The sequence below is a fragment of the Haliotis asinina genome, chromosome 7 (genome assembly GCF_037392515.1).
Source record: "Haliotis asinina isolate JCU_RB_2024 chromosome 7, JCU_Hal_asi_v2, whole genome shotgun sequence".
Classification (NCBI taxonomy): domain Eukaryota; kingdom Metazoa; phylum Mollusca; class Gastropoda; order Lepetellida; family Haliotidae; genus Haliotis; species Haliotis asinina.
The window spans coordinates 14,080,560-14,224,738 of record NC_090286.1 but is presented as its reverse complement, the minus strand read 5'-3'; the positions used below and the strand labels follow the sequence as shown (position 1 = coordinate 14,224,738).

Genomic DNA, 144,179 nt, shown 5'->3' with positions numbered 1-144,179 from the left:
TGGCCCATGAGCCACCTCCTTCTGGCACAGGACTCTAGGCAAATTTATGTTGCTATCATTTGTATACTAGAAACCAAGATGACCAATACCCAATAACATAAGTGTGCAAAAACATAATTGCTATGCACGGGGCATGGCGTGACCAGCCGATTGATAGAATCGGGGCGATTCTACCACCCGTCTAGGTGAAGTAGGGGCCAAAGTGGTGTGTTGAGCAAAAGGAACACGGTTCCAGGCTCTTACTGCCCTCAACCACCAGACTACCGTCCTCCACCGACACGGGACGCATCCCACAGGAAACAGGCCCCGATTTCATGAAGCAAACTAAAGTTTTTACTCCAATCTGAAACTGAGTTTCACAATTTGAAACAGCTGCATTTTTAAGTCAACTGCATTTTTTACTTATAAAACCCAAAGAAATTAAGTAATCTATTCACGAAACGCATGAGTGCCGATTTCAGTTCATTCTGAGAAAAGCTTTTTCTCAATTTTGAGTAAAATCTCATGGATCTATTTGACCCGGGTCCACACGGGGGTTTGAACAGCTCTTAGCGTTACCCAGCACCCACCACGAGGAGGTGGCTGTTCACGGGTGCCTTCGGGGGATTAACTGGGGATCTACGTCGCCCTTTCTTTGAGGGCGACAAGCTATGCGTCCTCTGACACATCCATGTCTTCAAGGGATCCATATTTATTATATAACTGGATCTTGTTATTGGTTCCTTTTGACATTCTGCCACTTGGAGGCTTTTTGGGCAATTCTGTCCTTGGTTTGCTTTTGCTTGTTGAGGTTTGTTTAACATTACTATCTGCTTGTGTACATGTATTTCGGATATCGCGGGAATCGGATTATCGGGGTCCGGACTAACGCGGCCTGACTGTATTTTGAGATAATGGTTGATCTTCAGAAATGATTGTTTGTGAACACGTAGTTGAAACAGTTGTTGAATTAGAAGCGAGCTGAATTATCTCCGGACATTCTAGATCTGTTTTCGTCCATGTGTAATCTGTTTGACATCCAACAGCTACACATGAAACAGGAACACGTTGTGAGACTGGCTGTGAAACACTTCTGGAAGCAGCATCAGCGTAAGAATTACGAGTAGATCCTGGAATGAAATGTTCCTTTCGTGTTTCAACTTAACGATTCTACTCTCACGTTTCCATGAAGGGCAATCTTTAGATGAAGAGGCATGTTTACCGCTACAGTTCACACAAGATGGATCTTTAATACAGTCAGCACTATCTGTACAGTCTCCACCACAGCGATAATAAGCAGCTTGTTTGTCACATGTCCGTGAGCCATGGCCATACTGCTGACATCTGTAACATCTCAGCGGATTTGGGATGTACATATCCACTTTGATATTACAATATCCTGCTTTCATGGAATTATGGAATTTTATGGAATGTTTGGAAGACCAAACTTAAACAAGTACGTATTGGTCTCAATGACCTCGCCATTTCTTTTCGAAGTGAAACGTCTGACTAAGATAACATTTTGGCTTTTCAGTCCTTCAAGAATCTCGTCCTTAGTCATATCACTCAGAAAACGACCGCTGTCTCGAACTAATCCTTTACAACTGTTCAAAGATCGATGTGGTGTAACCACAACTGGAATGTTTGCCAGAGTTTTGATGGACAGAAGACTAACAACTTGTGTGTGTCGCTTGTATTTAAACAATAAGCGTAATCTTTTTGCATCTTCAGCATCGCCAGCAGTGCCTTGAATTGCATGTCCACCGCAAATGGATTCAGCTTCAAAGGAGTACCATCTGAAGCAAAAATGGGGGAAGCAAAAATCTGAAGCAAAACATTTTCGAAAGTAACAGGAGTTGGCCTTGGGTTATCACTCTCATTGTCAAAATGAACTTGAGATTCGTGAGTTCGTTTTTTCATTGGGGGTCCATGTTGGTAGTGATAAAGATTCGTCCTCCTGACTCCCCACCCATCACGGAGTGTCAACAAGGACAATGTCATATACCTGTGGGTCTCCAAAAGGGCGACACCAGGGATACCAGGAGGGTATACTCAAGTAGAATCATCAAGTAAATGTTCTACCAGATTGGCCCATGAGCCACCGCCTTCTGGGCATGGTAGACTCTAGGCAAGTAACTTCATATTTGTTTACAGTAAACAAGTAATAAATTTTAACACAGTTTTTACCAAGTACATAAAATATCAATTAGAACAAATCAAGTGTGTGCAAAACACCATTTGGTGCACCGGGCTTGGTGTGACCAACCGGGCCCATTCAACCACCCGTCTATGTGAAGTAAGGGGCAAAGTGGTGTGTTGGGCAAAGGAACGCTATTCCTACCACCAATGCCCTCAACCACCAGCCTCCTGTCCTCCACCGACACAGGGCCGCAACCCACGGCAAACGGGTTGCCCAGTTTGGTCGCCTCTTACGACCCGAACGGGGTGCTGTGGACACATTCTGTCTCGGCTCCACACGGGAGAAGAACACTTAGCGTTACCCAGCACCCACCATGGAGAGGTGGCTCTTCTCAGGTGCCAGAAAACAGATAATGGATACCCGGACCGGAACTGTGTACAATAGATACACGTAGGAACAATGTGCTTCAAACATAAATCGAAACCTGTAGATGGAGCATTGATAAACGTAGTCTGGCTTGCTTGATTTCTTGATAACATAATGCAAACAGTTCTTATCGTATGCGTGCTTGTTGATTTTAAATGAAGAGACTCGATCTTCCACTAAAATCCGCATCTATCAACTGTTTCGTACATCAGGTGTATTACCACTGTTGAGCTCGGTGCAAAACAAGGTCGGCCTCCACTGACTTCATGAGACATCTGCCATTCTCGCGGCATAACGAGGAAGTAACGTTATGTAAGGATCACATCTAACACTTTTGGTGGAATTGATTTTGTCAAGTCAATAAACCTGGTCAAGTCATTCGCACCCCAGATGACCACGTTATGTTCAGCCTTGGCCGGACAGTAATTAACGTTTTTTAATAATGCGGCCACGATCAATGTTGAAAAAGTATCATATCAATACTTTGATGCATAAAAAGTAATCTGTTAATAAATATCTAGGGGGCAGATGCTACCCCACGTCTAACTGCGACCTCCAGTGCCAGTATTAGCTCACATTCAGACTCTGATTTGAGTATAGTCCCCTAACACTAAAGAAACGTCAGTGAAAGAACATTTCATCAATCCAATTAAAGCAAAATGTTGTACAATGCTTGTGGTTCTGTACATGCATGATTGATGTTCCGGGAACAGAAAAATAAAACAAGCTTAGGATAAAGGATATATAAGGATCCATGTCCATGACACGAGGTTTTCCAATGACAAATGATCATGTGGTGGGTATATGTGGTCAGTTATAAAACATTACCCGTCAAATATCTGTGTTCCATCACTATGTTTCATTACAACATATAAACATAAAAATGTTGGATACATAATATCCCTTTGACATTTCCAATGAATCCCCATGCTCTTTGTGTGCTTATACAAACGTATAGGACACGCAGTAAGCCTTTTCAACCTTTTTTCTCAATAAATCAGAAAATAAACACAAACATCATGTACTGATATATGGTGAACAAAAAGTGATAAATAATATTTCTAGGGGAAGTTTCCTTTTTAGAGAAGTTTTAGGCAAGTTATGTTATTAAGATGGTAATTTGCAGTGAAACGAATCACACAATTTTTCATAAGAAGATCCCACAAAGAGTGATGATCCATAACGCTTGTGGCTCGGTATACTTCGATGTAAATGAAATATATCTTACAAGGTGCCACCAACACACAGGGTCCCAGGTGTCAAAGTGGACATTGTGTTGGGTGTTTGCATGACTGGTATGGCGGTGAGTTCGAGAGGACATGTACTAACTGCTGGACCACAGGGTGTTATAAACATACTGGGGTGAGTGAGTGAGTTAATATTTAACGTCACATCGGCAATATTTCAGCCATATCGTGACGAGAACATTTTGATACTGAATACATACATTATAAACACCTAGAATATAACAGTTACAATTAAAACTAGTGTGGAGAGTTAAAACAAATACCACTATTTGGAACATGCAATGAAAACTACGGGCTGTATACCGCCAGCAACTGAAGGTAGATCACCCTACTAGGGACCATGGGGACTTACAGTACCTTTGCTACCTACATGGACCCTAGCTGGACTTACACCATCCCTTCAGCTGCTGGCGAGTGTAAGAAATTTTAATCAAAATTAAAAAAATACAAATAGTATGCTTAAAAATCCTGGAAAGTATAAATTTACTTTGAAAAGTTTGGGACTTACGTACCCTCTCAGGAGGACAATAATTTTACAATACGTCAACCCCCTTTCAGGGTACAGCCACTAGTGATCAATGTTCCTAATGAATACTACCATCCCTTAAAATACAACTATAGAACATATCAATTATACAAGGAAATACAATTCAACAAGGAAATTAATTTCCTTTAAAAATCCAATAGTTAAATTAGTATTGACTGTGTTAAAAAGACCCGAAAGTGTTTTTACATTGAAATATTTATCCCTTATGATGGAGAATTCAACACCGTCAACCAGGATATGCTTGACTGTGGTTCTCTCATCACCAGGGATGCAAAATGGAGGATCTTCACCTTTCAACAGGTATGCATGTGTATACCTTGTGTGACCAATACGACATCGTCGTAGTATGACCTCTTCAAATCTGGACTGACAACCCAAGTGGGTATAACCAATGTAAGGTTTTATCTCATGTAATTTATTGATACCCACTTGTGTGTCCCACTTCTTTTGCATCAGATCACGGATATAAGATCTAATAGCAGTTTTATAATCAGAGTATGGGATAAGAAGTGGAGTCACAGATTTGTTGAGTGCTACCTTGACAGCCAGTGTATTCCCTGAAATGCCTACGTGGCTAAATAACCAACAAAAGACGATGTCGTATTGGCGAGTTGCAAGATCATTATACATGTCAATAATTTCAATTAAAAGTGGATGTTTACAAGACAAATTTTTAATAGCCTGAAGGAATAGAGTATATACTGTTTATGTTTAGGGTGTCTTTATACAGTGTTCCCAGAAATTATTGAGAAAATCTTTGTTTTTTTCTAATGATGCTAAGATTGGAAAAAGGGCTTTCACTATGCACTAAGCATACTAAATAAGGGAGACACCTCTTGAAGGCTTAGAAGGCAGCTCATTACGTCAAGAGTTATCTCCCTTGTCTGAGCAGACGGTTTCCTGTGTTGACATGGCAGAATTTACAGCAAGAGAGAAAAGAAAGCTCATTCTAGATGATTTTGAAAGGAGTGAGGCTGATGCTAAAGTGTTAGCTTGTAGACATGGTATTCCTCTGTCTACAGTATACAGAACTTTGAAGAATATTCAAACAGGAACCGGGATAGAGCACAAAGCAGGGGCAGGTCGGCCTAGGAAATTCAGTGTTGTGGATCGCCGAAGACTTTGGCAGATTGTGAGTAGGGGCAAATTGAAAAGTGTTGAGAACATCAGAAATGAAATGATTAGCAGAGGAAGTCCTCAGGTATGCAATAAAACAGTTAGGCAGGAATTACAGAGACTTGATTGGGTAAAAAAACGTGGAATTCCTTCGCCGTTGATGAAAGATGCACAAAAGGAAAAACGTTTAAACTGGTGTCGGGCTCATGAAAATCAAGATTGGGATAATGTTTTCTTTTCGGATGAAAGTTCTGTTTGGCTTTTCCCTACTTGTGTGAAAATTTGGACCAAAGATACTGTCAAACCTATCTACCAGCGACCAAAACATAGCCCGAAGTTTCACATGTGGGGTGGCATATCGGCTCGCGGAGTGACACCATTGTGTGTTTTCACGGGAAACTTGACAAAAGAAAGATACGTTGACATTCTAAATGGTCACCTTCTTCCGACAGCACAAACATTGTATGAAGATGATTGGATTTTCAAGCATGATAATGACCCCAAACACACTGAGCGCTACACAAAACAGTGGTTGTCGGGCGAAAATGTTCAAGTACAGAATAAACCAAAAGGGACTGAGAAATATTGAAGATATGAAGGCCAAGGTGGTCCAATATTGGGATACCCTGTCACACGATTACCTACAAACTTTGATGGGTAGTGTGCCTAGGCGTATTCAGGCATGCATTGCTGAGCGAGGAGGTCTAACAAAGTACTAAAACAAGACTGAGACTGTAAAAGGATGATGTTTTAACATGTTTATGTAAGTAAAACGCCAGAAGTTAATAAACGTAATGAGTTACATGACGCAACATGATTCTCAATAATTTCCGAGAATACTATATATATTGTATATATTTAAGAGCGGTTAATATAGCGTTTGCTTCTGCAGTAAAAATAGAGCTGTTATCTGGAATTCTAGAAGATATTGTTCTGGATCCAGTGACAGTGGCTCAAGCCACTGCGCCACCGTCCTGGGACCCATCTGTGTATATAGATTTATAGTTGCTATATATAGTTTTTAATTTATGATATTCTTGTTTATATTGCAGTTCATTAGTTCCTGATATTTAAATGCAGTTAATGTTAGGTCATCTTGTGGCCTAACCAAATGCCAATGAGGAGAAGACAGAAGACGGGAGGGAGCTCAATGCCGGTCGACGAAAGAAATGGTTTAATTCTATGTCCTAGAGGCGGAACAGGAGAAGGTTTCTTGTGTACAAATCCTCATAAAGTGGATTGAACACACAGTTGTAGGCAGGATTAGAATCATTAGAGTATAATTTAGTAATGTATTGTAAGGATAATATTATACGACGTTGTGTAAGAGATGGTTCATCAGCCTCAACTTAAAGACTGTCAATAGGTGGGAAAGACCCAAGACGAAGTCTTAAACCTTGGTGGTGGACAGAATCAAGAAGTTTAAGGTTGCTTCTACAGGCTCCACCATATACGATGGAACCATAATCAAGCTTTGAACGTACCAGTGAACGATATAGGTGTAAGAGGGTCGCTTGATCCCCTCCCCACCTTGAGTTAGAAACAACTTTCAACAAGTCAAGAGCCTTCAGGCATTTAGTTTTAAGGGACTTAATATGAGGCAGAAATGTTAAGTGGGAGTCAAAGATTAGGCCCAAGAACTAGGCCTCCTTTACAACTTTGATTGAAGTACTATCTAGAGATAGTTCAGGGTCCTTATGTGGCTTATATTTTCACAAAAATGTATACAATTAGTTTTGGAGTTAGAAAATTTAAAGCCGTTTTCAAGACACTATTTATTTATTTTGTTTAAACACAGCTGCAGTTGCCGTTCAATAGTATGCATATTTTCCCCACGACAAAAATATTAAAATCATCCACATATAACGATCCATCAACTGAATCGTTTAAAACTTTTGATCTTTATTCGAAAAAGTGTGACAGACAAAATACTGCCTCCTGGAACACCCTGATCCTGATTGAAATAATCAACAGGGTAGAACCCACGCGGACTTGAAATTGTCTGTCATTTAAAAAGTTGGCCATGAATTCAGGCAAACGACCTCGCAAACCGAAATCATGTAAATCTCTCAAAATGCCATATTGCCAGGTTGTGTCATATGCTTTTTCCAGTTCAAAAAAGATAGACACAGCGTCTTGTTTATTAATCAGCGGGTTTTTCACAAATGATTCCAAAGGCACTGAGTGATCGACAGTACTTCTGTTTTTACGGAAACCACATTGTATATCTGTTATAAGGTTATTTGTTTCCAAGTACCAAACAAGTCGATTATTTATCATGCGTTCCGTGGTCTTGCAAACACAGCTAGTTAGTGAAATAGGTCGATAATTGGACGGATCCGTATGATCACGTCCAGGTTTAGGTATTGGTACTACTATGGCGTCACGCCATGAGGGTGGAAAGTTATCCGATGTCCAAATATCATCAAAAATATTTAGAAGAGTTTCGAGGCAGGATACTGGTAAGTGCTTCAGGAGTTGATAATGTATGTTATCAGCTCCTGTAGCAGTATCATCAGCTTGATCAAGAGCAGTATGGAGTTCATAAATAGAAAATAGTTCATTGTAATCTTCCCCATTATCTGAATTAAAAATAATAGTTTTCTTTTCTTGTTGTTTTTGATATTGTTGGAATTTAGGCACGTAATCAGAAGAGGAAGAGTGGTTAGCCAGAGTTTCACACAGTTTATTTGCATTATCAGATTTATCCGTAAGTAATTGATCTCCATATTTAAGATGTTGTATGCTAGATTTAGTACCTTTACCTTTAATTTTCTGGACCATGTTCCATACCTTGGACATGGGTGTCCGAGAATTTATTTTAGATACATAATTTTTCCAAGATTGGCGTTTATTCTGTTTAAAAGTACGCCGTGCTTTAGCATTTAAAATTTTGAATTTCTTTAAATTATGCACCATAGGATGGCGACGGAAATAATGTTCTGCTTTTTCCGTTGCCTTCCTATCCTGTTTGCACTCATCAGTGAACCATGGTTTTCTTATATGTGGAACTGCCAAAGACTTTGGGATACACTCGTCAGAAATATCAATGAGTACATCTGAAAAACATTTAATAGCATCAGGAACAGTAATAAAACGTTCGGGATCAAGTTTGCCAGTACAGAGAGATTCATATAGGGTCCAGCTGGCCTTGTTAAAATTCCATCGTGATGATGGAGGTACATCAGATGGGCTCACAGGTTTTAGTATTGTAGGGAAATGGTCGCTCCCACACAGGTCATCTTGAACCGACCATTCAAATTCATTTAAAAGATTAGAGTCAGTAACTGATAAATCAAGAGCTGAATATGTTCCTGTGCCAGGATGTAAATATGTATGTGACCTGTCATTGTAAATACAGAGATCATTATTTGAAAGAAAATCCTCACTTAATGTACCTTTGGTGTTCGTAGTAGTACCACACCAGAGTGGGTTGTGGCCATTTAAATTGCCCATAATTATACAGGATTTAGGAAGTTCATTGTAAAGAGCTTGCAGATCAGTTAACTGGACAGTGGATGAAGGTGGAATATACAATGAACAAAGTGTAAATGCAACTTGTCATGTAAGTCGCACAGCTACAGCTTGAAGATTTGTTTTAAGCGTTATTGAACTATGTATAACATTTTGCCGCACGAAGATTGATGATCCCCCACTTGCCTTATCACCCGGAGGAGAAAAATAATGATATGCATTGACATGACGGAGGTCAAGAGTATCTGTGTGTTTTAAATATGTTTCCTGTAGACAGATTGTTGACGGTGTTCTCAAATGCTGGATTAAAGCTGCAAATTCATTAAAATTAGTCCTTAGTCCTCTGCAATTCCACTGAATAATATTATTCCGATAACCTGTCTCTTGGGGGGATTTGTTGGGGATCTACCCCCTACTTTTGTGGTGGACGACAGGCTGTGTACCCTAGAGCGGACGTTTTCGGACACGTCCATGTTTTCAAGTGATCCATATTTGTTGAAAATTTGGATTCTATTCTCTGAACATTTGGGGGCTCTGCCGCTTAGCTTTTTCAAAGAATGTGGCTTTTTAGTTTTTATTTTACTGGGTTGAGACCTTGTTGATGCTGAGAAGATATGTCATGATCAGGGGATGTTGCTGACTTAATTTGAGATGTACCAGGAAGAGATTCTGCAGTTTGAGTAGATATGGCAGGTGACAGAGGTTGAGGGGAATCCGTGTTCACCCAAGTCAAGTTTGTCTGACAGCTTGCAGATAATTTCATTATTGTGGATGCTGCTTCTGGATTTGATTTGGCAACGGAAGCATAGCTTTCTGTTTGTACTGAGCTCTGGACCATCTTTTTGCATGTGCAAAAAACTGATGTTTTGTGTAAATTTTATTCTATTAATGGTCATTTGTCGTTTCCACACAGGACATTCTTTAGAGAAAGATGGGTGATCCCCTGCACAGTTTGTGCACTTTTGACATGGCTGTCACAATCTTCTGTTGTGTGTGTTTTTTCACTACAATGATTACACACAAGAGACAACGTGCACGTATTTATACCATGAGCGAATTTTTGGCACTTGAAGCACCCCAGCGGATTCGGAATGCATGTATCAACATTGAGATTGCAGTACCCTGCCTTAAGTGACTTTGGAGCAGTAGGTGAAGAGAAGGAAAATAGATAAGTGTTGTTTTTATGGTTGTGTTGGTTTTATGGGTTGAGAAGATTTTGACATATAGCACACCCTGATCTCTCATCTCGGAAACGATATCTAGGTCAGACATATCTAGGTCTGCCAGCAAGCGATCACGATCTCGTACTATTCCCTCACTGGTGTTAAGTGTTTTGTGGGCCGTGACGGTAACCGGAGTACCAACAAAAGCGTCAATATTCAAAAGGTTGGTTGACTGTTGCTTTCTGGCGCACTCAATCAACAAAGCACCAGAACGTAATCTTCTAATGTTCTTTACTTCGCCAGCAATGCCTTGGATACCCTTAGACACAGCAAACGGGTTCAGCTTCAAAGGTGTGTTATCTTTGGTCTCAATGACATGGAAACGTGGCCAGTAATCAATTTGTTTGGACGGTCTGAGGTCGTCAACGGGATCATTGCTCTTCTTAGTGGGGGTTTCATATGCCATTTTTAGTTATTTAGATTTCATCATCCGAACTGCCCACCCACCACGGAGTATCACAAGGACAAGGCTAAAGCAGGCCGGCCTCCAGCTTACAGCACCAAGGATACCCGTATGATATACCCCAGTAGAAGAATTACAAATAATTACTCTACCAGATGAGCCACCACCTTCTGGACATAAGACTAGGCAAAGTTCAAAACAACATAATTCAAAATCAAACATGTTTTGGACAATAAAGCCAAGACCAAAATCAATCAAAATCAATTCCAAATCATACTTGTGCAATGATAGATATATTAATTTTATATTCTATGCACAGGACTTGGCGTGATCACCCGATTGGTTGAACCGGGCCCATTCAACCTCCTGTCTAGGTGAAGTAAGGGTCGAAGGGGTGTGTTGAGCAAACGGAACACGGTCACAAGCCCCCAGTGTCCTCAACCCCCAGACTCCCTTTCTCAACCGACACAGGACCGCAACCCACGGCAAACGGGTTGGTGGACCAAATATCCCCCCGGGTCCACAACGGGGGTGTTGGCGAGCTCTTAGCGTTACCCAGCACCCATCACGATGAGGTGGCTCGCCACGGCTGCCAATCCCGTGATGACGTGAACGTTGTCGAACTGTTTTGGGGTGAATGTCCAGAACGTGGCTGATGACGTCATTTGTGTTCTGGTAGTGTATCACTAGCGCAGAAATGTTTGTTCCGGCGGAAGTGGAAATGGCAACCACTTGTCGTTGAGACAGTCCCCCACGGACCATCCCAATGGCTTCATGTGCAGACGCTAGCTTTGGCATGATATGCGTTTCAATAGCCGTTTAATTGTTTGAGCTTTCCAAAGAAACAGTATTGTGTGGCATTCATTTGCTCTGTTTTTCTGTCCTGGAATGCACGTGCAACAACATATTGCCCGTCTCAAAGATGAAACCACTGAGGGCACGTGCATACTGATACATGTCACTAATCTCTGAGTTTAAATCCTTATGTGTCTACACAGGTTTGATAAATTTAGATTTTAAATTTTTGTATGCACAGTTTCTTTATGTGCCTAGTATATATAAAAAACACGAATACAAACTGATGTATAATTCATAAACACCACTAAAACAGATTGTCCACGCAGAATGAAAGATTGAAGATGAGTTCAAAATTCACAAAACATTTCTTTACAAGCGACAGTGTTTACACATGGAAAAAAGAATCGTAACATCTGTAATGTTTAGTCGTTTATGTTATTTTTCTTAGGTTTGGTTTGTAGGATTATTTTGACACATCGTTGATTTTAAATATGCACGTGCTGCAGTTAAATGCGAGTATCCCGGTCAACACGAAGCAAATAGGAAGCTTAGAAAACTGCTCTCACACTTCGATAAGATTCACAATCAGTTGATTTCTTTGTTGAAAGGCAAATGTGAGGCCGCCTCAGCAACTGACAACTTCAAGATGGCAAGGTGTTGGTATGCGGAATACTGCCATGTCTGTGTTATTACAAGGACTGGTGCTTGTCATCTATCGACTGTCAGCCGATTAACCAAAAAACATAAGCAAACTGATGGCCTTAAGCGCCCAGGTCGACCACGAGTGACAATTCCTGAATTGGAAGGATACAGTCCTTAGAATCACAAGACTTCATCTGTACATCTGTCAAGAGACTTCCACAACTCCAACATAACGGTCTTTCAGAACGGAATTCATGTCATGGAGATGGCCATAATGCGATAGGATGACCTGTTATGTGTAAGTGTGAAGATATGTAAGTTTATCCCACACTAAAACATAAAACTTTGTCTTTTGTCTAAATCATCGACACCGTCTTTCCAAATGTTGAAGCCGTTCAAAATCTGGTATACTGATATAATATGTTCGTAGCTTACTCATCCAAAATCTCTTATTGCTCTGATTAAACCATCCACACAGGAAAGTGATATAATGGCAATGGTTTCTAAATGTTTTTTTAGATGTGAAGACACATCTTTCTTCTGCGGTAAGTTATGAATCACTGACTAGTGGTAAACGGTCCATGTCTTGCGGGCCATAACAGATTGTAAATAACTTTTTCGAGGAACTTGACAAGTGTTTATAACTAAGATGCATTTCTGAAAACCCTCCCTCCATTCAGATTGTCGCTTTCCACGAGCTCAACGATTTTCCAGGAGTAGCGTTACTGGTTTTACCAGACAGGTAGGTAATCAGTTCTAAAAATAACACAATAGTAGACATGTCGTAGTTTAGGGGACAATAGATAAGGTAATAACACCTTTTCCAGGTATATCTTTGCATTACACCAGTCTCTCTCCCGCCGAAATATAGTGTTGTCGTTACTTAGCTAGCGGGGTGTATGATGCAGGTGAAAACACGTGCTGTGCAGTCCTTTGTGTGTATGGCTTTGAACAAACTGTAATTGAGAGATGAAAAAAAACCGCCAAATCATTGAAAAGAAATGACATTGCAGTGACTTTAGCTTGTGCAACTTTATTACTACACTTTGTGAAACAAACTTGATACCATTGAGATCAGGAGTTCAAACTTGTTTTATATTCTGATCTACTTTACCATTTTTGTTTTATTGTAGTGATCGTGGTTAGGAAATAATCATACAAAAGAAAGCGCTTCAAAACTGCATTGTTTCTAGTTTCTTTATTCTTCAAATCTTTTATTTACGAGAAGCGTAACATAGAAGTGTCATGTACTTGGATATACTGATATGTTGTTTTTGGTATTATGTTATGAATAAAACATCATTCAGATGCCACTGGTTTGTATAAATTGCACAATGGCTTATACATTTGGATAAAAAGGTTGTCGTGCCTCTGTAATAAATTATGATGTGTTTAGAGCCTGATGACCTAGTAAGTTGCTATATACTAGTATTTGTCCTGTGTCTCCTGATCCACGTGATATGATAAACGACTGTGCATTTGTGTGCACCAGATTGTGGTGCAGGCCGACATGCATTTTGATTGACAACGTGAGAGAGATTACCCCACAGGCTTAAGTCACGTGTCATCTCGGTGTGTCTTGTGTTACGATCCGTCCATGTGTAACCACCACACTGAATACATTGGATGCAGACAGGGGGAAAAGGTGAATCAGTATGGGAATTCCAAGGACTGAATGCCGCGCAAAAGATTTCAAATGCATATCACTCTGGGTTTTTTTCTCAAATGCGTTGTATATTTTGCCCATGTATATAGCTGTTGTGGAGCTGTTCAGCATTGTTAACCATTAACAGTCTTTGGAGTAGATAAGTTCCATTACTTTGTCTCTGTTGAAATTGGGATGTTACTGATTTTATTCAGATTATATGAGGACGATGGAAAGTGTGCAGCACGCTTTGTGATGTCGAACCCGGCGCGATATATACAGGTAACGTTTTCACGTTTCATATAAGGCTCACTTAACTATCACCTTGTACAAAGCGTCCTAAAACAGAGCGCTAGTACTTTGTAAGTCATGCCCATCCAAGTGTATTCCACTGAGTCAGTCCTTCATTGTTTGCGCCTTTCCTGCACAAGCGTAGGTCCACTTGCTTGACTGGCGGGGCATGCAACCAGGACGTAGATTACTGAGCTATACCTTCTGTAACGTCTATAGCTGATGTAATGTTATATTTATAGATACCATACATTCACCAAGGTACACACTACTGTTGGCAGGTGTTCACCAAAGCGGTCGGTTTGTTCACTCAGCCTCAGGTGAAGTGTAGGTTTGCTACAACACAACCTACTATCTGGTGCCTACTGCTCCTAGTCTTCGGCAGAGAAGACAGTTTACAGTAAGTATATTCTCCATTAGTTGTGACAGGACTTTGTTGGTGACTTGTTTACTGTAAGATTTTACATGTAAGGCATTTAACATGGTAAAGTATCACCTGGGTTTCTGATACTGTACGACTTTGATAAAAAGGGATGTTGTCTGCTAAGTCGGGGTTCCAGATGGTTATATGGCTAGGATCTGATGCTCAAGATTCATGTCCTATGTCCTGCCATTAAGTGGCTTTGAGGACACAGGTGATCAATTATGTGTTGCTCGCATGTCGTGTTTGAATTCGTTACCAATAAGGATAAATCACCTTGGGGATTCCAAGGCAGGAGTGACGTGGGAAAGACCTCATACCCTATTACGAATTCGTTGAGTTGAAAAGCGGATGACAAGTCCGGGCTTTTTGTGCTAGCCAACTGAGATACCACACCGCCATGTAGCTTGTCAGAGAGGTCTTTTACTTATACAGTTATCTACTGTCAGCCGACTAGTCCTCTTTTTATCCCCTGAATATTGAGCTTTAGGCAAGGTAACGACAAGTACCTTTCAAAGTATTTTGGTTAACGGGACCAACCCACTTTCTGCTCTCTTCAGACAACAGAAAAAAATCATTAGATCGTCGGGTTTGAAATAAATTGCAAATTCCTCAGCTGATATCATTGAGCGTCGCAGACATCACGGATATCCCTGTCTGGAAATAACATATTAGCGTCACTACCTTGTGTTGCTTCAGAACCAAGAATTCTTCAGGTCAAATGACAGCTAACAAACCACCATGACAAGGCATCCATGCATGACAGTTAAAAAATCGGTAAGATATTCTGAGTGAGTTTGATTTTATGCCACACTCAGCAATATTCCAGCTATATTGCGGCAGTTTGTATAGACCAGACAATCCAGTGATCAACATCATAAGCATTGATCTACGCAAATGAGATACAATGACATGTAGGTCGCCTGTTACAAAATTGCCTTCCTGAAGATTAAGGATCTTCGCGTAGAAAGTTATATTTACTGTATATTTTCAGCGTTAATTATCAATATTGAACCTGAAGCCTTGGCGTTGTAGTGTATCAGGACCGCATGTATATAGACAGTTGAAAGTGTAAACAGTTGTATAGCATGGTAAGGATATTCCTCAAGTCTGTGTTTCTTTCAGTGTTTAATGCTGCTCGGAATAGCATCAGGAATAGCAGCAGTGACAGGTAAGTGAGTGCGTCGTCATGCTTCACAGCATCACCCTGAACATTCTTGCCTCCTTGTATGCTCCGGATTGCTCTATTCTAGCGAACCCGTTTACTCTGTGACTCTTCGGTTAGGTTTGATGCGTTTTTTTACTTGTCTGTGTGCTTGCATTTCTACGCACGTGCGATCACTAAGTTGATCATGTGACTGTATACACGTGATCGTTGTAGTTTACAACGTTGCTTCACTGCTTCACAAGCTCATGGTCCAACAGCAAGGATATTTCATTGTCGTGTGTTTGACACAAGAAGACACCAAAAAGAATCACCCACTCACACGTACCAATGATATTGCAGTTGGGTAGCTAATATTATATTTGTTTCATTCACTTGATGCCGTATTACAGCACTTTATGTGAACAATAATTATGTTGTCTTCGGTGCCAGGTGACTGCACTGCAGCAGTGACTAAAGTTATTAGCAAATATATTCACTTAGTATTCCTCATTAAATTAAAATAAACATAGAATATAAATTAAAAAAGCATTAATGTAGATCAAGATAAATATTTTAATTGTTAATTGATTTTGATATTACCATTTCAGGTACTGACGAGATCCACAGTCCGAGATGTGCTCGGTGGGATCGGGGTCACTGTGTTGAATGTTACTACGGATGGTTTGGGCATCAGTGTCAGAGACAATGTGACAGGCATTGCTGGAGCACCGGGTGTTATAAACATAATGGGATCTGTGAACAATGTTTGCCTGGTAGATACGGCAGACTCTGTAACACTGTCTGTCCCGACAACTGTAGACCGGGTAGAGATGGGAGAGTGAACTGTGATCGGTATAGTGGGAGGTGCCAGGAGGGGTGCCGGGAGGGATGGTGGGGGGACACGTGTAACAACCCATGTAATGCTAACTGTCAGACAGGAGCATGCCATCAAACATCAAGTCATTGTATCGGCGACTGTACACATGGGTGGTACGGTCTGGCTTGTGACACCCGGTGTTCACTTGGTTGCCGGAGAAACAGATGTAGATCTGTTACAGGAGTATGTACTCATGGATGCGAGAGAGGCTGGATTGGTGAAACATGTACAAAGGGAAGAGAATGCAGTGTCACGTGTAGGAGCAATGAGTGTGATGTGAATGGGCGCTGTTTGAAAGGGTGCAAGAATGGATTCAGAGGCAGCACATGTAACGAGCGATGTCCAGACAACTGCCGCACGTGTGAACAACACACGGCGTCATGCACGACATGTCAGCATGGATGGCACGGACTTTTCTGTACCACCAGAACTATCACCCATCATCCGCCCACAGACCGCCGAACATTCGACTCTCTTGGCCCACCATCTGTATCAAAAGGTGTGTGAATCAAAAACAGGTAATTATGTCAATCAATCAGGGACCCGTTTCGAAAAGCAATCTTCCTAAGTCTATATTGAACTATCACGAGTTACGATGATCTACGCGCTACGATCACTTTGTGAAACTGATCCCTGCCCTACTCAAGTGAATCTATGAATTAATTGTACTTTGATGAACCACTGGACATTTAAGTTGTTCAGCTAAGAACTATATCCCGGTAGTTAGAATTCAATATTTCAATGATGTGTGTGGTTTAAACATTGAAATGAAAAAAAAACCAAACACTACGAATGACCCCTTGATTCGGGACCTCTCTCTTTCTTTTAGGTGGTGCTAACGGCAGGGACAGTGGCAGCACATTGCTTGTGTTGGTGGCTGTGATCATTAGCGCCATGTTTCAGATGGACCTGTCATGGTATTTCAGTGAACTGTTCCGACTACAAGACACTTCCCAGTCTAACTTACAGAAGTTACGGACCCAAGTAAAATGGGTCTGCATGCAGGCTGCATGTCATAAGTATTCACTAGGTCAAGCGTTTGTAAATTGGCGGTTCCAGCGGCCGTCAATATCATATCGTCTGTCTAGTGCATAACGACATGTGATAGATAGTTCCTCCGCGATGCTTCATGGCCAAATTATGTTTGAATATCTTTCTTTACATTTCTACTTTTATAACAATCCTAACCGGAACAGGCCATGTTCAGGCATTATAGAACGTGAAAGTAATGACAGTACACGTCTGTGTCATACTGGCCTTCGGTTCATTGTCGTTTACAATCATTGTATCATCACAACATAATATCATCATACACCAGGTTGAGCTGAATATACAATGGGAACACAGAAATTTGTGTTTTAATGTTCGGCTTTAATGTGAAAACGCCATTCAAATGTGGATTTTCAACTGACTATTTCAATTTGTTCTTGTTGCAACGTTGCCCAGTTGGTTTCTGATTTTGTAGGAAAAGTGTAGAATTATGTGGTGTCAGAATATTTCTGATGTCCTTGACACTTAAGTCCAGATAGTTTGTAATAAAAGGTATAATTTAAAACACATTGAAGTTGGTTGTATTTGGAGGGGACCAGGCCGAGCTGTGATGCCAGTCATGGCGCCTACAGGTACAAGATCCATGTGTCTGTGGCCTCGCAGGAATAACGGTGAGACTGGCTACAAGACCTATCCGTTATGCCAGTCATGGCGCCTACAGGTACAAGATTCATGTGTCTGTGGCCTCGCAGGAATAAAGGTGAGATTGGCTACCAGACCATGCTGTTATGTCAGTCTACTACCACGACATGTCCAGAGTTAGGAAGACGCTGAACAGAAATTATGACCGTGGGTGTAACTGGGCGCCTTGCGCCAGTTCACCACAGTGATACAGCCTAAAAGCTTCGTCAGATGGGACAATGATTCATCTATATTAATGATATGAACTGGCATTACAGAATAGTATATTACCATGTTTTGACTACCCCAGAACTGATTCCATTGATGTAAAGACCAATATGGCTGTGGACATCATAGGGCTCGACCACTACAAATCAGTGATCGGCAATAAGTATTAACCGTTAGATTATCCTTTCCAAAGTCTTAACTGCAAGTCCCGTAGGCGAGTATGTATGGTGATAATTACAAGATGAAGAAAGGGTTTCCTGACACAAGAGACCAGGACGTCTGTAGGAGGTCAGTGTATTCTGCACTGGTTCCATACGCCATGTCAATTTCTCGAATCTGATTATGAAACTGATGCTGTTAATATAATGTTAATATAATCTTTAATCATTAAATGCTACCTTTAAAGCCTTATATCACAAAAGTCTACAATTTGTAACTGAGTTGACACAGATACGGATGAACACTGACTCGAGCTAATCATTCAGATACGGTATCGCAAGATACAAATATTGGACAGTGTATACCGTGGAATATAACCCACTGTAAAGATGAAATGTTTAACCCATCAGTGATAGCTGACTGTCCTTGAGAAGCGTGTGTGTCACGAGATACAAACGAAGTACAACTTGACTGGTGCATCTACTCTTACGTCTATATTTGTTTGCTGATCAAAACCACACGAAGCTCTGCACTCAATATCCAATATGGATACAATCTAGAGTGAGTTAGTTTAGTTTTCAGCAATATTCCAGCCATATGGCGGCGGTCTGTAAATAATCGAGTCTGGACCAGACAATCCAGTGATCAACAACATGAGGATCGATCTGCGCAAGTGGGAACCGATGACATGTGTCAATCAAGTCAGCAAGCCTGACCACCCGATCCCGTTAGTCGTCTCTTGCGACAAGCAAAGTCGCCTTTTATGTCATACAATCTAGACGGCAAAAGGCAATTTAATATTACTAAATTTTAACAACTTAGGAAGTTTTGCGGTCGGATGACAAAGTGAAGAATGTCGGCGAGCCTGATAACACCATCCTGAACATCATCTCTTGATTCAGCATATGTTGGTTGTTACAGTCGCTGAGTGACTATGTGACCACGTGTCACAAATCAGAGGCGTGACTTCACTCGGTTGTGTTTCGCAGCTTGAAATAACCATATGGAACATTTCCTGATAGTTGAAAGGAAAGTCATACAAACAAATACATGAGACCTCACATTGATCTGAAAAATAATGTATACTTTGTTTTTATCACGAAATGTGGATAATCATGCATGTAAACAGTGACTGATTTCTTTCCGTGTCTGAGTTCTCCGATACTAATGGATGAAATCCATGATAATATTTTAGATTCAGTTTTCATATATATGTCGCATCAATCATGATTGCCACTTGATACGTAGTTTGTGGTGTAGGAATAATCTCACTATCCATTGACAGAAACACGGAGAAAAGCAAAATCAAAATGCAGAGAAAGTGAAACTAAAAGGCAACAAATACAGAGTAAACATAATGATTACAATATACACAGGCCGCACATGTTCCAAGTCTTCAATACTCTCTAGAAATGAACTAAAATTAGAAGGCGCACACGAGGAAAGCACTGTCAAGTCGATACATTTTTCTTAAATGTTAATAGGAAACCGAGACATTGAAACCAGTCTCTTCCGCTTTCTGGAAACATTGAGTCAGTCCAGCGAGCTGTTGTTTCTGTAGTGGTTGTTTCTGAATGCACCATCAAAACCACACACACACACACACACACACAAGTCAGGGAGAACGTCGGACGTTCGCAGGTCACGGCAGGACAGTCAATAGCGTCTATAGAGGTACGAGTTGCCTTTACGTCTTGACATATACATACCGAGACACATATATAGCTGAAAATATGACACTAACGTGGAACCTTGTAAACTTTAGTAACTCAATATTACGACATTCCATCTATTCGTGACATTCTATTAGTATGTATGTTGCTATGGATACATCATGAATCGATACTGATCTGTCCTGAAAATCCGTGAAGATCCGAGTTAGAATTATCTTTCAGTCACCCATGCTAGTCGTGAAAGGTGACTATGGGGATCGGGTGGTCAAGCTCGCTGACTTGGTTTACACATGTCATCGTATCCCGGTTGCGAACATTGATGGTCATACTGTTGATCATTAAATTGTAAGAACTGGTGTAGATTATTTCCAGCCTGCCCCCATGTGGCTGGAATATTGCTGAATGTGGAGGCAATCAAACACGTGACATACACTGCTTACGGACCATCTGGTAGAAGCATTCAGTTTACAATTGTCCACAATGTAACGTAACTTGGATTAATCAGCAAATGTGTAACAATTTAGGGCATATGTTTATGACTTTGTTTTCAGTAGAGGTAACATGGTGCTGACATGGATTCTGTTTATCTGTGTGTCTGGGAGTAAGGGTAGGTATACACGTACTTGTATGCACTATAAGGTGTTCACTGGTCACGCGGGGTGTGTAGATATACCGTCGATGTAGGTATACGTTCCCTGAGCTCGAAGGGCAAAGGCAACATAAACAACCATAGAGGGTACATCGACCCATGGGCCCTGACGTACCAGTGAACAACTTATTTATCTTACCGAACGCCTTACTGTTAATTTTGGATCGTGTGAAACACGGGTACAAATCTTTTTGTAGCCATCGCTAGATTTTGCAAACAAGAAAATCAGATTTAGAGTTATCTCCTTCCCATCGACTTGCATTAGCAAAACATCGGTAATTGGCGATTCAATGTTATTCGAGATATAGGATCCCAACCACGAAGTACCAAATGAGTTCGGCATTCCCCTCGAGGTACATAGAATATATTACTCACGTGTGAGCGGGGTACATTGAAAATAATAGAAGACTGCTCAGCCAATCAGAAAACGGCATTTATGTGTGAGGTAAGATAATGTTTTTTGCCTAAATGCACATGGTTTCTTTCTTAATGTCGACGCATTCATATCATAACTGGCATGCTATGTACAAACTGAATTTGAGCCAATTCTCTTTCTACATACGAAATGTCAACTACTTGCTTGAATCGTTTTCATTTCAGGGGCTGTGGACGATGTGTGCCATCATATTCAAAGCTGTTGTTTGGATGAGGGCAAACTCTGCCAAACTGACATGTCGTCAGATATATGTAAAGTCAACTGCAAAAAATATCACAATTGTTCCTTAAATCACTTTCAACTTTCTAGAGTGGGGACTGAATGTAAAAAAAAATGTAAAACTGACATTGAGAAATGCAGTGTTGAATGCATGACTGGTTATTACGGTAGCAAATGCCATTTTGGGTGTAGTAATAAATGCGTTCAGGGAACGTGCCACAGAGATAATGGCACTTGCGAGTTTGGATGTAAAACAGGCAGCTTTGGTCAAACATGTGGTTCCACATGTAACCATAACTGCAAGGACAGAACATGTCACAGGGGTAACGGAAGCTGCCTCCAAGGGTGTTCAGTTGGTTATTACGGTGCAGACTGTCTAAATAAATGTCCAACATCATGTCGGTATCGAGTCTGCGATGGGAACAATGGGAACTGTCTTTTCGGTTGCACTGAAGGGTTCTTTGGGTCCGACTGTGGACAGACTTGCCCAGGCAACTGCTCTCTGTGTCATCCTGAAAATGGAAAATGTATCTTCGGTAGGTAAACTTCTGCAAGATCTTTGGTAGGAACGTCTGTACCATATCTGTAGGTAAACCCATGTAACACCATTGGTAGGTAAATATCTGTAGCATCTTTGGTAGCCAAGCCTTTGTAGCATCTTAGTTGGGAAACCTCTGTAGCATCTTGGTAGGGAAATCTCTGTAACATCTTGGTAGGTAAACCTCTGTAACATCTTGGTAGGGAAACCTCTGTAACATCGTGGTAGCCAAACCTCTGTAGCATCTTGGTTAGGATAATGGCATTAGTTCAGTGTTTACTTCTGTTTTATTTCAGAACACATTCCTGTGACTGGAGGTATATCTTGCACTACGAAGATACTCGTCGTCTTTTGCGCGTCGGCAGGAGCGTTTCTGCTTCTTGCTGGTGCGGCAGTGTGCATGTACAGGTAACCATTGCTTTATGCATTATTTGCATTTGTCGTGAAATCATTTGCATCACTTCTGTGATCAGACCTTTCAACGTCACATTTTGATGTTATGTACCATTCTATCACTGTGCTCATCCAAACGCCATTAATATGAATTGTACCATTTTTTCCTGTACATGACTTAAGACCTTCCACTCAGCAATACTCATCACTATCTGACATGTTGTGTGTCAGTCTAACCGTGCGAAAGCCAAAATGTTGTAAATAGCTTATGTCCGAAATCTTATCATATTAATTATGAAATGGAACAGGTTGTCAATTCGTCTTTGAATATTTAATTTAGGACAACACAACATGAACATCAAAAATATATTTTGTGTTTATTCACCACAGGACTCAAGCTTGTAGTTTCACTCTCAAGAAAAAGAAGAAAGGATTAGACACGCTGTTCATAGAAGATCGAGCGCCTATGGACCTCCCGAATATACCCAGTCAGGACGCCAGATCAGCCTACTATGAAGAAATCCAGTGTAGTGGTACAGACAGTCACTTTCAGCACATCAGTAAAAGTACAGGCAGTATAAATCTGAGGACCTTGATCAGCACCATGAAGTATCCCAACCAATGCAGCACCTCCAGGCGTAAACGCACCAGGGTCGATGCTGGGAGGAACGCCACATCCCTAGTATCATCTGTACACACACTAAACAATGTTTCCTCGTTTTGAGTTGGATCGGAGATGGAAGTTAATGAAATGTTGGAACATCCTAATATGGAAGAAGAACCTCTGGAAGAAACCCATCAAGCTTCCGTGAAGGAAGTCGTACGTTTTTCTGATGTCCCGAGTGGTGATAAAGCAGATGGTTTGGATACATCACTGAAAGAAACGGGGGAAGAAAGCAAGTCACAGAGTGACGATATGTTAAGTGAGGACCATGGCAAGAGAGCCTACATCTCCGCTATCTTTGATAAAAAGGATGAAGCTCCGATGGTTCATGTCCAATGTGAAGAAATATATCCGGGACTGAAAAAGACATCTTAACTGTCCAGTTTACTTTCCAACCTTCAAATCTCACTTCGTATCCGAGGTCTTCATGATTTAACGTTCCAGTTATATAGCGTTTTCATCATTAATATAATTATTACATTCGAAACGTTCCTTCATGAGATGATCCTGTTGAGCTCCGCCAGGTTTTGCCTCTTTACCTATACCGTGTCGTTGATGCTGCTCAGCAACTGCTGCACAACGGTCTCATAGATACGACCCGCTTTTAATGTCATCTTCCTCAGTCGTCTTCCGATGGATGTTCATTGTTTTCAGCCATTTTGATGTTGATAACGTGATCCGTGATGATTCTATCACCGTGTTTATGATAATATCTAATATAATTAGGAGCGTGATAATCACATGGTAGCGTGTATATATTTGTTTACATAGTGCTTGAATATACTAATAACTGCATGTAAAGTATTCCCCTGCGTCTGTATGGAATGTATACACACAAACATTGTATTTGTGTTTGCATTCTTAGCATTTCTGATAAACTTGAAGACATATACCTGACGTGCTATGGCTGGGAATAATCTTTCAAGCTCTGTAGAACCATACTCACTCACTCAGATACACACACACGCGCGCGTGTTTGTGTATAAGTTCATAATCTCGATGCAGGAGCTCTTTCATGTATAACATCTACTGTGATGTTCTATATGAATGTCATACTTAGGTCATAATTATATATGATATATACAGAATCTGTGTTAGTATCAGTTACATCTTAATTATGTAGGACTATTCAGAAGTACCCTTTTGTACAAATATTAACAATACTGTATTTTACGGTCATTGTACAATAATATCCGAAACGGAAGAAGAATGAAACACTTATAACTAAATCTGTTGTATCAATATTTAACCGATATATATTTGTTTTCCTTCCACTATTCTTGTGTATACTTTCATTTTCCATGTACGTAATTAATGTGTTTGTACGTTTCGGTACAGTGTTTCAAGTTACATATCTAGCTTGTGTTCGCTAGTTTCTGTGTGATTCAGGGAGGAAGTAAAAAGTACACCTCGACGGGACATAGTAAATCATGTTTTTTAGTTCTTGATCATTGTAAGCACGTGCAGTTTTGTATACTTCCGGCACAGCAACTCGGACTTTTGTGATCTCATAAAAACCAACATATGCATCCCCACTTCTAACTTGTGTGCATGCCTCCAACACACATCGGTAATATGGACAAAAGCTTATCATATTTATAACCTTTAAAATTAGATACATTAATTGATGAGCGCGTAACTGTCCGAATTTTGACAAGGTCGCTGTATCTCTGTGATGCACCTTTACATGCTATGGGGGTGGGGATTGGTTGGATAGTACACCGAGATTAATGGATTTTCTGACCAACGGTCGGCACCTGTGGTATTGAAGTCCCAACATAAAACTCATGATAGACGCTTCGTGATTTATGAAGAGTTAGAGTATTTATCAGAGATATATTTAGAGAAATATCGACCGACAGTGACTGGGAAAGGAGTTGTGTTGCTCCATGTCAGATGAAACTATTGGTTTCAATCGGATGTGATAATTAGCACAGGTGAATGACCAATCAGACTTGAGCAAAGTCATAGTGAAATTGTTGGATGGTGAGCAGATGTTCGGTCTCAAGATGAACTCATCACAAACTATGACGTCATGGTTGTTTACACATAGGCGTTTATTCTAAAATAAGGAACTTATGATGTATTTATTAACTTGATGTCACGCGATCTCCAAGAACTCAGTCATTGGACTGATTCGTTGGCTTCTCTTTTGTTGATACATTCTATGCATCAGTGTATGTATACTAGTATATCACCCTAGCGCTGGACGTGTCAAACATCAACCAGTCAGTCGTTTGTGACAAAGATTCAAAGATGTATGTATGTATGTATGTATGTATGTATGTATGTATGTATGTATGTATGTATGTATGTATGTATGCATGTATGTATGTATGTATGCATGTATGCATGTATGTATGTATGTATGTATGTATGTATGTATGTATGTATGTATGTATGTATGTATGTATGTATGTATTGTATGTATGTATGTATGTATGTATGCATGCATGCATGTCTGTGCGTGCGTGCGTGCGCGCCTGTGCGTGTGCGTGAGAGCGTACTTGTGTGTATGTGTGTGTGTATGAAAGCCACTTGGAGAATCGAGTGAGTGAGTTTAGTTTTACACCACTTTGGCAATATTCCAGCACTTACGAGGGGATGTCAATAAGTTTTGAGCCTTGCATAGAAAAACACAAAATATTGGTATGAACCACATTTATTTTTCAACATAGTCCACTTGTGAGTCAAGACACTTGTTCCATCTATTCTACCAGGCGCTGATGCCATCTCTGTAGAAGGCGCCATTTTGGTCCTCAAACCAAGCCTCAGTAGCAGCAATAAGCTCATTATCATCCTGAAATCTACGACCACGCAAGTGTTTCTTGAGATTTGGGAACAGATGGTAATCACTTGGTGCCAGGTCTGGAGAGTAGGGGGGATGCGGAAAGATTTCGTACCCGCATTCTTGGACAGCAGCGGCTGCAACGCGAGAGGTGTATACTGGAGTATTGTCTTGATGTAGAAGAATACCACGTGTGATCTTGCCCCGGCGCTTCTCCTTGATTGACTGTGGCACTTGCCTCAACAAGTTAGCGTAATATTCCCCATTCATTGTTCTTCCTTTTGGTAAGTAATCTATGTGGATGACGCCTTTGCTATCCCAGAAGACTGTCGACATTACCTTCTGCACTGATCTAGAGACTTTGAACTTTTTGGTCCTGGGAGAAGTGACATGTTTCCATTCCATGGATTCTTGTTTGCTCTCAGGATCATAATAGTGGATCCAGGTTTCATCACAGGTTACTAGCCTAAAGTGAAAATCTTCTGGATTCTTGTTGTATCTGGTTAGCATGGAGTTGCTTATGGTGACCCTTGTTTGCTTCATTTCATCTGTAAGCATTCTTGGCACCCATTTTGCGCACACCTTAGACATGACGAGATGTTCATGAAGAATTGTCTCGATGGATCCGTGTGAAATGCCTGTGGTCTCATCTAACTCGTGGAGTGTGATTCGACGATTTTCCAACACAAGTCTATTCACTGTGTCAATGTTTTCCTGACTAGTGCTTGTTGTTGGGCGACCTGGACGGGGGTCATCTGCAAGACTGTCTCTACCATGCTTAAATTCATTGACCCATCGTTTGATGGTAGCAGATGAAGGGGAAGACTTCCCATAAACTGCTGGAAGGCTTTCTTCAATGTTCTTCACCGAGTTTCCTTCAAGAACTAAAAACTTAATTACTGCTCTATACTCAATTTTACTCATTTTCACCGTCGTGCGGGAGGTCTCTTTCTTCAGCGTGACAAGAAAATGCAGTAACCACTATTTCTAAATTCCTGCAAAAACAGCCTCAGAATACTTGATTCTATACCCCAACTAGGCCTGCGACTTTGTCTTGGATCCTTCAGAACTTTCTCCTGTTGACAGACTCTCTCTCTGTCGAAGCCGATGAGCCATCTTTAAAACTTCGCCATGTCATATTAACTTTACTACAATATGTCTTAAAGTCTATTTTCTAATGAATCAAATTTTGCATACAGATGTGTTTTTCGTCATTTTTATGATGATCTGTATAATAAAATATATTACCTTGATCCGTCTCTTGGGATAAGAGTCGGACCATTTATTTTTGTTGCTGGCAATGAGCTGAAAAATATATGGAGGATATTATATCAGTGTCCATGTCATACTAATTTATATTGACGACACTAGTGCCTAAATGTTTGTATTTCCCGGTATACCTATGTTGAGACACGAGTTTCGTAAACATAGCATATAATATGGAAGCGAATATGATATTCTGTTTATTACCGAAGTCGTCAAACTGAGGAAAATAAACCCAAATCAACTTTCAAACATACCCGGCGTACATGTACAACGCAACGCAACGTCACAGATGGAACGTGACGTCATAGCATTGTTCGTCATTGTATGAAAAATATGCTCGATATTTTCATCCTCGTAGATAATAAATCTGTTTCCCGACTTATTTCTTATCTCCTTGGCAATTGGTGAGGTCACAAGTCACAAACAAATGAATTACAGTCAGTTTAGTCTATTAGGAAATAAGTATAATATACATGAACCTTTTCGTACACATGGATCAAGGATGGTGGCGCAGGTGTTTGTGCCACTTTCATTGGATCCAGAACAACATCGTCTCGATTACCAGATCAAAGCTAAATATATATTTTTTCAGCCAGAACAAACGCCATATTAATAGCTTTAAAGTATATTAAAAGATACCCTATAAACAATATATCATCTTTTCGGGCTCTCTTTCGTGCCCTCAGGCTATTGAAGGCCTATCCAGTAAACATCCACATTTAATCGAAATGATTGAACATGCTACAGGTAAACACGACATCGTCCCAGTCATGCTGGTATTCCCGATAACACAAAATGCCGATTTTGTTGATTAGGCAGCACTCAACAAATCCTTGACAGCACATCTTACCCCATACTCCTATTACAAACCTGTTATTATATCGTATATCCGTGATCTAATGCTAAAGAAGTGGGGCACTCCAGCAGGCATTGATAAATTGCGTGCAATAAAATCCTATATTGGTTATACGTACTTCGGTTGTGAGTTCAGATTTGAGGAGGTCATTATGCGACGATGTCGTTTTGGCCAGATTCTCACGGCCATCACGGTCAAGAAAACATTGAAGGATCCGTTTAGTGTCAATTATCATTTAATCATTTCATTTTTAAAAAAAATGGAGTTGTTAGATATATTGTGATTGAAGTGGTGTAAATAGAGAAATGCTGTATGATTGGTAGTTCAAATCAACAACTGACATTGTTAGTGGCTGTATGTTCGAAGGGGGTTCAAGTGCTGTAAACTTATTATCTTCTTGATGGGATGCGTACGTCCCAACACAATTACAGTAAATTCAAACATACTGCTATTTGTAATCGCAGTATATATGTTACTTTAAACATTGCTAGATTGTTAAAATTGCTAACAGCTGAAGGGATGGTGTAACGCTAACTAGGGTGCATGCAGGAAGCAAATGTATTGTAAGTACTCCTGAACCCATGTAAGATGATGTACCTTCATTTGTTGGCAATATTAGGCTGTTGTCATATTGTATTGTCATCTATAGTTATAGTTATATAGTTATAGTTATAGTTTTACACTTAATTAGAGATGACACAACTTTATGGATGAACAGCTTCTTTATTTTATTTTATTTTAATCATTGTTGATGGGGTTGATGTCGCGGGGGCTGCCCCGTCTCCATGCAGTTGGTCATCCGTAAAGGTATGTCATCTTTATACTAGCACATTCTAGAATGCCACTCAAACAAACACATTTAATGATTAGTTTTAAATTTATATACCTTTCAAAACAAGTCGGGGAACTTTAGTTTTTTTATTTACGATTAAAAAGTATTTGAGAGATTTATCAGAGCCAAAAAAATGTTGATATGATAGTACTGAATGTTTTGAGAGTGCATCACCGTTTGCACTTCCTACAACCATAGCTATTTGAAATGTAGTCGCTTTTGAAAGATGATTGGTGTATGGCATGTAATTTGCATGTGTACGATTTTTCATTTTAAAACAAACGACTAGAAACAAACACTAACAAATGTGTGATGCAAGATGAGTGTCAAAATTAATGTTCTAAGTGATTTCTCGACGTTATTGAACATCGTCAAAATCAAGAATGGGATCTCATGCACGTGTATGGGACTAATGCGTTGTGCACTTGTATATCGTGCGTTGTGTTTAGGGGTGGTAATAGAGGAAATTGGTGGTGCGTTCTTAAGAAGTCTGTACTTGAAACGTTTGTCAACGGAATTGAAAGTTCAGGTTCCCCTACTTCTTTCGAAGAGCACGTATGTGATAATCTAGCTGTCTTACTGTCAGGCCCCTGGCGCATCGATATTTCCTTACATCACGGTGTCACCGCTGGCGACTACAGGTTTCAGAATCAATCAACAGTGGTGGCCCCATGATTGTTCGGGATTCATTAACTGTGTTTGTCAGCGTGGTGAATTTGAAAGTAAATAAATAACTATACATAGTCACCGATGCAAGACAGACACTCTGACGACTATTTCAACAAACATGAGAAACTGTTCTCTCCCAGTTTAGGAAACGCATAGGTGTATTTTCATAACTTTGGTTTGCTAACTTGAAAGTGAGTGTATGCAGGTATGTATGTATGTATGTATGTATGTATGTATGTATGTATGTATGTATGTATGTATGTATGTATGTATGTATGTATGTATGTATGTATGTGTGTGTGTGTGTGTGTGTGTGTGTGTGCGTGCGTGCGTGCTTGCGTGCTTGCGTGTGTATGAATGTATGTATGGTTATAGATTTAAATATGGATGGTATGTTATAGTAAACAAGTAGCTACATACACACAAATAATTTACATTATAATCCTAATACACATGACTTTCAATTGAAATATAGAAAGTCTAGTATATCTAAAGCGAATGCTAGACAAAATCTTTCGAAACAGAATATGATATGCGGTCATATATCATTTATGGATTATGTACTGTGGAAAATAGTTTCCTTTCAAAGCATGAGGTAATGGAAACACTAGATAAGGCAAACGCGGAGAAGGTAGGACGTGCGTTATAGTATGTACCAATAAGAATGTTGTTGTTATGCCAACGTGCGAGCTATTGTGTATGTTTTGTAGTCACTTTAACAGAGGCTAGGTTTGGATTCTGTGTATGTGTTCTTCCACGAGATATATGTGAGCATTCGCTACTAGTCGCTTTGTTTCAAGTGGAAGGTACCGAAGTTATACCCCAGTCACATCAAAAACTATTGTTGGCACTTATGAATAACTTTTATGTGTTCTCAACTATCTCGACAATTTACATAACGTTGTTTCTGTTTAAGGAGCCATGAATGACAGCGGGAGTAGTCGGATTCAAACACGGTCATCTGCCCAAACTATAACAGATATCCCTCAACATGTCGCAGGTATGAACGTTAAGAAAGTCACTTAAACAGTGTGAGTGAGTGTGGTTTTACGCCGCTTTAAGCAATATTCAAACACCAAGAAGTGGGTTCACACAATTTACCGCGGAGAACCAAACCGTACCAAAGAAGGCACGGGCGAATAGTTCAACCACTAGGCTACCCCAGCCCACAACTGTAACATAATTGTTATAACAATAGGTAGAAGTTGCGCCGTGAGCTTTTGTGAATATGGATATCACGGTACCAAACGTTAGTGTAGTGTCAGTGTTAAGACGCGTAGGTTCACACATGCCCTGACAATGGCAGTTGTCAGGTCCCTTGCACTAATATAACCTGTGAAGAAAAGGGAACAAACATTTGATGTTCCGGGGGTACAGGTGGGGATGGGATTTTGTGAAGATTTGTTTTTAATGTTCAAGAGCCTAATATTTATCCATCACAAACAGGTGCTCATAACACTATGATATAATCGGCTTTACAAAATGGGAAGGTGTGATATAATATTTAAAGCCGTCGAGCTTGGGAGCCAATCTCAGTTTGACGGAAGTGAACACCTGGGTGCACAGCAGTCTCCATGGTATTTGTACTGGCCATATCACTCCTGTAAATGACGTTTTCTGTGGGTGGACTGTAAGGTCGATGCTTGTCAGGAATCCAAGCCCCTCTGTCGCACAACAATTTGCTGACAATGCCAAACGTCTTCGTCATACTGACGAGGGCGATGGAAGCTCTGCCGCTCCGCTTGTTCATCTAAGAATTTACGCACAGGTTGCCCAAGATGGCGGTCCCGAGATAGACGAATGTGTATTTAGTTGTTGTTTCGGGAGACTGTTCACTGATTCAGTTTTGGTATGTTTCAGAACCCACGCATTCTTGCACAGCAGAGATACTCGCCGTGTTTTGGGGGTCTACCGGAGTGTTCCTTCTACTTGCTGTAGCTGCAGTTATCATGCACAGGTAGGTTGAACGAATGTGCAATACCACTGTATGAAGATTCAGTTTACATTCTAAATGTAGCCACGCTCCCGCCCATGGATTACTTGTGTAATGTTCTGAATATGTGTTTACATGTATGTATGTGTATATGTTTGTGCACGAATACACTTAACGAAATCTAATGCTAGTCATGATCATTGTTGTTCGAACAGAAATGGAATCTTTTCTTCCGCTGGCAAAAAGAAGAAAAGGGGATTAGACACACTGTTCGAAGTGGAAGAGGTACCAGCTCCTACAAGACCTCCATCCCGTCAAGAAAGCAGCTATGCTGAAGTCATGAGCACTGACACCGCCTGTCACTATCGGCGTATCAGCAGAAGTATGGGCAGTATAAACTTCAGACCGTTTAAGGGCACCATTAAGGGTTCAACCCTGTACAATACTACAAGAAGCAAAATGAACACACAAGCCGCTGTGGACATTACCATTTCAGTGGTGCCACCAGACTTTAAAGGATATACACAGTCATCATATTGGTTAGGTACGAAGGCGGACTTTGATGAAGTGTACGAATGTTTGTCAAAGACAGGGTCTACACCCAGATTCATTGAAGGTCTTCGGCATGACATTGTTCCGCAACCAGATGAAGAGGATACATTGTCAGAGGAACCACAGGGAGCCACTGGAATTCAGACACAAAGGAACACAAGGCTTGTTCCGAGCAAATTTCTTTACATCTCCCCTGTGTTTAATGTTGAAACTGAACAATCAGACATATGAGAACACTTTGATGAATACAGTTCCTCATTGAGGACATTAGAACAGTGTATGCAACTATCTGTCGTCACTGTATAAATGTCTTCATTTGTCAGCGTGAGACTTATTGTGCATAGGCTTTCTTAATTTTGTTGTTTAACGCCACACTTGGCAGCATTCAAGTTTTATGACGGCAAGCTGTAAATAATCTTGTCTGGATTATACAATCCAGAGATAAATATAATTCATGTAACCAAGACATGTGTCAAGTGTGTTTGATCACCCGAACCCGTCAGTCGAATGAGTGAAACATACCCGGAGATCAGTTCTAACAGGGATCTTCACGAGGCTCGTGCATATGAACATGACAGGAAACATGTTATTTCGAGTGGCTCTTTACTAATAAACAAATTATACCTGTGAGGAAAAGTTGAATAAGTTCGATATTTAATGGATGACTGACATGTTTTGCTCATCACTGTATATTTTCATGAAACACTTAGAGTATTTTATGAACAAGATGATGTGTTGAATGAGAAAAAACCCCAGCTCTGTTCATGCAGATACCCTTTCAGCTTAAAATACATTTCCATTGTGTCCTAATCAAACATATATATAAAATATATGCTGTTCTAATGAGTATCCTATGGTAGCTACCATGTACAAGTCTTAGTGTGTTTCATTAAAGTTTAAGAACCTACAGTTCCTTATGTGTTCTTCAGAGCCACGTTCATTTACGGTTTCATGAACGCACAAGTTAACGAGATACGAGATCCCCACCCACTCAATCTGCAGTACGTGAGGTCGGGTATATCTTACTTAAACTGCGATCTGCACAGACCCACCACTGTCTCCCCTACTCCCTATCTCTCTATCTCACTCTGGTGTACGTCGTTATAGTCTAACATCATATTGTATCATGTTACCTTTACTTTTCTTAATGGCACGTTAGTTTCAGAATGGCCTAATGGACATGCATAAATATATCCTCCAAAAGAGGCATAAGTTTACTAGACTAAGTGATGGGCCTGTAACGAAACCACACGGATAATGATTTGTTGTCTCTCATACGGGAAGTCACATTATGGCTGAGTTGTTGACGTTCAATTTCAACTCACTCATTTTAACAGGCGACCGGATGAAAGACTGAATGTTTTAAGAAAACACACATTATACATAACTAGCGTGTGCCAGAATCATCCCAGCCCTCTTTGCTTCATCTGTTCTGTCTTATCTGTTAACAACAAATACAAACACTGGACATATGTCACACGCTGAATCGCTGATGCAGACTACATTATCATCACCCCACAGATCAATTCTTTCGTCAACACCAGAACTTCCTATGAAGTATACATGCCTTATGGGGCGCAAGAACGTTTACATCCCCCATTACCACCTCATCCTACCGGATACCCATTCACAGCTATGAGGAAAAGCATATGTCGAACAAAGTTATATGTCATCCCAATCCCAATCTAAGTGAACAGCGTTGCTAATATTTGCGGCATATGCTCTGGCCACAGAACTAGGCGCCACGTACCTACCCCCGGTCTCAGGCAATTGACATAAAATGTATAAGTTTACTTTTCGCCACTTTTAGCAATATTCCAGCAATATCACGGCGGGGGACACCAGAAATGGGTTTCACACATTGTATCCATTTAGGTGATCGAACTGAGCTTTTCGGGGTGATGAGCAAACACTTGAACCATTGGGCTATGCACAATAGCTGCAAAATAAAAGTTCAATGACATTCAGGAGAGAAATAATTGAAACATTTTAAATCTGCATAGAGTGACCTTGGATACTAACTAGTGAGTGAAGTACCAAAGCATAATGAAATATCTTCAGGTACATCCAGACAGACAGTTTATATGCAGTACTCCAAGTGTTGTTAGGAAACACCTTTTCCATTTCACAACTTAGCAGACTCAGGTGATGTCCTGCTTCAGCGAAGTAAGCGTTGTTGCAGATGTTTAACAGGTACAACCACAGTGAGTCCATAACGAGAGACAAACAGAAGAAAGACTCAGTAATTAGTGGTCGATGTCTACCACCATGGAAATCCATGCAAGCTGGCATACAAAACAGGTCCCTGGTTAGATGTCTTTGTGACTAAGCAGTACTTCATGAGCTGGACCATCTTAAAGGACATCCAGAAAGAAAGTTGATGCTATGTGGGTTATTCAGCAATAGTGAGACGAGTGGTTACAAGGAAGAAGAAGCCCATGGCCCTTCCACGAAGTAGAGCTGTAACGTTTTTATACACATAAGATATGGAATTTGCTTTTAGTCGATTCAAGGTGAGATCAAACTGAAAACACTGGACAGCGATTTTAATATTTCAATGGCAGGATCAAGATCAGAATGTGCGCTGTCTGCAGTTACAATCACCACGGTACAGTTATACAAACCTAAAAGAAAACATCAAGACAGTCCAGGTAAACTGAACACTCTGGGAGCTTTTAAATGATGTAACTTGCATGTACCTCCATGCGGATATAGGTTTACACAATATGTACGACGTGCATTTTGGCAAAGCACAGTATGGATTATATCTTTCCGAACAAGTTTTGGATGTCCCTTGGCCTTGGCTGGAGGAAAGAGAATGACGATCTGGTACTTGTGTACTTGAAATGGGTGATGACATACGACTCTTAGGAGATACTACATCATTGTTCTCTGCTCCTGAAAAACATCATCCTGGTCTTTTCACCTTCAAATAACGCAAAGGTACACATAAGTGTGCACTTGTCACGGAGATACAAAAGTGTCTGAATCAGCAGATAAACACTAACAATGCTGTATGGAAAACCTCGAGGGACTTTGCAACATGGACTGTAATTTTAAGCGTCACAAAGGCATATGTGTATTTTAGTCCAATATTTGAATTCTTTACCCTAGTGTTAACGTATTACTTTATATAATGTCAATTACCTTGGGATGGACATGAATATTTCAAGCTGTCACACAAGGTGAATGTTTCCTGATGGAACTGTTTTGTAGATTTCTAAAAGACCCGTTTTCCACAAAACATGATTTTCGGATATTTATCTGTACCATTATCATTTTGTTATTTAATCAAATAAAAACAGCTGAGAATGGTGATGAAAATTTAACCAAAAATGAATGTTTTATATATCTAAATCAAACGTCATAATTACATATGTTTTAGCCTTGGCGGTCACGTGACATGAACTTTTCTAAAAATGGACCACCACATAATGACCTATGGTAAAGCAGGTACTATGAGCTTCCCAGTGGGCCATAATATGTCCATACTAGAGATGGGGGCATTAAACGCCTATTAGTCAACATTGTCCAACAATCAGTACGTCTGGACCATTGCTTACCCGTCAAGGTCCGGGTTAGGATATTGATCTTAAGCAACCCATGCTTGTCATAAGAGGCGACTAACGAGATCGGGTGTTTAGCCTCTTTGACTTGGTTGACACATGTCATTGTATCCCAGTTGTGCTTGGTCTCTTGATTACTAGGTTATCTGGTCCAGACTCGATGATTTACAGACTGCAGATATATAGCTGGAATATTGCTGAGTGCGGCGTGAAACTAAAGTCACTCATTCCCCGCAAGATAACATACGATTGTACCTTATTGTTATAGGTTATCAGCCCTGGTAGATCGGTACGCCCATGTGTTGTAAATATACTGCAAACAACAGAAACATACGTCGTGCCTGACAACGATACAGATCAGGAACATGCACAGATAGGTAAGATTCGTCTTGAACGAGAACTGTGGAACACTGCTCATACAGGCCCGGGATACAAAAGCACACAATAACAATCACGACACGGTGCAGAAAAGGAACATTAGCGGCCCCAAGGACTGCCGAGGCACGGCTGTAGGTATGCACACCTACCGACACCACTGCTGAGTGATCTGATCTAATTTTAAACATGATCACATCTACCTACATTAAACAGCTAGTAATGGCCGACGAACGATAGACGACATCTTGTGTGTACGTTTACAGTATACTAATGGACAATTAGCTGTATTTCAAACACATTTAGCACGGTATTTACTGTATCAGTACAATTGTAATCGTCGTCATCATTAAACACTGGTTTCGCTTCTGTGGAGCCGGTATTTTCTACTTCTTGAGAGGTGTGAGCACCATGTGGACTATCAGCCCGAATGAGAGCCGGTTTTCACTGTAGCTTCCACTGTACATACACGTGTATATTGAACGGGTGATATTTTGACATAATTTGTATTCCATACTCTTTGTTTCTTGTTCAGATGTCATGATGCGGTCATACTGGGTGCACCTACTCCTTCTGGTGAGCAAAACATTATTCCGTTGTTGTTGCCATTTGTATTTTATCTAAAGATATAGATATACGTTGCTTTTGTTTGTTGTTTAACGCCGCACTAATAAATAAATCAGCAGTGTGATGGCTGACAGCGAATAATACATACAGATCCGACAATGCGATCTCACTTTAAGAGCAAGGATTAAGGAAAAGAGAATGCGATGACATATATCAGGGAGTATGACTGGTGAACAGTTCTTGAAGACTAGCTGTAACCCGGATCTCCACTGGGGTGTTGAAGGTTAGATGGAAAACGTGCGTAATTGTTGGCCTAACTGTCGCCATGTTTCACTCGGATACTAACCATATCATGGCTGCATGTTTTAGACTGAACAATCATTTACGTGATTTTTTTCAGGTCACCGTACTGATATTGGGAACAATTTCACAAGCAAGTGAGTATAACATCATCTATTATTGACATATGCTGTATTCACTATCATTCTGAAGCCTTCATTAACGGTGTTGAACAATGAACATCTATACATTGTTTCATTAAAAATAAGTGTTTTCTGTGTATGTGCTATTACAGGCGGATCCTGCAACAAGAGATGTTCCTTCTGTGACGGAACAAAGTGTCGAGAATGTCTCTACGGCTGGTATGGACGAGACTGTAATGACAAATGCAGTGAGTATTGTTGGCATGGTGGATGTGAGAGGATAACAGGGCGTTGTCATCAGTGTGTTCCTGGAAGACACTCAGGTGACTGTACCCAACTCTGCTCTGTTAACTGCAGGAAGAATAGCAACGGACAAGTCAACTGTGACATGATGACTGGAAACTGTTTGGAGGATTGCGTGGAAGGAAGATGGGGTCCTCTATGCCAGGACAGATGTCCAACAAACTGCATAGAAGAACTCTGCTACAAAGAGGACGGAGGATGTTTGAGAGGCTGCATTGGTGGATTCAAAGGTTTTATGTGTAGAGATCAATGCTCGGAAGGTTGTTTGAACTCTACGTGTCATTGGTTAACTGGCAAATGTACACTTGGATGTAAGATCGGTTACCTTGGTTCGGCCTGTTTGTATCCAATGATCAGACACTGCCTCAACCAGGCTTACTATGCCGAACACCATACCATGACGTGTGCTGATGGGTGTGAAGATGGTTACACTTCGGAAACATGTAACGAAACATGTGGCACCGGGTGTCTTAAATGTCACCAGTATTCAAAGACATGCGAGTCGTGCATTTACGGATATTATGGCGACAAATGCCAACTTGAGTGTGGCATCACATGCCATGAGTTAAACTGTGACATGTCAGGTCGATGTGACAAAGGCTGTGTACCAGGATTCCGCGGCATGTATTGTAATGACACCTGCCCATACAACTGTTTGACATGTAGTCAGCATACCATGACTTGTACAAAGTGTAAGGTGGGATATACGGGCACTGCGTGTACCGAGGTAGACAGATACAAGACTTTGGACGTCACAGGTAATATTGCTTCATTTATATGCTGAAACATGAAGTGATAATAAACCTTGGTGAAAAGCGCCGACATAAATGTGATCAACGGTACTATTTTTAACAGAAAAAGACATATATGCATTAATAGTGTTGATGAATGCGGAGTGTATGGTAGATTCATAACATGTATTACCTGTGTAATTTCGTCCAGATTAACGGGGACGGTGGGGTAGCCTAGTGGTTAAGGCGTTCGTTCGTCACGCTGAAAAACCGGGTTCGATTACCCACATGGGTACAATGTGTGAGGCCCATTTTCTGGTGTCCCCCGCCGTGATATCGCTGGAATATTGCTAATAGCGGCGTAAAACCAAACTCACCCACTGATACATAGCATAATCAGTCGTCTTTTGAGAGTAACATCATCTGCAACTGTCCCTAACCTGCGTCCAGTTTAATGAGAATATACTGTGTCATGCCTTTACTAAACATGCCTTTTTCGGTATTACTAAGTAATACATTAAATATTCATGAAGAGTAACATGCTCTTGATAGTGCTCATACGTGAAAATAACACATTCCTCACTACAACATTTGAAATAATTGTTTGTATTAGCTGTGATGTGATTGAAGGAAATAAGACATGACTGGAATGGACTTACCTGAATCGCTGTGATGCACCATGCATGCTCATTATACCTAAACCTGGAATATGGATTTAACATTTGTAAATCAGAGATATTTGTTTCCAGCGACGTAGTACCATTAACGTCTTCAATAGCTGGGCAATTACTGAAAGGATGTGTAACCTTGTCACTCACGGTACATATGGTGATCTTCTGGTTCTCAGGGTTGTATCAAGAATGTTATGATTGAGGTCAGAATCTTTGATGTAATTGGAACAGTGACACATGTTCTCCCCAAAGAGATTCTACCAGAGACAGGATTCAGTGGTATAACGGCGACGTTTCAGGAAATGATGGGGAACATTACATGAGTCTGAATCCAACTGATCAATTTAAGAGTAGAACATGTAGAATGGGCAACCAGTTCTAGTCGGCAGTGTGACACCGTGATGTAAAAGGGTCAGTAAGCGAGAAAGTGGTCCGGAACAAAGGAACAATGAGAGAGAAAGAAACCAAGTGCAGAGGGGCAGTGAGAGAGAACGTAGCCCAGGGTAGAGGGACAGTAGGGAAGAAAGTATCCTAGAGCAGAGGGGCAGTGAGAGAGAAAGTAGCCCAGGGCAGAGGGACAGTACGGGAGAAAGTATCCTAGAGCAGAGGGGCAGTGGGAGAGAAAGTAGCCCAGGGCAGGGGGACAGTAGAGGAGAAAGTATCCTAGAGCAGAATGGCAGTGAGAGAGAAAGTAGCCCAGGGCAGAGGGACAGTACGGGAGAAAGTATCCTAGAGCAGAATGGCAGTGAGAGAGAAAGTAGCCCAGGGCAGGGGGACAGTTGGGGAGAAAGTATCCTAGAGCAGAGGGGCAGTGAGAGAGAACGTAGCCCAGGGCAGAGGGACAGTAGGGGTGAAAGTACCCTAGAGCAGAGGGGCAGTGAGAGAGAAAGTAGCCCAGGGCAGAGGGACAGTAGGGGAGAAAGTACCCTAGTGAAGAGGGACAGTGAGAGAGAATGTAGCCCAGGGCAGAGGGACAGTAGAGGAGAAAGTATCCTAGAACAGAGTGGCAGTGAGAGAGAAAGTAGCCCAGGGCAGATGGACAGTACGGGAGAAAGTATCCTAGAGCAGAGGGGCAGTGAGAGAGAAAGTAGCCCAGGGCAGGGGGACAGTTGGGGAGAAAGTATCCTAGAGCAGAGGGGCAGTGAGAGAGAACGTAGCCCAGGGCAGAGGGACAGTAGGGGTGAAAGTACCCTAGAGCAGAGGGGCAGTGAGAGAGAATGTAGCCCAGGGCGGAGGGACAGTAGAGGAGAAAGTATCCTAGAACAGAGGGGCAGTGAGAGAGAAAGCAGCTCAGAGCACAGGAACAGTGAGAGAGTAAGTGGTCTAGAACAAAGGTACAGTGGGAGAGAACGCAGCCCAGAACAATAGAACGGTGAGGGAGGAAGTAGCCCAGTGCGGAGGGACAGTGAGAAAGTTGTCCAGAAGAACGTGGCAGTGAGAGAGAAAGAGGTCCAGAGAAGACTTGGGAACCGATGACATGTGTCAACCAAGTCAGCTAGCCTGACCACCCGTTAGTCGCCTCTAACGACAAGCTGAGTCGCCTTTAATAGCAAGCATGGGTTGCTGAAGGCCTATTCTACCCCGGAACCTTCACGGGTCGCGAATTTCCTGAGAGAAAGAGGCAAAAAGCAGAACATCCATATTATTTTCCATGTTCGTACGTCATTTAATGAAAGAACACATTTGACTGTCATATTCTCAGTTAGCTTATTTGAAACTGTTTTCCAGCCGCAGCTGAAGCTATGGCGGGTTAAGATTTGGCCACCATCCTAATATTCCCTTAAACCGCCCATCGTTGTTTCATATACATAGTCAATTCATAACTGTTGGCGCTCTCTTCTAGATCAGTCGCTGGGTCTGAAGTCCAATCGTCAGAACTACCATCTCAGTGCCACATATTAACTGTAATTATTTCGAACCTCCATGAACAATGCTTTTCTTTAAAACCCAATTCGGTAATCAGAGGTTGTCAACAACGGGATGGACAGTTTGAAGGAGTCAAACCCAAAAGGAAAACCTACTTGAATTAGACATAAAGAATACAAACCGAGGTGCCATTTACGGCAATAGAGTTTGAGGAATATAAAAAACATCCTTTAAAACTTTCGAAAGTAGACTATAAGATCAATTACAATATCTCTATTTAAGTAGATGGTATCTTTATTGACTATGCTTTATGCACATACTTATCAACAAGGTAATATTTTGTAAAAAGGGCAATATACAGTTTGTAAAGAAAATCACTTTTTGCTAAATTTGTGAAAAACTGGATTTCGATTGCTACCCCTTATATTCAAACCTAAAACTTGATTTTACATATTATAATTGTTATTGTTTTACATATCAAGTTTTAAAAATGTTTTTACATATTGCGATAGTTTTTACACATTGTCTTGACTTTACATACCGGGATTGCACAAGTTCCTGTTGCCCTGTTTCAGATACAGTGTCACACAACGAGGCCTGTATCCTGGTATTACTGGCAATGTGTTCCGTAGCTCTCATCAGATGGCCCGGTGTGTAGAAGAACGTTCAATCACCAACTTAGAGGTTACCATCAATGTCGATGTGGACTGGGAGAATCCTGTTGGAGAGCAACTCTGTCTTTCTTTATTGCTTAACACAGCGTTTCTGGGCTACGGCTTGTCCTGCTTCAGGTGAAGAAGTTCCCCAAACGTAAGGGTATGCATGAAAGAAGATGCCATCCATGTACTCGTCTTGCACAATACAGCTGCCAGAGAAGTAACTGTATAGTGGTGTGTGGACCTGTGCACAAAGCCCAGGTCATATAAAGTTAAGAAACAACAAGCAACTTACTTGGATGTGTTTGGCAGCTTGACTCCTGATCATGAGAGTGTCAAGGACTTCAGTCTAGCAACACACCGAAGCACATGTGATACATGTGGTCTCACTTTAGGTACGTGAGTTTGTTCAAAATTGTCTCTATTCACCCAGAACAAAGTGGGTACCCGGTGGAATATCCTTGTAGCGCCTAAACAGGTAGCTGGGGTTATCCGGGATAGTAATCTGTTAGCGCTGAGAATACGTTTACTAGCGTGGATATATGTGTATGACATTTATAACTTTTGTTTGGTCTGGAACCTCCTACTGCTGTATTTGTGTATTTACCTATGATGTATTCTTTGTGCCTACGATGTATTCTGTGTGCTAATAAAAATGTTTCGTTTCAGTATATTTCTTCGTCTTTCATTTCATCTGAGTTTGTTTCTCTAATTTGTATTTTCCAGCTTACACACAACCAATCTGTGTTAACCAAACTAATTTTCTTTAGATATCTTTAAGGCTTTATGGAGTAAGCTGAAAACGCTGGCGTGACGGACAGGGTGATGAAGGGTAACGTACACCAAATTAAAAGTTCTATCTTCGATTTAGTAACCAAAAGGCTATCTACAATCTACGTGTCCGCGATTTGGATATGACTTCTTTCATATTCAAGACATCAAGCATTACACTGAAATCACAAATTTATAGTTACACGTATGTTTCACTAGACGAGCATGATGGACTAGTGCATTCAGTGTCTGCTGTATCTGTCATATGAGCTGGCTTTAGGAGTTAAAGATCGCTGCAGACTTCATGTTGAACAACACTGCTCATAGATATCTTTCCTATTAGATCCAAGGCTCATTTGGCATATCTTTGAGTGAACTACTACAGCCTCTTCCAAGCATGACAGTACTTAATATAATAGCATTGATGTTATTTGGTCAGGACAGATGTCATTGCTTCATGTGATTAACAAAGTGTACATGCTTTCATGACACATACTCTCGACAGTCGCAACCATGACAACGAATATATGCATTGTAGTGTATATGTACAGCTTTTAAAGTATGTGATCATTAGAGCATGATGACACAGAAGTGTAAGACCAAGCAGGTGCGAGATGCAACACATATCCTTGCCAAGCTTCCACTTTACAACTGCCTGTCATTGTTTAGTGGTCAAAACTGCATTTAATCACATACACAGACACTGATGTTTATGGTGTGAAATATGAACATGGAGACCAATATAGAGAATCAAAACATCAGAGTTAGTGGTAATTTAATGTATATGAGAGTTAGTGGTAATTTAATGTATATGAGAGTTAATGGTAATTTAATGTATATGAGAGTTAATGGGAATTTAATGTATATGTGAATGATGTATATGAAAGTCGTCACAGACTGTTGAATTGGTACAAAGCTGAGACGGAAATACCAACGCTCACATGGCCACATAAATGAAAGGTAAAACCCGCTACACAAACTTTCTACAAAGTTAATGTTTTGAAGACGACATAACTGTTAAGAAAAGTATATCGGGTACAAAAGCTCGGCAATAGTCAGTTGTCGTAATGTGGAACGCCATTCCTGTCATAGCCCGATGGCTTTTTCTTATTTTTTAAAGAAATAAAACAAACCCCAGAACATGACATGAAAGCAAACACCGGTTCAGAGTCACATAATACTGCCGTGGCATTACGAGGGTCACCACTCATGACTCAGTTGTTGGAACGTTTCCAATGTTTACATCAGTTAGATACTGAGTTGAACCTGACCTCAGAACAAGCAAGCAAAGGTGTTTGTGCGGCACCTACTTACAACCGTGCGATCAATTTAGTCAACGTATGATCTATTTTTATACATGATTTTAAGGTAGGACACAGTAGAGACTTTAGCCAGCAGATTGCAACTCATATCTCTAGTGAGCAGATATTGTGATTCGTTTCACACAGTCGTCATGGTGGAGCAGTGGTGCTTTGCTGTCGCAATGGTTAGAAAACTGGATCTATTTACAATCATTGTTTTCACATTTCGCTACAATCAATACATCAACAAAAGCTCCCTCTGATTTTGTCTCCGTGATTCAGGTTAGAATATGTTTACCGAGTATAGTTGTGATATATCATATCATATGCAACTGTTTGAACTCTGATATGACTCCTTTATTTACATATTAATGCATATTTATGTGTTTTTTTATTCCAGTGTTTCAGTTTTGTGTTTGGATTTGCTTTGGAACATGAAAGTAAGTATAATTGCAATATCTTGTCATACCACTGCTGCTAGTACAAGTTGTACCTTATGATAACATGCAAGACATACTCCTTCCACATACTTGCATTTCAAATGTTCTCAAGTGTTTTGCTGTACTACTTTTGTAGTCGTGACAAATACTGTAACAGGGGAGAGAGTCGGTTTAACGTTAAGGTTACATCTGCAGCTCTTCAGTTGTACAGCGAGGGGCACAACACGTAAGAGTGCGACTCTATAATGTATGTTTGCAGTACTGTGATCAACAACTACAGTCTGCGTATTATAATTACTGTCGCTCTATCTTAGATTTACTCACCCACCGGGGTATGGGTTCGTAGTAGAGTTATATGTGCAAATAGTTTTTTTTACCTGTACGGTACGTGCCGTCTGTTAACACAATAATTGACGTGTCCCGAAAACAGAACGATTGGGGAAAAGGTACACACTTACTTAAAATCATATGTGTATGTTTAAATGTATTACAGACGGTTCCTGCAACAAGAGATGTTCCTTCTGTGACGGAACAAAGTGTCGAAAATGTTTCTACGGCTGGTATGGACGAGACTGTAATGACAAATGCAGTGAGCATTGCTGGCATGGTGGATGTGAGAAGATAACAGGACGTTGTTATCAGTGTGTTCCTGGAAGACACTCAGGTGACTGTACCCAGCTCTGCTCTGATAACTGCCGGAAGAATAGCAACGGACAAATCAACTGTGACATGATGACTGGAAACTGTTTGGAGGATTGCGTGGAAGGAAGGTGGGGTCCTCGATGCCAGCATAGATGTCCAACCAACTGCAAAGAGGAACTCTGCTACAAAGAGGACGGTGGATGTTTGAGAGGCTGCATTGATGGATTTCACGGTTTGAAGTGTAAAGATCACTGCTCAGAAGGTTGTTTGAACTCTACGTGCCAATGGTTAACTGGCAAATGTACACTTGGATGCAAAAGGGGTTATACTGGCTCAAAATGTTCCTATCTCCACACAAGACACTGTAGGGAGCCTGATTCCTATAACATAGACAAGCAGGCATTGGTGTGCGAGGGTGGGTGTAAGCCTGGGTGGACCGCGGCACACTGTCAAGACACATGCAGGGAGAGGTGTGAGGTATGTCACCAGTTTGACAAAACATGCCAGCAGTGTCAGTCCGGATTTTATGGAGAAGCATGTCAGCTTGAATGTAGCCTAAACTGTAATCAAACACACTGTGACATGTCAGGCCGATGTGACAAAGGCTGTATGGGTGGCTTTCGTGGAGAATATTGCAACGAGACCTGTCCGTACAACTGTTTAATGTGCAGCCAACTGGAAAATACATGTACAGTTTGTAAACAAGACTATACCGGTGACCAGTGCCATGAGACCACTACTCCTGAAGTTGGCCACGCTCCTGTAGGCCGAGCTACAGGTACTTCTCATATTTTCATCAGTCATGATAAACGACATATTATCATCCATTGTATTAAGGACCATGTGATCTGCATGTCCCACAATGTAACATATACTGTGCATTAACAACTTTTACGCTTACTTCATCACATTGACAAGACCGGTATGCGAATGTCATTTGATGCCACTGCTGTTCACATGTGCTATAAAGTGAAGTGAAATCTGAGATAAATAAGGCTATATTCAGTTGGTGGTTTTTATATGCTTGACATATAAATGGCCGAACTATTGATATTAACATCGACACTGGTAACTGATACTGGTAACTGAGATTTTGGGTTGTTGTTTCAGACGTGGGAGTGCACACACAGACGGGCATCCAGACGGCATTGTTCCTTGTGTCTGTAGCTCGTATTATCACAACCTGACACATATTAGTACCTGTGTACCTCTCAAGACAATCCTCAGGTATGAAACTCGGGGTAGCTGGAAGCCACAACAATTACCTCTCTCACTGGGGAACAAGGTGGAACCAAGACCGCTGTGGACAGAATGCGTTCACCTCTGAAATGCAGCGCTTCGTAAAGGACACAGCGAGCTTCCTGGTTCTTGTAAACGGAAATCCAAGAGAACTGATAGTGGCTTAACAAAGGAGGACATCGCTTGTTTTACTCTTGTTTGTTTGTATCTTTCAATCTATTGAACTCTCTTCAACGTTAAATTTATTTTCAAAGTATTCAAGTTAATTATTATTGGCCGATTTGGCCGCCTGATGGTCATCGGGCCGTATTCTCGGGTTTCTACACACGTCAAGTCCATTTTTGTTTTGCCCCGTGGTAATATTAATGGAACATTATGAAGAGCGGCGCTAAAATGCATTTACTTACGTTAATTAAACTATGTAGTAGTTTAAACGGATATGGAATTTCATGTTACGAGTGTAACACTGTGACGTGGGACCAACAACAAACAACTGAATAGCACAAGTTTAATTGAGATACTGAATACGATGTGTACAAGGTGACACTGTTCTCGAGAACCACGAGCGAGGCAGGCACATACGGGTAGGGACGGGTCCAGCTCGCCTGGCTAGATGTACGTGTAGACTGTTGCAAGTCTGTTATCATTACAACGATGTGGAATAAAATATATGTACCTATGAGTGTATAAGTGTTTATTTCTCAATTCAAGCTGATCACTATGGTAATGTGAGTTAGTAACTGACATTTGTATTATTAACACACAGTGTTCAGCAAGCTTAAGACGTAACAACATACCTCTCTGCTTGGGTGTTGTGTGTTTGTAAGTTTCACGCCGCAATGTAATGTCTTGGATAGATCACGCCGTTCTGTCAATAGGCGGCATTCTGGATCAGACAACCATGTGACTGACACCTTGGGCGTCGATATTTGCAACTGGGATACAACGATATCCATGTGTCAAATCATCGAGGTTGACGACCCGACCTCGTTATCCGCCTAAAGCGTGGTCTGTAATGTAAGTGGTATCATACGACATCGACGTGGTGTTAATAGTCAGTTCTCACCCACGTCTTTGGTCAGTGACACAGGAATACAAAAAAAAAATTGTGTAGGAATGAAAAATCGCTGTTACAAATGTGTTGTCTTAGCGACTGTGAAATGGCGTCTGCCGAATGTAAACTGCGCATGCATCAGAAAAAAAATCACTCAGGGAGATGTCGGTATTGATGCTGAAATATGCGAGAACTGCACCCTTAACTGTTGATAGTAAGGAGACACACAGACACCCTTCACTACAAACAAAACTAGGTATGTGAATGAATAAATGAATGAATGAATGAATATCTCTACTTCCTCCAGATTTCAATCCGTAGATCATTTCCATATATACGTCAAATATTTACAACATATTCACAAGGCGGCTATGCACATGTACAGAGCAAAGGCAAGGATCAGATTCTACAATACACACTCGAGTGAGGATACCGTGGAATACACCTATTTACAAAACAGTACATTCATACATCTGGATGACATTTCAGCTATGTGTTCGGTAACAGGTACTTTACTCAGAAAAGAGTAAAAGCATTTCAACGTCTGGCATAATTCTATTCGTACAGACAATTTGCCAAGAAAAAGCTCTAAAAGTTTGGAAACTATCTGATTCCTGTTGTACATATAATGTTCACAATGTATAATTATATGGCAATCACCGTCATTACAGTTCATTGAAAGTTCCTCAAGAACGGATTTGTACACAGAATTGTAAGATTCTATATTGTGGATAAACATAAATCAAACAAGATTGTCTATATACACCAAAGCTATAGTGTTAACACTGTTAAAAACTGTTTAACGCCATAAGGATTTACATGAAAACTTCCCATTTTCAGGATAATCTCACATATTTAAAAATATTGTATTCTATAATGGTTTGAAGAAGCGTGTCGGTTATGCTATGTGACACTCTTGGTCTGTTTTGAAATGTGGCTAATTGGGCACAGAATAAATCCTGAAAGGAGGAGTTGCATTGGCCGTTGCATAATCTACCTACCATGCAGAATAGGTTAAAGTTCACACCCATAGAAGCTTGTAAGGACTACGGTAGTTGTTTTTTACCGAGCCTGGCGCTTGGCATTAAAGTGCTAAAACTGAGTATCCCATTTGATACCGTTGTAAGCCATGGATTAGTTCAGACTAGTGCACACACATACTCATGCGCGGACGCACTGACACACAATGAAGTTTCATAATTACATATATATCAATTTTCAAACCGTACTTTTTATTGGGAGTTTTGTATTTTAAGTAGGTCCATTGATCGTGATGAACACTCGGCATACACTCAGCTCTTGTGGACTCGGTGTTCTAACTTGGACGCGTCGTTTACCATTCATTGTTTACATTCATTTACACTATAAATTCAAAACTTCCTTTATGTGAATATTTCCCTCTTCCACAGTAAAGTTCTACAGCGAGGCAGCTTTACGGGTAAGATAAAACAGACTGCACAGCCGTGTGTCGTGGCATAGTCAATGCCATAAGCAATCCGTTTTTATATAAAAAAAATCAAATATAAACGGAAACATGATACATTAATTTCATTTCAAGTTTAGGTTTTAGGACTGTTTGGACATTACACCGGAATAATTTCCTCGTTATTTGTGGTCAAAGGTTAAATCAGATGTTTTCACTTGTGTCTGTCGGTCATTTACTGTTGCACATATATTTTGCAGCGGGAAAGGTCCTTTTAACAGACATGTGGGATGTTTACAGCGGACTGCCTTATCTGATACTCCTTGTCAGTGGATCTATAGGTGGTAAGCGAAAGGGTCCCATCATTCATGTTGAAAATTTACAAATTTTACTAGCGCATTTGAAACTCAGTGTTAGCCATCCATTCATTCAAACCAACCGATCAATTGTTTATAGATCATGGGCTTGTTTGCATTCATTCCCGATTCTAATCAGTAGACTAAATGTGAGGTCTTTGCTACTGTAACTAGTTTTACTAAAGGTTTATGACATTTTACTTACAGAGGCGTCTGATGAATGTAGTTATGCGCAGCGGTGTAAAGATGAGATCTGCGATGGAACTGGCTGCACAAAGGGCTGCAAGGATGGTTACTACGGCCCCCAGTGTAGGTATAACTGCACTGGTAACTGCATGAACAACCGTTGCAATGCATCTGAATTTGGTGCAGTATCTTGTAAAGATGGATGCAAAGACGGCTTCTGGGGTAAAACATGCACCTCTAAATGTCCCCATGTTTGTAAGCGATGCAACAATGACGTTTCATGCAGCGAATGTGACGGTTTCCACCACGGACCAAAGTGTGCCAAGGACTGCAGGGGAACTTGTTCAGTGTTTGGCTGTCACAGTGACGGGACATGCAGGCAGGACAACCACACAATGTCTTCATGTGGCTCTAACTGCCTTCTCTGTAACGACACCAGCGTCATCTGCTCGCGCTGCAGGAGAAACTATGCCGGAAAGAAATGCGACGTATATTGTGGAAACTGTGCTGGTAGTTGTTCCGCTGATGGATGTCTGGAAGGATGTTCACCTGGACATCGGGGACCATACTGTGAAGATAGCTGCAGCAGAAAGTGTTCCGTGAACATCTGTGATCAGGAATCTGGGGAATGTTTGAAAGGGTGTGTGAATGGCTACCACGGTCTCGATTGTTCCAAAATATGCCCTAGTCGTTGTATACGGGATATCTGTCATCAACATTCAGGACAATGCAGACACGGCTGCCAGAATGGATATTACGGACCTTCGTGTAAACGGATTTGTGAGAACTGTTTTGATGACACATGCAATAGAAGCACAGGTCAGTGTCTGTACGGATGCAGTGACGGGAAGTATGGTCTGGACTGTAACCAAGAATGCAGCCCGCAGTGTCAGTCTAGGAGATGCCGGAGGGAAGATGGAGCCTGTTTGATAGGGGAGGGAACCAGTAGGTTGTTTTATTGTCGCATCTGTGCATCACAATTGTCACGAATGCATTTGCATGACACTTCATCGATGGATTTACAATCAAGAGTCTCGCATGTTCTATACATCTTATTTGTCATATAACATATCAAATGCCTGAACTCTGTTGTATTAACGGGGGCTACGTATTCTTCTTCGCCCTCTTCTTATTGTTATGATCGTTGTGTCTCTTACCTCTTGTTCCATATTGATAATCTTGATAAATCTGAAATTGTGCGTCTATTAACACATTATCAAGGAGACCCGTGAAGGTCCCGGGGTAGAATAGGCCTTCAGCAACCCATGCTTGCCATAAAAGGCGACTCAGCTTGTCGTAAGAGGCGACTAACGGGATCGGGTGGTCAGGCTCGCTGACTTGGTTGACGCATGTCATCGGTTAACAATTGCGCAGATCGATGCTCATGTTGCTGATCACTGGATTGTCTGGTCCAGACTCGATTATTTACAGACCGCCGTCATATAGCTGTAATATTGCTGAGTGCGGCGTAAAACTAAACTCACTCACTTATCAAGGAATGTAACTGACAACTTACTATGGATGACAAAATGAATACACAGATGATGAACGGTGTATGTTTTCAAGGTTTCTCCCCAAATAGCAACCGCGACATGTCATCATTATTCTGTTGTTTCTTAAATGTAGGTTTCAGTTTAAGATTTAACACAAGATCTAACTATTGGTTGTGTTTTTACAGATTCTACCCCTAAAACAACCTCGGGAAAAGAAGCAGTCGGTACCAATGTTTACTTCATACTGGCGTCATTGGGGATATTCTTACTGTGTGTAGTTGCAGCAGGGATACTAATGATAAGGTACGTGATACTGATGATACTACTAATGATTAGGATATGTGGAAAACACCGTGAGATGATACTAGTTGTTGTAGAGATCTGTTAACGACGATTTACGCTTTGGTAATCACCTGTTAACAAACGGCGATTAGCGAAACAATATTATAATGGTCAAATGGAAACTTTTACCGAATCATACTAGTAAAAGCATTGGTCATCTGTATTGTAACAGGGCGGCTGGGTAGCCTAGTGATTAAAGTGTTCGATCTTCACGCCAAAGACTTGGGTTCGATTCCCCACATGGGTACAATGTGTGAAATCTATTTCTAGTGTAATATTGCTAAAAGCGGCGTAAATATAAACTCACTCACTCACTCTGTTCTAATAATTCCATCTTTGTCAAGTGGAGTTGAGTACTTTACTGTTATTCCTGTTGCAACAGGTACTGCCGATCTCCCTGTCTGACGAGACTGAACAGGACGGATCCTCCGCCATCAAGATCACTCCCAGACCCTCCCCCACTACAGCCCAGTAGAAACATGTACAGTGTCATATACGAAGACCAAATGGACTCTAGTGCCCAATCCATGAGAAGTAACACCTTAACTCGACCTGCCCTGGTCCTTCCAATGTCTAACATTGTGTCCCCGTCTAAAGATGAGCCAGAGCAGTGCGTGTTCTCAACCTCTGGCCAGGTACTACAAATGCCCTCACCTTGTGACGAACAGGCATCGGAATATCCAGAACAACCCAACCTCTGTGCGTCTCCCGAGCCTGACAGTTCCACCTACGAGAGTCTTTCTGGCGGGTCACACAGCTCACCCAAACAGAGACCAGCTCCTCGTCCTTATATTACCCCAGTCTCTGGTGGTCATCAATCTTAACTATCAATCTTGACTAGCACAAGAGCGGGATACGTTGAATTGTCCAAATTAAATCACGACTACCGTAAATATTCGAGTGACTTAATTACCAGTGGCTTTATCATGATCAACAGCGGTCACCAAAGGTGTGAAATAACCTGTTGTCTGTGTACTTCTTCTGCCGTCCACGTGGCAGATATAGGGTCAACACACGAGCCAAATGTTGTCGACAGATCCTTTACATGATTCTTATCGTTTACAAATAATGATATAGGTGAGTCAATATGCAAACGTGTCCTATGTGAGGTGAAAGTGGAACACATAACTGACTTCCTTGATGATTTTGATGTAAATAATTTTACATTATAAATGGAACACAACTGTGAAGAATTTGTTTGTGACTATAGTAAGAAATATCCATGTGTGGGTGTGGGTGAGAGAGAGGAGGGGAAACAGTAGTCCAGTTTCATAACGGCATGTCAGATTAATACGAGAGGTAATGTTTGGGTCATGTCAGTCTCAGACGCTTACCCCTTTCGTCTGCTCTGAAAAACAGCATTCGTACCAACGGTCTCGGGTTTCTAGTGTAAATAAGTTGCTCAACACTGAGCGCCTCAAACAACACAAGGGCAACACCCTACTCGGTCCACCAAAAGTAATTATGGGAGGTATGAAAGACTATCATATTGAACATAATAACTGAATCAGCTCTTTTTCCTTTAAGTTATTCACGGTGCTCTTGCTGGCTTCTTTCCTAAATTAGACTTATCCTGTATGGAGAACTTCCATGTGTAAATTACTTGTTGGAACAGAGATAAATACTCGTAATCACCAGAAAAACCATTGGTGATAATTTATGAATGAAATGATTTTCTTTGAAAGTAAAACTCTCATAATACAACGATACGTACTCCTTCAATAGCTACCAGTGTTAAATATTTGACAGATCTCTCCGAACCCTTATCATATAAATACATTGTAATCCAGTTGTTATATTTTCAAGACTGTAATTAAGTTTGCAAAACGATTGTGTACCTAATGAGTTCACCATCGCTATCAGCAGAAACACCGTCATTATTATCACTGCAGTTATAATAGGTTTATTTGAAACCGAAAGAAAAACAATGAGGTTTATGTGAAACCGAAAGAAAAACAATGTTTTATAAACACCACAGATGTGTTTATCAACACATTACGATTTCCGCACATGTCCATATCGCCGAATAAGGGATAAGGTGAAGGTGTGCGGTTTCTCCACTTCATCTTGTCATGCACGCAAGTAAACAGGTAAGACACTTCCTTGTGTTGGTGACAGCATATGCGGCGTGGTATTCACGACGTGCTTGTTCACGGAGAATGACACATTGATCCCCCCCCCCCAACAGTGATATGGAATGTATGCACCCTGACCCCTCACAGTGTGTAGAATACTGTCACTTGTTAAGCTCTTATCACGCAGGCACGTGACCTAGCTAAATACATTAATCACGTACGTAGTACGTGTCATGATGTCATGACTGCTGGGTAACTTGACTTTGTGCACTTAGTACACATATAGAGTGATGGTATGGTATGGTATGGGAAGCACAAACAACACCTTAAATGAAAATCAGTATAGTTGTAATACTATTCATAAAGTTTTTTAATTGTTTAGTCGATACAGACCCGTGAAGATCCGGGTTAGAACTGATCTTCAGTAACCCATGCTTGTCGCGAGACGACTAACGGGATCGGTGATTTGGTTGAGACACGTCATTGTATCCCAGTTACATAGATTGATGCCCATGCTGTTGATCACTGGATTGTCTGGTCAAGACTCTATTGTTTACGACCGCAGCCAACTAACTGGAATATCGGTGTACGGTGTAAAACTAAACTCACTTTCTCACTCATTAGTCGATACAACAAGACGTTAAGGATGGGACAAGCTGATAACCTGGGGTTGGGGCTAGGAGTCAGTAAAGTGGATGTGAAAGATTCTTTGAACAACCTCTCTCTCTTTCTCTTTCTCTCTCTCCCTGTCTCTCTCTCTGTCTCTCTCTGTCTCTCTCTCTCTCTCTCTCTCACACACACACACACACACACACAATCAATCAATTTTAAAGTTCAAAACTTGGTGCCGGTTTCGTTTCGATAACTATTGAAGCAAATCGTCTGGTTTAGGAGTCTCATATGAAGTGTTTAAAAAAGAACGAGTAGGTAACAGCAAAATACCCTTGACCTGAAATATAACATTTAATTCTTTTTCCTTGAAACACTGTTTGTTGTTGATCAAATGTTTACTCACTATAAATAATGACACAGACAACAATGCAGCTGCACAACACTATGAATCATATCATCTCATACCATAGCATTATCTCATCTTGTGAGACGTGACAAAGGGAGATAAATCAACTACACGTTACTTTCACAATACCATCCCACGTCGTATCTTCGTATCCTACAGTGTCGTGTAATGCACGGGGCTAGCGATGAATGGATAAATACGGCAGTAAAGCTGCTATCACGATCCGATAAATATGCAAATGAGGTCACATACTTTCAATCTTCTTTATCGATTATTTCTTTCCTAGCTGAATAAACTATTGACTAACGTTCCCGTGTTGGAGTTTAGAGTTGGATATACCGAGGTGTGGGTGCATGTGTGTAAACAAAGCCGACCCGTATTTGACGTAATGTAAATATGTCTTTATTTGAACAGCATATATTACTTCACTGACAAGTGTTAACTTGAGTATTTAATCTAGATACATGTTTATCAAATGTCTTTACACTTTAATCATACAATAGCGTAGAAAGAAACATATACCAGGCTTGTGATATTGTAAGGAAAAGTGGTTGTCATTATGCAATATTCTGCCTTGTAAAGGTTGAGATTTTTGTCCTCCTATAACATATTGGTTGACATGATTTGTGCACAAATGAGGTGAGGTGAGGTGAGGTGAGGTGAGGTGAGGTGAGGTGAGGTGAGGTGAGGTGAGGTGAGGTGAGGTGAGGTGAGGTGAGGTTTAACGTCGCATTTAAACTCATTTGATATTCACTGATATGACGGGCACGGCTAGTCTCAAAGTCTAGAGTCCAAGCCGACCAGTCCTTGTACCCTTTACTGACAAGAGCCAGTAAGGAACCATCAAGTGCCAGATTTCAACGCGGCCATTGATTGAACCCGCGACCTTCCGCGGACACTCTAACCACTACACTACGGATGCTTCCACAAATGAAGGAATTATCAAGAAGGTTACACACGGCACTAGTACACATGCCCACGTGTTTTAGGACTAGAATATATCTTTGTGTTTCATCATCATTTGACTGTTAATGAACTTGTGGTACGAAACCTGACATACATCAACTCTTGTACATGAAAGATTAAGCTAGTGAAATCAAAACTGTTTAACAACCTGTCCTCTTGAGTGAAGCTTTCATCATTAGAATGTCTTTATCTTACACCAGTTCACTACGGCTAAAGGGGGGTAACTCCTCAACTTACTCCTCATACTTTCGTCGTTGTAAAGACGTGTTGAGGTCATATTGTCACGTCTCTGACTTGGGCACTGTGGGCTAAAGGAGTATTGTCGATAAGATGGTCTCTTCTAAATGTGACCTTTGCAATTTTGAGACGCCTGAAATTATTGAACATTACCTAGTATTACATATCCTGGGCAAATCAACAGCAGACATAATCTCAAAAGTGTTATACTTGAGATTGATGATATATTTGCAACAAGAACACTGGGCTCTCCTGTGTAAGTGAGTGTGGTTGAACTATGTTTTCAACACCATGTCAGTTACTGAATAGCATAGAACGACGTACAAAATAAACCAGTTCGTCCTGTGTTTAACATTCATTACATTCCTATCACGCAATATCGGTGAAATCTAACTGTGCAGTCTACCTTTGATACATTAGCTTTCTTTCAAACACCTTCTGTACTAAGTCTTCATTAAGTGAGAAATATTAAATTCGGTCCAAATTCAGATTTGAAAACAAAATGACCGGTACTCGATACGGATGTATTATTGAAACATACCATGATATTCTTTCCTGCATACAAATATGTCTCGTAATACTATTTACCTTTCACAGATTTCCATACCAACACTACCACATTGGGGCTACAGTAAGTTGACATACTGTTTTCGTATGTACTTTCAGCTCATCGGACGAGTCGACACTCGTTGATCCTATCAACACAACTTATCTACTTATCTTTGCAGTAGGTGTAGATATCTGTTAAGTAAACAAAGCCATTGTTCCAATAACCTGGTGACGGCGACTTGAGTACACTGCACGAAATTGTGTGTTTCCATGCGTTCACTCGTGTTTGGAATGTTTTACCAAGGTAAAATGATCTAGGTGTGTGCAACTATGTTTTATGTATAAATTGTTTGGAATATTTGGTCATTAAATGCAGTACTTGCGTGTATTCATCTCAGAATGAAAACATTATATGTGATAAGGTTTATGGATTTTTTTAAATTGATAGAAATAAAAACGACCTCTATTCCTCTACTGTTTCAAAAGACTTTGAATTAATGGAAATTATAGGAATATTTACACATGTTCCAAACATGACGAAATGGCATTTGGAAGTTTTGGCTGTTATAAAATATATCTCTTGACTTCAAGACACAGTGTTCTGGGCACAACGTAATATTATTGGTAGCATTTTAGTACATTGTAACCTCATATTAAACTCCAGTGCCGAGTTAATCTGCCATTACACCTGGACATTGAGACACCCCTATAGTGTTGATTATAAGGTATGAAGTTATAATGAACATCTACATGAATTTCTATTGAATGTCCTTGAAAATATGGTCAACACTGTGTATCTATACTAATAGTATAACGACATTAGAAACGTCCATGTATTTAGACTCTTGATCAGGTGTTGTTTGCATCAGGTTTTCAGCATTCGAGACATGAGAAGGGTTTTCAAAATGTCATGTTGTATTTCCAGATTTGACGTATCAGCATGCAAAAAAAGTTCATGTCTTTTGTGACTCCCTAATTTAACTTGTTTTTGCACAAGTGTCTCTCAAATTGGACATGAGCTTCACGGAGTTAGAGCGAGTGGATAGACGATCTGAAACTGGTTACACCAACGGTGCCTGCATGCCAGATGTCCATGTATTGTCCAGTCACGCAGTGACGTTACTGCAAGACTACAATGGTGTCCAATAGTCGTTAAGCAATTGTCACATTTTGGATGAATCAAGGTTTACATTGGATTGGCGTAACGGACGGCGACGCTTGTCTGTCGTGAACGACCGGGATGGGTGGCTCAGTATGTGTGTTGGATGAGATCACTCGGACGGAACACATGTACTTGTTATTGACGGACGTGTCGGTGGGCAGTACTACAATGACATATCATAGAGACATTTACACAGCGACATGAACGTTGGTTTGTTTCAGCAAGAACACATATTGTTTCCGCCAATAAGAACACATGAGCACCTTGCCATGGCCTGAACTCAGCCCAGACTTGTCAGTCCTCGAGTATATTTGAGATGACCTTGAATGTCGCATATGTCTCTGTCAGCTACAGACCACTCTCAACGAACTTGATGCTGCCCTGCAGGAATGAACCAAGATAGTGGACGCTTGATTTGGAGTATGCTTCGTCGAATCCAGGATTGTCTTGAGAAAGGAGGCGACATTAACAAGTTTGACTTTAGATCGTAAATGACGTAAATGTTGTCAGCTGTTCTCAGTTACCTAGCCAAGTCTATGGTCATCTGATGTTAAAGGGCTAATGCCAGTGCCAATCATTGTTACTGCTAATGATATAAAGTATATTCAACTATATTGTATATCCCCTATGTTTTAATGATATACCTGTAATATATGCATGATTTATCTAAAGGTTGTATGATGGTACCGGCCCAGTGATTCCATGGTGTGCGAAACATTGTAACTATCCGCTATATTGATAACATATCCACACGAAAAACTGACGTTCATCGGGATATATACAACAGCTGGCTTGGCAGTGATCACCTATGCGAGGTCGCCCGCTACTGTCAATATTTCAGGACGGACTCTGTATTGTTGATGTTCATCTGCTGATGAAGACAGTGCCTCACGTGGGCAAATTCTATGATGCTTGGAAATAGTGACTGTTCTGTGACTCTCCGCTCGAATGACATGCTGAACGCCACATGGTGACCGCTGTCTAGGCAGTGATCATGTAGGTGATGCCATTCGCCACTGTCAATTTGTATACATGAAAACAATTCTAATGTATGTAACACGTCTGCCAGTATCTATATCAAATTCTATGCGAGTAGTGAATAGCTGAGAGTGATCATATGTAACTCGATGATGGGTAACTGTGTTTCTGATGGAAAATACGACATATGCACAGACCAACTGATGTCAGCCATAAACACTGTGTTCATGATACGTTAGGCATTAGAAATAATGTACAATTACAATGAGGCTGACTAATGCATACATCCATGGCACTTTCTCATAGGTTTATATGTTGGATCGGTAGAAAATGTGGATTAGAATTCGTGCTTGTCGCAGATGGAACAAACGGAATAGGTGGACAGGATTGTTGTTACATGCCACTGTATCCCTTTAGCAAAGATAGATGCTCATAGTGTCAAACACCGAATTGCTTTGGTTAATTATAGACCCAACGTGATGCAATATTGTCGAGTAGTGTTTAACAATCAACAGACAAACAAATTTAAACACACATGCGTACACACACATACATACACCTAGAAACAAAATATGACCAGACTTACTACATCACAAGTAAGATGATGAATTATGTCACAATGTAAATGTTCCCATAAAATATACTGAGCATGCTTTGTCCTTAGCTTTGGTCGCAGACTGTGCCCTGATACCGCGAGCCTTCAGATACAAAATTAGTTAAATGATGTTGCATGTTTCTCATATTTTTTTTCCCTAAATGATATGTACCCTCAAGTAATTACCATGATTTGTTTTAATGTCGCTACCTCCTGGCAGAGATTATACAACACATTTGATAAGATATGTCTGTTGGAGGAGCTAAAGCCACTGATGGAAATAAGGGCATTGAGAACATTGACAAACATTCCCACACTAGGCGTACATCTGACAACCAAATGGCAAGTAATGATCGTTTTTATATCAATGCCAACACTATTGCTAACCTCCAGAAGTCGGCTTGTTCGTGCCGTGGTAGCTATCTACCTCCCAGTGTTAACATAGCGATAACGCAAGTATAAGCAAACGTTGATAAGATAGGCAGGTGAACTATGCCGCTTGTTCTACGTGGTGGGGTCATGTTGTGAGAATTCCTATCGTAAAGGAGCGTCATCCATGTCCGAATATATTACTGCAATGGTCGATATGTAAAGGTGTGGTGGACGAGAATTGTGTTTACTTTCAACGACACATGAACCTTCAATCAGAACGTGTTAATGGATGTTGTGAGCTTTGATACGACGGTTCTCACGTCTACCTTGTCACAGACGTTCACCAACCTGGATTACTCGACCTCATGACCAAGTCATTAAACAACAGCCATGCCCTGGTGTCTCGCCATGTTGATTCTGGTTGCTATTGTTGGTGAGTAGCGTCCTTTCATTACCAGCTAACACACTGATACAACAGATTAATACGGCCATATATAACAGAACGCAGTTTTGTCCATGACAAATCACTTTCTCCAAGTCAGGTGTGATATCATTCCTGCATGTAGATCTACTAAATCCACTCGGTCATGTAACATGTTTCTAATCTCTGTTAAATATATGTATAATGAGAATCTTCTGTGGATACGGGTTTAAGTTGTTTGATTGCACTGAGATGATTCAACTTTGTTCTGAACACGCAAAACTGATGTCTGAGATGTATAGGAATGGGTCTTGTATCGCTTGTTCTTCTTAGGTTCCAAGGTGGCAATTGTTCTCGGTGACAAGTGTTCACAGTGGCAATTGTCCTTGTTGGCAATTGACCTCAGTAGCAATTATTGTTTTCGACGACAATTGTCCTCAGTGGCATTTCTTTCCGGTGGCAATTGTCCTCACTAGCAATTGTTCTCGGTGACAAATGTCTAGGTGACAACTATCCTCAGTGACAATTGTTCTCGGTCTCGGCAATTGTCCAAATGACAATGTTCCTGTTCCCTGTTTTTAAAGGAAATATTTCATTTCAGAGGCTTCTCAATACGGCAATCACTGTTTAAGATCAAACGACCCCAAGCCATGTATGTATTGTGAGCGGGGCTGGTTTGGCGAGGACTGTAGGCGAAACTGCCCAACATGTGACAATTCTGGGTGTGACAGACATACTGGCATATGCGTCCACTGTGCAGATGGTTTGTACTCAGAGAGCTGTTCCTTGGAATGTCCAACTAACTGTAGGAAAAGCAATGACAACAAAGTCCACTGTGAAAGGACCACGGGACATTGTGTCGAAGCTTGTAACTCCGGCTGGTGGGGAGACAAATGCAACAAACGCTGCAGCGACAACTGTCTCCGTTCAGAATGCTTCTTTTATGATGGTTCATGTGCTTGGGGCTGCAAGGATGGGTGGACAGGAGGCATGTGCACTGAAAACTGCCCAGAAGAATGTGCATTGAACAAATGCTCCCAGCATGGAAAATGTTCGTTTGGGTGCAAGAAAGGTTTCTTCGGAGAGACATGTGAAAGAAGATGCAGTGACAAGTGCAGAAACAATAACTGCTACTTTGACGACACCATCCACTACACTGTATGTCGGGATGGATGTGGTGACGGATTTAGATCCGCTTACTGCAATGAATCTTGTCCCACTGGTTGCAGGAGATGTAAACAACATACTGGTGAATGTTCTCTATGCGAGTCTGGTCACTGGGGTGTACAGTGTGACAAAAGTTGTTCAACCTGCACCAACTCGCTCTGTGATATCAGTGGAGAGTGCACAGAGGGCTGTCAGGCTGGTTATCACGGACATATGTGTGACCGACACTGTCAGCCCGACTGTCTGGAGTGCCGCAAGAACGATAGCGAGTGCCTCATATATAAACCTGGAAAGACGGATGAAAGTATTGACACTATTCTGGAAGATCCCAGTGAGGGCGATAACAGGATTGATAGAGGTATGTGTGGATATTTATTACAAGAAAGGGACATCACCTTACTGTACCAAAACAATGGAAATTAATCCCGTTAAATATTCCTCAATCCAAATCTAGTTGAAATGCAAATTTGACAGCCATAAATTGGCCAAATTGTTCTGGTCAAAGTTATTCAGGTATACTTAATCATGCCAATATTTGTCACATGTAAAATGTAAAGCAAATATATACTGTACATCAGGTAAAATACACAGCCAGATATTGGCCAGCTGGGCTGTAGATAAACAGGTACCTACTTCATGAGTATACTAATTCGCATGGCCTCTGGAGCATGCATAATGGCAGAACATGTATAGGCATATCTACCTCAATATGTATATGCACGCATAATTATGCCGTTATAAGAGGGTATATAGGTCAAATTTAATCGTTTTGCGTCATTTTAATAGTGGAGTATATATTCTTGCAACGTGTGAGTAATTTTAAATTGAGATCACCTCTAATAAAGTGATCTCCTCCAAGTTGCTGCTGATCAACCGCCTGTTTTTTATACTGTTTTGTGACTCTGCAGTAATATCTTTTTGCTAGATTTAAGTAAACATCTGCGATACTCTAAATTGTATGTTCTGAATTTATTAATTTTTATGCATATATTGTAGAAATGTTTCTGATGTGACGTTGAATATTATCTCACTCACTCATATGAATGTCTTTCAGATGACTCTCGAATCCTAAAAATAGCAATACCCGTCACCGTCGCAGTTGCCATTCTAATCTTAATTGTTTCACTACTTGTCATTTACAGGTAAGTCCGTAATACTTATGTCTATTGTTATCATAAGACACAGAAAATGTGAAATCAAAGTTTAAGACTAGATGTGACTTTGGGAATGATATATTGCGGCATAAATTTAATTGTACATTTTGTTCTACGTCATATGTTCCAATGTTTTGTAGGTGGAGAAAGTTGCATAAACGTGGCCATGTGGAGGAACAGCGAGTTGCACACACAACCTCTGACTCTGAGACAGACGCGTTTGTTACCACCCAGACACAAGTAAAGCGAAAGGCTACAACCCTGGAGATGTTGTAACCATCAGGTGACACACACTGATGACGTCAACTAGTCTAACTAGCTCCGATACTTTGTGACACCTCTACAACAGGTTCCCCTATGTTGTGTCTTAAAAACGTCCACTTCTGTTCTCGAGACAAATAATGGGGATGCCACATGTATGATGTTCGGACGTCCTGAGAAGGGCTGAGCGGTACCGAGACTAGAACACGTGTTCATGGAAATTCAAAATGATTTTCTTTAAATGAACGCAAGACAACGAAACGGCCAGTGGTGTCGCGAAAATCGCCAACGGACTTGGTCAAGCGGCCACAAGAGTACGAGAAAACGGCCAAATCGGAAGTATATTGATAATAAGGGCAGTCATCCAATGGACACTTGTATATATGAATTTTGTTCAACGTAATTAATTTCACTTAATGTTTTTGAGACATTGATGTTAAGTTAATACCGCCTGTCATATTAATGTCCTTACCTCAAGTACATTGTATTATATCTTTTCAAGAATATTTTCAAATGCGAAATGAATTACTCAGCCATATCTGTGAGTACAACCGGAGTGCAACAGGTAGATTTCATCATCCAAAAGTAGCCTCGACGGGTGATATCACTTAGCTGCATATCGATTTGTGCAGAACATTTTGACGTCATCATATAGCACCAAAATAACATCACTAATCTCTCTGCAAGTAGCTGAGATGCTGTACTTTTCACATAAAAAATCCTTAATGATGTTTTCATACTGCAGAATTAGGAAGATTGAATTTGGTTGACTCATAGATTTTCACACTCGTTTCTTTTGAAGTAAAATGGTATACTATTTAATCGAGTCGTAGTGGTGTATTTGATGCAGGCCCAGTAGAATGTTTGTCTCTGGGCATTATCTCATCAATATTTCTTGGTTTAAGTTTCAGGCTATAGACAAAGTTTGTTGTACTTATCCTCCTTGATTATGGGGCATCGACTTTAGTTAAATGTTTACTAGCCAGAAACGATTGGTTGTAACTTGTTGTGGTCGCTACAGTAATTTAGTTAGTGTGTCTTATCAATATCCATCTCTAATCGATTCACAGCGGTTCAAGGGAAGAAACTCCTGCCGCTCAATCACTCACGCCATACCACGTAGCCTCAGTTTTCGCGCATTGTGTCAGCGTGAAATCTTCATTTGGTATTAGTCACTGATATATTTGGGTATGGAGAGCGACAGTGATGGGGATGGGGATGGGGATGGGGATGGGGATGATGATATTCATTCTACCTCATTTGAGGAAACTTCGACAGATGTTGAATTTGCAGAGAATGTGTCGATGATTTCCAAACGTTTGAAATGAAAACATGAGGATGACCGAGTCGTAAAAGAGGCGACATATATTAGTCATTACCTATTAAATCTGTTGTCATTTTTACTTCTGTTGACCCACGATTACGTTTGACATCCTTGAATCCAATTGCTTTGGCTCGGGATATTCATAAAAAAAACATTGGCGATGTGAACCATAAAAAACTGGAAAGGGAGATTTAGTGATACATTGTAGGTCTGCTGAGCAACGTAACCTTGCAATGAATGTAGCATGTATCTGCGGTGTTCACGTCAAGAGTTGTAAGTCAAAAGGTCAAATGTGCCCAAAGTCTTTTGCGTGGGAAAGAAAAAGAACTTACTACCCCCATTCTACTTACTTTCTCAACCACATTTACCTGAATGTGTTAGGATGTATAATCAATCCATTCGTGTGCTTCTGTATATCCCACGAGCAATTAGATGCTACAATTGCCAGAAGTTTGGCCATGTTTCATCCAGATGTAAAAGTTAAAAGCCTGAATGTCCAAGGTGCAGTGGTGAACATAATATAGAAAATTGTTCAGAACATTTATCCAAGTGCTGGAATTGTGGTGGTAGACACAACGCTGCCTACAAGGGGTGTGAGAGGTACAAGCAGGCTGTATCTGTGCAAAGGCTACGAGTAGAGAGAAAACTGTCCTATGCGGAAGCAGCTCGTATAGTCAAGTCCACTCCGACTCAAACTTATGCAGCATCTGTAACCACCGCTCAGAATTCTCGATCTGTGTCAGTACAAGCCTCGAAATCACCAGTTGAAATCTGTCATGTTCCCTTTACAGATAGATCAGGGTCTAAGCCTAGCGGTAATTGTAAAACTCAGTTACGAGAGTCTGATTCAAACCAGAGTGTATCAAATCCAGCTGATACAGCTCAAGTTAGCTCTGTACAAGTAGCCAATCCATTCCTTAGTACTTCTCCTCAAACCTTTTTAGCTTTCTTGTTTGAGGTTATTTTCGGGATGCTTTAATGCAACAACCAAGGAGGAACAGATGAGTCGTCTTGTGTCGGCGGCAAAAATACATCTTCACATCGATGTTCCTAGTGACCTGTTGAAGGAGGCACACGTTGAGATGAATGATGGATAATTCAGATCTTGTCATCTTAAACGATGGTAAAATGACCAGCATGGATCTTGGCAAATGGAATTTTTCTCCCTTAGACACATCAATGATATCATCACCAATACCTGGTAAGTATAACTGGAATGTATACCAGGAATATGCGTTAGGTAGTGACCATTTTACAGTTTTAACTGAAATTCAGATCCGACCATATCGTGATTCTTGTGATAGTGTTCCTCGGTGGAAATTAAAGAAGGCTAATTGTGCATTATTTTCTAGCATGTATGCTGAACATATTACATCCGATCTAATAAATGGTGATGTCGATATGTCTAATGAAAATATCATAACACAATTAATCAGAATTGCAGAAGAGTCCATCTAATAAAGTTCGCCATTCGCCTTTGCCATGTGACCTAGCTGATTTTCGTAAGAAACGAGCTACCTTCCAGCGTATTGTTCGGAGTACTAAACGATTAAGATAGAGGGAATTTATAGCTAGTATTAATAGATTTACACCATTAACTAGTATCCGATCCAAGGTGAAAACAATCAGTGGTAATAATAACCATTCACCCTTACCGGCAATGGGCGAAGCTGGAGAACTCATATTAAAGAGTCAGAAGGTAAATGCTCTTGTTGAACAATTTAAATCTGTTAGCACTTCTGACAATTACTGTCATGAATTCAGAAAATATAAGCAAACCTTTGAAGCACATTTTCTGCCTGAAATGTATTCTGCCATGTTGGGAAGTAACCATATCAAGAACACATAATTCGGCGCCAGGGGCATATGAGTTGTGCTATGAAATGTTTTAACATGTGCCAGAGTGTGCTGTAGCTGTTATTCGGGAACTGTTGAACTTAAGCTGACGTTGTGGATCCTTGCCTAGAACATGGAGACATGCAATAATAGGTCCAGTGCCCAAACCAGGTGACGCTCCTTCGCTTCCTGCATCATACAGACCGATTTCTCCCACCTCTAAGTTATGTAAAATTATGGAGAGAATAGTTACTAATCGACTGAACTATTATCTTGAACGAAATGAGCTTCTGACACACATCCAGTCAGGATTCCGAAAGGGGCGTCCATGTATAATCAGCATGTTCGTCTGGAAACAGAAGGACAGAAAGCTTTATGCTGTCAGGAATTCATGTTGTGTGTGTTCCTGGATATCGAAAAGGCTTATGACATGATTTGGAGAAATGGTTTGCTTTTTAAATTGCGGAAACTTGGAATTAGAGGTAACATGTTCAAGTGGATATGGTCTTTTCTGTCTGAAAGAACTATTCAAGTTCGCATTAGTCAAGAACTATCAGGCGTGCATATGATTGAAAACGGTACCCCACAAAGAAGTGTAATAAGTCCAGATTTCTTCAATATCATGATCAATGACATTTTCGAGGACTTACCTGTAAACATATCTGCAAGCTGATTTGTCTGAATTTCAACCAGTCCCCAAAGATTTTGAAACTGTTTTATTGAAATCTGTTACAATGAGTTGGTAACAGATGTAGGATACAGGGAATACCGGACGTCATATGTACAAACTTAGACCATCCTTGAAAGCTGGACATAAAATTCGTCGTCGTTAAAGGCGTGATGAGGTTATTCTTTCACGACTTAGACTTGGACACTGTGGGTTCAATGCTCACAGGAGTATTATAGACAAAGCGGTTTCTTCTAAATGTGGCCATTGCAATTTGGAAACGCCAGAAAATATCGAACATTTTCTAATTACATGCCATGGGCACAATAACATTCGACACAATCTCAGAACTGCTTGTACTTAAGGTTGATGATTTGTTTTCATTAGTAACAGTGTTGGGCCCCAATATTATGTATGGGTCTGTGCAACGGGCAGTTTTAGATTTTGTCTCGTCTTCTGGAAAATATGATATTATCTAGACAGGCTCTCGAATGCCATTGATGTAAGTCTATGGTTTTAAAAACATTTTAACACTCTGTCATAGGAACCTACTGTTGTTTTTAATGAACAAGTATCTCGTCTTTCAGAAATGAAAGCGGTTACTTAAGCAGAGGTTATTCGATATGCTTATTTTTCCATCTAAAGTAATGTTGATACTGTTGCCGTCTCTTTTATTGTAATTAAACGATTCCTTTTGAAATTACAATACAGTTACATACGGTTGTTACTTAAATAAAGTCAATGTGTTGGGCGCAAAAAGGCTTTTTACTGGCCCAAGTCGCCCTACAACTGTAGAACCAACCATCACTCACACCTGTACAGCGTTCATGATCAATGTTGTGACAATGTTATGGCTGTTATGAAGTACACTGTGAACACTTACTTACTGCACATCTCTCTCTCTCTCTCTCTCTCTCTCTCTTTCTCTCTCTCTCTCTCTCTCTCTCTGTGTGTGTGTGTGTGTGTGTGTATGTTTCTTACATCCGGTCACAGGTGGGCCCGATCCCGACACCTCCAGGCTCGCTGGATTAATAGCCTGGCGCCTTAGCCAGCCAGAAGCGCACGATTGTAATGCCATATTTGGTGGTGAAAGTATCATCTAAGTAGATGAAAGTAACAGATAATAAAGTTGTTTAAAACATTGGTCTTAATACACTCCCACATGGACATGTGTGTGATCTCAGTGCTCCTCACAAAAAGTTAAGCTACAAGTATTTTTCCACATATTTTCTTCATGGGTATATGAAGTTATTACTTGGCATATAATCCATGCAGGAGAACCTTTTACGATTGATGAACTTAAAGCATTTCCCATATTGTTTTTGTGAGAACATTGTTAGCACCGCCTGAACACAACCACCCTCAAAACTCACATGAAAAATGCATGGAACACATGCGTTCTGAGTGCGTTAAAACTGCCAGCAAGGACAAATTGTTGACAGTAACATTTGAGAAACGGCTAGGTGTCACTTGACACCAATTGCTGAAATTGTTGGAATGGTGCAGGGGGGGGTCAGCCCCAGGGTGCTGTTGCCAACCACTTCAATGTTCACCGGATTGATGACTGAGAGGCCACGTTCAGGTCGTCCAAGGGTAACAACTCCCAGAGAGGACCGATACTTGGCCACCCTAGCCCGGCGGAACAGGTTCACCACAGCCAGATCTCTCCAGAATGACCTCCAGAGAGTTGCTGGGAACAGAATCTCCACACAGACAGCGAGGAACAGACTCCATGCTGAAGGTCTCAGGTCCCGAGGACCAGTGCAACGTCTCCCACTGCCTGCACACCATCGTCAACAGAGACTGAATTCGGCTAACCAACGACGTAACTGGAGAGTGAATCGCTGGCGTAATGTTCTTTTCACAGATGAGTCAAGATTCTGTCTGGACTTCAATGATGGTACAGCTCATGTGTGGAGAAACAGTAACGAACGATACGCTAACTATACGATTGCTGAACATGATCAGTATGGAGGTGGGAGTTTGATCATCTGGGCTGGAATCCAAGTTGGACGACGAACTGATCTTGTGGTCATCAGACGAGGTACCATGATAGGTGTGAGGTACCGAGACGAAATTGTCACACCTGTGATCATTCCGTGGACTCAGCAAGCAGGTCCTAACTTCATCTTCATGGATGACAATGCCCGTCCACATCAAGCAGGAGTTGTCACTGATGTTCTTCAGACCAACAACATCACCCATATGGACACATCGAGCAAGAGTTGTCACTGATGTTCTTCAGACCAACAACATCACCCATATGGACACATCGAGCAGGAGTTGTCACTGATGTTCTTCAGACCAACAACATCACCCATATGGACACATCGAGCAAGAGTTGTCACTGATGTTCTTCAGACCAACAACATCACCCATATGGACACATCGAGCAGGAGTTGTCACTGATGTTCTTCAGACCAACAACATCACCCATATGGACACATCGAGCAAGAGTTGTCACTGATGTTCTTCAGACCAGCAACATCACCCATATGGACACATCGAGCAGGAGTTGTCACTGATGTTCTTCAGACCAACAACATCACCCATATGGACACATCGAGCAAGAGTTGTCACTGATGTTCTTCAGACCAACAACATCACCCATATGGACACATCGAGCAAGAGTTGTCACTGATGTTCTTCAGACCAACAACATCACCCATATGGACACATCGAGCAAGAGTTGTCACTGATGTTCTTCAGACCAACAACATCACCCATATGGACACATCGAGCAAGAGTTGTCACTGATGTTCTTCAGACCAACAACATCACCCATATGGACACATCGAGCAGGAGTTGTCACTGATGTTCTTCAGACCAACAACATCACCCATATGGACACATCGAGCAGGAGTTGTCACTGATGTTCTTCAGACCAACAACATCACCCATATGGACACATCGAGCAAGAGTTGTCACTGATGTTCTTCAGACCAACAACATCACCCATATGGACACATCGAGCAGGAGTTGTCACTGATGTTCTTCAGACCAGCAACATCACCCATATGGACACATCGAGCAGGAGTTGTCACTGATGTTCTTCAGACCAACAACATCACCCATATGGACACATCGAGCAAGAGTTGTCACTGATGTTCTTCAGACCAACAACATCACCCATATGGACACATCGAGCAAGAGTTGTCACTGATGTTCTTCAGACCAACAACATCACCCATATGGACACATCGAGCAAAAGTTGTCACTGATGTTCTTCAGACCAACAACATCACCCATATGGACACATCGAGCAAGAGTTGTCACTGATGTTCTTCAGACCAACAACATCACCCATATGGACACATCGAGCAAGAGTTGTCACTGATGTTCTTCAGACCAACAACATCACCCATATGGACACATCGAGCAAGAGTTGTCACTGATGTTCTTCAGACCAACAACATCACCCATATGGACACATCGAGCAAGAGTTGTCACTGATGTTCTTCAGACCAACAACATCACCCATATGGACACATCGAGCAGGAGTTGTCACTGATGTTCTTCAGACCAACAACATCACCCATATGGACACATCGAGCAGGAGTTGTCACTGATGTTCTTCAGACCAACAACATCACCCATATGGACACATCGAGCAAAAGTTGTCACTGATGTTCTTCAGACCAACAACATCACCCATATGGACACATCGAGCAAGAGTTGTCACTGATGTTCTTCAGACCAACAACATCACCCATATGGACACATCGAGCAAGAGTTGTCACTGATGTTCTTCAGACCAACAACATCACCCATATGGACACATCGAGCAAGAGTTGTCACTGATGTTCTTCAGACCAACAACATCACCCATATGGACACATCGAGCAGGAGTTGTCACTGATGTTCTTCAGACCAACAACATCACCCATATGGACACATCGAGCAGGAGTTGTCACTGATGTTCTTCAGACCAACAACATCACCCATATGGACACATCGAGCAGGAGTTGTCACTGATGTTCTTCAGACCAACAACATCACCCATATGGACACATCGAGCAAAAGTTGTCACTGATGTTCTTCAGACCAACAACATCACCCATATGGACACATCGAGCAAGAGTTGTCACTGATGTTCTTCAGACCAACAACATCACCCATATGGACACATCGAGCAAAAGTTGTCACTGATGTTCTTCAGACCAACAACATCACCCATATGGACACATCGAGCAAAAGTTGTCACTGATGTTCTTCAGACCAACAACATCACCCATATGGACACATCGAGCAAGAGTTGTCACTGATGTTCTTCAGACCAACAACATCACCCATATGGACACATCGAGCAAGAGTTGTCACTGATGTTCTTCAGACCAACAACATCACCCATATGGACACATCGAGCAAAAGTTGTCACTGATGTTCTTCAGACCAACAACATCACCCATATGGACACATCGAGCAAGAGTTGTCACTGATGTTCTTCAGACCAACAACATCACCCATATGGACACATCGAGCAAGAGTTGTCACTGATGTTCTTCAGACCAACAACATCACCCATATGGACACATCGAGCAAGAGTTGTCACTGATGTTCTTCAGACCAACAACATCACCCATATGGACACATCGAGCAAAAGTTGTCACTGATGTTCTTCAGACCAACAACATCACCCATATGGACACATCGAGCAAGAGTTGTCACTGATGTTCTTCAGACCAACAACATCACCCATATGGACACATCGAGCAAGAGTTGTCACTGATGTTCTTCAGACCAACAACATCACCCATATGGACACATCGAGCAAGAGTTGTCACTGATGTTCTTCAGACCAACAACATCACCCATATGGACACATCGAGCAGGAGTTGTCACTGATGTTCTTCAGACCAACAACATCACCCATATGGACACATCGAGCAAGAGTTGTCACTGATGTTCTTCAGACCAACAACATCACCCATATGGACACATCGAGCAAGAGTTGTCACTGATGTTCTTCAGACCAACAACATCACCCATATGGACACATCGAGCAAAAGTTGTCACTGATGTTCTTCAGACCAACAACATCACCCATATGGACACATCGAGCAAGAGTTGTCACTGATGTTCTTCAGACCAACAACATCACCCATATGGACACATCGAGCAAGAGTTGTCACTGATGTTCTTCAGACCAACAACATCACCCATATGGACACATCGAGCAAGAGTTGTCACTGATGTTCTTCAGACCAACAACATCACCCATATGGACACATCGAGCAAAAGTTGTCACTGATGTTCTTCAGACCAACAACATCACCCATATGGACACATCGAGCAAGAGTTGTCACTGATGTTCTTCAGACCAACAACATCACCCATATGGACACATCGAGCAAGAGTTGTCACTGATGTTCTTCAGACCAACAACATCACCCATATGGACACATCGAGCAAGAGTTGTCACTGATGTTCTTCAGACCAACAACATCACCCATATGGACACATCGAGCAGGAGTTGTCACTGATGTTCTTCAGACCAACAACATCACCCATATGGACACATCGAGCAAGAGTTGTCACTGATGTTCTTCAGACCAACAACATCACCCATATGGACACATCGAGCAGGAGTTGTCACTGATGTTCTTCAGACCAACAACATCACCCATATGGACACATCGAGCAAGAGTTGTCACTGATGTTCTTCAGACCAACAACATCACCCATATGGACACATCGAGCAAGAGTTGTCACTGATGTTCTTCAGACCAACAACATCACCCATATGGACACATCGAGCAAGAGTTGTCACTGATGTTCTTCAGACCAACAACATCACCCATATGGACACATCGAGCAAAAGTTGTCACTGATGTTCTTCAGACCAACAACATCACCCATATGGACACATCGAGCAAGAGTTGTCACTGATGTTCTTCAGACCAACAACATCACCCATATGGACACATCGAGCAAGAGTTGTCACTGATGTTCTTCAGACCAACAACATCACCCATATGGACACATCGAGCAAGAGTTGTCACTGATGTTCTTCAGACCAACAACATCACCCATATGGACACATCGAGCAAGAGTTGTCACTGATGTTCTTCAGACCAACAACATCACCCATATGGACACATCGAGCAGGAGTTGTCACTGATGTTCTTCAGACCAACAACATCACCCATATGGACACATCGAGCAGGAGTTGTCACTGATGTTCTTCAGACCAACAACATCACCCATATGGACACATCGAGCAAAAGTTGTCACTGATGTTCTTCAGACCAACAACATCACCCATATGGACACATCGAGCAAGAGTTGTCACTGATGTTCTTCAGACCAACAACATCACCCATATGGACACATCGAGCAAGAGTTGTCACTGATGTTCTTCAGACCAACAACATCACCCATATGGACACATCGAGCAAGAGTTGTCACTGATGTTCTTCAGACCAACAACATCACCCATATGGACACATCGAGCAGGAGTTGTCACTGATGTTCTTCAGACCAACAACATCACCCATATGGACACATCGAGCAGGAGTTGTCACTGATGTTCTTCAGACCAACAACATCACCCATATGGACACATCGAGCAAAAGTTGTCACTGATGTTCTTCAGACCAACAACATCACCCATATGGACACATCGAGCAAGAGTTGTCACTGATGTTCTTCAGACCAACAACATCACCCATATGGACACATCGAGCAAAAGTTGTCACTGATGTTCTTCAGACCAACAACATCACCCATATGGACACATCGAGCAAAAGTTGTCACTGATGTTCTTCAGACCAACAACATCACCCATATGGACACATCGAGCAAGAGTTGTCACTGATGTTCTTCAGACCAACAACATCACCCATATGGACACATCGAGCAAGAGTTGTCACTGATGTTCTTCAGACCAACAACATCACCCATATGGACACATCGAGCAAAAGTTGTCACTGATGTTCTTCAGACCAACAACATCACCCATATGGACACATCGAGCAAGAGTTGTCACTGATGTTCTTCAGACCAACAACATCACCCATATGGACACATCGAGCAAGAGTTGTCACTGATGTTCTTCAGACCAACAACATCACCCATATGGACACATCGAGCAAGAGTTGTCACTGATGTTCTTCAGACCAACAACATCACCCATATGGACACATCGAGCAAAAGTTGTCACTGATGTTCTTCAGACCAACAACATCACCCATATGGACACATCGAGCAAGAGTTGTCACTGATGTTCTTCAGACCAACAACATCACCCATATGGACACATCGAGCAAGAGTTGTCACTGATGTTCTTCAGACCAACAACATCACCCATATGGACACATCGAGCAGGAGTTGTCACTGATGTTCTTCAGACCAACAACATCACCCATATGGACACATCGAGCAAGAGTTGTCACTGATGTTCTTCAGACCAGCAACATCACCCATATGGACACATCGAGCAAGAGTTGTCACTGATGTTCTTCAGACCAACAACATCACCCATATGGACTGGCCTGCAAGGTTTCCTGACCTGAATCCTATTGAACACGCTTGGGACATCCTCAGAAGGCGTGTGTACGGCCGCCACGTTCGTCCTCAGACTCTGGATCAGCTTGAACAGGCATTGCGGAGAGAATGGCAGAACATTCCACAACAGACTCTAGACAGACTCATCTGGTCAATGCCTAGACGTCTTGAAGCGTGTATTCAGGTCAATGGTGGCCATACACGTTATTAAACTTTCGATCAGTGCTGAAAACTGACAGTAGAAGTGTTTTCAGACATTTTCATACCCTAATGCAACACATTTTGCACGGCTTTTTCAGTGACACTGTTTTTGATGATTTGCAAGTCAGTTTTTGTTCAATGCATTTTGATTTCTTTGTTGGAAAATTGTGTGAATATGCTTTATCTTTGTTATGTTTGATTCAGTTGTAATGATCATGAGTAAAGGCCTATGTACGGACCAAAACTACACCTGTTGCTTAATTTGTCTGTGAGGAGTATACATGTGACACTTGTAGAGGTGGAGATCTTCATGTCATACTTTAGTGAATGCTATAGTACAGTAACGTGACTGACAAGTGTTACTGTGCGTCTTGTCACGGCTGTGAGTAGAACGGGAATAATGGGACTCATTGTGAACCATATCCGTTCTTTATGAACGTGAACAAACCCATTCTTACTTTGTTTCGTGGCAAAGGAGCTATTACTATGTCCTAAGTGCAGTATGTTAGGCAATCATTCTGCGTCGTTTGGGGTACTATGACAACAGGATCAAACCCGTCACCTGCCGCTTTCTGGGCAATCGCTCTGCTCACTTGACTGGAAGGATCAGATTCAGTGACATTCAGATATAGTGTAGTATATCATTCACATCGTATTCTTTAATTCATCGATGCAATAAAACTCATAACCATGCGTGAACTACTTTAGTATAATCATGTCATGTAAGTATACTTATTTGTACAGATGAAACTTAATGACTTACCACTTACATATTTCATCATAGTGATGTGGCCATCGGTGATAATGATAATTGTGTCAATGATGCCATTGTTTGATACTAGATTTCGGGAAATGATGAACAAGTTTTTAGTTTAAAGTGTTTGCCAAAACGTAGTCCATATGAGGCACATGTACTCATGGCAGATGGCAGATGGCAGATGGCAGATAACATCAGATGACGTCAGACAAAATACAAAGTAGTTGGAAAACAAACAAATATATTTATTTGATAAAACAATACACAAAACTTCAAAAATATACTTGACTTTCGTATCTCTTTCCATGGAATACCATCAACAAGTACTCAAATTCTCAATAATCATCAGAAATCTCTGCTTAAAGAAACGGGCAATGTATAGGTAGTGCGAGAACAAGTTACAACTGAAACTTTGCATCAGGCATGATGTTGGTCACCGATACGTGGAAACCGTTTTGTCCGTTTTGAATGTTGTAACCCTGATCAAACATGTAAAAAAATACTTCCGAGCCTTTTCCAAATCATGTAAAGAAAGAGATGAGAAGAATGGGAGCATAACCGGCGCCCTGAGACTGTTGAGATTCCGCAAATCTTTTGGCTATCTAATTTTCCCATCGCATTACCCTCTAAAACCCCATGATTCTTCACGGGTTATAAACATCTGTCGTAAAAAGACTATCACACTAATATATTCATGATGATCGTTTGATAATTATGTTAAAATACAAAAAGTCTCTAGTTTAAATATTTCAGTTTCAAACTGAAAAATACAACCGCAGTGACAACCAGTGCATCATCACGCAGCATGTATGATCCACCTGCAATAAAAGAATATTTATCATTACGCCAGTATTTAAATATCCTACTGATATGTTTATGACGATGTCTTAAAACACATAAAAAACAACTACTGTTAATGGTAAACACAGCGGGAGTTGATATGCGAAATGTTAAGGTGTTATATAGTCTGACATGGATTTCTTGAAGAAAACGTAAATGAAATATCACCTTGAATAATGACCAAGAAAATAACTAACATTGACTCTCTTACAAATATGGTGTTGACTGTGTTTAAGTAACTTACTTGTATTGAAGACGTCTGCTTCTGAACATCCCTGGGGGTCCAATGTGATGGGCAAACATTGAACCAGACATACATCCTGACATCCACATGACTTCTGGGTCTCCAGACAACCAATACAAGCAGATCCACATCGTTTGTTAAAGTTGACCAGTTGACTCTTGCATCTTCCATCACCTTTGTGACATGTCTTGGTTAAACACGTGTCACTACACGGTCTAGTGCAGTCAGATCCCCAGTAGCCTTGCTTGCATCTCGAACATTCCCCAGTCTCTTGAGAACATGCTTCACAGTTACCATGACATTTCATCTTGCAGTCGAGGGACATCCAGCCATCCACGCAGCCCTGACTGCACACTGTCGACTTCATACCGTGGTCATAGAAACAGTCCTGATCTCTACAGTGTCTGTTACACTGCTTCTCACAGCGATGTCCGTGAACACCGTGTTTACATCCTTGTGTGCAATTATGGGTGCCGTACCTCTCACATGTGTCACCATGACACCCCCCTGGACACCTGGTGTCACAACTCTCACCGGCCCAACCATCCCTACATCCTCTAGCACATGACCCGTCCCAGAAGTAGCAGGAGTTGTCTTCACATCCATCACTGCATCTGTTCTCACACTTCTTTCCCCACCAGCCATCTACACAGTTTTCCAGACAGTTTCCTGTCTCCCGGCTACAGGAGGGCTTGTCTCCGTGACTGTATCTACAGTTGGGGGAACATGTTCCTGTACAGTTCATGCCATGGTAGCCAACTTCACATTGTATACATATCCCGGTGTCCCTGTGACAGCCGCCGATGTCGCAGTTGCCGGAACATTTGTAGTTGCAGTAGTCCCCATGCCAGCCTCTCTGACATTCAGTGCAACGACCGTCGGCTGATGACCGGAAACAGTGGGTCTCAGCTGATGACTGGTGCATGAAGGACACTAAAACAGATATACTGGTATTATTCACTTTGGTTTCTTACCTGGATTAAATTAGAGAAATATATTTGATTTACATATAAAGGCAAACATATTACTATGGATCACATTTTACTAGCGATCGACGTACACATCACTTTTCATATGCAGTGGGGTTTACGTCTTTGTATTGTTGAAATTAAATTAATTTTACAAACTTTAACATTGTAAAAGGTTTAAATTTCACAGAATCACGTTAATTCCACCAAGCACGATGTTCCGGGTATTTTTCATTTTTTTCATATCATCCTATCCTACCACAGGATTAGGTGGAATCCTGTTTGCAAAAATCCTTTAAAACCCAGCTGACAGACACCCACTTGACAGACATTCAATTGACAAACACTGAACTATAAGGTTAAATCGGGTAACACCTGTGGGTATAATGGGACAGTCCACGGTTTAGTAGCTACAGGAGGGTGAGCCTGAAACAGGTTCGTTAATGAAAAGGCTGATTGTATGTAATCATGTAATCAGAACTTTGTTGTGATTAAAAGGGTTTTGTTAAGATACTTTGAATAGTATACAATAGACATGGAAGTAATGAAAAACAATCTCAATTCCATGGCCACTTTGACATGATGCATCATTTTTTTTATACTTAATCTCAATAAATCATAAATATGTGTACTCGTCATTTAGCCTACTCTTGTGCGCAAAACATTTAATTTCCTTATTTCATATGAATAATATTTAGGTGCACATTTTTCTTTCACGCGGATATGGGACTTAAAGAAGTCAGAGCAACAGACTCGCAATTCCTAATAGTTAATGGAATGCTATTCCATATTTTAATTAAGGATGGAATAACTTGTCCGGTTGCCTGCCACAGGTGGAAATACATGCTGAAGAAAAACTGGTGTTCTGTTTAGTATTAAGTTTAATTACTGAATTGCTTCAATCATTTCACATTGTCATTCTGACACTGTTTTCAATGTGACGATGCCAAATCCCATTAGATGAGAATGTTAAATCCAACTATTTATATATTGCAGCAGTCAAAATTCAAATTAATGTCTTTTCGACCATCTTTCAAAGTAAATATTATACCTTCAGTTGTTTTAAATAAGTAAGTGTTACGAGTGTGTATTTTCTGCATATTTTGTTATTAATTAAATAATAATTATTATTGGGTCACAACATTTAGTGTTTTGAATAATAAATATGATGGGTCACATTTCGTTCTAATAGCGGGTCAACACTTTTAGCATTCTGGTTTTCCGGAATTTATCTGCTCGTAGTTTTCTATGTGTTTACTTCCGGGAAACTTATTCTGCAGTGTTGACGCTGTTCGTTTGTGCCCGAACTTTCGGGAAATGACTAAATATATATAAATAGGCTTGTACTTACACGCTACCATCAGCGGGATCATCGTTATTTTCATCTTGATGAAGCTTCAACTGAAACTGAATATCAAATGAAAGTGATTCTGTCTGTGGCTTACCGACATTTTTATAGGTTGCTAGGTGGGACGTTTGTTTCTTGGACCATGTTCCCCGATTGACTGCCTCAGTGTAGCATGTATATATGTCACCGATGCCGTGCTGTTGTGTCCAGTCATCTTGTCAATGACTGACTTTCTACGTCTTGGTCATGGCGTCTGTGGCAATGTATTGCTATAGTCGTAATCGATAAGTAATGGTATTTTTACTTTATGGTGGTACAATGTGTGGAAATGTCTGGATATGCATCAATGCTAAATGCGTCTATTAATTTCTTCTTATGCAGAATAGGCTATTAATTTCTTCTTATGCAGAATAGGCAGCATCTGCTCAGTTCCTAAATCCCGCCTACTTAAACCTAATCAAAGTCCTTTCAGTGAGTTAGGAAAAGTCTCTTATCGCCTTTCATGTATTCCTTTGTGGCTTAACTATATATATTGAGTCCAAAAAGAAGCTTCACAAAATGTAATTTTTAAAAAGATTTCTCTGATGATACATCTATGTATCCGAAATGGGATCCCTATCTTTCGACTCTAGGAAAACGTTAGCAAAACCAACTCAAACCCATCGATTCGTCTTGCTAATGACGTTCGTGCCAAATCAGGTTTTGCAGTTGATCACGTGATCTTCGCATCGATGATTTCTATATTTTGCACGCGTTTGCTTTGGCCTCAAGAATTGGAAAAACACACTTTTAAATCACAGTTCTAACGGAACTTTAAATGCCACGATTGTCAAATGTGCAACGTGAACGTGCCGTTGGCATGTTGCAAGCGGGAAGATCAGTTATTGACGTCGGAAGAGCAATGGGATGATATGATATAGGATATTTATATGGAACACATATCCATGCACTAGTGCATGCTCAAGCCGCTGGTATTTTTTCATTCGATCACTGGATGTCAATCTCAACAGCACATCGTATTTCAATCTCAACTCCCTGTGGAGTATACAACTCTTGTTGTTACTTGGCGCACCGAGTTTATTGAGGCTCTCTCATCCTAACGATATACCCATTCACAGCTAGGTGGACTGGGACATATAGTCACAGTACTTTGTCCAAGTTTACTGCATGTTGCTGTACCCGCAACTAGGTGTTTGCATGTATTCATGTGGCCACCATCTGGTCATCTACCAACAGGTTCGTGGGTTCTTTCAAGTGCACAGGGTTGCGTACTGTACACTAGGGGTTGTGACAACACTGAAAGAGTCTGCACACAAAGCTGACTCCAAGGTTTTTACACCGGTCACAGGTGGGCTCAATACCGATACCACCGGATGCAGTCGTCGTACTGTGTGATTTGCGAGGTCGTCTACAACAAACTGGCACCACTTCTGATCGCCCAAGGTCGGGTTCATCCACGTGTGACGTCACGAGCAGAAGACCGTCAAATCGTCCACCTTCACCTACGTGACAGATTTCTGCCGGCTACACGAACCAGGGTGAGATGTTTAGAGGTCGACTTTCCTCACAGATTATTCGAAGTCGGTTGTGGGCTGCCAATCTCCATTCTTGACGTCCATATCGTGGGCCAATAGTGACGCCGTTTCATCAACGTTAACGTCTGCTGTGGGCCCAGCGTCACCTCCGATGGACCCAGAGAGACCGGAATCGAGTCGTCTTCAGCGATGAATTCAGGTTTACCCTCAGATTCGCGGACGGCAGGCATAGAGTCTGGAGACGAGGTTGTGAACGGTATGTCCAGTGTTGTGTACAGGAAGTCGACAGACTGGGAAGCGGAAGTTGCATGGTGTGGGGTGCTTTCCGTGGGAACAACCGTTTCCGACTTCTGGTTATCCGTGGAAACCCCACAACTGCTGCTTACTGCGACCAGGTGCTCACCCCTGAACTCCTTCCTTTCATGGCAGCTCATGGCCCAGGTCCACAGTTCCAGCATGATAATGCTCGGCCGCATACCGCAATGTTGACACGAATGTTATGGACTGGTCATTGAGGTTCCCTGCTCTTAATCCAATAGAGCACGTTTGGGATGCACTTGGGAGAAGGCTTCGTGGTCTTAGGAGCCAACCTCAGAACTTGCAGGAACTTGACGCTGCCAGAATCCCCAACCACGTGTTCACAAGCATCAGGCAGTCGATGAGGAGACGGTGTTTAGCAGCGGTGAATTCGCGGGACGGCCATACACAACATTGAATTGAGAAATTTCGAATTTTAATTCTTGTGATTTGACATTCCGTATACCCATATGCATGTTTTGGAACGGCGGTGTAGCCCAATGCAACTGATTGTGGCACTGTCAATGTATCGAGTACATCACACAGATCACAGCAATGAAATAATAACAATTTAACCATCTTACCATCTCTTGTTCTTTTGTAGTGCCCTGAAGAAAGAATGTGAAGTTTCTTTTTTGACTCAGTATACATATCTAACATTGCATACATAACAACTGGCCTTATCGTTCAGCGTCGTTCTCGTTTATTTTTGATATTTTGTTCAAATGCATATCTTCAAAATGGACAATCAAAGTATAAGTAAGTGAGTGATTACGAAAAGTAAAGTTTTAAAATAAATGAAGTATATAAAGGAAAGTAAGTAAGTAAAGTAATGTAAAGTGTGTGAGTGAGTGAGTGAGAAATCGTTCACTATTATATGAGCAGTGTACATATTGCACACCATCCCATACTGAGGTTGACAGTGACTGAAGCCAAAGGGAAACCTACCGAAGATATCTATCTGTACAACTTACCACTGGCGCTGTGAATCGTCAAATGGGACTGTGAGTGTTCATAGTGACCATGCTGTGGTTCACGACACCTGGCTGACAACAGCCGTGCACACGTTCAAAAAACGACTGTTGTGTGAAATATAATATATGTAGTTACTTCGAAGGGGAACCCCCTTGGCCCCCCGCCAAAACCTCCCTCGACAAACTGTGTTGTATGTATTACCAGATCACACATTCGAAAAGTATGGGAATACACTACTTACTCCTCTCTTTGAACGAGTGATAACGGGTGTGTTTATTGATGATATATGCTATTTAAAATGTTTTCTAAACCTTACAGGTTATATTAATCCCTTCACAATAGTTATGTATACTTCATGTCTGTTTCAGTCAGTTGGTGTGGTAGAAGACGTTTCCGACGCGTGATTGAACATATTTTTGTCCTTGTGCAGGCACTTGCTTGTGTCCTCAAGTCGTTTGGTAACCGGAGCCGTCATTTCGTAAACAACACCCATCACGACATAATAACGAGTCCTTCGTGCACATTGTGTGTTATGTGCCATTTGTACTGAATATTGCCGCACGAGTACGTTCATGTTTGGTATTTGATTGATTGTGTAAATCAATATGTAGAACATCAATACACGGCCCATGAAAGACAATATATTTGCAGGTACTTACAGATGACAATACCAAATATTCACGATAAAACCTATTTCGTTATTTATATGAAACATATTTTCTCTTTCTTAAAATACTATAGTAGGTTTTGGCACTTTCAGAACACAAAACTTCATTCGATAGGAAAAAAGCGGTTTTCTGGGTGTTGCTTAAATTCATAAAATCCAGACAGGTACTAAAACGAGTGTACTGTACAATCAGTTAAAACGTGACATTCATCCTCAGTGACATTTGTACAGTTAAAACATGTTTTCTCTTGTAGAGGATTATTGTTATATCTTCCCAGTGCATTATTAATTGGTGCTGTGCCACATCTATATTTTGCTAATGCACTTTTAAGTGCTGTCGGAATGCTATGATAGATCTAAAATGCTGGGCTAAAACATGTATCAAAAGTATGTTATAGCATATGTCATTTCAGTTTCAGTTTCCTTAAAACTTCATTTATTCAAACGATCTATTTGTTTCAAAATACGTCCAAATTGCACCGAAATTCTATCCAATCTGTTTACGTAATATATTCAGCAAACAGTCAGTGTATCCCCTCTTATCATAAACTCCGCTCCGGGCAGGACCCTTAATTCTCAAACGCTGTCAAATGTTAGTTAACACCTCCCTACGCCGACGAATCTTACGCATCTGTATGTGCATGGGCCAGTGAGCTTGCTCAATGTGGCGTAATGGCTCTGTGTATAAAAACCTAACTGATATGGTCAATCGGGGAAACCAACCAGGGAGACCAACCAGGGAGACGAACCAGGGAGACCAACCAGGGAGACCAACCAGAGACCACCCAGAAAGACCAACCAGAGAGACCAACGACCGAGATCAACCAGGGAGACCAACCAGCGAGGCCATTCAGGGAGACCAACTAGGGAGACCAACTAGGGAGACCAATCAGGGAGACCAACCAGCGAGACCAACCACTGAGACCAACGAGGTAGACCAACCAGTGAGACCAACCATTAGACAAACCAGGGAGACCAACCAGTGATACCAACCAAGAGACCAACCAGGGAGACCAACCAGCGTGACCAGCCACGGGAACCAAGCAGGGAAACCAGATCATCGAACAGAAGTGGACTGATTGTGCGGCTAGTCAGCGTGTCGGCCCCGCCTACGACTACGTCGACGATGAAGAATCGCCGTCGGACTTCAGAATGTGTGTAAGTGACAGCGCGGGTCTCTACATTGGGATCATTGGCCACTCCGATGTGCGTTCTGTACCTGTTTACCACAGTGCATACCATTTCGGCCATCATTCAACCAAACAATAATAAAACATGGCTGCTGCTGTCTAAACTACCATCCTAAACTACCACTCGAGAGCAACCACGACGGCCGCTCTTGGACAAGTACAATATAATCTTGATTTATTACCTTCCTTTCGCGACGGTCCTTGTGAGTGTAAAACACTTTCCTTAAACTGAGTGACATACTTTTGATACAAAACAGCTCGTACCTCTGACGAAATAAAATGTATATTAAAACAGTTATTCACAGGGGTAGAAATGGCTAGCGACCAATGTATGCGGAGGCGGGTCGCCCATCGATCGCTCCATAAAAATATTTCTCTGGTATTACGACTGAAATGCAGGTTCCATACACGTTTGTAAAATATTAGAATATTTCCCCACTGGCGTACAACTGGGGGTATCCATTCCATCTCACCATTCACAGTCATACTTCTTATGTGCTAAGACGAAACGCACAGTACGGTTCTGGACAGCACTGATACAAGAACAGCATTCTGGACAGCATTGATTATTATAAGAACCCCATACACAATAACCATAGACTTAAATGGACCACACTGCTGTATCATACAGTTTAGTCAGCGTAACATATTCCATTCCACCAATCAATCTGTATTTATATATCAAAAGGCCAAGCATGCAATTAGCTGCAGATTTGTCCATATATACGGTACGGGAGTTTCTATCACCTCAGCTCTCAAATCGCGTTGTACAACGGCACCCTGATCTGAATAGTATTAAACACACATACATATATGTATGTAAACTGTTGATAACAAAAACATATTCCTGTTCTTCCTTTATTCTTGAGTCTAAGTTTCAACATTAGATTGACTGTAACAAAACAAAGAATATAATTAAGTATATGGTTATTATTTTCCTTCACTAAAGTCACAGAGCAACAACATCTTGACATCATATCATATACCTATGACAATGTAGATTATAGCACAAAAAGTTGAACACTTTCATAAATAAAGTGTGCAAAACCAGTAATTCATTACATTTCACAAATAGCAAGCTTAATATTTCAAACATCTTTAACACCAACTTTAGGCCAAAAGAACATTTGTGAACAAATTTTGAAGTCAAAGCCATTTTCAATAAGTCAAGTCCAAAATAGCAATAAAACCTAAATTATGAAAATATAATTATTATTATGTTTTGTAAAAGTTAAGATGATACCTTTACAAACACATTTCACCAATGACCATGTCTAATAAATGAATAATATGTGGCTTACCATTACTGTAGACTTCACATGTGTCATGTCTGGGTCCACATGTGCTTGCCACAAACCACATGGTCATTCTGCCAACCCTATATCAAATTATCTCCCTTCCCATTTAGGTTGACATAAAATAATCACCATATCACAAATGAAATGCAGCATTCAAGAATATGAAATGAAAATAAACTTCTAACCCTTACTACTAATTAACAGTATAATGATGCATTTGAAATAGTGGAATTATGGAAATATCAACTAAACTCTTTACTTAGTAAATCAGTTGTGCCATTTAAAGTGAAATAAATGAAATCAATATTTGGCCTTTACATAACCAATATCTGTATGCAGTGCCAGACAACCACTCGTGTACTTGCGAGGAGTAACGTTTTTATATAAAGAAGATGTTCATGTTCCACGTCGTTACGACGGTCGTTAAGTCAACGTTAAACTATGGGAACTATGATCACCGACCGTTTTGTGGAACTTGCGACATTACAATAAGTCCTGATTTGTTGCAATGTGATGCCACTTTAACCTTTAATCCTTTAAGACGCGAGGACATGTGTGCAAGACAACTAGGACCGCGAAACAAGGTTCGAGAACCTCTCCTCGAGAATCTGTACTATTAACCTCAGCTACAACGGTTCGACACAGCAAACCTTCACAGTTATTCTCACCAAGCATTTAGCCAAGTGTGTTTCATAAGGTGCCTCAGTCTCATAAGTACTTTACGAAGACATGTGATCAATAAGACTTGTTATAGTAACCTCTTGCAAGCTATCCAAAAGCCTTTTCCCCTTTAAATCTGAATAACTGTTTAGTTTATCCGTCTTAAACACACAATTCACGACACAGTAAAATGTTGCAATAGAAGAATCATATATCATTTTTGTAATGTGTCTAGCTAATACACAAAGTTAACAACACAACAGAAATCGTTAAAAGATCACGGGTCGTTCTGTGTTCACACCGTGGGCAATCCCAGTTCGTAGACATGTTCCACGTCATCGTCATTTATCTGCAGTCATTGGCACACTTCTAGAATATTCGCAGTTGTCCATGTCCACGTGAATTGTTTGAAGCCACCTTGACAGATGCAAACCGTCGGAAATGGAAACTGCATGATCCTGAGGCAATCTGTCCAAATCATCACGCCATGCATCCCCATCGATCTTCCTGCTTCCAAAATGGGCATCCAAATGATGGTGATCTGCACTTTCTGAATCAGACTGTTCTGTTGGACTTTTGGCTGGACGAAACCGACCATCTTCACATCGTTTATTTGCTGTATTTGGTTTTGGGTGATACCTCATCGTACTACATGCTCCCTGCATGTCTTCAATTTGTACAGACACAGCTGACTGTGTACCTGTGTCTGTGTCAGCATCATGTATCTCCCAGTATTTATGAAGGACATCATAGCCCGCGGATTCATCATTCACCATACTATGTCTGTCACATAGGCCCATGGCTGATGTATTCTGAGAGTGTCTGTCACATAGGCCCATGGCTGAGGTATTCTGAGAGCCAGTTGGTGGACTCGTGTCCGGTCTGAAATGTAAGATCAGGATCATTGCAAACATTGCACCTGTATGTCACCGATTTGAATTCATACACTTTGTCACATAAATATGATGTAGCAGTTTCCATCGTTTGTTTCAGTACACTGATGTTCTGTACCGATAACTCACCTCCTCTGGTGTCTGTAAGTGAATAGTTGGTGGAGGAACAACAAGACTGCTCCAAACGAGACAACTCCCAGGACAGAACACGTAATGAGGACGGTATTAGGGTCCAGTTTCTGCACGTGCTCAGTGCCTAAACACAAAAGAAATATTCATAGAAATAGTTTTTAAAATACGTGTATTGGCAAACGACATGAGGAAGTGATGATTTCAAGTACATTTTTTAATTTCCATATTCTGAAATTTGAATATCAACGTACGGTTTTAGAGTTTCTTTTCTCACATATTTGCTCATGTGTGTAGGTATTGCCTGGTACACACATTATCTGCCCTAGTTTCTTATTCGCAGGATTAGTCATATTTTGAATTTAAATATTTCCTTGTCAATTCATTGTATAACTCAAACTGTGTAGTCGTCACAAACCAAGCATAAATGACAATCAATCGTACAAATACTGTTTGTAATATGTATTCAAAATATGAACATAAATATGAAAGTGAGCACAATGTACAACGGCATCATAAATCCATCACACGAGGAATCTGTTCTAAATTCCATTTTCTACATTAATTTGAACTCTTAATAGATCAACAGAGGGACGTGTCCCATTTCTAGTCAGTGTCAGTGATCCTCAAGTACATATAGGACATATATATGTTTCTGAATACCGAGCATTTATCTCAGAGCGTAGGAACTGGCATCACATACAACTGAGTACAGTAAATGCGGAAAATGTAACCTGTAACACTTACATTGTTTCCCGCTGTACCCATGCAGACACTCAGTACAGTCCCCAGTGTCTTTCTTACATTGACGACAGTTCTGTGGACAGGGAAATCTGCAGTCCTTGCCGTAATAGCGGTCATGCAAACACTTGTAACAACCCTCCGTGTAACGAAGACATTCCTCACAATCTGGCTGGCACGGTGTTTCACATTTGACTCCTTTAAATCCCGACGCACATGTTCTACACATACCGGTCACTTTGGAGCATCCACCTTTGCAGTTTGGAGGACAGCGTTTGTCACACTTCTTACCATAGCTAAGTGTATCCCGACATTCCAAACACACACTACCGTAGCGTTCGCACTTGGAGCATGTCGACAGACAATCTTCTTGACAGTATATTCCCTTCTTGCCATCAATACACCCGTCTGTACAGACCAGTTTTGTGCTCTGTAGTTCACAGCGGGAGTTCCTACATGTATCAGAACAGTTCTTGTCACACTCTGGGCTAAAGTAACGCGAGTCTGGACACGTGGAAGACTGTACAATTCCACGCCCCGTTGTCTGTTGTGAGATTAACAGAAATACATTTTGCAAAACTTGAAGGTGAAAATACGTAAAATATACAAGTCGACGAAACAGGCACTTCTTATATGAACAAAGATTTTATTTAGGTGATAAGACATCGTAGCCCAGTGTGTGTACATATTAGTATGACGTGTCACATTTGTTTTTGCAAGAACATCCAGATGAAAATGTAGCTATATTTGAATGTCTTTTGTTATGTCTACATCAACCCCAATATGTTTCAGAGAATGGCTGATGTAGCTATGCCATTTGGTACACTTGATGGCTACTGAAAACCGATTTCACGGTTTTGTTTTATAATTTGTCAAAACAATATATACTTCGGAAATAATAGAGAGAATTTTTTCAAATTCGTCGAATGCATTGAGCAAAAACATTTTGCATGCAAGATGTGATTGGGTTGAGGGAGATAAGTTTCACATCCGTATTTATCTCCAATAAGTCTCGTTTTGCAACATGCATGTCCTGTTTGGCAACAAAGATGTTTAGAAGTCAAGTCTATCGCAAGGAAACAGAAATCGAACGTTTAACTGTACCAACCTGTGAAGGCTGAGAACAGGTCCTTGTCGCATTCCTGCATCTTTGACAGCCTGAAGGTAGGTCCTCACAGCTGCCACAGCATGGTGCCAGGAGCACTGAAAGTAGTGATATTATACCAGAGGCGGTTGTGTCAATAATACTGTTCCACCAAGGAAATTATAAATATACGTTAGTATTGTTATATTGCCTCATGGATATGTAAGTGAAAAATGTGACAACTATTTGGTGTTATTTATTATTACTTTTTAAAGAACTTGTTTTGTTTATGGAACAAATAACTACTTTTGGACATATACAACAGTACGTTCCTGTTGTACAACAGTAATCCTGTTGTACAACATTTATGTATTCATTTTTTGTCGTTATAACCCATTTCAAGTAAAAATGGACGTACCCCCTCGTAGTTGTGACAGACAGATGAACGCCGCCAACACGTACATAACATCCATTCCTAAACAGTCGATGTTACAACTGAAACGACACAATGTCATTGTTTGTGGGTGATATGTGTTGGACATTATCTCAGTTCTTTGGAGGCGCGTAGGCAACATGTGTTACGAAATCATAAAGTGATGCAAGTCTTGGAAGTTTTGCTATTTGGTATCACTCAATAATACGGTACTGATAATTGAGGAGCAATATCGGTGAATCAAGGACTTGTTTTACCCTTGCAGGAATGAGAGACCCAGCAAAACCAACACCGAACGATTTAAAAAAAGAAAAAAGAATACATAAATAAATAAAAACACACACACCGAATATACAAGCATAGCTTAATGCTGTCATCTTAATCAGTTCCACATAGACACGTGAATGGTAAAGAAACAGGCGGATTATCGTACTCACTTGGGACACCTCCACAGTTCTTGTCACAAGTGCGCAAACTGTGCACTCTGTATGTTATGAAATACCACGTGACAGTTTGACAAATGTTTCCGGGTGGGAAGTTCTAATTTATCATAATTCTGCAATATGATCATCTAAAGGAAGTAATCAGGGTGGCATTTTCGAATCCAGTAAGTGAACATTTATCAACACATTTTCATTGGTATATTTTCAGATAGCTGCAGTAAGTGGTGGTGGTGGTGGTGATAAAAAATAATTTCTCATGGTCAGAAATGAAATGCATTAATTTCAGGCTGACGTGTTTAGGCAAACAAAGCGTCATAAGTATATGAAATATATAGGTTATCACGCGAATGTGTTTTGGGATGGTTAATATCCTGCATGGGGAATAAACATTGTATTAGCGAGCCTTGGCGATCTAAATACATAGTGTTCATTCCTATTAATGCAGGACAAGGTCACATGCAACCAAAAAATCAATTATAATCAAAACACAGTCATCACTTATTCATGACATATAATATACATTGCTGCTTGTGTAAAAACAAATAAACAAAATTATGAGCGTACAATCGTGATTCAAAAGTGCAATATTTTATACTTCGGCTTACTTCCCTCGAAACGAAGCCCTCGGAAGACCGAACCCAGTCATAGCGGGTAGGGTGCACTCAAGTGTAACGACGGCTTCCGATTGGCTGGTTCATTTGCTGATACACTGAGGGCTCATTGTATGTACAGAAAGATGATCTGTCACAAGAAAGTAAGATTTTTTATGAATAACAACTTCACTTATTGTACTTGATGCGTCGTTTCAGTATGGATTCATATACCGTTGTCAAACAAAATAATATACACTAGAAGTTGTTATCCATAAGGAACGTATATAGAGATGTTGGGTTTTGAAAATATATATGCTCTCTGAATTTGTGTTCGATCCAATCAAAAATCATCTTAGTAAAGTTGGTGAACTACTGCTTGGGTGGAAACTGTCATTTGTCCAAGTACAAAGTTTGCACCAGTTTCAGTCAGATCCAGTCATCTGAGAAAAAATGGATGTAGTTTGTTTGCAACCCACAGACATAAAAACATGTCATGTACAAGCATCACACCTGCCTAATTACATAATGTGGCAGAGACAAGACTCGGGTGCACGAGTCATAAATCAATTTGTTGTGTTTATGGCGTCTAGCCTGATAGGTGTTAAGTTCAAATTGCATGTGGTGAATGATTGAAGCTGTGTATTGCATATTGTCATGAGCAGACAGGCAGGCAGACATATAGGTGTCAATAAAACAGACATTGAGTTTTCTCTGTGGTAGAGGCTGCTTACCACAATCAACAAACCTTTTTGATGTAACGAATAGATTATTTACTTGTTTGTGTACACAATCAAGATTAGACTACTGCACACGGTCTCATACTCCGGGTATGCATACTATTGCAAACTCCGCGAACCTATTCACTGCGCATGCGTTATGGGCGCAGCGCAGCACAGCTGTTGAAACCACTTTTTCCCCCAGCGCGGGGGGAAATTTAGTCTAATGATCACTCATTTGACTGCGTCAACTTTAAAGAGTGTATTGTTAAAGAGTGCATTGTTGTGAACAAATATGAACTTAGTTTGAAAAAATTATAAAAACACACGTGTGGAATTTGGGGACATTTCAGTTAAACTTTTGAACAACAAACATAATATTCGCGGGGCATTTTGCAAGTGCACTTGTCAACAGTTACTGGCAGAGTGTGAAACAACTCATTCGAGATTTTCCCGGCTGCTGTCCGAGTCAGTGATTGCCATCAGTCCCATCAATCATTACAAGACAACAATTTTCTCTCATCAGGGCAGTCACAGTACCGTAACCTTGGTCGTCAATCTGGACACGATCGCCGATAGATCGGCGTGACGCCATGTTTGTTTACAGTGTGAAAGTAGTCCCTAAAATTTGCTGCTCTGGTTAATATGCACGACGACTGCCAACTTTGCGGAGGACATGCGACTCGACAAGTGTTTTCAGAGTTACCTAACCTGTTCCTTCATTCCGCTGAATCGGAAGCTGTCAGGGGTAATGGAGGCGAAGAACGCTCTGTGAGAGCACCAGCGGCGCTTAAAACGTTGATTAAAATATATTTCACGTGAGTAATTGTTAAGTATGAGGTTGGAAATCTGAGAGCACAACCCTGTGAGTAAATGTGTGTCTATATTTGATGGTGGCGATATTTTATTTTGACATGAAAAATATTTTTCGGACCGAAGCGAGGGAAGTTTGTTGCCAACCTTTGCTCGCTTCGCTCGCATATACGAAGGCTGGTCAGTTTCGTTCTGCTGCGCAACCCATTTTGCGCTACACTTTGCCTGTGTGCTGGTAAGCTAAGGGTGGATAAATCTATGATTCAGTGATAAAGGGACGTAACTCGAACTGTGACTGGACCTCCACTGGCTTGTGCAGTGTCCGGATAGTGCTTCCACTAAACAAAATCAGAATCGCATGAGAACCGTACTAATGTACCGTATGTACTGGAGAGACAACATGTGACAGCTGAGATTGGACGAAATAATGTAAGATGTTATTTTTTTCAAAAGCACTTGCATCCAGTAATAAAAACTGATCAATTTTAAGTAATATTATAGTTGTCATTTTTATCACCATGACTTATGCTCTGCGTGTACAGATATTTTCAAGTTGTGACATTTGCTGCGGACGTGGGGTTGACAATGATGAGGGACATTTCTGTATAATCAATAAGACTCTGTAAGCTCTACAGCAGTAGTTAGGGTAGATATTTCCGTGTGTAGGCCAATCCGTTCATGTTCTTTTACTGGGCGGTAGGCTTGCCTGGTGACTGCAACGTTCCCCCAGGTTCGATTATCAACATTTGTACTATTTATAAAGCCCCTATTTCTTGTCCTGCATCTTGATATTGATATTGATATGATATAAAATCGCATTACACCATATTCCGGACTTTTCCGCATTCACATATTTCCCAGTGTTCAAAACAGCATTCAAACATAAACATACATTTTCATGTCGAAAGTTTTCGAATACTGATTAACTGACAACACATGTTTTTTCAGAGACGTTACCTCGAGTGTAACCTGAACATGTTGTTCACATTATGGCAAATCCCATTACTTATGCCATATCCCTCTGTAGTCAGCGTAACATCATCCCAGATTCAACACACGTGGCCTTGACTGGCTCGCGAGAATACGTTCACAGAATCACCGACCCAAAGGAGGCTTCTCTCATTTACTTTCTATTTATTACGTTCTGAACTTCTTTAATGTCACGGGATTTCTTTTTCCTTAATTGTATTTGCCAATTCCTGGGAATTACTGTGATTGACAATTCCAGGGAATTATTATATGATCATTGTTGTATATTCCTGTCACATATATTTTCATATATTGTGGTAGTTGCAATACAAGACACACACACATAAACACTTAGCGACACTAAAACGCGGAAGGTTGTTGTACATGAGACAAGGATCGAGTACTTCAAACATTATCTATTACGTGTTGCGCTGCAGACATGACCGTAACATTAAACTGTCTTAGCCCCCGTCTGTTTGCCATGAGTACAAACACAATACAACAAAACAATTAAAAACGTTTATTACAAAATAATAAATATTGTGAAAGAAAGTAATAATGGAAGTGATTATCAGTAATACTTGTTAATAGAAATCTAATTACTCTGTGTATAGTTCCATTGTCATATCTGTGCTATATGGGTGTATTGTTAATTTATACTTCGAGTGTAATATGTTCAAACTGTTTGATGAGATACAGATTAGAAAGCTCACGCCATATAACAGTGGTCCTTCCATACACAACAGCATCCACAGCTCAATTAATATATACAGAACAATAAATCAATAGATGACATCAGCGGTGCGTGACAGAGTTAACACGACGGCTAAATAAACAAAGACTGATATGGTAAATCCACTGATGCTAGATCCATTCCTCGATGCCATTTCGTGGATGTTCTCATCTGAAACATAATTTGTTCTTCGTCAATACAAAAACAATACGGATATATTTACGCACTGAATTCTCTTTGTTTGTAGGATTGAAAACAGATATGAAACATACTAAACATCAAAAAGCAACAGCACCAATAATATCAACACCAACTGAACTACCAGGTTAAAAATACATGTTGTACCTGTCCAACGTTTAAAATAATAGAAATATAATTCATAGCCGTGATGTGAGGCACAAGTGCACAACAAGTCAAAGAGCCATCAAATGTCAGTATTTCTGGGACTCGAATCATATTCAACCACTGATCTGACTTGGCACACTCCAGGAATGCTAGAAGTAAAGGTTCCTACCTATGTGCCTTTCGTTTTGTGTTATAGGGATACATGTCCTGTTGGGAAGCATGTGATGGAGACAAGATAGAGTGCACGTCCACCTACATCCACATCCTCCCTCTTCCTCCAGGCATCTGATACAGTCAGCATCACAGTATGTACCACACGTGTCCCCGTGGTAACCGAGCTTGCACCTGCTGCATCGACCATTAGGTCCACATGTCTTGTTTAAACACGTGGTACTGCACGGTCTAGTGCAGTCAGATCCCCAGTAGCCTTGCTTGCATCTGGAACATTCCCCAGTCTCTTGAGAACATGCTTCACAGTTACCAGGACACTTCATCGTGCAGTCGAAGGACATCCAGCCATCCTCGCAGCCCTGTCTGCACACTGTCGACTTCATACCGTGGTCATAGAAACAGTCCTGATCCCTACAGTGTCTGTTACACTGCTTATCACAGTGATGTCCGTGAACACCGTGTTTACATCCTTGTGTGCACTTATGGCTGCCGTACCTCTCACATGTGTCACCATAACACCCTACTGGACACCTGGTGTCACAACTCTCACCGGCCCAACCATCCCTACATCCTCTAGCACATGACCCGTCCCAGAAGTAGCAGGAGTTCATCACATCCATCACTGCATCTGTTCTCACACTTCTTTCCCCACCAGCCATCTACACAGTTTTCCAGACAGTTTCCTGCCTCCCGGCTACAGGAGGGCTTGTCTCCGTGACTGTATCTACAGTTGGTGGGACATTTTACTGTACAGCTGGTGGTGTAGTAGCCAGCGGCACATTGTATACATATCCCGGTGTCCCTGTGACAGCCGCCGCTGTCGCAGAAGGAACAGTTGAAGTTACAGGCGTCGCCAAACCATCCTATCTTGCAGGCGGGACAGGGGTTTGAACCAGACGGGAGGCAATGAGACGTTCCACATATACCCGAAACTGTAAAGTGTTCAGTAGATGTATAATATGTATGTAAACACAAATAGAAATTTTAGTTATATACTAAATATGTACTTAAAAGGATAATAGTTCTCACCTGAACATAGCAACTGTACTAGAAGAACTACTGTTGACATGATCAAGCTCATTTTGGTCTAGAATGAAAAAATGAAAACTATAATAATAATCATCATCATCATCATCATCATCTTCATCGTCGTCATCTCCAATATTACTTGAGTCTTAAGGACACATTTCTGCAAATACCCTACCTTCCCTTTCTGGTGATTTAAATAGGTCCGTCAAATATATATACTGAGTTGGAAAAAGATCAAGGGAAATCACCACTTCGTCCTAAGTACCCACAATGATAAATTAACTGTTGTGATTCATGTTCTCTTGAAGTGGGAAATCCTATGTGTATAATTACTGTGACTCTAAGTCAGTGAACACCAGTAACCTAATAGGTTATCAGCTACTATCAATGCAAAACTTCCCTGTTGTCTTCTGTGGAGAAGGTATAACCCCCTGAGACGCACGTCAAGCCACGTGCCCTGGAGATACGGCGGAGGTCGTTTTGAAGTTGCTACAGGACTGGCTAAACAAGTAACATGTACAGTGCTGTTGATCACGAGTGTCAGCTGGAATTATAAGTCCTTACGTGGTAATTAAGCTGACATTGACATCCTGTTTAACTTCAACTCGTTATATTTTCTATTCAACCAAAACTTTTCACGACATATATTCAACCATATATTCTACATAATATTCTCTCTTGAGAAATAATTGTTCATGATAAGAAAATCGTCCAATAGACGAGTATATTTGCCGTCATTTATGGCACAAAAGTTTCAAAATGATTATGTCACGTGTTCTTGATGGTGTAAATTAATACAACCAAGGTATGCGACAAGACCTTTGTCCTTCTGACCTCAAGTTAGTCAAAGTAGAAATTTGATTGATGTCTATATCTGTGACACTGTTATCACACCCGTATCTACATAAACAATTTAGTCAAGTAGATAAATCTTCATACGTAATGCTTGTATCGTGTCATCTGACACAGAGAAACGACAGCAGAGGGGCTATGCATGCACATCAGAAATGTTAGTTCGTCAGTGACATGAAGCTTTGTACTTGTAATTTGTTCGTTTAAAAATAAATATCTGACTTTTTCCCTCACAGGATATACACACTGTATGAAGTAAACATGCAGACAAAAATTTCCAACGAAACAAATATTAACCAGGAATGTTTCCAATATGTTGTAAACATATGTGCATGTGTCAAAAAATAGACAAGTTATATCAGAGGGGACGCAAATATGTTTTGTTGTATAACGTCAGTGATCAACAGCATGAGCATCAATCTAGGCAGTTAGATACAAAATGCGATGGAGAAAATAGTCTCATGTGACCCATGTAATGTTTGCACCCAGCTATATGGCGTCTGTCTGTAAATATTCCAGTCTGGACGAGACAGTCTAGTGGTCAACAGCATGAACATCGACCTGCGCAACTGAGATACGATGACATATGTTAACCAAGTCAGCGAGTCTGACCACCCGAATCCCGCCACTCGCCTCTTACGATAAACATGGGTTATTGAAGATCAGTTCTAACCCGGATCTTCACGGGTGTCCGCGATTCGGGGACACATTTAGGATTCGATGACTTGTGTCAAACAAGGTCAGTGAGTCCGACAACCCTTCCTGTTAGTCGCAAGCATGAGTTGTTGAAGGCCAATTCTAACCAGATCTTTTAATTAATAGTACAGAGAAAGATATTTTTAAAGTAAGGAGCCTGAGTAAATCACAGTGTGGACTTCAGCACGATCTAATATAATCCGGACGTTCGTGACAGCTTCATCCAGCAGGTCATGTGGTCGCTTGTAGTGGAATTATAGCGACGTAGGATCTGTTCTATTCAAAAGGGTCACTGGTAGTCTGTCCGTGTTATGAACCTTGGGTTGATGTCACAAGATGCTTACATGCTCTCATCATCATGGTCATGTGTTCCTTGTTGTAAGATTCACCTCTTCTCCCGTCTGTCCACAAACACATTGCCATATATACCGATATTGAAACATCTTGTACTAATGTGCAAGAAGGGTTTCTTCCCGAATATGCATGAATGAATAAAAACATATGACTGTCAGCATTGGGGGTGTCAGAATACAGGCGCCTCAAAACACGATACCTACCTCCATAGTGAGATCACGATACGATACAATGCGTATCGCGACACGGCATTTTCGACATTCTGTGCAGCCATTACCTTGATGGTAAGTTGTCTGATGTTGATATCATTGTTCACTAAAAACCTCTAAACAACAACCACCAATCCAAGTCATTTCTGTGACATGTACAGATTAACACCGAAAGCACATCCACCCATGAGCCAAGTACCCATCACTCACTTTCAACAGGTCGTGTTTGCTGTTCTGTGTACAAATAATTGACACAAATGTTTTTAAGACCCAGTGTTTTAATATTCTACCCTGTCTGCATTTAACAAACAAGAAATATACATACTTTTCGAAATAGCAATCGATCTATGTCAAATATCGATATACAATTACAGGAATCGTGTATTGTATCATGCAAAACTTGCCGAAGATGCATCGGTGCATTGGTGAATCGTGACATCCCTTGTGAGCGTATTCAAAACACAAATACATTTTTACAGTGAGTATTAACGATATCACCTACACACAAGGCTGTGTAAACAGTTGTGAAATCGGGCAATACGTCATGGACTGTGAGTTACATCGTGTTACCATCATCTGAGCAATCTCGTCATTTTAAACCTTCGTGTAATGAAAGGGAAACAACCCCGCCGTCTTAGTGATTTGGGTGTTGCACACAGCATGTATATCACAGGCGGATATGATGTAAATGCTTGTTATGTAACGAAATGGTCCCCATCTTATAAACAGACACACAATACGACATGGTTGAATGCGTCTCATTCACTTTGACGTTGATAGTTGTTCATTCTATCGTTGTTCATGACTCCGCTACAGTGTTAGACATTTTGATGAAAGGTTAAATTAAACATTAGAAAGAGCACATTAATAACTGGGTGCAAGACTCAAAGGAACGTTCGTTGCATAACACTGGTTTTTGTGTTATTTTTATTCAACACAAATATCCTCGCAAATGTCTAATCTGATATTCATATTTTAAATTCATTGGTATTATATTTGGTAGATGCATCATAAATGTGCATGATGGGCCACCTAGTGTCAGGTTATCCGGCGTGAAACACACCTTCATATACTTATTATACTGACTCTGGTCAATGGGAAATACACCTTCGTATATTCATTATACTGCCTCTGGTCAATGAGAAACATTATTCATTATACTGCCTCTGGTTACTGAGAAACACACCTACATATATTTGTTATACTGCCTCTGGTCAATGGGAAACACACATTCTTATATTCATTATACTGCCTCTGGTCAATGAGAAACACATGTACACCTACATATATTCATGATACTACCTCTGGTCAATGAGAAACATTATTCATTTTACTGCCTCTGGTCAATGAGTAAAACACCTTCATATATCCATTATACTGCCTCTGGTCAATGAGAAGCACACCTTCTTATATTCATTATACTGCCTTTGGTCAATGAGAAACACACCTACATATATTCATTATACTCTCCCTGGTCAATGGGAAACACACCTACATATATTCATTATACTGCCTCTGGTCACTGAGAGACACACCTACGTATATTCATGATACTGACTCTGGTCAATGAGAAACATTATTCATTTTACTGCCTCTGGTCAATGAGAAAAACACCTTCATATATCCATTATACTGCCTCTGGTCAATGAGAAGCACACCTTCGTATATTCATTCTACTGCCTCTGGTCACTGACGTACGCACCTACATATATTTACTATACTTTCTCTGGTCACTCAGAAACACAAATACATGTATCCATTAAAGGATTCTGTTCACACCTGAGACCATCACAAACGTATGGACCCATATATGGGTTTTTATGGAGACAGAGTCTTTGTTCAAAGGGTACGTGATGATATTGTTTTGTATTTACAGTTCGTTAAATCTGAAAATCCTACTTGTTATCATATTGCCTCAGATCAAACACACGTATTAACTTGCAGTACAGGGGAAATAACCCTTGACCACTAACGTGTGTCACCTGTGTGTTTCTAAGCATTGTCAGTTACCAACACAAGGCACCTATACCTTGACTGGATGAAAGGCAATGCAGAAGAACATCTTCCAAGTGGGCAGCCGATCATGCATACATCAAGAAAGATAACTGACGGCATCTGAACTCTGTTTATATGTTGCCGTGTGCATTCATTTTGAATTCGTTTTCATTCGTTTTGAACTCGAACAAAGAGGATTAGGGGAATTGTGTGAGAGTTTGATAATGTACAATACATGACGTGTGAGGCCCAAAAACAGCCTACACAAGAAAGTCAGAAATGGCATTAAATACCCCAATTCGTGTCCGACATAAGCAGATTCTACGAACAGTTGTATCACACTGCGATATGACAATGTACTGCCTCGCCATTTGATAATGCATGCAATGTAACTGACGCCCCTGTGTTGAGCGCTTCACTTATTCTGTTTACAACAAGTGTGTTCCATGTGTTCAGTTTATGATAATCAGGTACTACGTGCAGGTTTTGTCTGCCTGCGCTTTTATCTCAGACTAGAATACATTTGTTACCAGTTAGCAGAACTTACTGTTATAATTCATTTTTTTTGCAATAATGCTGCTCTGTTGCTAAATGCCTGAAAAAAGAGGCGGGATCACAGTCCAGTGACACAAAAACTATAAGCATCGATGTAATCAATGCTGATAACATATCGACAGAAGACCAATTCATTAAACCTGACCAAGTGGCCACCTATTGGAGAACACCTGCTCTGACCGGGACCTTCACTTGCCTGTTCCGGACATGATAACTCCCTGCATACAGTTTGGTCATGGTAATGTCGGAAACGTCCATTGGAGTTGAGTTTGAAGTTTCCTGAATATTCTCACAATTAATATCAGAGTCAGGCAAAGTTGTACATGTAACATGTAACAAAACATGCAGGAAGACACGGAGGGTCACTACTGCCATGGCCTGTAATGAGGAATGTCAGTAAACCGTCCGGAGTTCACCAGGACATATCACATGTTGGTTATATCAAGTTCAAGACTTGAAGAAATCGATGTCGGACCAGCAGACCTACAGATAATGTAAACAGTAGGTCTTCAGCTTCACATACCTGTGATCCGTTCCTATCGTCTGCAAGAGAAATAAACTATCAAGAAATACAAATACAAATTGCCAATTAGACGTCAGCGAGTTATATACTACTTTGAAAGTATTCATTTACATGAAGGAATTATATACTGACACACATTCTACTGGAAAGTTTCGAATAAAAAAACCCCGTGATGTTGATGTTTACACTTTGGGCCATAGATCAAAAATGTATTTTAAAGGCATTCGACATTTGAAATTATGTTTTAACATCATATCTATCGAAGTATCTGAGAACGTGTCTGTATCTCGGAAATTAAATTCTGATTGCTCACATTCCTCTCCTCCGTGTAAATCATCGCATGCCCCGCCCTGTTGATGGTGCTGCAGACACATCTTGTGACATTCTTCCCTACATCGACAACCTTTGTCCACCTGGAGACATCTTATACAGTCACCCCCACAATCTGTGTCACAGATGTTTCCATAGTAACCAGGTATACAACCAGAACACAGTCCATCATCTCTATTACATGTCTTGTTTAAACACGTGTCACTACACGGTCTAGTGCAGTCAGATCCCCAGTAGCCTTGCTTGCATCTGAAACATTCCCCAGTCTCTTGAGAACATGCTTCACAGTTACCAGGACACTTCATCTTGCAGTCGAGGGACATCCAGCCATCCACGCAGCCCTGTCTGCAGACTGTCGACTTCATACCGTGGTCATGGAAACAGTCCTGATCCCTACAGTGTCTGTTACACTGCTTATCACAGTGATGTCCGTGAAGACCGCGCTTACATCCTTGTGTGCACTTATGGCTGCCGTACCTCTCACATGTGTCACCATGGCACCCCACTGGACACCTGGCGTCACAGCTCTCACCGGCCCAACCATCCCTGCATCCTCTAGCACATGACCCGTCCCAGAAGTAGCAGGAGTTGTCTTCACATCCATCACTGCATCTGTTCTCACACTTCTTTCCCCACCAGCCATCTACACAGTTTTCCAGACAGTTTCCTGCCTCCCGGCTACAGGAGGGCTTGTCTCCGTGACTGTATCTACAGTTGGGGGAACATGTTTTTGTACAGTTCATGCCATGATAGCCAGCGGCACATTGTATACATATCCCGGTGTCCCTGTGACAGCCGCCGATGTCGCAGTTGCCGGAACATTTGTAGTTGCAGTAGTTCCCATGCCAGCCTCTCTGACAGTCAGTGCAAGGACCGTCGTCTGATGACCGGAAACAGTGGGTCTCAGCTGATGACCGATGTATGAAGAATACTGAAACTTGTTATTGTTTTGAGTCGTTACTTGGAAAACAATTATATTCTGTGTGGTGGAAATCACATTGACAATAATTCGGGTAGCTGGTTATCAAAGAAGTGATAAATGAACAAAGGAGAGGCGATACACAGATACACAGATACTCTTTGACTAATTATTAAAGCAAGATTGTTTCTACACTTGCACAAACTTGAAATTTTCGTATAGCCAAATGTACACTTCGCCTTCGCTTTCAGACCATCTGTAGAATAAATTCTTAAAATTCATGTCGTATTTTCAAGATTGTAGCAAAATATAAAATGTTTCCATAGAATCAATAGATTTATGCATACCGATACAAAGCACTGCGTAAGTGTAAACGTGTTACACACCAAATGCTTTTAATGTCAACTCAGAGTAAATGTCCACAACAGTCAATGTGTACGCAATATCCAGTCATACCATGTAATCATACCACAATAATGGGTTACCATCACGACAAGGTTGACTGACCTGTATGATAAGTCACGTGATGTAATACAATGTACTTCAATGGCACTGGCAGTTATAGTACTTTTGTGGGATGAGTCCCATCGGGGATTCGAACCCACACCCTCAGTGTCAGGCACCTAATCGCCAGCACAATCAGCCGCCTAATCCAATCAGCCACCGCGACTTCCACCCAATAAATCTTGTTTTAAGTCTGTTGTTACTACTTACACAGTGCCAACAGGGAGATTCCCGTCGTTTCCATCTTGAGGTAGACCAACTGAAACTGGACACAAATCGGCGGTTGGTTATACTGTGCCTAACCAAACTATTTATTGACAGCTACCTTTTGGCGTTTACATAAATTATAAATGATGTAAGCTACAGCCTCACTACTGTCTTTTTCAGACAGGCTAGTGGTAGGTGTATTTTTATTACTCCGCGGAATAATGCATGTAACCAAAATAAAGAATGTATGATATCACTGCTTCAGCTATTTTTTATTTATAAGGACTGGGGTTGTGTCGCGTTTATGGCTGTATATTGGGTAAATGTGTCCGGTGGTTTATTGGTACTGCTGAGAATGTACCAGTGATGCGAGTGTCGGGTCTGGCGCCATGCATTCTCATTCCCAGTTGAAGATTTGACAATGACCAGACTTAATAACTTCAAACCAAACAGCAGAAAAACAACCGTTCTATGATTACACTGAATTACTCCATCGTATGTGTCAACTCGACTGAGAAAGGCGTCATCTGTCCATGTTTGTTCAAAATGCAGTGTTTCTTCATTGACAACCTAGTTTATATATTTACCATTAATTACTATGTGTAAAAATGAACTGTTTTCGCCACGTGTGGCTGAAATATGGCCGATGTGATGATAACTTTTAAAGTACTTTGTAATGTCCTCAGTAACATGTTGGAGAGACGACATCGTGTGAAGCATGCTGTAGTTGATATTAGATGTAACACTTAGACGTGAACCCGCGTAAGAATATCAGCCCTTGTCAGCATATATAGCCATGCTTGTCGTACGGGTGATCTGTGATCTGTACCCTTGTCCGGGGTACAATAGGCCGTCAGCAACCCGTGCTTGCTGTAAAGGACGACTATGCTTGTCGTAAGTAGTGACTAACGCGATCAGGTGTTCAGGTTCGCTGAACTGGTTGACACAGATCATCTGTTCCCAATTGAGCAGATCGATGCTCATGTTGTTGATCACTGGGTTGTCTGGTCCAGGATCGATTATTTACAGACCGCCCCCATATAGCTGGAATATTGCTGAGTGCGGCGTAAAACTCAACTCACTCATTCTACCCTTGTGGAACTCCAACTGTACAGAAACTTCAACACAAATTGCATTTTAACCATCACGATAACGATAGGGGTACGTACAATCCTAGAACTGTCAGGGTAGTGTGAATCTGAGCTAGGGCGACCACGTGGGGCCACCTAGAAACGGATTTGCGATTCGGGATTGGGGGTTCGAATCCCGAATCTGAACATTTTGTTCAAATTCCGATTCTTAGTATTTTTGTTCAGATTGAGAGTTATGACCAACAGTGTCAATATACATTATCTCACCCCTTCTAAGGTACTAGGGGCCGCTAGTAAACCTGGGTATCGTGAAAACATGAACACCCAAACCTACATTTATATATATATATATATTTCAACCTCAAGTTTGACTTTTCTTCGTATTCGGGTTTCGGCATTTGAATCCAGAATCTGAATATTTTATCAGATTGCGGATTGGAATCGCGAATCTGAATATTTTGTTCAGGCAGGTAGGCAGGTAGGTAGGTAGGTAGGTAGGTAGGTACAAAATGTAAAAAAAAGAAAAAACATTGCAGGTGTTAAGTCATAAATGCAAACAGAATGCTTGTAATTCCAACATGTATCTTCAAAGAGATTGTAGCAGTTACAATATGACGTCAGTTCATATATATTATGACGTCACAGTAGGGACAAAGTTCTAGAGTGACAAGCTTACAATGGTTTACGTTTGGTTTGAACTTATCTATGAAGTACTGTTCTTTTAGAACTCGTTTTAGTTTGTCTGAATTTTGAATGTTATGAATCTAATATCATTTCCTTTGTCACAGACATTTAGATGCTCATTCAGTGGGATACATCGGGTTTCAGGTCACTTTATTTGTTGCTTATGGACACGAACCCGGGCTCTCAAATCTTCTGATTGAGCATTATACTGTTCATTACAGCCTGTGCATGTTATGACATATATACTGTCCCAAAAAGAAACGCAGAATGAAATTTGCAATTATCATTTCTTGGAGAGACATCGCCCCTCGTATTGGGCGACCTCGAGCGACTACTGCGGCACAGGATCGCTGTACATCCGGGTACATCACCTGCGTCATTGAACAGCTACGGCGACCAGTACCGCTCATAAAAAACTGGCGGAGTGATTTGGTGATGATCCAGTTCAAACTGGCAGCTCAAAGGTACTTCGACGAAATCCTACGCCAACACTTCCCGCCAGTGGGAGTTGTTTCAACTGGGCAATGAGCGGGTCCCACACAGCATGTCACACTAGAGACTTTCTCCAGTACCACAACATCAATGTGCTCCCCTGGAGCTCCAGATCACCGCTCTTAAACCCGATCGAACATCTGTGGGATGCCCTGGACAGACGGGTGCGACGCCGTAATCTTCAGCCCCCGACACTTCAGCAACTCGCAAAGGCACTACAGGCAGAGTGGGCTGCGATTAGGCAACACGAGATTCTGAGACTTATTTGTTCGATGCCGATGCGATGCCGTTTAATTCTGGTTCTATGACGACCTACTGGAATCTAGCGGTACAAATGAAATTCTTCAACAAGAAATTCTTCTTTCGGCACACATTGAGTGTCACTGAATTAACGCTAGATTCCACATACAGCGGTGCCGGGGTTACATAACTGCTAACATCACATCACGCCTAAGTTTGTAATTCCCCCGATGTTTCATCACTCGTAACACAAATAAATACACAAAACGAACCTCACAATATCTATATATGCGGGGATGGAACTTTGTTCAGTGACGGCCGCTTGTTCGGTAATACCCGACACCGCTCTACAAAACAGTTGTACAAGACTGTACTGCATATGGTTGCCACTCCAAAACAAAGCACAAAACAGTATGAATTAAAATGAAAATGAAATTTATTATTATAAACAGCAATAAACTTAAAATACATTAACATTATTTCCCCAGACACAACACCGATTCATCGGCAGCACAGAAACGCCATTACTCAGCCATCCTTCACACCGGCAATTTAAACATTCGGCCTATCCCTAACCTGATGCCTTTGGTCCCCGCTGCATCGTCAGTTGTTGCACCATCCACAGCTACAGTAAACGTGTCCAATATTAAAACTGGCATGTCTGTCCTATTCCAAACTAGCAACAGCAGCGTGGTGATTAATAATTACTTCCGTGAGTAAGTTTGCAAGTTTGAAGCGACAACACTTTACAGTCGTCCTCCCTGTAGGCCATGGGCGAGACTATTGTAATGTACTCTAGGGGTGAGGTGATTTTTCGGTTGCATATAATTGTATAAAATTGTTTAGGGGTTCTACACTATGTAACTGACAGAATTGTATCCATATGTAAGAGACACAAACAAGTTGTTTGAGCATCCAAAATAAAGTTCTTGTACACTGCAAATGTTTTGTCTAAATCATTGCACATGTTCTTCAGTTGGACGATTCCATATCGATTCCTGGAAAATCGCCCAATCACAACTCTGTGCTCTTGCGCGCGAAAGTGTCCGCGTGTCAGTCGTGCTAGAATGGAGATAAAGGCATTCTGTTTTCATTTTTGCGGTCCTTTATCTGTGAGGCTTTAAATGACACATTTACCGATCTTAAATCAACAGATATAGGACCGCAAAAATGAAAACAGAATGCCTTTATCTCCTAACTGAAATTTCCTAGTCTCGTGAAAGTTACCGAGTGTCCCTCAACAATATGTTGACATGTTCCACAGTTATTTCTGTTACATTTGGACACAATTCAATGTAATCTTTTCAAATGTATCTTTTGCTTTGGTTTGGATCATTTAAAATTCTGATTTTGTCTTTTCTACTTATTATTTTTCTTTGTCTTATTTTTCTAGATTTCCAATTCAATGTTGAAATCTAGAAAAGCCAGTTTAGAAAGTGGTCAAATGTAACGTGCCATATTTGAGGTTAAGCGGCTGAGCTTGTGTGCTGGCGATTAGGTGCCTGGCTCTGCGTGTGTGGATTCGAATCCCGGATGGGACTCAACCAAACAAGTACTAGAATTTGTACTTTAATAAGAAAGTGTAATCCCAAATATGACATATGTGAAAACTGAAATGTTTCAATGCATAAGATAGAAAATATGTTGATAGTGATAGGAAGTCTCTATCACAGACAAAACTCAATACCTGTTTTATCGACGGCTATGTGTCTGTCTGTCTGTCTGCTAATGACAATATGCAGTCCAGAACTTCACTCCCTGACCACAAACAATTTGAACTTAACACCCACCAGGCAATACACCGTAAACAAAATACACTGCTTTCTGTCACTGTCACATTATGCTATTACACAGACAGGCAGGTGTGATACTTGTACACATGACATGTTGTGATGTTTGTTGTTTGCAAACGAACTGCATCCATTTTTCTCGGATGACTGGGTCAAGTGGAAAACGGTGCAAACTCAGATTGTTCGTTTCAAGTCCTGCTTGTTACTTGCACGAACGACAGTTTCCAGCCACGCAGTAGTTAACCATCTTGGTATTTCTTAACTGGTTTGAACGCAAATGAAGGGAGCATGTATTAACAAACCCTAACATAACTCTTGCTTGACAACGGTATAAGATTCCACGTCGAATCGCATCGTATACAATGAAAGAATTTGTTACCCGTAAAGAATCATACTATCTTATAACTCACCATACACCAAAATGCCAATCAAGCTGATCGTCTCGATACACACACACACACACACACACACAATGAACCGTTAGTGAACCAGGCAATGAAAAGACTTCGATACACTAGAATAAAAATCCACCCGCTCTGACTGGGTTGGGTCTCACAGATGTTTCGTTTCGAGGGAAGTAAACCCAATTACAAAATATTGCACATTTGATTCGCGATTGTACGCTTATAATTTTGCTACTTGTTTTTTGTTCACAGTCGGCAATGTATATTATATGTCATGAACAAGTGATATTCAGACTGGGTATTCGAATCCCCAGACTGAAAAAATATTCAGATTCTGGATTCAAATGCCGAAACCCCAATATGAAGAAAAGTCAAACTTGAGGCTGAAATTTGGGAAAATGTAGGTTTGGGTGTTCATGTTTATAAGATTGGAATCCCAAATCTGAAAAATATATTCAAAGATACATACATACATACATACATACATACATACATACATACATACATACATACATACATACATACATACATACATACATACATACATACATACATACATACATACATACATACATACATACATACATACTGCAATGCTGAGTCTAGAAATGAAGTCCGGGATGTGAACAGAAATTCAAATTCCGGATTTGAATCCAGAATGTGAAGAAAAAATTCAATTCCCGAATCCCGAATCCCGAATCCGTTTCTAACTTCATGTTGATAATCAGCTAAATGCTGCACGTGAAGATGAACGAAATTTTATATTCAACATCTCGAAACACGAAAATAGAGAGAGAGAAACTTATTGTCTGAAATACCGATAGTAAAACGGGTTAGTAATTGAAATATTGTCTTGATGAAACCGATTCCTAAAATCCAGACAACAATGGCAAAATCTACTCACTTCAGATTCTTTTCTTTGAAAACATTCGTCTGAAGGAACAAACGTTGTGCTGTTGATGAAAGTCACGTGAATCGTTCTCAGCTATGAAACCAGAAACGTGTAACATGTTATGTAAAGGAAAACGGCGCAGTGCGCAGTGAGTGTCACGTGTTAGGAAGCTTATGACAGCAATCGTTTACCAGGCAGCCGCGACTGGTTTACTGGAATGACTAACGGTCGTCATTATTATACAGATACTGTTTAAACGGACCATAAAGTTGTTATTTTGACCCTAAGTTCTCTTACCTCATTGTTATCGCCTATTATGAATTATCTGAACACGTAGTGATAAAGGTGGTGATATCAACTGTGCTGATGGGTAAAGGTCATTATGAATTATATTGGCTGGTCAGCTTGTACCTCACCGTTGTATAGATGTCACGTGAAATTTGATATGAGTGGATGATACCTCTATCTGCATGTCATACACATTGTCTGTGATAGCTGAACAGATACTGGCCCCGGACTATAACCGACTTTCGTTTTCACTCTGGACCTTCGCAGGTTTTCAGGTTTAAAACAGTGGAACGAATTCAACTGGTTTGTACAATTTCCAGTAGCACATAACGTGAAACATATTCTAATGTGGGTCATTCACTGTAACAGTCAATGGCATATGTTTACCATATCGTACCACGCAGGAAATCATTTGCTGGTAAACTGTATTTCCCTGAGACAAAGGCGTTCAGAACATCTCAGCATGGATCAGGTAGTGACAGACCAAATATCATAATGTTATGGAATATGAAACCCGAACCCACCATCAGCGGATCCTGACCCCTTGTAAGCAACGACAAAAATGTAATTTACGCTCTGAATTCGTCTGAATGTGAAATGAAGAAAATTACCACGGTGATCACATTAAAGTTTTTACTATTTAATCGGTAATGCTGTGACACTATTTCCCTTCCAAACATTCGGAGATCATGGAACATCCATGGTATGATCTGCTTTGAAAATGATTGCCAGAGATTCTACTTTTTCGAAAAAAACCCTGACGTCCCAGTGATGAGCAGTCGTCTGCTACTGCCAGAACGCTACGGTATAGTGTTGGCCGAACGGTTACAGGGGCCTACAGACAGCGTCCTTCAGCCAACAGATTGTATCTTACACGTGCGGCAGTGAGAGAATGTTCTTACCATGTAAATGCCACCTTACTGGCCGTGTAATGAGATCTGTTAAATAATTCTGAACTTCTGTGTGAAAGCACAACACGAACCGCCAATTCGGTATATGGTTATTGCTTCACATCAATAACATCTTTATTGAATAATACTGATGTCAATATATTTAAAATACATCGGAAAAATCATTAGAGCAAAACTCATCACTTCTAGATTACAAACTCATTACAATTATTTCGTTATTCAACACCGCAGTCAGCAATATTCCAGCTATATGGCGGAGGTCTGTAGATAATCGAGCTTGGACGATCCAATGACCGACATCATGAGCAAAAATCTACGAAATGGGACACGATGACATGTGTCACTTAAGTCAGCAAGTTTGGCCACCAGATCCCGTTCAGTAGCCTCTGCACGACAAGCATGGGTTGGTGAAGACAAATTGAGACACGGATGTTTATTAAAATGGAGCGAATTAGGCTCATTACTATATAACACTAATATACAACGGTTATAAATGAGGTGTCGGTTGATCTCTTTGTATTATTTGCACCTGTGTACAGTTCCCACAGTACAACTTACACACTAAGTCACCATAACAATAATGATAATATTGAACAATTCTTCATCATTTTCAGAAGCCTATTTCACTGTCATGATGTGTATGACAAAGTCCTGTCTTTGAAGTAGGATACTTCGCAAGACGTCTACAACATTTTAACGCGAACATTTGGCGTTTAAAGATAATAAATATCAATTGAATATGATTTTTCTGGCTGACATGTGCAATATTGGCACAAGTATTTCATGGGTAAACAAACGTACCGAAACACAACTCATACATTTTATCTATCTGTTACCGAGGACGCACCCCACAGTTCCTAAAATATGACTTTTTTAGAAACAGCTGAATACTTACGAATGTGTTAAGCATTTTCAAAAGGGGAGTTAGCGATGGGATGTCACGTCTCACGCAAGGAAATAATGAAGTAACAAATGCACATAGTTGTTAAAAAAACTTGTTCCACTGACAGCCTGGTATCTTACCTTCATACTGAATACACGTCTTAGGGAAATGGCCAGGTTGTTCATCAGATCATAATCTGTTTCTTGGTTTTATATATGACTTATACAAACATATTGATCAATGATGAGGGATAGGTTAGAGCCTTACAAACATATTGATCAACGATGAGGTATAGGTTGGAGCCTTACAAACATATTGATCAACGACGAGCTCGAGGGATGTGTAAGAGTCTTAAAAACATATTGATCAATGATAAGGGATGTGTAAGAGTCTTAAAAACATATTGATCAACGATAAGGGGTGTGTAAGAGTCTTGCAAGCATATTGATCAACGATGAGGTATGTGAAAGGATCCTACAAACATTATGATCAACGATAAGGGATGTGTTTGGGTCTTTCAAACATATTGATCAACGATAAGGGATGTGTGTCTTACAAACACATTGATCACCGATGAGGGATGGGTTATAGTCTTTCAAACAAACTGATCAGCAATGAGGGATGTGTTAGCGTCTTACAAACATATTGATCAACGATGAAGGATGTGTGATAGTCTTAAAAACGCATGAAAATACACGTGTCCAAAGCTGTACCAACATGTGTGTGACTTTAGACACAGAAGAATTATATATATATATATAACTAACAAATCTTATGAACTATATGGAACCGATATACGCCGAAGACCATACAATGATATTCCTCAGTCACTGATACAAAATACACAGTGTTACTTAACAACATTACAAACACATCACATCTTCAGACTAACAGTGATACATCCTTCAGAAGATAGCATTATCTGACCGTGGTACAAATTTAAACATCAAACAGTATATACTGTGACCAAGCGACGAATACCAGTAAAAAGCACGCGTTACACAACTGCAACATACACTTCAATAATCGAGACGCACCTGACGAACATTTACAATATCAAGTACGTGTTAGACAGTTGTTGAAGACACTTCAGTTAGGTGCAGATGTTTATACAAGTGAAGGTTATTTACAGTATCAAGTATGTGTTAGACAGTTGTTGAAGACACTTCAGTTAGGTGCAGATGTTTATACAAGTGAAGGTTATTTACAGTATCAAGTATGTGTTAGACAGTTGTTGAAGACACTTCAGTTAGGTGCAGGTGTTTATACAAGTGAAGGCTATTAACAATATCAAGTATGTGTTAGACAGTTGTTGAAGACACTTCAGTTAGGTGCAGATGTTTATACAAGTGGAGGTTATTTACAATGTCAAGTATGTGTTAGACAGTTGTTGAAGACACTTCAGTTAGGTGCAGGTGTTTATACAAGTGAAGGTTATTTACAATATCAAGTATGTGTTAGACAGTTGTTGCAGACAATTGGGTTAAGCTAGATGTAAGGACTATTTACAGTATTAACCAGCTGTTTGGCAGTTGTAACAGTCAACCATGCAAGGTGTTGAGTATTTACAGTATCAAGTTTGGTTCAATAATGCTTGGATTCTACAACATCCGTTGGACATTTATCACACTCAAATAATGCTTTGTTAATGTGCAGTTACAGAGAACAAACGGAATCAAACAATGTTACAAAACTATACACGTCACTTTGGTCACGTTTGGCATGTATAAAAGTGACGACTATTTATGGTGTCAATCTTGGGGCACACAGCTGCAATTAACATTGTAATAATGCTAGGCATATATGCACATGAACAAGGGTTACAGTATCAAACGTTGTACACAATTGTAACAGGCACTCCATTAACGGTAGGTTTTGTACAAGAAAAAAATATTAAAACTTTGAACATTTGTAACAGATAGTTCATTAATGCCTAGTGTAATAATACAATGATAAATATTTACAGTATCCGTATGAGTTGAAAAACTCTAAACAGGCACTCGTCACAATTCATCAATGCGTTGTTTATTCACAAGTGAAGCATACACAGGTGAGATATACATAGGTGAAGTATACATAGGTGAAGTATACTCACCTTAAGTAAGTATATATACAGCATCAAGCATTACATAAACAGGTAAAAGACATTTGTGCCTAAATACAAGGTTATATAAACGTGAAAATTACGTACGGTATCTATCACGTGTACTGCAATATACACTTGTCACTCTGCATTAATGCTTTGTTCATGTGGTCACGAATGATATTCCCAGCAACATCTTTCAAATTTACAGAATGCTTTGTTTGACCACAAGTGAGGTATATTATAGTATCAAGCATGTGCCACTCTGTAGCATTTCAATAATGTTAAGTTTATTTACAAGTAAAGAACATTTAAAGCATCAATGATGTATTGACTGCAACAGGTCATAGCTTTGGTTATATACAAGTAAAGCATACAGTATTAAACATATGGTAAAGATTTGTAGCACTTGCCGCACTTCAGTACTGCTAGGTTTACATGAGAGTGAAGAATATTTACAGTATTAAGCGTGTGGTACAAAACTGTGACAGACACTCTACATAATGCTAAGCTGTAGGAGAAACGAAAACTATTTACATGGAAGTGAAGACTGAAAACAGTATCAACCATGTGCTGAAGATTCACACACTCACAGATTCATAGGTTCACAGGCACAGATTCACAGGTTCACAGGCGCAGATTCATAGGTTCACAGGCACAGATTCACAGGTTCACAGGCGCAGATTCATAGGTTCACAGGCGCAGATTCACAGGTTCACAGGCACAGATTCACGTTAACATACAACTGAACAATGTCTTCATGGTTAATATAAACAACACACATTTCTTATTTCCTGGGATTTTGTTTTGAAGCATGTATTGTGGCAATTAAAAAGGTAATCACGGCAGGTATGTATAAAAGGGAAAAATATCTACAGTATGAAGCATGTGTTACAGAGCCGTAACATACACTTTGGAGGTATTTTTAGCGGTAACACAATGTTTAGTATGAAGCATTGTGTTTCTGGTGGGAATGTATGAAAGTAAAGAATATCTACAGTTCAAGCACGTGTCATGCACGTAAAGCCCTATGATTCTTTCATTATTTACTCTTTGCTTACATTGATGCCTTAGTCTTGTTGCATTTGTACTATGTACAAGTGCCAGTGCTTTCAGGAAATCAGCATCATAAAAAACAAAACTGTATTAACTCCAAAAGTGAAGAAAATGCACCACAAACTTATATACATGGACAAAAAAGGCATGGGCTTTACGTCTAGTGTTATCACAGCGTTTCAGCTATGTTGTCACGTCGGTGTTATCACATGTGGTTGCAATGAAAGGGGTGTAACTCGGTTTTGAAGTTGCATATGTCGTATAACATATTGCCATCTGTCAAACATTCAAAGCTTGTTTTTTCTTGTTTAATGCAACACTCAGATATATTGAAGCTATACAGTCTGTAAATAATCAGGTCTGGACCAGAACATCTAGTGATCAAAATCATGAGCAACTGGAATACTATGACATGCCCCAGCCAATATAGTTAGTCTGACCTTCAAAGTAAATACAATAACACATATAAATTATCCTGCTCAACGCTTCAGCAGCAATTTAACTTTACTGGCTGAAGGTCTCTTGTCGTCGGGTGTATTCATGTTTACTCCACATGAAATATTTACGCGCAAAGTTTGTTCTCTCCTGTGAAATAATCAACCTACACTGGAATCGTCTTCGTCAGAGGTGGAGGTCTGAGCCAGGTATTTCTTCTCCACTTCCTGCAGATAGTCATTGATGGCGTGGACAAACGGATCATCGGACAACTCTGTGTTATGGATCCTATATGAAATAAATGTACCACATCAGTTACTTAACACTTACTGGTATCTGGCAATAAACTGGTTTGTCTCAAAAAACATTGAATATTCTTCCAAACTGTGGTGTTATGTCCTTTGAAAATCAATACACTAATGGCAACTTTAATTTGAAAACACGAATAAAGAAATGATGACTGCTTATAGATGAAGCATCCAATGATTTGAAATCGACATAATGGTCCGTCTACACGTCCCAAAACAAGACTGAATATTTTGTGTCTGAAGTTATTCGATTCCCTACATCGGCACAATATGCGTAGTGCCTGGTGTTCCCAGCTATGATATTGCTAGTGCAGTTCTGCTCACTGGCTGCGGAAAAACTCCCATTCACTGACATACCATTCTTTAGCTGTTCTGAGCATCCAGTTTCTTGGAAGGGCCAGGCCGAAAGACGTCAGACCCTCAGTCAGCACCTTGAAAGCCTCACCGCGAGAACTCTGCTTATCTCTACATGTTTGTAGAACCTGGGAGAAAAGACATTTTTACTGCTGATCATTTATATGAATTAGCGTATCCTTCAACAATTGCGTGCTGCATTGGCCTCAACTAATGATCACCTGTTTGATTTGCATTTTGGCATTTGGTGGGTAAAATAGAAGAACCGTACTAAAAATCTGCAAGTACGACAAAGGGTTGTGTTTAAGTAGTGTCTGTGCTCACTCCAAGATAGGAGTATACAGTATTTACATACCTTGACCATCTTGGCCTGGTCAGCGGGAACTAGAGGATCAGCCAGGATGGTGTCTAGTTCCGGTCTAGACACGTCTACATCTCCGGCCAGGTCCAACACGACCCCCGTCTCATCAACCAGCGCCAGCAGGAAAGCATCGGACATCGGCTCCAGGAGACCTGAAACCCAGGTTTGATTCTGCACATGGCGTGAAGCTCATGTCTGGTGTCCCGTCAAATTGCATGGAATATTGCTAAAAGTGACTTAAAACCCAACTCACTCACTCACTATTGGCGGCCATGTTTGGTAGATCATTTATAATGACAGTCTTCCGTCTATTTCTAAATTTCTAATACTCGTCATGAACTCATGCTCTCAGCCATAGATATCGGTAATAAGACATCGGTAAACTACCTCAGACTTCAAAAATATGGTTTTAGAAAGATTTCATTAAACTAAATATTTGGCACAATTTTACCTGAAGTTTGTGATTCCTTAGCAGTCAATGCACTCTCCAGCCAAGAGTAGAATTTGTCCTGACGTTCTTTCTTCTCATCCAACCTAAAATGTTACACATCAGCACCACAATTACATACCTATGCACTAATACACCTATACCTAATATGTAACATCATCAGAGAAATGCAATTATTGTTTAAACTTTTTTAATCTCGTCCAAGATGGGTACCATGGTAGAGGTTTCTTACCATTTCTTGAGCTCTGCTATAACTATAGTCACCAGGTCTCTCCTCTGAGACTTCTGTAACGCTATCAGCAACTCTGGGACGCCATGGTCGGACCGATGAAGACGAAGATCACGCCACCTTGTTAACATCTGTATATGGTGGATATTGCTGCATTTTAGACATCATATTGGTGCTTGATTCTAATCATCGGTGTGAACTTTACTTTTTCTATATGTTTGATGACTGTAAATACGATTGGTCGCTGCCAAACCCTAAAAATTGTGTAGCACTTTATGGCGCAAGGTCGTTTTGTTACAGTTTTGTAAAAAATGTGAAACCTTAAGAGATATATGGGTTTTGCAAAGTATATTAGTGAAAACAGTTACAGGTACTTGTCTCAAAGGCATTAAGTTACAAAGCAGCAAAATTACATTTATAGCAAACCTGTCATAACAATTTATATCATCAGAACTATTGCAAAGAAACTGCTACAAAGGTTCGACATGTGTATACTAACTATATTAGGTTGATTCTTCGTATATCAATCAACGACAAATAGTGACCTGTATATACAGTAACTTACTTTCAGTCGCTTGTCTGTTTCCTCCAGGTCTTCCTCAGACTGGAGCTTGTCAATGGATGCCCCAGTGAATCCCAGCAGTATCCCTAGCTTCATCCACTCTGGCCCAAGTCTGCTGGCCAGATCCTGCAGGAGGTTCCTGTCTGTAAAACCTGAAGGAAACACAATCGTGTCAAATCCAAAGAAGAACAGTTGAAGATAATAATATTACATGTTTAAAATCTAAGGTCATTTTGGCAATTATAGTAAGAATACAGTAGGTCACCTCTTTTTTAGATGCCCTCCTGTTGAGCGAATCGACTTAATTTCAGCATTTCTCGAAATAAGTTTTCAGAATGCAACTCATATGCAATGACCTTAAAAGTTATCATCAACAATGAACATCGTGAAGACTTCCATTATGAAATTATTACCTGCAAAGGCCATTTCCTCTTCTTCCTTTGTTTCGTTCTTTGTTGTGTCTGTTTCATCCTTTGCCTTGTTGGTCTTAGTTCTGTCAAAATCGGCCAAGTACACCAGGATCTTGGCCAGAGAGTCATAGGTGGGGTTCTGGGCAAATTCTTTTTCCAACCTCTTCTTCTCCCCTATGTCAACCCAGCCAACGTTATCCTTGGTTTCATCCTTAGCACAGATTGGGAATGTCAAATAGTTGTCTCTCTTAGGGTGGTACTGCAGTTTTGTGATGACGCTGTTGATCTTCTGACTGTTTCCACCGATATCAAAAAGGAACTCCTGTTTCGGGAAGGAGATAAACTCGTTGGTAAAGCTGGGTTTCTGGTCCTTATAACCTTCCATCTTCCAGTGCTGGAGCCTGGTGTAGAGCCGTGTGTTCCTTGTGCACTCCACAACAGCTTCACAACTTGAGTTTTCCATGGGACGGAGCATGGCCATAAACACAACGCTGCACTCGCGGCGCTTGGCCTTCTCAAGGAGCTTGGCATTAGTGCGGATGATGTCTTTCTCTGTGACTTTTGCATCTTCCATAGGTTGCTTGTACTCAATAAGGTTCAGACTGGAAGGGAAGAAAATTTATACGGTTAAACACAATTTGCTTGTTTTTTCTGTTATTTACTCAGCAATATTAGAGCTCTATGGTGGCGGTATGTAAATAATCGAGTGATCAACAACATGAGCATCGATCTAGGATACGACATTTGTCAGCAAAGTCCCCGAGACTGACACCTTGATCATGTTAGTTGCCTCTTGCTGCTGGGTTGCTCATGACTAATTCAAACCCGGATCTTAACGGGTTGTTGAACACTCAATTACTACTATTCATATCGTCACTGGCAAGGGTCCTGTTTTAGCGCTTACTAGTGAAAGTATGATTTAATATACAACGTCTTCTCCAAATAAGCACTGCACTCGATTATTTGGCGGACAGATGTCCCTTGACCAAACAAAAGGAAAATTTCAGTAATAATGATAAGAATGGATAACTGAAAATCAGTGATGACATCGGGTGTCTGCAAAGGCGATGCAGCATTTCTAGTGAACACACTACAATGTATTTATGTGTTTGGTGTCTGTACAATGGAACTGTGTTTATTATGATGCGAGACTTACTCGGAGAAATGGGGAACTTTAACTGTAATGAGGCCGGCATTGATCGTTGGATTCTGTTCCAGTATCTCCCAGCAGTCTTCTTCCTCTTTATGATGGACATCGTCATGACGAAGCATGACGTACAGATCGCCGTCACCGAAGTAGTCCTGTGGTGTTGGCATGGTGATGAGGACGTCACGCCTGGGTTGTTCGCCTTTGGAATGATTCACGTCATAGAAGTGGGACAGGGACAACACGGGAGAGAACTCTTCCTCGTCGAAGGCAGGTTTGGGGATCACCTGTGTCGAATTGAGAAAATGAGGCATTTCATATCTCTCATTCTAATAGCTATAAAATGTCTGTCATTTTCTGATGAGGGAGCTGATCAGATCAGACTGGAGTACTAGTTACACTTTGTCCCTATAAGCATTTTCATGCCCTCGATACTTAGACAATGTTTGCAAAAATGTATTCTAACAATGTCTCAGGTCCGCATATTAAATTTGATTTCAGAAAAGCTAATATCTTGGGAAAGGTCCAATGACCATCAAATTTGTTATCGACTTTACATCTCAGGCGATCGTTAAAGCCTTTAATGTGAGGTTGATATCCCTTACTAAGTCTCGCAGATCATTCTAACTGAAACAAGCACCGAGATCCACTTCCAGAAAGCAGACTTTGGCAAAAAACATACGTTAACACTGATTTGATATAGTTCGATTTGTGCTAGTGGTTTCTGTCCATGAGTCATAGCAAACTGCAATGAAAGAGTGAATGCGTGTTTTCTGGTTTTGAATAAACAAGTTCTGACAAGGTATGCTTGTACTGTAAATAAACAAATTTGAGTAATGCTCTATTCTGTTGAGTTGGATAACACGCTATCGGTCAACAACCGATGTGAAAGTTAGCCAGGGGAATTCCTGCCATACCGTCGTATGAACTGATTAAGAGCACCATAGAATTAGATGGAGTTTTCTAGAAAGCAGCCGTGGAATCAACACGCTTACCTCCAGAGTGAGCGATCCTGACTTGATGAAGGTCTCTTTGAGGACCTTGATCTCCACCATGCTGTCTACTGAGGAGATGAAGACGCCACCTGCCGGCGTGATCGGGAACTTCTCCACCTTTGGCAGTGTGACCAGAAGGAAAGCATTGATGTTGGAAATGTTCATCTTCACGTAGCAGAACCATTGTTTCTGTGAAGATGAGCAACCATTGACATAAATATTTTACTAAAAGTATTACAAATAATGCTAAACTCCAGCCGCTATTTAAAACATATCGATATATATGCATTCATTCGTGACTTGTTATATTACAAAATACACCATGCACATACATTAGTATAGAGATACGGCTATCAAAAACATTCACGTTTGTCTCTACATAAGCAAGTCGGAGCCTGACATTTTATCTTGAAACCTTACACTATATTCATATATATCATTGCGACTTATATATATATATATATAGTCTCTTATTGTTCTGTAAGACAATGTGCATACCGTGTCCTCCTCGTACCGTATATCCCTCAGTAAACCGCTGTACACCCCCCGATCTGTTTTCATATACACTTCCTCGAATAGGTCAGGTTTAGCATATACGGGTATCTTCAGTGTCACGTGACCCTCCGGTCGCGTGCCAGACAACCGGTACTCAAACACATCACTCATCAGCAGCTCTTTATCGGCTGGGACCAATGAGCTGCGACTGTACTCTGGTCGGACACGCCTACCGATAAAGTTGACAGTTCCGGTGCCGACGGACAGCGGTGTTTTGATGGTGAGATCCAACTTCTGTAGGTGGTAGGTAGAGTCGGCCTCTAGTGTAGTGTGCTCTATGAACACATAACTGGAAGAGGGGAAATAATATTGAGTTGTTGATATTTTATGAGAATACGCACCGAGTCACCTTTACTAATGGAATCGGTAGGGGTAGCTAGCGTAATGATTACAGCGTTCGGTCTGGGTTCGATTCCCCACATGTATACAATGTTTAGAAGCAACGATGTTTTTGGAACTGTTTTTCGCACCTGCTAAACGCGGCGTAAGGCCACACTCACTCATTCACAAGTGTATAACGGTTGCATAAAGTGAAGGAATCAACCGTAAAATGTCTTAAAATAGTCCAGCAGTTTCAAATATAATCTTTATAAAGAATAAACAGTTTCATGTAATGTGTCAAATTAACAGTCCTCAACCATTATTAGAGATCGGAAAATAGATCAATATTTGCTAAACATTCTTGCGAATCACTTGACAGTTCTCCCAAAACGAATTTTCAACACCACGTTCATGCCTTACCCGTTCTTCATTCCAAACACAGTCTGTGTCGACTCCTGCATCAGACGTAGTATGTCTTGCCGCTTACACGTGAAGGACGGAGTGTTGCCCATCTGGAATTCACGTCACATGTACATTGTACATAAAATGTACCTTTGTGTATATGAACATCTACTATTCATTTTACTTGGTTTGCATCATAATTATGATATGATAAAGTTACAAAAATCAACGAGTGTTGACACGTTTGAGATCAGGAGACATGTGATTACAAATATCCTCAAAAATCACTCTATTAGTTTTAAATGAAAAATATACATCTCTGAACACAGTACTGCCATTAGACTTGCAGTGCAGCAATTTCGTAGCTTTGTGCCGTCATCAAGTTATGACGTTATAGCATTGTCAGGGCATTGTACAAAAACTACTCTTAAAGCGTTTGATCTCACAAGCATCCCCGTTTGAACACGGTTTCGGATGATAATCCGTTTACCTTGTCTTTGATGGTTGCGTCGGCTCCACAGAACACCAGGATGTCCACAGCCTCCACCTTCTTCTTGTTGACGGCGTAATGGAGAGGAGTGCGGCCATTCTGAATCACAATATTCACCATTGCATAACATGTGAACATGCTGTTGTGTTGAGAAATGATAGCTTATCCAAGTAATTTCATAACTGTCATTGTTTTAAGTGTTATAGTTATGTATATGTATATATGTATGTAACTCATTGCATATGGGCCGGAGGCCTTGAATACAATAAACTTGACTTGTCTTGACACAGGAAACAAGGCACTGTGATTTTTTTCTGTCATATAAGCCATGTCTGCCATATGTTCATGGTCACATTGTGTGCATATATAGTGGCGCGTATGAATATGTGCATTTATATGAAACTGTAGTGTCTACAATTTGTGTTGTCTGAAGCCAGATTCAGCAATATTTCAGCTGGCTCAGGGCCACCGATCAACGCCACTGCTTTAGGATGTTTGTAGCATCTTATGACAAATTCAGGGTAACTTAAGAACAAATTCAACACTAAATCTGGGGCTTGTGTGTATTCATCATAAAAGTATTTAACTCGTGATTATATTAACACTGCTATTACATTTATCTTATGTGCAAATCTGAAGTTGAAAATGTGGAAATCTTAGCTTTGCACAGACTAAAATACATTCCACAGATTATTCTAACCCTTCAAACATATTTACTGATAGCTTTATATGGTGAGGTCACCGAGTATATAGTAATACATATATAAGATATTTCTGAAATAATTATGCGTCTTGGATCAACTCCAACATGCTTCACTTTAAAATCTTCAGTGAGAATTGTTGGAGTAAAAGTGAAACAGATCGGAACTGTTTTTTCGTAATATCCATTATCATGTTGTATACGGTTTTATACTGTCCGCTTTAATTTATGTACAAAGAATTTTTCAAAACAAACTCATTTATGTTTTTGCGTCAGTCGTCTCTCCACGCTTCAGTTAATGCATGCACACGTGTGTGTAACGAGTAGTTACAGAAATTGTATTTAAATTAAGACTGAACTTGCTTAATGAATTTACTTTATACAGTCCGTTTGATTTACGCTGTGCACAAGTGTTATTTTCGGTACATGGCAATATGTCGACCTTACATCTGTGTTTGTTAGGATGAACACATAATTTATACGCAACATGTTTAAGTAAATATCTTTGCCAGTGATGGTCTCCAACTATAATGCTCTGTGGCTAAATACAAGCGACAAAACTCTTTTCCGTGTCAAAAATGTCTCTTAAAACACAGAACCGACTTCACGGTTCCCACTACATCATATACAGAATACCGAGATATCGAGGTATCAGCTGCAGAGGTCGACACAACCGTGCTCATCAACATAACTGATCATGAAACTTTGAGCTTATCCGGTCGCAGTTGGGGAAGCCGTCAAATACATTTAGGGAATACATCATGTAGGATGAACATGAAATATTCCACAGCTATACTGCAGTCATGTTAACGAAGCATCACTTACAGAACCCCATGAACGTTTATGATTGCGATACGTTTAGGTCAGGAGACAGTGGTATACCTACATTACTTATTAACTTATACTGTACCTTGTCTCTACTATTCACGTTAATGCCATGGGTCAGGAAAAGCTTTATGCTCTCAACATCCCCGTGTGCAGACACTATATGCAGTGGTGTGCGTCCAGTCTGCAATAAAACAATCTTTATCCATTAAATTTCATATACATTTCCATTTTTAAAAATAAAAAACAAATATTCCAAATTTCTTAAAATACAAAGTTCTCAATAGTAAATGTAGACAATAAACGGTACCCATTGTGCAGCAGATCAGATTCCATGTGGGTAAAGTTGAATACAGGAGTGGAAAATATATGGCTGGATTACTGTACATGTTTGGGTTTACGTCTCTGTTAGCAATAGTTCAGGAATGTTTTGGGCACCATATACAGGCTTACCAAACTGCACCAATGTTGGAGTCGGATTCAGATCTTGAACTTGAACCACAAGACTACCCTTTCGTTCCCATGGATTAGACAAAAAACCCATATATGCCCAACCTCGGGCGTCATTAGAGATGGTCAAATATCTCACCTTGTCAGTTTTAGAGACATCGGCTCCGTAAGAAAGCAGCAAATTTTGGACCACATAGTTCCTTAACTCGGCAGCTCGAATCAAAGGTGTAAAACCATCCTGAAATTCAGATGTGAATTTATAACGTGAGTGTTCTTTAAACCATGATTGTATATTGTGTACTGATTATTCGAGTACTATGCCTTTCTTTCAGCTCACACGTACTTACCAAATTCTTCGCATTGATATTAGCTCCAATATCGAGAACATTTTCAATATTTCCCGTGTGTCCAAACTCCACAAAGTCGAACAGCCTGTCTGTAGCTTTCTGTATGGCAAGTCTGCAACAAGATGAAATGAAACGAAATTGGGGTGGTTCCACTCAGAACATGGGCGATGTTTATTGCGTGTGTCAGTGAGCAACAGTAACAGTACATACCTGCTGGTTGCTGTGGGACGTCTTAGTCTGTGTATTTTGGGCAGCACCTTCTTCACCTTCGGCGGGGAGCTGATGGTCATCACGGAGTTGTTATCTGGGAACAGCTCCTCTGTTAAAACCAATGGCATATCACTACCGCCATGATTTGACATCACAGATCTATCGTAGCGGGTCGTGTTGCGTCCTCTCAGAGCAGCAAGGAGGTCCTCCTCAACCTCTGACTGTGAAGCAGTGTTGCCATCATCCTTCAATACAGAGAACCTCAGATTGCCGTTTTCAAATGTTGCAGTGGATCCATCCCTCGATGTCTCCTTTACTTCCAGAGACACCAGTTCAGAGATGAGTCGTTGCCTGGCATCTGCATCCGTCTCTGCAATGGTTTTCAAAGCAGCAGAGATGTTGACCCTCGACTGTACTGCTGCAGACAGAATTGCTTCCTTGTTTTTCCTGCCATGAAACTTAAATACAGTCACGGCACGAGCCAGCATATCCATACCTAATGTCCTATACAGAGCATCAGATATGAAGAAAGGGGTTTGGAACTCGAATGTACGACACACTGCGGAAATCAAGGTATCAGTTATAGTTCTGAGCTCTAAGTCCGCATCAAGGATATTTGGTTTAAAGTTTATGTACAAATCTCTCTCCGACAGGAGGTGTATATCCACAGTTTCATTGTATTTAGTGCCTTCCACTGTTTCAAGTGACTCTCCATCTTTTACAGATTGTTTGAATCCTATACGTATGTGTCCAATATCAGCAATTGTTGACAATATGGGATCCCTGTTTTCTTCTTGTCCATTTGGGAGATTGGCTATTTCTTCAAGTGTTTTCTGCATGACATAACCCACCGCCTCGAGAACTATGTCATCTTCAAAGTCTCCAGTATCAAAAACAACATTTGTCCCGAGTTTGCTTCCAATATCCCATACGTCATACACAGCGGATATGCTGTTAGATCTACTCTTCACCAAGACCTGTAAGGAGTTCATGTGTGGACACAGATTTTGCGTCTCATAGAAGTAACCTTCTCGGCAAATCACATCTTCACAGGTAATTCCCAGTTCTCCAACAGCAGCAGGATTACGGGTCATTGTGGAGGCATTTGGTTTGATGTTTATTGTGTGAGGTATTTCCGAAAGCAAACGTTTAAATGCTGCTCTGTCACAAAGGAACATCAACTTCTTATAAATACTTATAAGCTGCACCCTTCCAAAATCAGCACTGTCATCTCCCAAGACATGATTGAAGGATATGTGTTGCCAGATTCCAGAAATTTCATCTGTCTTCATTTCTTGAATCTCAGACAATTTCATTATCTTGAACACGTTTGCTTTCTTTGTTTCATCTTGTTTGAGCCGTACCAACAACACCTTTGACATTCTGATGTCCTGCAGTTCATCATGCGTCACCCATGCCCAGGCACCAGCAGGGATATTGAAGTCACCAAGGTATCTACTTGTGCGGGCTCCCTGTAAGACACTAAGGATCGAGTGGGTGAAGTTATACCATGTACCAAATGCCAACCAGTCATAGTATCTACCAATCAGATGTAGGGGGTGCGTCATTTCTCGGATGTCATTTGAGTGTATGATCTTCAGCCAATCAGAGTCAACAGGAGACACTGTAATCATGATGCCCAGCTGATCTTGCAGATTCATTGTAGCTTTTGCAAGCTTTTCAGAGCTTGTTAAGGAATTCACTTGGGCTGACTCGGGCCAGAATACATCTTTAATGGTGTGAGGGTAATCAAACTTAAATGGTACAACATGGTCAAGAATCTGTTTTTCTTCCAGTGAATGAAAGATTTTGGAATAGTCTGTATCTTCAGTCATCCAAACCCCTGTGTCAGTCTTTGTTACCTTCAGGCTAACCACAAGAGTCTTCTTCTTGAACCAAATTCCAGATCTGTCCTTCATTCGCGTTACCCTCAAGCATACATCATCAAAATCAAAGTGAAGCCACATCATTAAAAGATATAAACTGGCTATCTTCTGAAGTTCCTGAACAGCATATCCCCTGATGAATCCACTGATTTTCCCAGCCATGCCAATGCTTTCAAACGACTCCCATTCTATTGTTGCCTCAACCTTTCTGGATTTTGAATTTTGCTTCTCACATCTCTGTCTGATTTGCATGTTAGAGGCATCAGGCTTACTTGTCAGTAAAGTGAATCCATGCAAGAGACTGGTGTAACCTGAGCTGCAGGAAGTCAGTAGTTTTAACAACATGAAATGATCTGAATTGTATCGAAGACAGCCGTCTCTTACTGTAAAGTACCACACCATTGATGGTTCGTTGGACGTAATAGACTCAGCTTTCAAAATGGGTAGATTTGGTACGAACTTCACTGTGATTTCTTTCAGATTAGAGAAAAGTTGTGCTGTAGAACTGACAGCTTTTCTTCCACAGAGAGATTGTATATCTCTCAAAAGGGATCCACAACGAGTTATAACACTTTGAAGTCCACCAAGTTTGTTGCAGGCAGCATCTCCTGACAACATTCTGATGACTAGTGAATATATTCCCATATTCTTGGACGCAATTAGCGAATCCCAGTCAACATTGATCACCACTGATAGACCATTCAGTTCTCGTTTCACCTGAAACATACACATGACATAAATAGGATATAAGAATAAAACAACATATAAGCAGTTTTACCTTCAACATAGATATTCCCACATAGTCAGCTAGTTCAGTATGTGATACGTAGCATAAATACATCAATATGTCAATATGTCAATATATCAATATGCTATTTAGCATACATTAAATGAAGAACAAAGTCTTTTCCTTTCGCAGTCAATAAATAGACACTTGACACATCAAGCTATGGCCACGTGTAGTTAACAAATTCTAAATGATGTAAAACCACATCAGTTTATATCTTACAGTCACAAAATATCCCTCTATATGTAACCATAACCAACGCACAAGTCACCACTAACTACGGGTCATAGATGACTCATACAATTCTTCTGAATTGTATTTCTTTGTCACATAGATTTCTGTTTCTTTTCAGCATCAACGCACATTGCTTCAGTTAATGGTAACCTACAAGAGTGTATTGACTTACTAAATGTTCCATTTCCTTTGTGATTGCCTCATCAATGTGCTCACGGATACTTGCTTCCGTTGTGATTTCAGTTGGCATCTCTCCCGTTAGAACAAACACATCTTCATCCTCAAAAGAAATCTGGATTTTATCTTGAAGGTGGGATCCAGAAAGCAGTACTTGAGAACTGTCAGTGGAACTATTTTGAATGCACGATACACTGATTCTTGAAACTGCTTTCCATGTATGGCTATTAGTATCAATGCATGTTGAGTACCTTCCAAGAATGAGCTTTGACAGGACTAGACCCCGAATTTGCACTTTTGAATAACCAGTAAGAATCTTTTCGAAGCTCACCAGATCCACATGTAGTTCTTTCCCAAAGAGGCGTGTTGGTATCATTGCTTCAGGGTCAGCCTGTCTTTCAATAATCATCTTGCTTTCATCTTTCGATTTCGTCAGCAAAACGTCAGCAAAAGACATGCGAGAATTTGTATTGTCCACGTCAGTTTGCCACCGATAATCACCTGGATGGGAAACCCCAGCTCTCCATAGTACAGACACAGGTAATGCTTCTTGGATAGTTTGCAGCAATGGATACGTCTCTGTAGCCCCACTGTTTTTGATGGCAGTTACCAGTTCCATATTCCCATATGCCAAAGCCACCTCCAAAGGCGAAGGCATTTCCTGTGTGACTAAGTCAGCATATGGTATTTTCTCCAAAACTGTCATGAAGAATTTGTTTTTCTTCGCTTGTGCAGCATAGCAGCACACCTCACCAATGTTTTCTTGTCCAGCTGATGTGTTTTGGAAGTAGAAACATGCTGCATCTTCTAAATCTGATTTTAGTGCCCATTGGAGAACATCTTTTTCTTTGTTCAACAAGAACAGCTGTGTGTTAACAATATTCCTTCCATATCCCATCGTTGCCAGTGCACTGAACATAATATCATTGGAACATGCTATTTTAGACCATGTGTAAAGTGTGTCCAAGGGATGTGTGAATCGCTTCTTTGTAGCTTCATAGATATTCAAGGAACAAGGATTAACATCAAGCCAGAAACCTACTCTTGAAGGCTTTCTATCGAGGATGTTTCTTTCTGGAACATTGGATGCTTGAATGTATCCCTGCTGGAACATCTTAGACCAACCAATTGCTGAATCCAACAGACAATGCACACAAGAATAGTCTGTTACTTTGTGAGTTGCATGAGAACTTTCTTCAAATGTTCCACCCTTGCATAGATATTGCAAAATGTGGTGATTGCCATAAGCGACCGCAATGGCAAAAGGAGTCAAGTTTCCTTTGTCCTTGGCAGTAAATGCTGACTCTGGGGCTCTTACTGTGACTATGTCGGCGATAGAAGGATTGCCAATACGGGCAGCTAAATGGAGAACATTTTCTTGCATAGGAGATCTCCAACTGTAGCAGTCAGTCACTTCCTCCAAAAGTTGAACACATGACACATGCCTTGTTTCCATGGCCATAATCAAGGGCGGTGTCCCCACCTCATGTAACCACTTCACTAGTCTATCAGGAGCATGTACTTTAGTGAGGGCAAGAAGGAATTTAAGAGAGTCTTTGCATCCATAAATTGCACAAAGATGAAACAGTGTAGGTGTTTCTTTTGAATCTATCATAATCTGAATGAGTTTTTCTTGTAATGTCTCCATGATTGCTAATGTGCCATGATCATCACCATTACTAACAAGGGAGTGTACACTGGATTCGAGCCTCCTTATTTGCGTGTATGGTGGCATGAGGTCACTGGGTACTGAAGGGGTTGATTCATTCTTCATCATGAGGTATTTCAACCAGCCTGTTTGACCTGTGTCAAACGTTGCCAATGCCTTATATTTGTTCAGAAGTTGGTTAGCCATTGCTATGTTCCCCATACTTCTTGCGAGATCCAAAGGAGTGTGACCGAAGCTATTCCTTGAATTCAGTTCATCTTTTGAAGTACTGAGAATGGCTTCAATAAATGCCATCATATTCCAAGTACATGCGTAATGTAACACTGAATTGTCATGCTGATCAGTTCGTCTTACATCCAGGTGCCTACTGTTCAGAAGATCAACACATGCCTTTTCTTGACCTCTTGCAGCTGTCCTCAATAGCACCTTCTCTGTAAAATCCTTTGTAAGCACTGGGCTGACCATTCTGGACTGTACAAGTGTAGTAATGACTGCATTATTAGCATGATTGGAAGCCAACTCCATACTCTCTCTGATTCTAAGATTATCAATCGTGCCACTTGCATATAGTGCAATTAACACTTTCTGTACAATATCACTGCTTCCACTGAGAATAGCAAAATCCAAAACCCAGTTGCCTCTGTCCAGGGCCGTGACGTTCTTTGCTTCCTGTTGTAGCCTCATATTCTGGGCTAAGAAATAATCAACTGTTGCTGATCTTCTCCAGTAGCATGCCAGGCAAAGTGATTTGTAAAACAGCATTGGTTTGTCAGACACCACACGTACTTGTAGTTGGTGACAAATTTCTGTCACTAGATCAAGATTTCCTTTCTTTGAGCTATCATACAGCACCTTTATCCATGCATCTACTGATTCCAGCGCTCTGCCTTTTCTTGAGTAATCTTGAACTACTTCATGAAGCATGGGAAACAAATTGGTTCTCATAGCATGGTCTATTGTGTTAGTGTTTAATGTAAGGTCTATTTCATTGGCGAGATATCTCAACACATCTACCCTGTCTTTCACGTCGCCATCCTTAGCGTGGTTTGTAAACATGAACAAAAGGTCAGTGAACAACAAATCGCCAGATATCTTGGATTCAAAAAGTGATCTAAACTCATCACACTCCATCTGCTCTAAGAACTGTAATGGTTGAACCTTCCCAAGATATGCAAGAACTGATAGAAGAGAATTTGGCACGCGTGACTTGCATATCTTTAATGCTGATTTGACCAAGAGCGAAATTTCTGATAGTGTTAGTCTGGTCCCAAGTGAATTATTGTTTTTGAGCTTCCGGAAGATCTTAAATGCATCTTGTTTTTCTTGAAGTTCAAATTGGAGGTCTTTGCAAATTCTTTCTTTGGGAGATTTTCTCTTTCGCTTCTGTACATACAAATCAAAGTCTGTTGTTTCTAAGGCAGCAAGTGTCAGAATGTCATAAAAATGGTCCGGTACATTGGCGACCCTTTTTAGCAGTGTTTCATATGACTGGTACTGATGATTTGCTACAGCAAAGACCAACGGTGATGGACAAGTATCCAGTTGAAGGATATGTTGAGACATTGTCAGGCTTAACATCTCTTGGAGAAGTTCATGATCTCCAATGGCCGCAGCACCATGTAAGAGGCTGGAAGAATGTGATTGACAATACTTTGAAAGATCCAACAAATACTGGACCTTTCGTTTAAGTGTGTCCAAAGGAAGTACGTTCGGCACAAGGTGTTTCATAACAGATCTATATTTGGGAGACGTACTCTGGAATTTTGTGTATACTTCCTGAAAAGTCTTAGTCCTTGGAGACACTATTTCTGCCACCCCTGTTGAATCGTTCCTCACAATTTTTGCATCACGATGTTGTGGCCATTCTTCAAGGCTCTGTTCACAATCATGAGAGCCTTCATGAGTAAACACCCTTTTTGACCAAAGACCAGGGACTGATCTGTTCAAGCCCATGATACCTCCATGCAACAACACTGTTTCAGCTATACTGAAATGCCTGTTGGCGAGGGCATACCACAAAGGTGTCAACTGAGAGTGGTCCTTAACATTAACCACACTTTGAACAGTGATGTATCCATATGTTCCCAACAAATTCAGGGCATATTTCACAAAATCAATGTTTCCTTGTTGGCACACACTGTGGAAGGTTGTCATTCCATGACTATTTTCCCAAGTAAGAAGTTTAATAATGGAATCTGGAAGACTACTCTGGCTTTCATATCTTGAGGTCAGAAGTTTGAAGAGTAGCAAGGCAGTTTGTTCAGAACCCTTAACACTGGCAGCAAACAGAGCCTCCTGTGCTAGATCAAAATCTCCAGTCATGAGAGTCTCTCCGTAGTTTTCGAGAAGGTAACAGCAAGTTTTCCAGGGACCTTTTCTTATCAGAGGTAAGAAAACCAACCTGAAAATATATTAATATGACATAATCTAGTGACAGTCAAGTTGTAAGTCATATGTGTGTTGTTCTTTTTTTTTAGGACAGCTGACACATTCATTCACTGTAATACTATGCAAAATTGCTGTGACCAAATAGTTTACAGGTGGCGAAACAAAACGTCAGTCAGCCGTGATATGAACTCCAAATCACATTTGTTATCAGGTTTTTAATAGTTTGCTTAACTTTTAATATACATTTTAAAAACCTGCAGATACCTACCGATCACATAGGATGTCAGTAGAAATGTTATTTGCTTTTTCAAGGATGAACTGAACCTGCTGCCAGTGGTTAGCTTCTACGGCAACTCTCAGCACGTTTTCAAACACTGGATGATGATAACTCACGTCGATCTGTAAACTAGATGAAGAACATGTACTGTTAGAGGTCTTGAGATGATCCATTGAAAGTGTGTTTGCAATGAATCACTTGGTACTGGCAGTGTAACACACAATTATAACATGATTCGATTTTAATATGAATATGCTATCTAGAATTCTCTCGGTGACGCCGAATTGAAAATATGTTATTTTAGTGACGTTGAATCTAACCTGTTTTATGTGACTTACGTTGAACTCAATGCCCTCAGGTCTCTTGTTTGTCTTTCTTCTTCAGTCACTCTCGAGGATTGTGTGCATTTCCACTGCATAAAACCTGAATTGAAGAATGTGAACTAAATAAAGCACTGCGTTATGAATGTAAGCAGTTGCAACAAATATTAAACCTACATATTCATTGCTTATTTTACCCTTGTGTCTCCTTGTGAGATAAAAGGCTCCCTTGGCTGCGATGGGCGTCCATTCATCATTTGAATCATTGTAAAATCAAACATTTGTCATGTTTTTGTTGAGTATGAACAGGAAGATATCTTTGGTGTCACTTTTAGATTTACACATTTACTCATTCAGGAGACACACCATGATAGACTGGAATTGTTTTTAACCCAATTAACAGTGTTTCAAGGGACAATGAATGCAGAAATGGTAAATACTCACTCAAGAATCTTGCACCAACGCATACTGCAAGGAGGGTCTGCTGTGTGACATTTGCTCCATTCTTCAGCAGAAATCCTACTGTATTCTCATGACCCATGGCTACAGCATAGTCAAGACATGTAGCTCCTTGTGCATCCTCAGAACTGACAGGCAGAGGGCTAACACTATCACAAACTGCTTTCAGTAGATCCACGTCATCTAGAACGCTCACTAAGTGCAACAGAGACGCTCCGCTGTTTTTTATTTTATCCAACGTTGACAGTCCGACATTTGTTAAACAAAATAGCAGTTTTCTGTCTAGTGTCATGTTCCTGAGACGTTTGATTGTGTGCCAGCCCTTTGTGCGCATACCATACATTTGAGTAAACTCATCCCTCGGTATGACAGCCATCCAATCATTAAGACTTTGAAACTCTCTAGTTTTGTCAAGAACTTGGGGGAAAAGCCTTGGAAAGAGGATCAAAAGTTTTGTTACTGTGACGATTGACCTTCGTGATGCATCCAGACTTTCAATGTGATGAGATGCAATCTGAGTGAGAATGTTTTCACCAAACATTCTCTCTTTATAGCGAGATTCCTTCAAAAGAGGAGACAATTTCTCCTCAAGATGTTCGTGATCAAGAGTATTTACAAACTTCAGCCCTTGTTGAAAGAAAATTTTCAATGTTGCCAACGGGCCATACCCAAACAGCCTGTTCCACGTCTTAAATAGCACAGGATAGGACTTAGCGTCCTCTTTCTCCGACTTATATAAGTGTCTGTGACAAGAATGGTGTTTGGTCAGTAAGCACTGCCACAAGGTTGCCCCTCCAACTCTGAGAATCTCATCAGCTACGACCCAGCATCGTTTGTTGAGAACTGTCATGAACATATCACATGAAATATGAATGGTGCTTTTCTTTGAAACACGCACTTCGTCAAGATAAAGCTCCCTTTTCAGTAGCTCCATAACCACATATTCAACTTCCGGTTTCTTACCTAACCTGTTTGCAAGCCACGTGTGTGGTAGTGATGATATGTCACTGTTCCTGTCAGAGAATTTGAACAGGATGCATTTCAGAATTGAGTAGTCGGATGATATATCAAGGTGTGGTCGAATTTCCGAAACCATGGCCCTTGTTAGAAGCTTCTTGCTTTGGAGAGCTTCTGGAATAGCCTGCAGTACACATTGGATGTGTTTCAAGCTGATTTCTTTTGCACTACACAGGGCTTGTAGAATGCCCATTCCTAGAGAACACACACGCCACAGTTCATCAACGTTGTCTATTGTTCCGATGATTGAATCACCTTCCTCTTTCTTTTCTTTGAGTAAAAACTCAAACATTTTTACGTCGCTATATACAGCTGCTAGATGAACAGCAAAACATATTGAACTTGAGGCTCCGTTTTTGACCAGCACTTCCACCAGTGATGCATTTTGATGGATCACACCTAGTTCAAGTGGACTGTAATACAGTATGCGTTTTTCATAAGATGTCAAGGATATTATACTGTATAGATCATTCTTCTTTGGTATAATATTTGGATGAGCTCCCTCTTCTATGAGATAGTTAACAACACTGATTTGTCTTTCTTCCTGAGTAGAGTCTAGTGGTTTCTGCAGACAGGCTAAATGAAAAAGTGTTGCAACAAGTTCTTGAGATGCATCCAAGAAAGACATCAGGATTTTCAAACTGTCTATGTGCCAGTAGCAAGCGGCTAGTAAAGCAGCACGTTGTGCACAGTTTTGCACTAGTTCAGGGCGAATATTGGCAACAAGTTCTAAGAGATCATTCCTGTTCATCAGAATTAATATTTGAGGTAAGGACTGGTCTTCTTCTGTGTGGGATTTAAATGTTTTGAATGGCCCATGTAGTGATTCTATCTCCTCACAATCTTCCTTCTTACTAAATACAGACGCCGTTTTCGTCTTTTTGGGAGAATCTGTCTTGCCAGTGTGACTTGGTGAGACTAGTGACTCCTTCAAGGCCTCGTCAGATATGCACAAGTGTAACCATCTGGAACAATAATGTAAATGGTACAACAATGGGATGTCTACTCATGATGTCTTCAGTGTGCATGGGAAATAAAGGATAAAGAGTAAACATTTTATATATTGCCTGTATAGAATGACACTCTTTCGAACTCCTAAACCTTCCTAATGCCGCGTCTTCGCCACGTGTAAAAGCATGCCAGCATATTTACGTCACTAGTACATAGCTGCGAAGTATAAGAAAATAAAGAAAATGTTTTTACTATATCATGACAATACTTGGTTAGAGTAATGGACAGATTGTCAACATCAGCAGACATATACGATCGACTGAAAACTACAGCACATCGAAGACAAGGCCTAGAATGGTGTCAGTATGGCAGAGGCATAGTATAGTAGTGAAGGAGTAATATCTACAGATACAGTCCACACTTCACCCTCCTAAGTCAGTGAGTGATTGTGGCTTTACACCTCTTACATTTCCCGCGTTATACCAGTCTGGGGAAATGAATACTTGTCTCCAGTCACATTTAAAGAGACCAAACATGGGTGTAACAAGAATACATGTTCAAACAAAGAATTGGAATGTGTTACTGAAACCTACCTGATGCGATCTCCAAGAACAGTCCAAGTCTTCCCACATTTCTTGCATCTCATTCTGGTTGTTTTGATTTTTTGTTTGCTTAGTTTTCTCTCCTTTTCTTTCAGATCAAGAGTTTGATCTCTCCACACTTCACAAAGAAGTACAAATGATGGCATGTTCTTTGCTTCAAATGCAACATCCTCAATGACAGGTACATCCTTCATCTGGGTAAGCAAAGTCTGGGCTGTCTCAACATCCATTAAATACAGGTAATGCAGGATTGATCTCCTTTTCAAGTCCTGAGCATGTGGATCTAACTGTCTAAGGTAGGTGTTAACAAGAACCTTTAGCAGATCAACCTTTTTACAGTGTGCTGCAACGAGCAACGGAGTCCTACCACTAACATCCTTTACATTTGGCACAGTTCTTTCATTTTCAAGAAGCACCCTTACAGATTGTATTTGTCCTGACATACATGCATAATGAAGAGCTGTTGAACCTCTCCAGTCAACATCGTTTGGATCAGCGTTGCTAGCTAAAAGGAACTGTATACACTCTGTGTGTCCCACCTGTGCAGCCTCATGCAAAGGTGTTCTTCCCATGATATCCTTATGGTTCAGATTCGTACCCTGTTCTGCTAGCCATTTCAAAGCTGCTATGTTTCCAACACGAGCAGCCTGAGATACAAAGCGAACAAGTATCTTTCCCTCTATTTTCAAACATGCCATACATGCTTTCGAATGTTCAGGGTGAACAGAGAAGTTTTCTTCAACCTCACATATGATCATTTGCTTGGTCCTGATATCAAGAAAGAAGAGGTCCCTGAGTTGAACTATAGTCTGGAGAACAGATGTTCTTTTCCACTGTACTGCAAGTCGGATTCCTTTAACAAAATCACCATCTGACATCTCATCAAAATACAACAGATGAAGTATAGATCCATTGCCATGCTGGCATGCATAATGAAATGGGAGATGTCCATCTCTATCCTTTTCTTTTGGATCATGTGCCTCTGTCGTGTTCTCAACATCCTGATCGTGCTGGTTTATGACATCAGGCTGTGTTAACGCAACATGATCACCCTTAAGAAGCAGCGACTCCACCAGCTCCTTTTCTCCTACTTCAGCTGCCAAGTGTAAGGGTGGAAGGTAAAATACTGCATCGAAAACCTTCACAAGCTTGCAGAGATGACGGGCAAATTCCAGTTTTCTGTACTGAAGGGAATAACAAGTCAGATGTAGGATGAGTTTATCATCTAAGAGACTTAGGTTAGTTTTCCTAATAACCTCATCAAGCGTCTTGTTTCCGAGTGTGAAAAGTATCATGTAACAGTTGAGTCCTTGGACATCCTGACACTGTAAATCTGGACCAAGTTGGAGAAGGTAGCAAACCACATCAAGTTTGGCATCAAGACGCCCATCTTCATTACTTTGCCTCTTATCAAATCCTGAGTCTTCAAACTTTCCAAACGTTAATGCACAGTGAAGTGGTGTTCTCTTGTTTATGTCTTTCGTGTATAGTATTTCCCTTCCGAAGCGACCAATAAGGAGTTCGCATTCGGCAACGTGACCATTCTGTGCTGCATAGTGTAGAGGAGTTGCACCTCTACTGTCTCTGAAATGTTGTAGCTCAGTTCCCGGTGGGATAGTCTCCAGAAGTTCCTTTAGCTCCCTTTCCTTGCCCAATGCAGCATACTCATTCAGCGCATATACTGACACATCTTAAACAAAAAAAATAATAACTACAAAAAAAGGTTTATAAAGGTCTACATTTATTTGACATGTATGTTTGTGTTATATGAATAGTGTAATAGAACATAATAAGATCCTTACATGTTGGTTCCATTATACCTACTGTTGCAGGATCTCTGTTTAGAGTGTTAACGCCTACCTAAAAATGTCATGCAATGTAAATAACAGTCAAAATGAATAATTATCACAACTAACAATGTTTCCAGGGGTTAGCAAAATATGGGTCATTTACTGAAGGCAAAACTTTAAATACCGTCACTTTCCTCCCTTGCTGATGTGATGCTCCACGGTATATAATCGAAGCCTGAGATGGTGGGGGCGCTGAGAGCGTCTTTGAGAGTGTCTGAGATCCAGTGACTTAGTCCGCTGTCCTCATACAGGAACACCATCCCACAGCACATCGAGGCATAGCGACGTCCGTCCTTCTCGAATGTCAACTGTAATGTATATCAGTCATGAGGTCAGCAGTATTATAGTATTACACAGTATTACATAGTATTACACAGGTAAGAAATATGGATCAGAACACAGTGGATGATACTGTGAAGTGCATCTTGAGGTGCAGTGACCCAAACACTGAAACCACCTAATACACAGTTTGCGCATATGTTCCTGGTCATTAGTCTGTCATCTCTATAATGAAAAGTTATTTGTAACAGAAAACTAATTTATCATGCAATTTCGGATGTTAAACTTTTATATGAATAGGACCTATTTGTTTTATATTGTCGAAATATGAAACCTCTGATTCAGTGTTACCTTTTTGTACTGCACATTCTGATATCGAAAGCCTGGGTTTTGAACTTTGGATGGAGGCCTCGGAAGGATGTCAAACAACCGTAGGATTCTCTCCCTGGATCGCACCACCTCTTTGTTCCTCCGTAGGAAAATAAATCCTTTTTCGTAGCATGGTGCAAAGGTGCTGTGTATGATTTTGCGGATCTCCAGTAGACTTGACTTGGAACTGAGAAAAAGAGAACAGCTTCGCAAACACGGATGCTCTCTACTGACCGCCTGGAACTTGACAAGGATGTCCGGAGCCTTTTCCCTAGGTACAGTCGGGACAGAGGAAAACACATACTGGTCACCGTTTCTCTCTGTTGCCCTGGAAACAGAAAGAAATTTTAAAGATCAGCCGAGCCAGTGCGTTCCACCGTTGCATTTGTATTGACATGTGTACGAATTACTTTCATCGAATCTTAAAATAGTCTACTTTTGCAAAGAAGGGCCACACACATTGTAGCCAAGGGTAGAATCGAACCCGGATCTTCGATACAACAAACAAGCGCTTTAACAACCAGGCTATCATGTTATGCTTGTTTCCTTGAAATAGGTGTTGAAACTAATGGGCATGTATATTCATGACATGTAACACGGTAACAGTTACGATAAGTATCATTGATATTTGGTATGGGGCTTAGGAGTTGGTATTGCCACAGCTATGTAAGCAGATAAAGTGGCTCGCAAACCTAATCGGCTTATTTCCACTGAACCTATAACAAGTGGTAGTCATATATGGTCAATAGAGAATAGGGTGTTTAAGTGCCGACATGTTGGTACCTCGGAGAAGGCTATAATAGTATTAGTTACTTATAAGTGCATAGTCAATATATATTTACTCATGGCCACAAGGTCAAATTCAAGTCATGGGATACATGTAATTGCAAAATGAGCCTTTGCCAGCACGTCAAACTGATATCTGTTTATTATGGCATTTGGATATGGGTGTCACTGTTTACCAAGTGATGTTTATCGTCGATTGTTCGTTTAGTGTGACGTATTATGGGACAACTGGTTTCTTAAGGCCACGGAAAAAGTATTAGTGCATGCATTAAATGATGCGTGGAGAGACGACTGACGCAAAAGATTTACGAGTTTATTTTGAAAACTTCTTTGTACATAAATTAAAGCGGACAGCATATAATCGCATGCAACATGATAATGGATACTATATAAGCATACATATTTTTGTAAAACAGTTTAGATATGTTATGAACAAATTATACAATTCGATATTGCCGGTTTTGCGACTGTTACAAACAAAGCACACGCACACGCACACGCACACGCACACGCACACTGTTGAAGCACATACATAACAACTACCATTAAAGATATTTTACACTTAAACTATATATTATTTAATAGGTTTTAATGTAGGATTGATACAGATATGATATCACTATGTAACTTATATTTTACAATATCAAAGTGTATGTTAATTCCTTACTTAAACTGATTCAATACATTAGTTAGGTACAAAACTATGTCGGAACTGACTACACAGTATACAAGCAAATATGTATTTGCAGTAAAACATCACTATCATGCATGTAGAAACATTGTTAGCAGACTTTTCGCAGTTATTGAATCGAGTTATGTACGTTGAATAATTCATCTACATTCACTGTTTGAGAGTCATTCTAGAAGCTGTAAGCGGTAGGACTTACAGGTGTTTATTGGTGGTCAGCGCCTTCATTGTGCAATAGCGACGTTTCGGTATAGATCCTTACAATGTTTTCAAGTGTAATTCGTGAAAACGGTATTAGTATCTACACAGAACGTATTAGTTGGCCTTTAAAATGGCAGCTGGCGTCACAGATAGAACGTAATATCGGTGGTAAGTTAGCGAGACTACGCAGAAAGATTCAGGGAAAACCCCTCGTCGCTACCTCAATACAGTATAAATTTCCGCAAACTGTCTGCGTCAAAAACTTTATAAATTGGGTAAAACTGTATTGCGTTGTAGTGTATGGTCACATCTGAATTTACTTTGTAGCTCATCCTGGAAAATGCGAATCCTCCAGCGGTTAGACTTTCCCTGACATCTCTTACAGAGACGTGACTTACAGGGTAAACGTGACACCGGCGGAAACGAGGAACAAAGTGTCCTTTATCGACCTTTTCTGTGTCAGTAGCATCGCCATTCCAGTTCTATGATAAGTCAATACACACGATGTGCGTTACTTAAACATACTCCAAGACAATCGTTAAATACACTTATATGTACTGATTTATAACACATAGATCGCATGAGGCAAAGAGAGAGAGACACAGAGAGAGGGAGAAGAGAGAGAGAGACAGAGACAGACAGAGAGAGAGAGAGAGAGAGAGAGAGACCCGTATCCCATCTTACATCTAACCCTCTCCCCACTCTACCTTCAGTTGTTGGCGGTCTATAGCCTGTTTTCATGTTGCCTTGCCATTTATAGTTATTGTGTTTTAGATTTAATTATTGCTTTTAAATGTATTTCCGTGATAATCTAGTGGTTGTGATGTCCTTTGTAGACGCGTAAGTATACTTGTTAACTTTCTTCTCAGTCCTTTATATATGTACAACTTTCTTCTCAGTCCTTTATATATGTACAACTTTCTTCTCAGTCCTTTATATATGTACAACTTTCTTAGTCAAATTATGACTGAAATACTACCGAAGAGACCTTACATTTTAACTCACTCACTCTCCCCACTCACCCCATAAATGCCTCATTGCCCCCACCATGGTCTTACCCCTCCCCCACACATAATCTTACTCCAACGCGTTCCGGCTTACTACAGATGTAAGGCTGTTTGCTATAATTTGGAAACGGTCACTGATTTTCAGGAAATTCATTCATTTTACAAGAATTATGTAGCGGGCTTTCAATAAGTTCCCAAGTGTGAAACCGAACAGTCTCCAGTCGCTATTGTAAGTTGCCATTGCTACAGGATAACTGGGATGTTTACAAACATGTTTGAAACAGAAAGCGACATGTTGTGTGCAGTAAATATTAGACACGCATGTGTGCCTTGTGTTGAAGCAGGCTCCATAGCTGCACAACTGCTGTCGTCAGTAAATGGCAATCATTCACATATATTTATTGAAGGAATCCTATTTTTATCTTAACACTGTATTTGTGAGAGAAGACGCCCAACACATTGTGTTGTAAATCCCCAGGGTCGGGTGCATCAGTGTGAACGCCCTCGGCAGTCGGTGGGTTATATACGACAAATACCCTTACGACAGATGTACTTAATACACACCAGGAAACAATACTGTACACTCTGCCACTCTCCTCACACAGGTGACCCAAGTGTGACCCGTCTGTTTAGAGACAGTGAAATGATTCTGTGATGAGATATTTATTTATCGGCAACTTGGTGAAACTGTTCACTCAGCAAGCTTTAAATAGCATTGACTCATCAAACTGCGTTCTTGTTTACATGTAGCTTGCTCTGTGACCTGAATTACAAAGGTATTTACGTCAAAGTCTGACGTCAGAGGGCGGATCGTCATGCAATGGAAATTGCCTCCAGGCTTAAATCTTTATGTACATTGAATATTTCTCTTATTACTCTTTTTTCCTGTTGGCTGTATTGCGCGTCCAGATAATGAAATCAGCAAATGAATCCTCGAACAGTGTGGTGAGAGTCTGTCTCTATCTCTATCTCTCTATCTCTCTCTCGCTTCCACTCTCTCGCGCGCGCTCATTCTCTAGCAATTCTTTCTGTCTCTGTCTCACACACTCCCTCTCTCTCTCTGTGACTCTTCCTCTCTGTCTCTGTGGCTCTTTCTCTCTGCCTCTGTCTCTCTCTCTGTTTCTCTCTCTCTCTGTTTCTCTCTCTCTCTCTCTCTCTCTCTCTCTCTCTCGTGTGCACGTGCCATGATACGACTACCGGAACCTCTTCACGTGTATTGATACTCGTAAGAACTAGTAGTGGTGAACCAACACTACATAAATCAACACAACACAACACACAATACCACAGAAAATAACACATACACCACATGACACAGCATCATACAACCCATACAATACAACACACTATACTACATAACACAACATCACACAACACAGAACATACAACACAACCTACAATAACACATAGCACAAAACAATCCATACAACACAGAACACCACGTAACACAACACCTATCAAAGTGAAAGAAGGACTGTCTCTATTGAGTGGTGTGTGATTCAACATTGTACGGTGAGATGACTGTTCCCCGAAGGCACACATAGATTATTGTGATTTGTCTATTACGTTCTACAGAGATGCGAATTAAATGTAGTCCACCCGAGGCTGGAATCATCACACGCACGTCATTCAAGGATGCCACAATCAGCACATTGATCAAATCTATAATTTCCCCTGTTACAACAATATTTACTTTGTAAACATCCACGTATGTTTGAGGTGAAAGATGCGTCAGACAGCATCAAAGAGACACCCTGTGTTACAGTCGGTTTATTCTGACACAATTACTACAATTGGAATAATTGACTCTCTACACAGCCGGCATGCAGTACCGTATTGTATCCACAACTGGTTTCTCGAAATCAAACAACAGACGCTAATATTAGTCATTCTGAACCAATTTAAGAACCCACAGGAGTATAAACCTTCACAGGGTGAGGACCGTAGCCTTGGCTTGCGACAAGTGAACTTTGATTTGTATGAATGTTTAATGACCCTATGTTCACTACAAGATCACCACCTGCCAATTGACCGATCATTTACAAGTGTATTGAAAAACTGTGTCAAGATGATGCTCTGGTGAATTAAGATACTTCTGTAGATTTGTACCTGTCTACTCTACACGTTTTAGAAAGGGGGTATGAGTCTACTCTACGGTACTTTTTTTTCAGAAAAGGGGTAGGGATTGGGGCTCACAGTTCATTTATGCAAGTTTTCACGAGAGTCAATGGTCATTTCATAAACTTCAGGACAAAAGAGGGTGCGTACCTCTGCACCCCACCCCTTTCGACCCACCTATGGATTGTATGGTTTAGGGATGTGTTCCTCTGTTAAATCTACCGAGTCGTGCGGTATTCGTCCACAGCAGGGAAGGCAAAATCCCCGCCTTCCTGTGGGATGTGGAAGCAATCCGTTATTGTTTTCGTTGTGTCAAAAATGCTCCTGAAGAACGTGTGAACTTCATGTGACTCGTGAAAAGTTCTCATTACAAATCTATCATTAAGTGACTATTTCAAAAATTGACACATTGGGCCCCGTTCTGTCTTCTTATATCGTGTGTACCAATACTGAGACGGTTGGTCGATACCATGATGATTACTGGCGTAAAACAACACTCATTCCCTCACGTTGTGATACAGCAAAGTGTACTCATGTCATTTCAGCTACGCCTGCATGTTGTTCCCATTCTATATAATGTGTAATGGTTTTCCTACTCTTGCATCCCGGCACGGCAACAACAAAATCGCAATTAAACATCTAACACGATAAGTTATTCAAAGACTTCAAAGTCATCGTAAATTTGCTTACGGCAATCAGTGTTGTTTTCATAGCTGTTATGTAAACATCGCTCACTGGGGGTTCAGTCAAAGAAGTTGATCTTAAAACATAGGATGGATTGAAGTTTTTATATGTTAGTTTGATTTTTACATTTTCAAAACAATATTTTCCAAATTCAGGGTGTACAGATCAGCACATACACACGGAAGAAATAAACGGTTAACCTCAGGCGTTGCGCTCTTAACATTACATGAGTTACTTCCGTCTTATGATACTATCAGTCAGATGTTTGTCGACCTTGACCCCAATACATTGTATTTACTCTTACCACGTTTATGGTCCGTTTGCACTTGTTTTTGTCTGCTTAGTTTATTTTTTATTTCAATGAGAACAAAATATTAGGCATTGAAATAATGTTCTTGTTAAAACTATAAATCTTAAACACCCGTTATTTCTATAGAAATATGATCGGTAGGGAATATCATGATTTAATGGTTGAAGGGTAATTAAACTGTTAGAAGGGAATATAGATTAGCGGTGGGTGTGCGATAATCACTCACTGGCACGTAGTTGGATAGGATTGGCATTCCGAGCATTTAACCTGCCCTAATTACCCATCCAATCACATATATCGCTGAGTATGTGGAGTTCACCGATACGTGGTGTCAGAGACCATACAGTATATTATATTACTATCATATGGTCGCTAGTGATGTTGAGTATTGAGTTAATATTATGAATACAAAAATAATAAACATTTTACGGTAATCCACACCATACATTCAATTCCACCCGAAGCTCCCAGGCTACCGTGTTGATAACCCTTGAAGTGTGTACTCCATGACCTCTTCTTTTCAATACTGTTTTAAAAGAGGTTGCCATTACCCGAACCGATACATTCTGCTGTCTCATTGCCTGTTAAACAAACTTGGAACAAATGGAGCGTCATATGCTGTGGTAGAATGTATGAGATTGCCACATAACGTGCCATATGCCTACTGAAGCTGAACTTGCATAGTTGGGTACGACCCTAACACCTGTGTCTTGGGGTTACTGTGGTGGTACTGGAAGGGTGGCTTTAATCAGAAGGAAGGGTGGCTTTAATCAGAAGTCATGGTTTATTTTTAAAAAGTAATCCAAGCCACAGACCAAGTATGCTATAATATATTCATCTCTGTAATTATAATATTATGTCACCAGAGGGACTGAGTGTAGGTTTACTGTCGGCAATTCTGCTGATCAGAAACTATGAATGATTTATCCTTAAGTCAGATTATCCCTGCACATGGACAACAGATAGCCAAGCAGTACGGTGTAATCACCTGGCCACGGTTCATTTGTTTCCTGCCGTGTATCCATGCTACTGTCTATGGGATTTACGATCACATTGTGGACATGACTCACTTGTGTAAAGGAAGTTGGTGGTGTCGTCTCTACTATACTACCTCTTGCGGCGTAAACCATGATCGACTCGCAAGGTGTTTTTAATGAACCCAGAAGAGTAAAATCGATATCGGGTTATCAAGTATAAGAATGGCCAAATTTGTCTCAGGTTCAGAGGGTGAATGAGTGACCGACTGCCTGTCTGTGTTAACAATTCTCTCACTGTTCCCCTGGGGTTTCCGCTGAGACATCTCGAGGTCAAATCGTATAACTCTTTGGTATAGTGCCACATGACGTAAGCCTGTCGCACTTCAAAACAGACCTTGGACTCCTTTTCCCGTATGTAAATTAAGAAACTGTAGAGAGGTTACGAGGAACAGCATTAGGGAGCATGTTGCAGACAAAATACCTTGAGTCAAACCCTGTATGATATTGCTGACAACTCACAACTAATTCTCAGAAGAATTATTTTAATTACCATAACCATTGCACTAAATGGGGGACTGAGTTTCACGCAGCTTTTGGTTATATTCCAGCAATATCATGGAGGGGGATACCTAAAATGGGCTTCACACAGAATACCGACGTGGAGAATCGAACCTGTTACTTCGGCGGGATAAGTGAATGCTTTAACCACTGGGCTCCCAAATGCCACCTCATACTGAATGAATCTACCACCGTCACCCTTTGACAAGGTTCATCTTCATGAACGTTCACGCTTACATGATGACCCAAGGCATGGTTATGACATGTATCACAGCTTCCCTTTCTCTCTGATGCTGTATTAGATAGCGTGAATGGCTGATGCTAGCGGTGAGGCAGGACATGCTTGTCATAACGCCGGGTGTCACCACTGTCTATCAGTACTCCATCCATACAGTTGTGAGGGCTGTTTTGCCCTTGACATCATATGGCATTATCTGTTTCTGAGGATAGTCAAGACTGGGTACTACTTTCCAATGACCATGTATATTTATCTGTATCATGTCGACCATCGGCTCCTATTTGTAAAAGCGGAATCAGTTTAAATACGCCTTATATCTGCGATTAACGATATTTCTTGCAAACAATGGCTTAAAAACGCAACACGTCTTAAAACATTTCACACAGAGGTCCTTCAGTACAAATCGATAACTATTTTGATATCGATAGTGAGGCTATGTTCGTTAACGGGGTCGGTAATACAGGGTTAAGTGTGGGAAGTGTATCATAGTGTATACACTGCTAATGTCACATGAGCCTAACCATGCCACAGGTCTCTAGGATTGTTAATGCAAATGTTATCGACATGATATTGACATCATCACGACAGATGTTACACCTGTCAATTTCACATGTAGTGGAACGCTAAAGGTGGTTGTTAAAAGCTCTCCTACTTAGAGAACCACTACCTGGGTATATACAGGACAGCGTGAAAGCTATCTATAATGCGTATCAGATTGTTTGTTGTTTCATCTCCAACACACAGTGCTATGTATCACGTACAAGTGTGCCATTTCAGATTGATTGACAGGTCACGGTGATATTGACAGCATTGTTATTTTATCACTTCAGTCTATCAGTTACGGATGATTTGTCAATTCCGACTGTATTTTTTTCTTCTTAATTGCTTGTTACATTGTGTATAGTAAATGAACGGTTGAGTTGACAAATGTTCATTAATACATCAATAGTGTTCAATCAGCGAACACAATGGTTGGTACTAGTATACTGCCACTGCCAGTGGAGCATTACAAATGCCGTTATAAATCATGCAAGACATCATAACGTCTGAACGTCTTCAGTGAGACATCAGTCGCCCTGTCTGCAGACTAGCATTAGTTTGGTGCCGGCAGTTGGTGGCGTGCTTGTAATTGGACCTACTGTGGGGAAACAAGTGGATTTCAATGTAGAGAATCGAACCCGAGCTTTCGCCATCACGAGCGAACGATTCAAGTAGTAGCAGTAGTAGCAGTAGTAGCAGTAGTAGTAGTAGTAGCAGCAGCAGCAGCAGCAGCAGCAGCAGAAGCAGCAGCAGTAGTAGTAGTAGTAGTAGTAGTAGTAGTAGTAGTAGTAGTAGTAGTAGTAGTAGTAGTAGTAGTAGTAGTAGTAGTAAGCATACATACCTCATTAAGTAAAACTTTACTGTGTTCTATGCTTGCCGGTCGATGTATCTACGGATTGCCTTCTGTTGTTTTCGCAATATATAATAGCATAATATAGTACCTCCGATACAGACTCGCCCAGTAATATGTGTTTCTGTAGTGCAGTGGAACGGGAAAGTGCACACACTTACTCGCAGTTGCATCATGTATCCTGGACTAATAGTAGCATCTGATTTAAGCGAGGTCGAACTGGAAGTAGCGGTGAAAGGAGATGTAAAGTCCAGTAAAGACTAGGATGTACCCACTACTATAACTCTCAGGACACCAGGACACCAGGACACCAGGACACCTTCTTTAAGACAACGACCAGCGTGTACATCTGAACTAATAACCGTCACTACATCAACTTTGTAGATCAGTATGATAACACATCGACTGGTCAAATAAGCTAAGCTTCATGCGCATCTAGTTGTCATGACTACAACGATGTTTCCCTACTACATATTTGTAATTATCATACCACGTTGGTAAACTGTATGAAACACTAAAGCCTCGGTGTCTACAACCAACTTCAAAGTTCGCTCCAGTCCCTAATTAACTCCTTTCAACACAGCCCAATATAAAGCAGTTATCTGATAGCCTCTCGTCGACATTTATGGCATTTTAACATAACAGGGTTGTATGGTGTGAACGTACAGGGTTGTATGGTGTGATCGTACAGGGTTGTATGATGTGAACGTACAGGGTTGTATGGTGTGATCCTACAGGGTTGCAGACGTTTGTTTATTCCAAGTGTGACAACTGAAGGCTGAGGTGTCTTGTTATTCAGCAGGAACTATTAACTTTGCATTTTCTATTTCTTGCATTTGTTTACACGATTATAACATAGATCTCATTATTCAAGTTAAAACTATAAAATTTACTTCTTAATACGATGAAGTTGTTTACGGGTTTATGACAAGGAGTGTCATCTATTTAAGATCCACTGGCTGACATAACAGCTTTCACATCGATAACATCTTGAAGGATTTTAGCTATTCTACTTCAATTCAGCGTTGGAGGTATTCGGGTCATTCAGTCACACAAGTCTGACAGATTGTCACACATATGTCTGGGTGGTATGTCATAAGAGTGTTTGATACATCTGCACATATGTGATATATCTGTCTACAAGCGTGTGGTATGACCAGCTGTTAGGAAGTGTGTACTTCCTCATTGACACCACTACTTGTGACAACAATGCTGTCTACTTACCCCATAATGTTATAGTCCTCTACGCCATGCTAGATACCTTCCGGAGAGTCTGTCCATCAGCAGCAGCGAATCCCTTCACATAAGCAAAGCTATACCTATGTCTGATACCATATCAGGTGTGTGAATCACCTGGCGTGAATCACGTGACGCACAGACGCCAGTCCATCCACCTTCCATCCACACACAACAAACTTCCTCCAATTTTCCCACCAGGCGACGGAGCGTAACAACAGCAAACCGTCGTCTGCTACAGCTGGCTGTGGACTGGAAGCAGACGACACCAGTCGCTGGTGTTTAGTCGTATCCAAGGCCGGTACGCAAGATTTAACACGCTGGAAACAAGATCTGTGTTTTGTTCTGTCTATATCACACGGGAAATGGGTTCATAAGGCATGCGTTAATGTTTTTTTCAGTTTTTCTTGTCATCTGTTGTCTTTCGCCATGACAATATGTCAATAATCCCGATCCTCCTGAGAAAACACACCCTAGTAACAGAACAGTCATTTGTTTGTGTCGCATCTGATTTATAATCTATAAGAAAAAGGCACAGTGTTTCTCTT

The 144,179-nt window shown here is 40.7% G+C and overlaps 7 protein-coding genes and 2 pseudogenes across 9 annotated transcripts; 5 read left to right on the top strand and 4 right to left on the bottom strand.

Moving 5' to 3' along the window:
• The first annotated feature begins 14,188 nt into the window (after positions 1–14,188).
• On the top strand, positions 14,189–23,381 carry LOC137291324 (multiple epidermal growth factor-like domains protein 6; annotated as a pseudogene).
• A 6,419-nt stretch (positions 23,382–29,800) lies between these two features.
• On the top strand, positions 29,801–32,133 carry LOC137291323 (uncharacterized). The gene is made up of 4 exons (XM_067822629.1): positions 29,801–29,807; positions 30,334–30,417; positions 31,278–31,374; positions 31,566–32,133. Exons 1-4 carry the CDS (start codon positions 29,801–29,803, stop codon positions 32,131–32,133), a joined length of 756 nt encoding a protein of 251 aa, XP_067678730.1.
• A 3,939-nt stretch (positions 32,134–36,072) lies between these two features.
• LOC137291322 (multiple epidermal growth factor-like domains protein 10) lies at positions 36,073–46,135 on the top strand. The gene is made up of 8 exons (XM_067822628.1): positions 36,073–36,097; positions 36,379–36,419; positions 36,811–36,847; positions 36,985–37,893; positions 40,979–41,058; positions 43,532–43,571; positions 44,065–44,991; positions 45,324–46,135. Exons 2-8 carry the CDS (start codon positions 36,384–36,386, stop codon positions 45,398–45,400), a joined length of 2,106 nt encoding a protein of 701 aa, XP_067678729.1. The 5' UTR covers positions 36,073–36,097; positions 36,379–36,383; the 3' UTR covers positions 45,401–46,135.
• Positions 46,136–48,151: 2,016 nt separating this feature from the next.
• LOC137291645 (scavenger receptor class F member 1-like) lies at positions 48,152–51,496 on the top strand. The gene is made up of 4 exons (XM_067823056.1): positions 48,152–48,273; positions 48,493–49,416; positions 50,150–50,267; positions 50,689–51,496. Exons 1-4 carry the CDS (start codon positions 48,213–48,215, stop codon positions 51,128–51,130), a joined length of 1,545 nt encoding a protein of 514 aa, XP_067679157.1. The 5' UTR covers positions 48,152–48,212; the 3' UTR covers positions 51,131–51,496.
• Positions 51,497–56,534: 5,038 nt separating this feature from the next.
• Positions 56,535–63,682, top strand: LOC137290996 (scavenger receptor class F member 1-like). Its single transcript, XM_067822232.1, has 4 exons — positions 56,535–58,691; positions 59,281–60,204; positions 60,901–60,988; positions 61,141–63,682. The coding sequence occupies exons 1-4, from the start codon at positions 58,649–58,651 to the stop codon at positions 61,274–61,276; spliced, it is 1,191 nt and encodes a 396-aa protein (XP_067678333.1). The 5' UTR covers positions 56,535–58,648; the 3' UTR covers positions 61,277–63,682.
• A 10,094-nt stretch (positions 63,683–73,776) lies between these two features.
• Positions 73,777–79,854, bottom strand: LOC137290582 (scavenger receptor class F member 1-like). 2 transcript variants are annotated; one of them, XM_067821622.1, is made up of 4 exons: positions 79,759–79,854; positions 76,956–77,011; positions 74,637–75,569; positions 73,777–74,370 (listed from the first exon to the last, which is right to left on the bottom strand). In XM_067821622.1, the coding sequence occupies exons 2-4, from the start codon at positions 76,987–76,989 to the stop codon at positions 74,288–74,290; spliced, it is 1,050 nt and encodes a 349-aa protein (XP_067677723.1). In that variant the 5' UTR covers positions 76,990–77,011; positions 79,759–79,854; the 3' UTR covers positions 73,777–74,287. The 2 variants fall into 2 exon arrangements, with proteins under 2 accessions (XP_067677723.1, XP_067677724.1); XM_067821623.1 differs by having other exon boundaries at positions 79,733–79,830.
• A 2,609-nt stretch (positions 79,855–82,463) lies between these two features.
• Positions 82,464–94,637, bottom strand: LOC137291318 (protein draper-like; annotated as a pseudogene).
• A 400-nt stretch (positions 94,638–95,037) lies between these two features.
• Positions 95,038–105,653, bottom strand: LOC137290774 (scavenger receptor class F member 1-like). Of its 2 annotated transcripts, none has more exons than XM_067821890.1 (4): positions 105,416–105,653; positions 99,814–99,868; positions 98,164–99,111; positions 95,038–97,870 (listed from the first exon to the last, which is right to left on the bottom strand). In XM_067821890.1, the coding sequence occupies exons 2-4, from the start codon at positions 99,845–99,847 to the stop codon at positions 97,764–97,766; spliced, it is 1,089 nt and encodes a 362-aa protein (XP_067677991.1). In that variant the 5' UTR covers positions 99,848–99,868; positions 105,416–105,653; the 3' UTR covers positions 95,038–97,763. The 2 variants fall into 2 exon arrangements, with proteins under 2 accessions (XP_067677991.1, XP_067677990.1); XM_067821889.1 differs by having other exon boundaries at positions 98,164–99,117; positions 105,416–105,614.
• Positions 105,654–110,380: 4,727 nt separating this feature from the next.
• LOC137290583 (uncharacterized) lies at positions 110,381–143,886 on the bottom strand. Its single transcript, XM_067821624.1, has 24 exons — positions 143,620–143,886; positions 133,421–133,766; positions 132,915–133,098; positions 130,932–132,630; positions 128,356–130,352; positions 127,930–128,014; positions 127,583–127,720; positions 123,253–127,327; positions 120,174–122,776; positions 119,964–120,075; positions 119,756–119,854; positions 119,252–119,350; positions 117,642–117,740; positions 117,170–117,261; positions 116,372–116,717; positions 115,874–116,062; positions 114,888–115,165; positions 113,735–114,333; positions 113,325–113,473; positions 112,763–112,890; positions 112,534–112,616; positions 112,077–112,234; positions 111,725–111,849; positions 110,381–111,347 (listed from the first exon to the last, which is right to left on the bottom strand). The coding sequence occupies exons 1-24, from the start codon at positions 143,622–143,624 to the stop codon at positions 111,221–111,223; spliced, it is 13,815 nt and encodes a 4,604-aa protein (XP_067677725.1). The 5' UTR covers positions 143,625–143,886; the 3' UTR covers positions 110,381–111,220.
• Between the last annotated feature and the right edge of the window lie 293 nt (positions 143,887–144,179).

Bases quoted from the DNA above. Each gene is read 5' to 3' on its own strand.
- LOC137291323 (XM_067822629.1), top strand. The intron at 30,418-31,277 runs GTATGAACGTTA...GGTATGTTTCAG, and splicing joins TATCCCTCAACATGTCGCAG to AACCCACGCATTCTTGCACA. The intron at 31,375-31,565 runs GTAGGTTGAACG...TTGTTCGAACAG, and splicing joins GCTGCAGTTATCATGCACAG to AAATGGAATCTTTTCTTCCG.
- LOC137291322 (XM_067822628.1), top strand. From the start codon at position 36,384: ATGATGCGGTCATACTGGGTGCACCTACTCCTTCTG. The intron at 36,848-36,984 runs GTGAGTATAACA...GTGCTATTACAG, and splicing joins GGGAACAATTTCACAAGCAA to GCGGATCCTGCAACAAGAGA. The intron at 41,059-43,531 runs TAGAAGAACGTT...TTTTTATTCCAG, and splicing joins TCATCAGATGGCCCGGTGTG to TGTTTCAGTTTTGTGTTTGG.
- LOC137291645 (XM_067823056.1), top strand. From the start codon at position 48,213: ATGTGGGATGTTTACAGCGGACTGCCTTATCTGATACTCCTTGTCAGT. The intron at 48,274-48,492 runs GTAAGCGAAAGG...TTTTACTTACAG, and splicing joins TGTCAGTGGATCTATAGGTG to AGGCGTCTGATGAATGTAGT. The intron at 49,417-50,149 runs GTAGGTTGTTTT...GTGTTTTTACAG, and splicing joins TTTGATAGGGGAGGGAACCA to ATTCTACCCCTAAAACAACC.
- LOC137290996 (XM_067822232.1), top strand. From the start codon at position 58,649: ATGCCCTGGTGTCTCGCCATGTTGATTCTGGTTGCTATTGTTG. The intron at 60,205-60,900 runs GTATGTGTGGAT...AATGTCTTTCAG, and splicing joins CGATAACAGGATTGATAGAG to ATGACTCTCGAATCCTAAAA. The intron at 60,989-61,140 runs GTAAGTCCGTAA...AATGTTTTGTAG, and splicing joins TCACTACTTGTCATTTACAG to GTGGAGAAAGTTGCATAAAC.
- LOC137290582 (XM_067821622.1), bottom strand. From the start codon at position 76,989: ATGAAAATAACGATGATCCCGCTGATGGTAGCGT. The intron at 75,570-76,955 runs GTAAGTACAAGC...TATCTGTTTTAG, and splicing joins GATCCCGCTGATGGTAGCGT to TGTCCTTCATGCACCAGTCA. The intron at 74,371-74,636 runs GTAAGTTACTTA...CTTTTATTGCAG, and splicing joins AGCAGACGTCTTCAATACAA to GTGGATCATACATGCTGCGT.
- LOC137290774 (XM_067821889.1), bottom strand. From the start codon at position 99,847: ATGGAAACGACGGGAATCTCCCTGTTGGCACTGT. The intron at 99,118-99,813 runs GTAAGTAGTAAC...AACAATAACAAG, and splicing joins AATCTCCCTGTTGGCACTGT to TTTCAGTATTCTTCATACAT. The intron at 97,871-98,163 runs GTGAGCAATCAG...TTTCTCTTGCAG, and splicing joins TTTACACGGAGGAGAGGAAT to ACGATAGGAACGGATCACAG.
- LOC137290583 (XM_067821624.1), bottom strand. The intron at 122,777-123,252 runs GTAAGTCAATAC...TGTATGTTTCAG, and splicing joins CAAAGGAAATGGAACATTTA to GTGAAACGAGAACTGAATGG. The intron at 115,166-115,873 runs GTAAGCGTGTTG...AATTCGACACAG, and splicing joins CAGGATCGCTCACTCTGGAG to GTGATCCCCAAACCTGCCTT.